At 40.4% G+C, this 144179-nt stretch overlaps 3 protein-coding genes across 4 annotated transcripts in view; 2 read left to right on the top strand and 1 right to left on the bottom strand.

The window, feature by feature from the left end:
- The first annotated feature begins 3856 nt into the window (after positions 1–3856).
- SESN3 (sestrin 3) lies at positions 3857–77180 on the top strand. Its single transcript, XM_039349072.1, has 10 exons — positions 3857–4178; positions 49306–49371; positions 51314–51511; positions 53035–53217; positions 54504–54740; positions 60032–60170; positions 63744–63862; positions 64803–64993; positions 68368–68512; positions 71325–77180. The coding sequence occupies exons 1-10, from the start codon at positions 4053–4055 to the stop codon at positions 71409–71411; spliced, it is 1491 nt and encodes a 496-aa protein (XP_039205006.1). The 5' UTR covers positions 3857–4052; the 3' UTR covers positions 71412–77180.
- A 12002-nt stretch (positions 77181–89182) lies between these two features.
- On the bottom strand, positions 89183–102064 carry ENDOD1 (endonuclease domain containing 1). The gene is made up of 2 exons (XM_039349073.1): positions 101318–102064; positions 89183–91783 (listed from the first exon to the last, which is right to left on the bottom strand). Exons 1-2 carry the CDS (start codon positions 101639–101641, stop codon positions 90665–90667), a joined length of 1443 nt encoding a protein of 480 aa, XP_039205007.1. The 5' UTR covers positions 101642–102064; the 3' UTR covers positions 89183–90664.
- A 28065-nt stretch (positions 102065–130129) lies between these two features.
- CWC15 (CWC15 spliceosome associated protein homolog) overlaps positions 130130–144179 on the top strand; it is a 19308-nt gene continuing 5258 nt past the window's right edge. The window contains exons 1-5 of one of the 2 annotated variants that reach the window (XM_039349075.1): positions 130130–130290; positions 133502–133671; positions 135605–135717; positions 137625–137713; positions 139704–139814. In XM_039349075.1, coding sequence (XP_039205009.1) covers positions 133541–133671; positions 135605–135717; positions 137625–137713; positions 139704–139814 — 444 coding nt within the window. In that variant the 5' untranslated portion in view covers positions 130130–130290; positions 133502–133540. Of the gene's footprint in view, positions 130291–133494; positions 133672–135604; positions 135718–137624; positions 137714–139703; positions 139815–144179 lie in introns of both variants that reach the window. The other variant, XM_039349074.1, reaches the window with a different exon arrangement.

Below are 144179 nucleotides of genomic sequence, written 5' to 3' on the forward strand. Positions count from 1 at the left end.
TTGTTTCTACATGTGCAAGCAAGCTAGGCTGTAGCTGTGGTTATTAATTCTTTTATTCTTTTGCCAAAGGCAATGGCTGTTCCTGAAGAAGTAACATCAGGCTCACTTGTGCAGTGCATGGTTATCTTCTCCAACCTGCTCCCTAATGTTATTCATTTGTTATTTTCTGTCTTTTCACAAATTTGCTCTACAATAGGACTAGATTGTCAACATTCCACAAATTAATTTTTTTCTATTCTAGTGGGATGTTAACTTTCGCCAATCGGAGTGATTGTAAAGTTATAGAAAAAGATGTGGGTAATTAAGGATTACCTCCAGTATCTTGGCAGAAAGGCAAAGATGATCAGGAATAGGCAAGGAAGTGGAATGTTCTGTTTTTAACTGGATTTCTTTGAGGAAATTGCTTATTTCTTCATGGGTGTTTAACTACAAGTACTCCTCGACTTACAACAGTTCATTTAGTAATTTAGTAATTCCATTCGGAAAAGTGACTTATAACCATTTTCATACTTACAACCATTACAGCATCCTCATGGGCACACAATCAACATTCAGACCCTTGGCAATTGACTCATATTTATGACAGTTGCAGTGTCATGTGATCACCCTTTTATGCAGTGTTCTGGGGGTCATGTGATCGCCTTTTGCAACCTTCTGATAAGCAAAGTGAATGAGGAGGCCAGATTCACTTAACAACCATGTTACTAATTTAACAACTGCAGTGATTTACTTAACAAGTGTGGCAAAAAAAGATAATAAAATGGAGCAAAACTCACTTAACAAATGTCTTACTTAGCAACATAGGTTTTGGGCTCAGATGTGGTTTTTAAGTCAAGGACTACCTCTATATCAAGCCTGTATGGGTTTATAAAACAGTTTTTATGTATTTTCTGCCTCAGAACAAGAAATTTAAAGAAAGAAAATACAAGAAAAGAAATTTAGTGATACATTTAATGCTACCTTTGGAAAGAGCTACAGCAGTGGACACAAAGCTGGATTTAGAGAGATGCAAATTGCCAACTTCCATTATATAACTTTTTTTTGCAGTATTTCCTGCCCTTTTCATTTAATCTCAGGCAGGGGAGAAAGGATTTGCAAGCAGGAAATAATGGGTTATTTTTCTTCTTCTTTTTTTGAAGCTGCTTTTCATGTTCACCTATGCAGCTGCATAACTGTGAATAACCACACGCTGTTTTCTGACTCTGTATCCTGCACACATCGTACAAATATGTAGCTGGTTGTCAGACCGAAAATGAGAACCACTTCACTTACAGTGCTTTAATAGGACTTAGGGAAAGTACATAAAGTATCAACCAGACATGATTTTAAACTCACTACAACTACCATCATAGGTATTATTGTGGTTCTTGACTGAGTGATAATCACAGAGGACACTGTATTTATGCCTTTTTTAATCTATATTTTTTATTTTACTCAAAACAAGGTTAAAATACAAAACTCTGAATAAAAAGTTCCACAGAAAACAAAAAAGACAAAAAACACAGATCAAAGCATGTGCATCAAAAAAACCCAAGAACAACACATATACATCTATTATCCCCTCTGGTTGAATACTGATTAATACATTACTACAACATTAGTTCCCAGCCCCTGCAAAACAAAACAAAAATTTAAGCTGCTAAATCTATTTGCAAATATGTCTTCTATATGTTAGATTAGTAACAAAGTAGTTAACAGGAAGAAAAAGAATACTAAGACAAAACAAAATTAAAGTTTCAAAACTCTCTGTTAACAAACCGTAAATTGTAATCCACTCATAGAAAATGTATCCAACCCAAGTCATCCCAAAAGTTATAAACAGTATTTATGCCTTTTGAGCACCCATAGCATTTGGGAAAAATACCTATGCAGAAAGAATCCCAGAAATAAAAAGAAATTTAGCATAGCAGATGTTTATCCAGCTGTATATTCATTTTAGCTGACTTTATACTTTAATTAGTCATTGCAACTGCATAGTTGATGATAGGATCTTGAAGAGAAACAGAGTACATAAAATTGCCTGAATCTACAAGTTCTTGCATGGTCCCACGGCCATGCCACAGATGGAGAGTTTGAATTGTTGAGCACTCTCATGTAAGATCCCACCTGTATTCTGAAGTGATACAGTCCAGAAAGCATTGAGCAGACTGTAAAGCATTACCCAGGCCAGCTGCTACTGTTTCATTGCTAGGAGAAAAAGCTTTCAACAAAAATGAGATTTATGTCACTGTGATATTAATACAAGAGTTGCATCAAGTATACCAATGCTTTTTGATGTGTCATCCAAAGCACCCACACTGGGTTTATGCTCAGGCTGTGCTGCCAAGGAAATGTAAATTCTTTCTTCTGTACCCCAATATGTTTTGGGCTAAATTAGGCCCTTAGGGCACAGCATTTGTGAATCTCAGCTTTCTTCAATGGCAACTGGATTCTCAATCTCTTGATTTTGTTTATTGTTCTCCCTGGTTTCCTCCAGTGACCCAACATTGCTAATGGCAGTGATTGGGTTAAACACACTCAGTTAAGCCCAGTCTTTGTGATCAGAAAAGCCCTTTCATTGTCTGCCTCCCCTCTAGCATTACAGGGTTCCTCTTTTTGGTTTTCTCAAGAGACACCGGGAATTTCTCCATTAGTACCTTTGAGTTTGCTCCTTTTATTTGAGCAAACCTGCTTGCGCATTTTAAAGGTAGGTAGATAGACTGTAGAATCATCCTACATACTTGCCTTCTTCCTGGATTTCAATGGCTTCAGTAAAGTCAGGTGTTTGTTTTTTTTAAAAGATCTTTCAATAATCCTCCTTGAAAGACTTGAATATGTGCTTCTGTAACAAACATCGTACTGTATTTCTTTCTTGGGATCATTTTTGTCCAACCCTTCAGGATTGCAAGTCCAACACAACTGGCAACAACAAAAAAAAAATTAAAAAGAAACTCATGCAAATCCATACAATCTACCTATAAGTGAAAGTTTCTTCATGGGAGTTCTTGCATTCAGTGGGCCTTACCACCAAGATAGCAATCTTTTATCAATTTAGCTGGCCTCAGTGAGACAAACCCAAGGTATTCAAGTATTTTATTCAGCTATAACATGGTTTGGGTTTTTTTTTAGTTTAGAGCACTGTATTCTAGTTTGCAAATCATGGTTTGTAGCTTCCTTTGTTTTAGCAAAGCCTGCTATGGATTAGCACACTGTCAACCCAAGGATAGGGTTTTGCAAGCCCCAAAGCGAAAGGAGCTTTTCACAACTTTGTGTCTTCTAGCTGCATCTAACTACAGTGCCCATTAACCAAAGCTAGCAAGCTGAATTGATTGGGAATATTCGGAACTTGGAATCTGAATATTTGGCCGGTTTGTGGAAGAATGGAACAAAGCATTGCGCAATTAACAACCTCCCCCCCCAAAAAACCACCCGAGATTGGGCTTCCACAATTTTATGGCCCCTTTTTTGGAAGCAGCAAAACTAAGGATGATACGTTCCCGCAGTTTTGCTTTAGGATTTCGACAGTTTCGTAAACAAAGCTTCGCTTTTCCTCCTCCTTCCCGGGAGCTGCAAAAGGGGGGCGTAACCACCTCGTGCGTTCTCTCTCTCTCTCTCTCTCTCCCCCCCGTCTCCTTGACCGAGGCGCCTCTGATTGGTGGGCGGAAGCCCAGCCTCCAAACCTTCAGCTGGACGTGCGCCTCCTCTTCGTCCCGCCCCGCTACCCTCTGGGTTCCCGCCCCTCACTCGGAGACTGCCCGGAGATGAGGACGAGAGAGCGGTGCCTGGATTGGTTTGCGCTCTTGCAGCGTTTCTACTGGCCGGTCGGGTAGAGAAGGGGCGTGGTCGGAGAGCGGCGATTGGCCGCGGCAGAGGGGTGTGCGCGAGGGGATGGAAGCGGCTGTTCCTGGGCTGGGGAAGCCAAGCCAAGCGGCGCTGGAAGGGGCGGGGGAGGGGGCGGCGGCCCGAGGCGCTTCTGCTGGGGCTGCAGTCGCCGCTGCCGCCCGGCTCCGAAGCCAGCCGGACGCGGAGCCCGCCACCGCTTCCCTCCTCTGCCCCCGCTCGCCGGCTGCACCATGAACAGAAGCAGCGGCGCCACGTCGTGCCCTCCGACGGTGCCCGGCGACGGCCACAGCAGCGGGCACGGGCGCAGCAGCGAGTGCCGCCGGGTCTGTAGCAACTGCCGGAAAGTCCTGAGGCAGGTGGGTCTGCCCTTTCTCCCCGACACGTCAAGGGGCTGCTCCGCCTGGGTTTGGCTGCCTTCCTCGGTGCCCTTCCGGAAACGCGGGACGACAGCATCCATCATCCACGGCACTGGCTGAGGATGACGGGTTATAGTTTGGCACCCGGGGGTGTGTGTGTGATCCGGCCGAGGAAAGGCTGAGGGAAGGCTATTGGGCTGCTTGCTCCGGCCACACCTCCTCAGAAGGGCTTTGAGAGGGAGCTGGGTAGAAATCTTCTCTTTAAAAAAAATCTGCGGGTTGTTATTGTTGGGGGGGAGGTTGTACCTTGGGAGGGTTTTGCAATGATTTCCTCAAAAATCTATAAATAGATGCACATAAATATATATAAAATTTATTGCAACTGCTTCTCTGCTGCTTCATTCAGATATATGTACACACAAACATACGAGAAATATGTATATAGAGACATGTATGTATTAGCTTGCTACATTTATCTGATTTTTATGGCAATAAATGTACATTCACGTTTCCCTATATCTCTTCTCATGGTTCGGGGATATAAAATAAGACAGGTAATGAAAACACCTAATAATTTTGTGTCGAATTATGTGCTGATTGCATGTTATGTGAATATCCGTACTGTTTGGTAATGTTGCATTCCCATTGTGCCTTTCCTGTATGTGGCGCTTCTGGTTTTGCCTTTTCCCAAAATGTGTTCAAGGGGCTTTTTTTTTATTATTAAGATCTCACTTTAAAGGAAAAGAGTTTGGGGTAATGCATAAGAAAAATGGCTTTGAATAAAATAGTGCAAGATACTGAGGAACAAATAGAGTAGATAATCATGTTCATTAAAAGCAGAAATTGAGTGGAGGAGATGTTCTTTTGATCACCTCTAAGTGACAACTTGATATCCAACTAAAATATAGGGCTTGCTGTAAGTAAATATGGATATAGGAATTGAGTTTTTGTGAATGCTAGTAATCCTTGTGCTAGTAATAAAATACAAGTAATGCTAATAATCCTTTGCTAGTAATGTTTATAACTGCAATAAAATACAAAAATAAATAATGGCTAAGTAACTGTGAACACTGCAGTGCCTTCTGTACTTCCATCACAAAAAGATAAATGGTATTTGTTGTGTCATAGATCCAAGTGCCAAAACAGCAGATTCATGATTTGCAGGTTTTTGAAATCATACTGTGAATCATTTAATATCTTAAAATCAGTCTTCACCAATCTGGTGCCTTCCAGATGGACCACAGTTTCTATAATCACCTTATATGGGTTAAGATAGGGAAGGTTGTATTAAAAATTATCCAAACATATCTATATTTCATCCAGTATTATAAGCACATAAATCCCAGTGATATCAGTGAGAGATTAAACTGGCACGTGTTGATATTTTAATAACTATAATGTTTGTATTGCTACATTTCTATTGTTTTTTGATACTAATTGCTTTTCTTCCTAATATTTCAACTCTTCCCTATTGACCCTGAAGATTCAAGCTTGGAAAAATTGTGACAAAGTTATTTTGTTTGGATTGTGTATTCCCCTTTCAAAGCTTTGACCTCTGTAGATATTGTCTCCTATATAAAATTCTCCCTAGCATAATTGTATATGTGTCTGAAAATTTCACTGTATTTTTCTCATCTCAGTCTTCTTCATTATATAGTTATTGCTAATGAAAATGCTTTTGGACAATATTAAGATTTTTCATCTGATGAACTTTTAACAAAGGACACTAAAGGACTAATACAGTCTTCAGTATTGATTGTTCCTGTATTATCCATCACAATAATAAATTCCTTATGATGGAAGAATGAAATTGAAAAAGTGAGGGATAGCTGGGTAGTAGGTTGGTATAATCAGGCTGAGTGATATGTGTCTTCCAAATATTGTTTTCAACACAAGTCTTGGGGAAAAAGGATATGTTTGTGCGGCTGACTGGTTATGTTCCATCAATGTTTTGTGAGCTCTTTATTGTGTTGAAGTATATAATTAGGGGAACATTCCTTACTCCCTGCATATCATTGGCTGGGTATATGCATTGTATTGGACCACAATGATGCAAACCATATTATACTCTATCTTGTTGTCTGAACTGGGCATTACATCATATAGTATATGAATCCAGTTGTTTGTTCAGTAAACCATAGTTTAGCAGACTGTGGCTTAGCTGATATATAAATATGCTTATTGTATTAATAGCAGTACAGGTGAGTTTTTCCTGTCCAAATAAATGTACTATAATTGTTGGAGAAAATCTATGTGATTGCAAAGAGTCAACACTATCTTGATGGCACATACAGTAATCAGTTTAATAAAAACGTCTACACTGTAACTGATCGGACAAGAGAAATCTATGCATATTGTCCCTATTTGTGTTTTTATGTAATCATAGAAATACATATCTAAGACATATGTATAGATTTGTCTTATCCAATTAATAAAAGTTGCCCTGAATTTAAATGGATCTATTATTTTAAATGTATGGAAGATATTAAAAACTGTAAATTATTAATATCTTGAAAGACATTTTCCACTTTTTTCCAAAGGAAATGAGTCAAAAGACATGCCTGCTATTGTCCATGTAGATGGCACCTAACAACTTATTTAATATGCATTTTGAAACTGTCAATCTGGTTCTAAATGTGAGCAAAGCCACAGCGTGATTGGTTTTTCACTTAGCATGGTTATATCATCCAAGTCCCTAATGCCTTGGGGAAATCATGATTATCAGTATGTTGTGTGAATTAAGCCAGTTCAATAAACCTTGGTAAACAAAATCAAGTCTAAGTACAGAAGGCTTCAAATTTGGGGAGATGGTGATTACAACTGGAATTTCAAGAATATGGCAGGCATTCTTCCAAAGTAACTGCTTGTGAATAGAGTTTTCTGTTCATAAAATATCTGCTGTGTAAATCCCTGATTTAACAAACACCTTGGTACCACTTCATAGAAGTACTGTCTATATGGCTCCTAGTTTATGCAACATTTGTTCTTTTCAAGCAGGGGTGTGTACCTGCCTCCAAATCACTGGAGGTATCCTTCACAATGTTTACATCCAAGAAAATTTCTGGGTCCCATTTCAATTACCAAGGCATTTTATAAGTAAAAAGTCATGATAGAGGTTGACATTTTGTTTTCAGTATGTCAGCTTTTTATTTTTGGTAAAGCCATTTCCCTATGAAGGCAAGTTGGTGAGTGCCAAGGAAAGGAACTTTGAATCATTGTGTGCACCCATGTGCAAATTTCTTCAAAAAGAATGACATATTTGGATTGCATCCTTTTTGTGTGATAGAATATATACTGAGGAAAAGAGAACACTATATGCCCACCCTGAGCTTCTGACAAGGCGGGATATAAATCAAATAAATAAAATACAGTTTAATTTGTTTACCAGGTGAAGCTCAGTAAAAGTCCTTGCAACTGCATCAACACTGTATTCCATTAGTTGGCAATAGCAGCTGCTTTGTTGCAGTAAGTAGAATATGAGTTGTACACTGGAGGAACTTTGGTTCCAATCTTTGTTCAGCAATGAAATTCACTGGTGATTCTTGGACCACCTTTCTCCTAATTAAGCTTATCTTCCACTTCTCTCTGGAAAACAGGCAGGGTGAAAACAAAATGTTAAGAACCCTGGCTAGCTTGTAAACTGGCATAAAGTTGAAATTCTCCAATTAAACTCCTACAGGGGATGTTAACACAAGTAAGAATCTAAGCTAAGCAGTGATTGAGCACACGAGGGGAAGGGATAAGTACTTGACTGTAATGCTTGTTCCCAGCTCTGTAAGTAACCGTTGAAAACTTATAAACAATAAACCAAACCCTGCTAATATCTGCTCCCCCCTCCCCCCCTGCTCCCCTCCACCTGGAAAAACCAAATTTCTTACAGCGCATTCTTAACCATGTTAACATCCTGGCCATCTACAGGTTAGCAATATTCTGATCTCTTAGTACATGTGGCTAACTGAATGCATTAGCTGAGATGTTTTTTATTTGTCTAGTGCAAATGAATTAAAACTGCTAAGCTGTGCAAAAGCATCAACTTACAGCAAAAGTTTTGTTTGCCTTTGTTCTGCTGTGTGTGTGTGTGTGTATGTGTGTGTGTGTGTATGAGAGAGAGAGCGAGAGAGAGAGAGAGAGAGAGAGAGAGAGAGAGAGGAAGGAAGGAAGGAAGGAAGGAAGGAAGGAAGGAAGGAAGGAAGGAAAAAAACCCTCAAGTCTCACTTTGGCAACCTCTTTCTAATTATATCTTTGCATCATGATTTCTCTTGTAAATATGAAGAAACATGTAAGTCAATGAGCTCAAATATTTGTGCTCTTTGTCCCAAAGCTGTTTTTCTTTTTTCCTTCCTCTGTGAGGCCAAGTGCCAATCAAAGTTGTTTTTCAAGCCATGAAATTGTAGAATTCTCTCTTCCGTTCTCCCAAAGGGTTTGGCTCTGGAAAGCAGGCATGGGGGTAGGGATAAAACATTTTTCTAAAAGCTGTACTGTAAGTGCTTTAGACTCATAAAAACTGTATCCTATGCTAACAAATGTCTATGTTTGCTGCGTGTATTTACTTCTAGCTCTCCATACACTCATGAACTCTTGGATCATATTACACATCCTACTTGATCTTTCCCCCTCACCCCTTTGCAACTTGTGAGAAATATCATGAACTTGACAAGCACAGAAATGTACAGCTGAATTCCTATCTTGGCTGAGTTCTCCCTTCACTAGAAGTCTTCTGTCTTGGATAAGCTCCACCCGCAGAATATGGAATAGACCTGCGAATCAGATAATCCCTGATTCAGATTTTATTTTAAAAAACAGCGTGCAGATCAGGGCAGGAAACCTGAACTATTGCTGGATGAGAAATCCCTGCAATCTTTGAAACTGACTAATGCTTTCTGGGAGTTGTAGTTCATAAATATCTTCATGTCACAATTTGCCTATTCTAGTGTGGATGTTCTTCAATACTTCCCTACACCAGTATATTGTGGGACATACAGGTAGTCCACAACTTTCGACCCCAATTGAGCCCAACATTTCTGTTGCTAAGTGAGACAATTGTTAAGTGAGTTTTGCCCCATTTTACAACCTTTCTTGCCACAGTTTTAATTGAATCATTACAGTTGTTAGGTTAGTAATACTGTTGTTAAGTGAATCTGGCTTCCCCATACATTTTCCTAAGGAGCATTTTAGAATTGGTTTGTCATTGTTTAGTTCCAGATTTTTTTTAATTCTCCAGGTTAGCCAATATTCCTGGCATTTCAGGTGATCATCCACATACTAACCAGGATCAACCTGCTTAATTTCCAAAATTAGACTACTGCTTAAATCAGGCAGAAGAAATCCATGGCCTCCCAGGTGTTATAGGTAGTCCTCAACTTACAACAGTTCATTTAGTGATCATTCAAAGTTACAACGGCACTGAAAAAAGTGATTTATGACTGTTTTTCATACTTAAGACCATTGCATAAGCATCCTCATGGTCATGTGATCATAATTAGACACTTGGCAACTGGTTCATATTTATGACGGTGGCAGTGTCATGTAATCATCCTTTACGAACTTCTAACAAGCAAAATCAGCGGGGAAGCCAGTTTCACTTAACAGCCATGTGACTAACTTAACAACTGCAGTGATTCACTTAACAACTGTGGCAAGAAAGGTCATAAAATAGGGCAAACTCACATAACAAATATCTCACTTAGCAACAGAAATTTTGGGCTCAATTGTGGTCATACCTCAAGGACTACCTATACTAAAGTAAAAAAAAAAATGCAGCCAGCCACTGTGGCCACTGATAAAACATAAAGAGAGTTATAATATGGAGGACCAGATTCTCCATTGTGGGCTAAATACACTTGAATTGAACATATGCTATTAGTCAAGTTTATGATTACATTCACTTTGCAGCTTTGAGATAGCTATTGCCCTCTTTCATTGTATCACAAAAGGAACTTCAGAAATCATACCTTCCTTGCCAAGATTATTTTGAGTTTAAGGGCAGCTGGACTGCATCCATAGCTTATCGGAGCCAGAAGCTACCAGACCAATCCTGGTAATCTTTTAAAACATAGAATAGGTAAAAGATGTGCATAAATTAGAGGCAATATCAGTCTCTACAACAACAGACCTTGGTCTTCCAGCTAAACTATATCTTATGTACTTTGCATGTTAGCACTTGTTTGCTTTCTTTTTTAAAAGCTTTATTATATTTTTTTAAAATAAGCAAGGAGTAAACAAGAGATTTTAAAATATTATTGGCGCTGTTTTTTCTTGCCTTCCATTAACAAGGAAGATATAGCAAGAAAAACTGTAAAGAATCATTATTCCCAGATTTGGGAATTATAATGGTAAATATTCTGAGAAGGAAAAAGCTAAAACTGCCATGATTTGAAAGAACTGCTTTGGGAAAAATAAACATTTTGCCAAGGCTGAACCTTCTTATATACAGTCTCTCTAATACAAAATTGAAGGCAAGATATTAAATGCTAGACACAAACAACTATCTTAATATGACCTAATAAAAGGCTGAGGATCAAGCTTTTTACAAGACTTAAAAGAACAATGTGGACTGGCAGTACCCAGTTTTAAATATTAGCAAAGATATCTGCTTAACTTGGACCACTTCTGGATGAAATCTCTTTAGGGCTAGATTGCTTGTACGGTATTAAGGGAGCAGGATTCTCAAATGATTTACACAAATAATTTTGTACATAGACGTTTTACCAGTTAAGAGACAATAACTTGTAGAGAGTCCAAGATCTAATTAATAAGGCAAAGATGATGAAATCTTTTGAGATTCTTTGTTTGGAAAGATCATAATCACCTCACTTGTTTCAGTATCTTCAAATAAACGGTATAGTTGTAAATGAATTACCGTATATTCCGGCATATAAGATGACTTTTGAGAGCCTCGAAACAGCCTCCGAACTCGGGGGTCGTCTTATACGCCGAGTCGTCTTATACGCCGGAAATAAGGTAGTTTCTGGCGTATAAGACGACTTTCTAGGCATGCGACTCAGCATCGATCATCATACGCTGGAAATAATGTAGTTTCCGGTGTATAAGACGACTTTCTAGGCATGCGATTCGGCGTCGATCATCTTATACGCCGGAAATACCGGTAGTTTCCGGCGTATAAGACGACTTTCTAGGCATGCGACTCGGTGTCAACCATCTTGCGACTTGGTATTGATCGTCTTGCGACCCGGTGTCGAACTAGGGAGTCGTCTTATACGCCAGGTCGCCCTATACGCCGGAATATACGGTATGAATATATTAGTAGACATAGACTAGTGCAGTGATGGCGAACCTTTTAGAGACCGAGTGCCCAAACTGCAACCCAAAACCCACTTATTTATTGCTGGATGCCAGGTGGGTGGCTGTGGTGGTCATGGCAGACTGGGTAGGTGTGGCCAAGGTGGGCATGGTCACCTTGATGTTGCTCATGGGGAGGGATGCCTGTGGAAGCCAGGCAGGGTTTTGGAGATCCAGGGGGTCTCTGGCAGGTGGGGCAGTGGGCAGGAGGCTTGTCCTGCAGGGTGAGGCGAGGCAGGGCTGGGGTGCCATTGTCGCAAGGCAAGGTAAGGCAGGGGCCAGGGTGGCTGCTACCTGACACCATCAGCCCCCGCACACAGAGGCCAGTGAGTGCATGGGGGCCAACAGTGGCTGTCAGCAGCCACAGCCTGCCGGCCCCTCGACCGATGCACTCTGGGGCTCCGCAACCCGCCGCTAGCAGTTCAGAGAAGCCGCCTCTGAGCTGGATGGCTGGCTGACAGCTGAGGAGGTGATGAAGTGGGTCGTGCCCGGGAAAAGGAGAGCGTGCGAGGCCAGGAGGGATGGGATGGAGGGGAGGGAAACCAGCCATGCTGGGATGCATCCGGCCACGTGGAACCTCGGCGAGTTAGCGGGCGGCTGCTTGAAGAGGGATGGTTGCCATCTCTGGGGCATGGCACACGTGACCACAGAGAGGGCTCTGAGTGCCGCCTCTGGCACGCGTGCAATAAGTTCACCACCATTGGACTAGTGGTTATGTTTGTTTAATATATTAATATATCTCTCATTCTGGAAACATTTATGGGGCTGTTAGTATCTAGCTTTTCCCACAGTTTCCAGTACTTTAAGCAACAGCAGCAGCAGAACCTAGCAGGATATACTGCAAAGGTATTTTCCAAATTATTGGAAGCCAGAGCAGATAGTTAACTCTCGATGATCTTAAAAATTATCTAGAGTTGAACATGTTTAGTATTTAGTAGAAGACCACTAAAGTACCAAGTCACAGGGTTTTTTTTCTCATAGAACACCCAGAAGGGAGTTCCAGCATCTTTTTTGGATGGAACGTTGTAGGGTGGGCAAGGCGGGTTGTATGATGTGTGTGAGTTCCGACACCTTTTTTTTTTTTAGAAAAAGCACTGCCAAGTCATAAAATCATCCTGGGTGAAAGCAATGGCAAATTATTTCAGTATTGTTGCCCAAAAAAGTATATGGACGATATGGATAAACCTAGGAGAAGTTGAGGTCATTTTATCTATACAGCTGTTGCTGCTACTGTTATCTTAACAGAGGCTGTATCTACTGTTATCTTTAACAGAAGCTGTATCATCCACACTTCATTAGCTTTTACATGTGGACCATCAGAGGAATAAATGGGGGTTCATACTGAATGACTTGTGAGTTACAAGTGTAGGCTTACCTGTCAAGCATTTCCAATTGTCTTGCTTGTTGACTTTGAAAAAGTTGCTCGTTTCTTTGGTTGTTATATGTAAAATAGTAGTAATAGTGTCCTGCCTCACAGGGTTATTGTCAGCATTTAAGAAATGACGGTATCTCTCTGTTTTCCTTTAAGAATAAAGTAGATTGTAAATCTAATTATTGCATGGGTTTATTTGCTTCATAAAATAGGTTATGAAGACTGGTATAGACATCAGGCAACACTCATTCTAATAAGGTAATGTTTGGCTACTGCCCAACATTAACTGTATTAAATATATTTTTGGCCAATGGGATTTGTATATCAACTAGTATATCATCAATACCATATGTCTATCTAGTTATGTTAACATTTAGAATGACTTCATGTATAATTTTAGCAGTCATTGGTTTCCTATTTGGACACTACTTGTAGATTAATGCTGTCGGTGAAAACTTGGAAATTCTATGATTACAGACTAGATAGAAGAGTGAAGTATGTAGGTACAGTAGTAACTTTAGATTCAGGATTTAATGACATCATATGAATTCAATTCCAGGAAACAAAACCTGTTGTTTTGGGGTAGAACTTTGGGTCTTCCCTAAAGTTTCTGCACTGTAGCACCACTGTGTGTTTGTAATTGATAACAGTTGTATAAGATAAATCTGGTACAAATTATTCATAGCTATGCTGAATTGCCAATTTGATTTCTATGGTTCTCATACTCAGTTCATCTATAATTCTACCAAGTTCCAGAAGCAGGGTAGCTTATATATTACCTCATTTTTGCACAGTGTGCATAGACAAAATGGAAGTTATATCTAGTCTTGTGCCTCTAATTCAGTGGTTCTCAACCTTTTTAATGCCGCGACCCCCAACCGGTCGTAAGTCAAGGACTACTCAACCAGTCGTAAGTTGAGGACTACTCAACTGGTGCAATACCATTTGCAGAATGGGACTTTTGGCGGGCTCACCCAGGGCAGAGACAGCCTGGACAATTCCTATTGGCTTTTGAAAGCCAATAGAATTAGACTCTATTCAAGAGAGTCTATTCTATTGGCTTTCAAAAGCCAATAGAATAAAAGGGAGTAGCACAGCTAAGGAAAAGGGGGAAAAAATGGCAGACTGCGTTGTTTGGCGACCCCCGTGAAATGGTCGTTCAATCCCAAATGGGGTCCCGACCCACAGGTTGAGAACCACTGCTCTAATTAGTATATCTCACTAGAACACAGATGTATTTTCTGATACTAATGTCTCACATCCATACTTTATATTTTTTTATTGGAAAGTGTTGGGTATGTATCTTAAATGTGATCTGAACAACTTCTATTTCTACCTTCTAAAGCGGACTGGAAAAAAGCAAGGATAGATGTTTTGCCTGACTTTGTCACCCCCAGGAAAGTTGAGCTTCTTCTACTATAATCTTGCCATTCCAATCCAAGGGTAAACCAGTGTGAGCTAGTGATTCTTATTCTGTCACTTTTCTCATTTTTTTCCCAACAATCCAGAGCCTTGAAGGACACTGATTTTTTTTTTTTAGCAAAATTCTCCAATAAGAAGTTTTATTGAAGGAATTAGACATGCTCTCTTCAGATACTTTGGAAAACAGATGGCTTTTTTTAAAATATGGACCAACTGAATGCCACCTCCAATTTGCACAATGCAGCCTAACCAATTAAATTGTTATTGGCGAGAACCAAGCAATTTGAAAAAATCAAGTAGTATAGTGGAAGAGATATGTTGGCATTCTTTTATTTTACAAGAAGCCTTTTAAGTGGTTGATCAAGGAAGGTAAGAAATTCCATCATGTTTAACTGATTAAATAGTAGCGGTTAAGAGAAGGCTGTGGTTTTGATGGGGATTTTAAGAATGCAGCCAAATATTTTACTTTGTAGACTTCATATCTGACTTGAAGGAGATGTATTTTGCTTTAGGAGTGTTTTAAGTACAAAACTCTAAAAGAAGCTTAAATGTTTAAGAATTTGCCACTAATTTGTTGCTTGTTTTCATTTTACATCCCTGCCGAAACATTTTGACAGCTGTAACTAGAAATTTGTGAAAGTTGCTGGAATGATTTTTTAAAAACTATTAAATTAGATTAGCCTTCTTTAATTCCACATATAGATGAAAGCAGAATTATAAGAAAACAATAAATAAAAAAGCAATCAGTGGTATAGATGCAATCCCTCTTTATATGCAGTGGGTAGGTGTTCTAGAGTTCACCAGTCTTGATTCCCTCAGTGTTTATAGAATCATAAAAATAGAAAGATTATATAGCCCATTAAGTCAGATGAATATCCTGATTCAGGTTATACATATATAATGGAGCTTGAAATTCAGAAATTCTTCTACTGGTGAACCTCTGTTATTGTCAAGATGATTTTCATCGCATTTAACTGGAGTCTGCTACTTTTAATAGTGTTACTCGTTTCCTATTCCTTCCATTTGTTTTCATTTCATTTCCTTATCCTTGAATGTTCCCATTGCTCTTCTCGGAATCTGTTCTAGTTTATTTGGATCCTTAAAGTGTGGTCTGACCAATGCAAAATAAAGAGGAACTCCTTGTTCCCATGATTTAGAAACTTATGTTCAGCTGACAACTGTGTTTCCATATTTGACAGGCAAACTCAGTTTTCAGCTTCTGATCATCTATAATTCCAAGATCATTTTTCACAGATATGCCTTGATATCCTACATCATATATTTGTGCATTGATTGCTCTTTCTTGCATGAAAACATTTACATTTATCTCTATTAAATTTAATTTTGGTTTTGTTTTCTAAGCTGTCAGAATGTTTCATTTTTGCCTTCAAGACTACGACCACAAATTGAGGCCAGAATTTCTGCAGCTGAGGGAAGTGAAGTGTATTGTTAAGTGAATTTTGCTCCATTTTACGACCTTTCTTTCCACAGTTGTTAAGTGAATCATTGCAACTCTTAACCTAGTAACATGGTTGTTAAGTGGATCTGGCTTCCTTCCTTTGACCTTACTTGTCAAAAAGTAACAAGAGGGGATCACATGACCCCAGGACACGGCAATTGTCATAAATGAGCCAGTGGCCAAGCATCTGAATTTTGATCATGTGATCATGGGGATGCCGCAATGATCGTGTGAAAAATGGTGAAAGTCACTTTTTTCAGTGCCAGTGTAACTTCAGACAGTCATTAAATGAGCTGTTGTAAGTCAAGGACTACTTGTACCCCTGGACAACCAGCATCTATCTTTGGAAGGGTGCCTCTCATATAGTATACAAATACACTATAACAGAGTTGGAAGGGACCTTGGAGGTCTTCTAGTCCAACCCTCTACTCAAGTAGGAGACCCTGTTCAGTTCCAAACAAATGGCTGTCCAATCTCTTGATATGACTTGTTATAACCATATTATTTATCCTCCCAATGTGCTTACACTATTTGCTTGGATGTGCTGGTTTCACTCCCCTCTGGCCTGGAGAAATGGAATTCCCCATAAATTTGCCACATATAGCATCAGATTTTTCTAGCTTTCAGTATTAAATGAAACTTTGGGAAAACAGAGAGAAGGGAGTTGCCATGGAAAAACAGTATATAGAAATTAATGAGCGCATGTGCAAACATATGCCAATTTTCTGTTAAATAATAAGTTAATGCTAAACATAAATATGAACACATTAGCTGTATAGTCTCTAAAATGAATCAGTGCAGCCTAACTGGTTTGGAATCAGATTAGTTTGGAAACCCCCATCTCCGAGTGGAGAACCCATAATTTGTCTTTTGCTGACCTTGTGCCCAGGCTCCCAAGAAGGAGAAATCCTGAGAGCTATTAAGTAATTGCAGAAGAACGAATCATGTTTTTAAATGCTAAAGAAGGCAAACAGATATGTGTGTTTATGCTTTATTCAATCCTTTCTTCAACAATCTCTCACTTCATAAATTTCTGAGCACTACAAGCAAAACGTCCCTTGTAGTGTGGAGGAAGAATGCGGTATGCTTCCTTCTGCAAATTTTCTCAAAATGGTGTATGCAAAACACCTTCCCTTAAGTTCTCAGGGATACAGATGTTACAATATACCCACCTTCTAGCTCCATACCCTCTTGGAGGTGGGGAGAAATTCTCTGTTTTTACACAAAATATATCCTTTGTGGAATTTTCAGTTACTCTGATCACCAGGAGGCACTGCATGACAGATTTTATTGGCGCTCTCTAGATGAGGGTGGCCAGATTTTATTCTATGGGGTTCAAATCCACTTCTACAAATTAAAAAGAGATTTTTAATGTTTCATGAAAAGCAGACAAGTAGCAGCATGTCATAACACCAAGGAACCTGTGTAGTTATATAAAAAGAGCAGCTTGCTGTTGTTAGCTGCAACGATGGTGTTGCCTATGTACAGTGGTGGGATTCATATATGTGAACAACCGGTTCTCTGTGTGGATGCCGCTTTCTGGAAGTCCGTCCTGGGCCTGGGCAACAAAAAATTAGCTACCGGGTCTGCCAAAGTGGTGCAAACTGACAGAATCCCACCACTGCCTATGTGTATTAATTATTTGAAGTCATGAACTATGTGCAACCTTGTTTCTATTAAACAAATAATAATTCCTTCATACATTATTTTTAACCTTCTTCTTTGCATTTTTTTTAAACTTGCATATCATAAAGCCAAGCTTTTAAGCAGCTTATATCCACTGTTATTGTATTAACTTTTGATGTCACTATCATGTTATCCACTTCATTAGATTCAAAGGGAGAATATCCATGTCGGCACAGTTAGGCAATGTTAACATAATCAAGATTTGTTGAAATGCCAAGAATTGTAAAGATACATAAAGATGCTAGATTTAGGCACACTCCTTAATAACTTCATTTTTGCTAGCTGACATAGGCCTGATAATACGTCCTCTGATTCTGAAGACACGGTTGATTACTGTTGTACAGTTGAAGCTACCTTATATAAAGGTAGTCCTCGACTTACGACCACAATTGAGCCCAAAATTTATGTTGTTAAGGGAGATATTTATTAAGTGAGGTTTGCCCCATTTTACGACCTCTCTTGCCACAGTTGTTAAGTGAATCACTGTAGTTGATAAGTTAATAACCTGTTTGTTAAGTGAATCTGGCTTTCCCATTGACTTGTGAGAAGGTCACAAAAGGTGATCACATGATCCTGGGACACAGCAGGAGTCATAAATATGAACCAGTTGCCAAGCAACTGAATTTTGATCACATGATCAGGGGGATGCTGCAAAGGTCGTAACTGAAAAAAGATCATAAGTCACATTTTTCAGTGCCGTTGTAACGTTGAACGGTCACTAAACAAACTGTTGCAAGTTGAGGATTACATCTATACAAAATGGTCTATTTTGTCTGATGAAGGTAGACTTGAATTAATTCAATGTAAGAGCCATTAAAAAATTCCAAAACAGGATTAACTCATTTTATCAATTGCTCAGTCATCCTTAACATTACTTGGTATGTTTTTTGATTCCCTCAGTGTTTGCATTGACTATTTTTCTAATCTAGCCTAAGAGTTTGTTGGGTGCTTTCCAATTTTGAGTTTGTTACCCAAGAGCCAATATCATCATGAACCATCCATATGCCTACTGGACCAAATATTTTCCTTCCAAATATTATATGAAAATAAGCCAGCACTAGTGTGGCTGCATCCTTAAGAAATTGCTTGGAAGGTGAAACTAGGGTTCGCTTAAACTATTAGCACAAGGAACACTAGTTGTTAGCAGGGAGCTCCATTTGGCAGTTCATTACTGCGTGAATTTAGAATATACCCCATCATCTAATTTAACTGTCTGCCCCCCTTTTTTAAAACAAAATGGTGGCCATTTTGAGATGAGCCATTTTGTTTTGATACAAAACATATGTCTTTCAAGTTGCAAGGCACAGACAGTCTTTCTTTATCCAAACAAGCTGGGGGTGGGTGGGGAGAGGGATTGGACTCTAACTTCTGCTTCTAATTCCCACTGGGGATAAGAGTAAAGAAGTAAAGGGACGCTGTTATTCTACTTGCTGAGCTGAAAATCTGGCTCTGAATGGGTGGGTCAACATACATTGTCTGGAAGGCTGCCAGGCTTGAGCGCAAACCACAGCTCAAAATCAGTTCATACAGGTAGTCCTCGACTTACAACAGTTCAGTTGCAACAGCACTGAAAGAAGCGGGTTATGACAATTTTTCACACTTAACAGCTGTTGCAGCATCCCCGTGAACAAAATTCAGATGCTTGTCAACTGACTCATGACGGCTTCAAAGTCCCGGGGTCATGCGATCACCTCTTGTAAACTTCTGACCAGCAAAGTCAATGCAGAAGCCAGATTCATTTAACAACCATGAAGCTAACTTAACTGCAGTGTTTCACTTAACAACTGTGGCAAGAAAGGTTGTAAAACGGGGCAAAACAAGAAATGTTTCACTTAGCAGCAGAAATGTTGGGCTCAATTGTGGTTGTAAGTTGAGGACTACCTGTAATGCATACCATCTTATAGATCTACCGCAGTGGTTCTCAACCTTTTTAATGCCACAACCCCCAACCGGTTGTAAGTCGAGGACTAAACCGGTCATAAGTCAAGGACTACTAAACTGGTGCAGCACCATTTGCAGAATGGGACTTTTGGCGGGCTCAGCAGGGCAGAGACAGCCTGGACAATTCCTATTGGCTTTTGAAAGTCAATAGAATTAGACTCTTGAATAGAGTCTAATTCTATTGGCTTTCAAAAGCCAATAGATTAAAAGGGAGTAGCACAGCTAAGGAAAAGGGGGAAAAAATGGCGGACTACGTTGTTTGGCGACCCCCGTGAAATGGTCGTTTGACCCCAAATGGGGTCCCGACCCACAGGTTGAGAACCACTGATCTACTGGGCGTTCCAATTGTCTAGTAGTGTTTTAAACTATAATACCTATAACTGCTTATACTTGAATCTTTGCTAGGCGCAGTTTAAGAGATCACTCATTGCATTCATAAAAATAAATTATAAATACAATCTAAAGGACCACACAGATGGTGGTGGGGAGGGAAGAATTCTGCATTACCATTCCACAATATAACTAAATGCCTAGCGATTGAAAAGTATTGCAATTCAGACTATTCATTCGGAGAGTGGTTTTGCACATCATGTGGTTATCTGGCTTTAGCTTAGTGTGCTGTGGAAACCAAGATCTTTTTGTTTTATGGTTTTAATCAAACTATGACTTAGTGCCATCTCTGAATCCAGCTTTGCTCATTGTCCTGACTTTGTGATTATAGTGAATCAGCTCTTCAGCATTGATTTAAATAAGCACAGACAATTCTTACTGAACTCTGAGATTAACATATGAATATTCATCCGTGTGTGCAATGCTAGATGAAATAAAGTGTTTTACTTAGGATTTTGTGTCCCCAAACCTCAGGTTTATTATTCTAGACTCCTTCCAAAAGTCCAAGACAAATAATAGTAATTTCAGATTAAAGCAGACTCTTCACTCTTTGTACATCTAGCAGAATAACTTGAGAGTCCTTGCTAGTCTCCTAATTATTCGGTAAATTGCTGTCTTGAAATCACAGATGTAATGTCTTAATTCAACCCATTCTACCAAAAGATTGAAAACTGTCTGCTTTAATTGTGTTGTTTGTATAATTGTTTTGTGTTTCCATGGAGATGAGTGCTGCTTTGCTCTTTTATGTCTTACCTATCCCAGATCTTTCAAGCCAGATGTTTATTCTTAATATCCCTGAAAACTATTGGGAATTCAGTGATATTCTTGCAGACGCATTGCTTAGAAGAAGCATGCATTATTTACATGTATTTTTAGCATTCACACGTATAAACATTGAGAAATAAGAGGGAAAAAGGAGTGTGTGTGTGTGTTTGTATGTGTGTGTGTTTGTATGTGTGTGTGTAAATCAAAATAAGAACTGTGATGCATATGAACATTAAAAAAAAATGCCTGAAGTAAGATGAAGGAAGCCTTTTTCCACCAAACTAAGAATTTCTGGTGCTTGAGGAAACAAGCAACATGGCGTCTTGCTCCCATTGGATATAAAAAAAAACCCATATAGACAGATAGCCTAGTAACAGGCAAGCATCTTCATTCATAGTGGACAATCACTTGACTATGAGCCAACAATGTGCAGCAGCAGCCAAAAAAGCTAATACAATCCTGGGTTGCATAAACAGAGGCATAGAATCAAGATCACACGAAGTATTGTTGTTGTTAGTTGCAAAGTCATGTCCGACCCATCGCGACCCCATGGCCTTCCTGTCCTCTACCATCTTCTGGAGTCCATTTAGACTCACGCCTACTGCTTCAGTGACTCCATCCAGCCACCTCATTCTCTATCGTCCCTTTCTTCTATTGCCCTCAATCTTTCCCAGCATTAGGCTCTTCTCCAGTGAGTCCTTCCTTCTTATTAGGTGGCCAAAGTACTTAAGTTTCAACTTCAGGATCTGGCCTTCTCAGGAGCAGTTAGGGTTGATCTCCTCTAGCACTGACCGGTTTGTATTAGTACCGCTTTATAAAACCTTAGTGAGACCACACCTGGAATACTGCAACCAATTTTGATCAACATACTACAAAAAACATGTTGAGACCTTAGAAAAAGTTCAGCAACTAAGATGATCCAAGGCCTGGAGACTAAAACATATGAAGAACAACTGCAGGACTTGGGTTTGGCTAGTCTAAAGAAAAGAAGAAATAATAGCAGTATGCCAGTATTTGAGAGGCTGCCACAAAGAAGAGTGGGTCAAATTATTCTCCAAAGTATCAGAGGGCAGGACAAGAAACTGATCAAAGAAAGAAGCAACCTAGAATTAAGGAGAAACCTCCTAACAGTGAGGACAATTAACCAGTGGAACAGCTTGCTCTCAGAAATCGTGGGTGCTCCATCAATGGAGGTTTTTACGAAGAGACTGGACAATCACTCGTCTGAGATGGTGTAGATTCTCCTGCTTGAGCGGGGGGCTGGACTAGAAGACCTCCAAGGTCCCTTCCATCTCTATTCTATTCTAATGCTGCTCAAGAAAAATAGAGTAGTTCAAGAAGTGTTGGCCAAGCCAGGCACTTTAGTCCTCCTGGTACTTTGCTGTCACTCACTCACTTTTGGTTTACTACCCATTTAGACAAATGGTGCAGTACAATATGCAATCTTGCACATTACAATGCACGCATTATGGGCAAAGCAACACGTGCCAGGGAGTTGTTTTGAATGCATGGTATGAAATGTCTGCCTCCTTGTCTGTCTGCTCATTGAATTAGGCTGCTTTTTCAACAGTGATGTCTATCATTAGTCGGGCGGAAGTGAGTTAATGAAGTGCAATTCAGCAACAAACCAGCATTGCTAACCATAGAGACATTAGCTCACGAATTTGGATTTAACGGGGGTTCTCCTACAGAAATATCATCTACTTGTGGCTTCTGTCTCATGCTGACTAGGTTGGCCAAGAACTTGCCCTTGTCCTGCTTTAAAAGGCACTATAGGTCCGTCATTAATAAAAAAAATGCTGTGCTATAAAAAGAAATAGCTCGGTGTTTAAGAAGTGCTTCTGATATGTTGACTTTCAGTCTGTTAAAAAGCAGAATTATGTCTTTATGGCAGGGGTCTTCAAACTTGGCCCTTTTATGACTTGTGGACTTAAACTCCCAGAATTCCTCAGCCAGGCACACGTGTCATAAAAGGGCCAAGTTTGAAGACCCGTAGTTTATGAGATCTATAAAAGACTACAGGGAGGAAATAAAATCGGAGCCAGCTGAGGCCGGACAAGCAAGAGCACCATTTGGAATCCATCCTTCCATGACGTATTCGTCACTGGGCAGCACCAGCTCTGAGGCAGCCAGCAAAGTGTACACTAGTCAGAATATTGGCAGCAGCCCTCTATAAAACCAGGGTAGTTTTGAAGCTGGAAATTACAGTATGGCACCCAGTGATTCTGTGGATTAGTAAGTCTTATCTCCATCTACTTCCCTGAGAGCATAACAGAGGGAGATAGCATATAATGGAGGAGGGAGACGTCCATCGAAGTCTAAATTTATCTACAAAGAACTTTTGTGCTTCAGGTAACTTATCTTTACCTGCCTCTCCTGAGTGATGCAACCTGCAGAGCTGACTCACATGTAAACCCTGAAACCAGCTCATGAACAATAGAGGCCCTTATTTCCATAATCCTACTCTTCTTCATTTTCTCTCTAGTCATGAAAAACAAGGTGGACAGTGCACCGTTCAGCGCACTGCTGTCATGTGCACAGACCGATTTATATCAGCTGAAAAGCATGGCTCTGCATTCTGGATTAATTGAAGCTTTCAGGTGGTCTTCACTAGCAGCCTTATTCCCCTTGTTGTGTCAGCAAAGATGTTGAACCTATAACTAGGCCCAGCAACCCTATTCTGTGTCTCTTAAAGGATTTGCAAGTACTGTATTCTTTTCAGAATACAGCATGGATTTCAGAGTGTTCTTTCCAGGTTATTTCGCAGAGATCCTCCAGAAGGAAGGGACGGAACCAGCCAAGCCCACGGCACCCTCCACATTGAAGACCTCCAACTCTGTTATTCTATTCTGTTGCTGCTGAACGAGCTCTTTCTCCTACCCAAAGAGATCGTGAAATAGTTAACTTTGCCTAGGATTTATCAATTCCTGGCAAATAGATGGGGAAGAAATGGAGGTAGTGACAGCTTTTATTTTCCGGGGCTCCAAGATCACCGCAGATGGGGACTGCAGCCAAGAAATTAAAAGATGCTTGCTCCTGGGGAGGAAAGCTATGGCAAATCCAGACAGCATATTAAAAAGCAGAGACATCACCCTGCCAACAAAAGTGCGTATAGTCACGGCCATGGTTTTCCCAGTTGCAATGTATGGATGTGAAAGTTGGACTATAAGAAAGGCTGAGCGACAAAGAATTGAGGCCCTTGAACTATGGTGCTGGAGAAGACTCCTGCGAGTCCCCTGGACTGCAAGGCGATCAAACCAGTCAGTCCTAGAGGAGATCAACCCCAACTGCTCTTTAGAAGGCCAGATCCTGAAGTTGAAACTCAAGTACTTTGGTCACCTAATGCGAAGGAAGGACTCACTGGAGAAGAGCCTAATGCTGGGAAAGATTGAGGGCAAGAGAAGAAGGGGACGACAGAGAATGAGGTGGCTGGATGGAGTCACTGAAGCAGCAGGCATGAGCTTAAATTAACTCCAGAAGATGGAAGAGGACAGGAAGGCCTGGAGGAACATTGCCCATCAGGTCGCAATGGGTCGGACACGACTTCGCAACTAACAATAACATCACGCCTTATTTTTAATGACAAGGAGGAAGGATCATAGACCCAGGAGAATATAGAACCGACCACAGTCCCATGAAGCAGCAACGCTGGGAGCCAGGACTGTAGCTGTATCTCCCATTGCCCAAAACTTTGATGATATTCCGTAGACTTGTGACCACCTCACAGAATCTGAACAAAAGCCAGATAACTGAGGTTGGCACAAACTAGATAAAGCAGCAGAGTTTGAAGCATTATAGTATAATGTCCAACCAGATTTTGGGCTTCTGGAATACAGGTAGTCTTCGGTTTACGACCACAATTGAGCCCAGAATTTATGTTGCTAAGTGAGACATTTGTTAAGTGAGTTTTGCCCCATTTTACAACTTTTCTTGCCACCGTTAGTAAGTGAATCGTTGCAGCTGTTAAATTAGTAAAACCTTTGTGTAAGTGAATCTGGATTCCCTGTTGACTTTGCTTGTCAGAAGGTTGCAAAAGATGATCACGTGGCCTTGGGACACAGCAACTGTCATAAATAGAACCAGCTGTCAAGTGTCCGAATGTAAATCACATGACCATGGGGATGCTGCAGCAATCCTAAGTGTGAAAAATGGCCATACATGTGAAAAATGCCCACAAGTCGCTTTTTTCAGTGCTCTTGTAACTTTGAATGGTCACTAAATGAACTGTTGTAAGTCGAAGACTACCTAAAGTAGCACAGCAAGGTCTGTGTGTGGCTCAAAGTAATTGAGACTCTTGCAGCAAAGTCCTTCTGAAGCCCTTCTCTATTTGAATGTTGTTGCCGGGGTGAGGGGTGTATTGGATTTTGTATTTGGGCTTTTATTTTTGTAAGCTGCCTGGAATCACCATGAGTGAGATTGGCAGCCATATAAATTTCTTTCCTAAGTAAATAAACATAACGTTGGGTGAGTTAACAAACTCAGAACAACTAGAAAGTAAGAATGACATGGGGGGGGGAACCCTTCTCTTCAACCTTGAAGGAGAAAAAACAGGTACAGACAATTGTTGCTCTTTTGTTCTAAGGATTATAACATTTTGGGGAGCAAGAACTTTGCCAAAAATGCACTCATGCCCTTGAAATAGATTCTGCACCTGAAGCTGGTTCAGAGTATAGCAGCTGGATTAAGTGCTTCCTTTGCTGCTAATTATCTTTTTGTCTGAAGCCAGGGCATAGAATTTGGTCTTTCAAGCTTCAGGGTGAAAGGCTGGCTTCTCTCCAAGTAATCTGTCTATGGTTTTAAAATTCTGGTCTCAAACAAATTGTCCCTGCTCCAATAGTAGGGACTAGAACATCCTAAGAAGTTTCCTTTTAGTCATCTCTAGGTGAGATCTAGAGCATGGCCACCTAGTCTTCACCTGTACTTTGATTCTCATTGTTTCATCTAAAAAAAAATCCTGTGTATTCTGTTTCCTCTCTGACACTGTTGTTCCTCTCTTCCTACTTCAGACTACTCCTTCTCAAAGCTGGCATCACCAATTCTTGACTGTTCCTTGGCCTCAAAGGTCTGTCACTCTGTCTAGATGTAGTCACCATTAAAGCCAGCGCTATACATGAGTTTAGGTGCAGTTATTTATTTATTAATAAAATTTATATGCTGCCCAATCCCTAGGGACTCAGGGCAGCGTACAAAATTAAAACAACAAATATAACAATAAAAATGAATACATTCACACAGCATGTCTCAGTCGAATCCCGCCCCCCCCCCCGGGGACATCGCACGCGCGCACACACACACACACACACACACACACACACACAAAGGGAAGAAGGGAGGGAGGGAGAGAGAGAGAGAGAGATCATTTACTTGTTTCACACCTCAGTCATAATTCTTCCTTTCATTGTTCTCTCATTATATTACTTGAAGAAAGTTGCATCTCCTCTCCATATTTCTTACTTTATTTCCTGAGAAACTGGAACTTCATGAAGTAAGTTGGCCATTTAGCACATCACCAAATTTTAGAACTTTTGCATGGGAATCTAGATGGGGCTAGGGGTGGGGATAACATGGAGAAAAATACAGGGTTAGAAATAATTGTTGCCATTCAAATATAAACGTGGAAGATCTATAAAGGGAAAGTCTGTGAATGAGTATTGGATGCTCCTCCTCAATTGACCATTAAAGAATTAACGTCTGATTATGAGATTTCGGCCTTCTGCTCTCTCCTGTAAAGGTTGGTGGACCTCAACCCTTCAAAGTGAAAAATGCTTCAACTAGGATGGTCCCTAATAATAGGTCTGTTGAACATTGTGTGGGTAGCAGTGGAGGCAGATCTGTGGGATATGGTGATGAGCAGGTCACTTGCAAAAGATTTTTTTCAAAATTAATCCACTGATTAGGAAATGTTCCCGACTGCCTGCCTGCCTTGCCCTTTGGGAAAATTGTCACTGTTTATTCATTCTTCCTTTTTGACAAAAATAGAACTCAAGTTCCCTTCTCAGGAATTGGGGAGAATCTGGTTCTTGAATTTCAGATTTATGAAGTACAGTATTATTTTTTGCATGCCTTGAATTGCAAGATGGTCCTACTGGTGATGAATTTGTACCATCGCTTTTCATTGAAGTCCAACACTGAGAAAAGAAGTTACTTTTACTTGATACTTCTGTGACTTTCGTGTTGTATCCTTTAGTACAGAGGCCCCCAATCTTTTGGGCACCAGGGAGCGCTTCCATGGAGAGAGGTTTTTCCGCGGACCAGAGGGGGCGTGGTTTCACCTACTGCCTGCATCCTGCACGGCCCAGTTTCTGGCATGCCATGGACCGGTGCCGGTCCCTGGACCGGGGATTGGGGACCCTTGCTTTCGTATAAACATAATTAACATGTTGGAAACTAATAGACAGAGCACCGCTACAAATTATAAATGTGACCTACAAGAGAAAGGCAGAAAATGGTAACATCCCAGATCCCTACATTCTGTGCACTTGAGAATGAATACAGGTAGTCCTCAACTTACACCAGTTCATTTAGTGACCGTTCAAAGTTACAACAGGATTGAAAATAATGACTTATGACTGTTTTTACACTTATGATCATTGCAGCATCCCACATGATCAAAACTGAGACACTTAGCAACTGACTCATATTTATGAAAGTTGCAGTGTCCTGGGATCACGGGATCACCTTCTGACAAGCAAAGTCAACGGGGAAACCCATTCACTTAACAACCATGTTACTAACTTAACAACTTCAGTGGCCACAAAAGTCGTAAAATGAGGCAAAAGTCATTTAACAAATGTTTCACTTAACAACAAAAATGTTAGGCTCAATTGTGGTTGTACGTAAAGCTTGCTTTAAGAACACTGATTTGTTTTTCAGAAAAAAACATTACAACTTTAAAATATCCTTATTTAGCTGTGAAATTAATTTTATATCAGTGCCCAAGAGATGGAGGCACGCAGTTTGAATTTTGAGCATTTAGGGATGCATATATTAAATTACTTGTTTGAACTAAATCAAATTATGTAAACAAATACACAGATGGACAATCACCACTATAGAATGAGCTAAAAACCCAGTGAAATAGAACAGATCCAACCTTTCCTTCAGGCATTCTGGGTGATCTAAATAGCATTCTCTCTTCTGTGTGCCTATCCCAAGCCCATAATAATCACCCTGTACAGTGGGTTGATCTGAGAGAGAATGACAGGCCCAATAAACCAGTGAGCTTCCATGGCTGATATTAGGTCTTCCAGCTTCTAGTCTGACACCACAATTACTATACCATTCTGGCTCTCCAGAGTGTATGCAAGGGCTAGGCATTTTTTTTTCTAACTTACTTATTTTTTTTTTAAATCATTGATCCATTTTAGAAAAAGGAACCTACTATTAAAATATTTTCTTCTTAAAATGGTGCCTTTTTAAAATAAATGCATTCTGGGCCAGATTGTCAGAAATTATTCTATGCTGTGATTTAAACAATTATACAATATCATATACACTCAGAGTATTGGGGGGGGTTCACTTGTGGTATAGGATAAAAGGTTGAAATAATTATATATATATTGTATAAGGGTTGTCTAGCTAAAGAAGAGAGGAAAAAAGCCAAGGTCTAAAACAGTGTAGCTAAATTACATCTTAATTCTGTAAAATGGAATATTTGGATAATTACTTCTTAATTCCTATCAGTTTCAGCAGAAGATGCCAAACAGAGCTCAAGAGCTCTCCTAGTAAAATGAAAGCCATCTGCAGAAATTAATATGGAATTCTGTCCCTCCTCTTCATTATGAGAATGCAGCTTTTTAAGATAATTTTATCACTGTGAGACTTTTGTTTCTTTGGCTTCTGTTTGATGCAGATTGTTCTAAAATTTTCAGGTAGGGCATATATTTTTACCCAAAAGTTCTTGAATTTTTATTTTAATATTTGAATCCAGGCCATTTCAGATATATTCAGCAGCAAAACTCTTGGGACTTTTGGTGCATTTGAATACCTTGAATATCTCCCTTGTACTTTCTATATTCAATCTATTCGCAGTTAAGTGGCCACACCTGGAATACTGCATCCAGTTTTGGTCACCGCGATGTAAAAAAGATGTTGAGACTCTAGAAAGAGTACAGAGAAGAGCAACAAAGATGATTAGGGGACTGGAGGCTAAAACATATAAGGAACGGCTGCTGGAATTGGGTATGTCTAGTTTAATGAAGAGAAGGACGAGGGGGGACACGATAGCAGTGTTCCAATATCTCAGGGGCTGCCACAAAGAAGAGGGAGTGAAGTTATTCTCCAAAGCACCTGAAGGCAGGACAAGAAGCAACGGATGGAAACTAATCAAGGAGAGAAGCAACCTAGAACTAAGGAGAAACTTCCTAACAATTACAACAATTAACCAGTGGAACAACCTTCCTCCAGAAGCAGTGAATGCTCCAACACTGGAGGTTTTTAAGAAGAAACTGGACAGCCATTTGTTCGAAATGGTATAGGGTTTCCTTCCTGAGCAGGGGGTTGGACTAGATGACCTCCAAGGTCCCTTCCAACTTTACTACTACTACTACTACTACTACTACTACTACTACTACTACTACTACTATTAAGTTTCGTTTTCTCCTAATAGTGTGAGGGGAAACCTAAAACTAGCTTCCTTCTTTTGAATGAGAAATATATTTTTGCATGTTCTTAAGGGCACAATGGTAGGATATTTCTATTCATGTGGTTGGCGGGGGGGGGGGCGAGTCCAAATAATAATATAATGATAGAAAACTTGCCTGTTTTGTGGTTCCAACTATTGAAAGTTTTATAAAAGGCAAGCACTACAGCTTGCAAATCCAGTGCCATTAAGTTATGGTAGACAGTAGTAGTAGTAGTAGTAGTAGTAGTAGTAGTAGTAGTAGTAGTAGTAGTAGTAGTAAATTATCAATAATAAAGACGAAAAAGTCTGGATAGTGGATGTGGCAGTGCCTGGAGACAGCAGAAAAGATGAGAAAGAAATGGAGAAAATAACAAAATACAAAGACCTACAAATAGAAATAGAACGACTATGACAAAGGCAAGCAAGGGAGTACCAATAGTAATAGGCTCCTTGGGTGCAATCCCAAAACAACTGGAGCATCTCTTGGACACCCTTGGCATTGACTAATTCGCCATCAGTCAATTGCAAAAGGAACAGCTTCCATCCTGCAACAATATCTGTAATACCATCAATTCAAACATCCACATCTGCCTATCCCAGGTCCTTGATAAGAACTCAATAGGTAGACAAAAATGCCAAATCCAGTCTGAACATGTGGCTGACTGTGCGATGATTATTAATAATAATAGTAATAGTAATAATAAAAAAGTTGGAAGGGATCTTGGAGGTCATCTAGTCCAACCCCCTGCTCAGTAGTAGAATATCATGTCACTGTATTTATCTGCTCCTTAGAAGTTGGCTTTGAACTGCAGCTATGGGAAGTTGTCTTTTCTTGAGCAGAGGAATAGTGGGTCAGCAGGCAGTTTTTAGATGTGGCTGGAACACATGTTCTTACTTTGACATTGGCTGGGAAGTAAAAGACTATCTTAAAGCATCTTAGATATCAAGTGTCCTTTTGATGAAAAGAAGTGGATAAACAAAGATTATGATTAGAACACAGAGGGCATTTTTGCAGAATACACTATCAATTTCTGTTTTCAGCTTTGTAAGAATCATTTCACACATCATATGGAGGGACTCCTGAGTTCGCCAACAAATTCCCAGTCCATAGGGAGATGCAGCAAACTGAAAGTTTTTGATAATGGTATCATTGTTATGTTTTTCTTCATAAATGCATGATGAAAGATGGTTTTGGAAGGGATCTTGTTCCAGTCTGCTTAATTCAGTGCAGGATTTGCAGTTCAGGTTGCAGTACTTGGCTAATGGCTCTCTATTTAAATACCTTCCTTGAAAGAAACCCCATCAATCTCCATGATTTACTATGAGGCTTTTTCTCCCAAGTTTTAATTGAATGCTGCTTTCTTGCAATCAGTTCTGTTCTGCCTCTGGAACAGAAAAAAGAACAAGCTGCCTTCTTCTTCCTTACAATATATTTAGATATATAAAGATTTATACTGTATCTTGCCTGCAGGCTAAATTTGCACAACTTTTCTAGATTCCTCCTACATCAGCCAAGGCAAGTTGATCAACGCCATTCTTAAAATGTAGTGCCACTTCTATGTGAGTACTTTTGCTCTACGTTGTTACCTATACACCTAAAAAAAGAAAGGTTAAAATGGAGTCCATGCTGACTCAGTTTTCTTCATCAAAAGGAGAAATGTGTTAAATTATTTTTCCATCTTAAAACAGAAATGCTTTGAGACAAGGGGCCACCCACTTAAACCAATTTTTTAAAAAATTCAATTAATGAAGCAGGGTGATTGCATGGTAAAAGTTTCAGCTGAAAACAACCCGTGTTTTCTTGAAAATAAATCGCATTAACTTAATGCATTTAAATTCTTAAAATTAGAAAGCTTTAATAAATAAGCATACTATACTACTACTACTACTTATTATTATTATTATTATTATTATTAATAATAATAAATAATAATAATAATAAAGTTGGAAGGGACCTTGGAAGTCATCTAGTCCAACCCCCTGCTCAGGCAGGAAACCCTATACCATTTCAGACAAATGGCTGTCCAGGCTCTTCTTAAAAACTTCCAGTGTTGGAGCATTCACAGCTTCTGGAGGCAGGTTGTTGCACTGGTTAATTGTTCTAACTGTCAGGAAATTTCTCCTTAGTTCTAGGTTGCTTCTCTCTTTGATTAGTTTCCATCCGTTGCTTCTTGTCCTGCCTTCAGGCCCTTTGGAAAATAGCTTGACTCCCTCTTCTTTGTGGCAGCCCCTGAGATATTGGAACACTGTTAACCTGTCACCTCTTGTCCTTCTTTTCATTAAACTAGACATGCTCAATTCCAGCAACCTTGTGTGTTTTAGCCTCCTTATTCTTTATTAAACTTGTTTATGAGAAAAGCCTTAGGATCCACTTGATGGCAATGACTTAGTTCCATGCGCCTCTATTCGTTTTTTGTTTTGTTTTTGTTTCCGTTTTAAAGTTTATACAAGTGGAAAACTACAAACTACAGTTTGACAAAGAAGACTTGGTAGGAAAGATGTACCTTTTCGCTTTATCCTGTTCTCCTGAAGTTCACAGAGAAAAGAATCATGAGTCAATTTGGCTCTTCGTACTGCAGCCTCAGCAACTATGCTGACCAAAGGGAAGCCTATCCCTGGGTGCAGAATTAATGTATAACAAACGTGAAGTTCAATTCTTCCTGTGGCAGTTTAATCAAGCTTGCTCTTGTTGAAATGAAATAGATTTTGTATATTAGGGAAAACACTCTTAATTGCTTATAATGTACAGTATATGTTTTTTGGAAGGGCTAAAATTACTTTCCAGGAAAACAACCTGTGGCATTCAAGATTTATTTAACTATTCTGTGAAGCACTGGTATTTGCTTTAGAAACTCTTAAATGTGATTCACGTCAAGGTTTATGTTGCAGCATTTGTGCCAAGATGCAAAGCTGATTTCTTAATCTGTGAAATAGAGAATTGTTTAATGAGTGAAGTATCCTAGGATTCCTTTCAAATTGGGGGGGGGCGTGGGGGTGGAAGGGGAACAGCAGGCTAGTGTTCTCAAAGGTTTGTCAAAACCATGAACTTCAGTTAGTCTTCTAAACTTGACTTCTCCTAAAGCAGGGGTTCTCAACCTTGGCAACTTTAAGACTTATGGACTTCAATTCCCAGAATTCCTCAGCCAGCTTTGCTGGCTGAGGAATTCTGGGAGTTGAAGTCCACAAGTCTTAAAGTTGCCAAGGTTGAGAACTCCTGTCCTATAGAATCCTAGTTTTCTACCAATTTCAACTTTTGTGACTGTATGCTGAGAATTCTCAGCTGGAGAGAGAATGCATACATTACCCAATCAGCACTATAGAAGAAATTCTTAGGAAGTGGTGCAAAATAGCCTAAAAATTCATCCTTTGTCTATAACTGCTCCCAGGTTACTTACTGAGCCTTGGTGACAGCATAGCATATGGTGAGGTATAATGTCGATAGTACACAGAACAGAACAGAGTTGGAAGGGACCTTGGAGGTCTTCTAGTCCAACCCCCTGCTCAGGCAGGAAACCCTATACCATTTCAGACAAATAGCTGTCCAGTCTCTTCTTAAAAACGTCCAGTCTTAGAGCATTCACAACTTCTGGAGGCAGTTGTTTCACCAATTAATTGTTCTAACTGTCGGGAAGTTTCTCCTTAGTTCCAGGTTGCTTCTTTCCTTGATTAGTTTCCATCCGTTGCTTCTTGTCCTGCTTCAGGTGCTTTGGAGAATAGCTTGACTCCCTCTTCTTTGTGGTAACCCCTGAGATATTGGAACACTGCTATCATGTCATCCCTCGTCTTTCTCTTCATTAGACTAGACATACCCAATTCCTGCAATTGTTCTTCATATGTTTTAGCCTCCAGCCCCCTAATCATCTTTGTTGCTCTTCTCTGCACTCTTTCTAGAGTCTCAGCATTTTTTTTTACATTGTGGCAACCAAAACTGGTTGCAGTATTCACAAGACTTCACCAGAACTGTTTGATAGTTCTGGAAATAGGCTGAGATATATTGAAAGATATGATATTTAATATTCTGTTGTGTTTGTCAGTTTAAATTCTGGAAGCTTTTGGGGATTAATTTAAGAAATACATATCCAGAGGTCACGTGTGGGGTTTCAGTTCATTATAAAGAGAGGAAAGGGAGGAGAGAGAGAGTGGGCGAAAGAGAACACAAATTCTGGTCTTTATCACTCCTCATCACAATCAACTAGTGCTTTTTTTAAAAAAAAATAGGAAAGTACAATAAACCCAGTTAATTTGTCTCAACTACTATTCATTTTGTGGTATGCATATCTTGTACTTATTTGCACAGTAGCCTGAGTTAGAAAAATGAAATATTTTTTTAAAAGTATATCATCCTTGTCCAGTCTCCATGTTGTTCTAGTTTCTACACACAAAGAAGGGGTTTTTTTAAAAAAAAATGTGGAGATATATTAAATGTAGTATTTCTATGTATTTATACCCATGGGTACAGAAATCCATGGTATTTTTTTCATTTGGTTTCATCTGTAGATCATGCCCAGCTGATTAGCGCTAAAAAAAAAAAAAGAGCACACTCACCCAGAACCAATTCTCCTATTTTGTTTACTTTGTTCCCAGTAGATGCAAGTTAAAAAGTACCTAGAGAGAAATGTAATGAACCCTAACCATAGCACGTCATAGCAATAGCTCATATTGAAAGAGCTATTGGATCGTCTGCTGTTTAGTACTGGGCATGTTTTACATTTTTTAATAGCCTTCAGAGAGATAAGATGTGGTATGATATTGAGATGTCTGTTCAGTTTCCTGGAACATATTGCAAGAACAATTCTGAACCCTGATCCATATAAAAATAATCCTCCAGGTTGGTTGCCCTCTAGTCAGCTTTATGCAGCTTTGCATGGCACCAGTCTGTGGCAGTCAGGACCCACACTGTGGAAATGATTGAACATTGAGTGGCCTGACTCTCCTACGTAGTCTTAAAGTGCCTGTCCTATTTCCTGCTCTAGTTAATGTAAAAACAAAAAAAGATTACATGGAGTTTCGTTATTAGAATTACTTTATTATCTGCCAGAGGCAGGAAATGGCTTTGCACTGTTGCCTTTGGTTCTACTGCTGAATTGGAGTTTTGTTATAGGCAAGGTTAACTAAATACATTTTCCTCCTTGGTCAATATTAACTCTTCATATACTGCTGGCCTCTTTCTCCCCTCTAATCTACCAGTATGAAGTCTTGAATTGTGTAACTGGTTTACATATATCCCTCTGAGATTCCAGGGCCTTTCCAATGTACACATGCTTACTTACACACAGATCAGAAATTATTTGCCTGTGCTTTTACCGTATACTTACAACTTAGTCATCATTCAAAGTTACGACGGGAAATACAAAAGGTACTTACAACTCAATTCTGAAGTTTCAAAGGCTGCCCCCTCCATGGTCACATGATTGTAGTTTGGCATTTAGAAAATGTCCTGCATTTACTGGCCATTTGCAGTGTTCCACGGTCCCATGACTGTGATTTATGATGTTTTTACCGAAAACTGGCCTTCCACTTTTTGGCAAAAATGCCCCATAGCAAACAATAGGTTTGCTTAATGACTACTGTGATTCACTTAACAACCACTTCAAAAAAGGAAACCGGGTCGGTCATATTAGTGACCCACTTTACAATTATCATGATTTATGACCATAATGGATATGCTCCAATACAGTCATAAGTTGAGAACTAACTGATATAGGATGCTGCACAAACATTTTTTTAAATAAAGCATTAATCTTGTGGCATCCATAACAATTTAATTATGTATGACTTTTTGTATAAACACAAATGGAATTCAGTAAATACAAAGTACTGCTTTTTGTGAAATAAAAATAATCGGAGATTTACTGAACTTTTTGATTCCCAAAACGTCTTTCCACCACTTGGTCAAAAGCAGAAAATAGGAATCTCTGATTATTTCATTTGGAAATTAAAATCTCTATATGTAAAATCTATCACTCTCAAAATTTTATAGAATAAGTTTGGAGAGGTCTGTTCTAGGATTTGTTATCTCTTTTAGTAGATGTAGGTGTTTCCAGAAATAAAAATGCAATACTGTAGTTCCAAATCAGTGTGTTGGTGGATGTGACTACACATATACCGTACTATTTGCCCCGTAGAGTATCATATGATTTTAAAAAGCATTTCATTCTACTAATTGTTCCAAAGTAAACATCTCAACATCCATCAGTTTAGTATGAAAAAGATAAAAATGCCATATACTACAAATAATATACCCTAATATTTGAATCATTTTCATTATAAGAGGAACTGTTTTGCTTCCAAGAGAATCCAGCTGATAAAAAATATAGTGTATGAATATGCTAAACAGCAGCCATTTTAGGCACCAGAAACTGGTTCCGAGGAGAGAGGTTTTTCCACAAAACGGAGGGGGTGTGGTTTAGCATGCTGCCTGCATCCCCCAGAGGGGGCGGGGCGTTGCTTGTTTGCGTGGCCGTTTCTGGCATGCTGTGGACTGGTGCCAGTCTATGGACCAGGGGTTGAGGACCCCTCGTCTAAAGGGATTCAGGAGCACCTTTCACTAAGAAAAATCATCCCAAATGTGTTAGTAGTCAACAGATATAAAAAATGGTGTAATTGAAAATTTCTTTTTAATAGACAATTACATCTTTTTTAAGGACTGAAGATCCCCACAAAATAATGGAAAGGTTATATTACGTTTTTGAAAATAGTTTACAAATATATGTTTAGTTTTCTACACAAAATATATTCTATGTGGTTCTAAGAAAAAAGCTTAACTTTGTCCCAAAGTATTAATGTTTACTGCATATTGTTGGATTTAACGTGAAGAATTAATAAAATAATAATAAAAAAGTATTTAAATCTATTATCTATTTAAAACTTCTTTAATGTTACAAGAAAAAACACTGCCATTTCCTAAAAGTATATATTACATTGTTTGACTCATTGTTATAATAGTAAGAAGAACTATTTTGATTTCAAGACAGTCCAACTGATGAAAAATTGAATCTATGAATATTTGGCATCAGTGCCAAGTTAAATATTAAAACACGTATTTCCATGTTTCTTCTAGTCTCTTCTCTGTCTTGAAAAGACTGTAGAGTGATAGGCTGGCTAGGTTTAAAGCCATGTGAACCACTGTGTAGGATTTTTCTTTTAAGATTAATCAAAATTCTGACTATAAGCAAAATCTGGAAATTAAGAAAGAGTAATGCATATTTTTTTGGAAATTTATATGCACTATTTTGAAGAAATGTTGGATACCTTATAGACTACTTTTGCTTTTAAAAAAACCTGATTCCTTTGAAAATTTACAGCAATAAACATTTGGTCTATGTTACAGGATAAATTTCTGGTTCGGTGTTTAAATAAAGCACTCATTTCTCTGTTGAATTCCCCCCCCCATTCACCCTCCTGTACAGAATATTGTCTCCCACGCCCATTAAGCAGTGCCAAATGTATACTTGAACTGGCAGAACAACTTTCCAAAATGCTTGAATTCACAAAGGTTAATGGAAGAATGCTATCCTATAGCGCATCATTTAGTTGTATGTTTAATTCTAAAAGCATTTTAAGAAAACCTGCAGGGTTGTAAAAATTTATAATAATAAAAAAAAAGAAAAACTGCAGGGTGCCTAACTGAATACTTTAAAACTGAAAAAAAGAGAAAGAAATTACAGATTAATCTCGAGAGTTGCAAATAAAATATAGGTCATGCTTTCAAAAATAGTTATTTTAATTTAACAAATGTTAAGTGCATTAGTGTAGACCAGTGTTTTTCAGCCTTAGCAATTCCTAAGATGTGTGGGCTTCAACTTCTTGAAGTCTGGGAATTGAAGTCCACACAACTTAAAATTGCTGAGGTTGAGACACACCTGCCTAGAAGGTGGCTGTTAAATTTTGAGTTACCTGGATCCTAGCAGTATGTAGGGATTGCATCTTTGAAGGATACCACACTTATATATCATATGCTTAACGTATGAAAAATTAATGTATTAGAAAAAGGCAAAATAGTGAGTTCTAGTTCCACCTTAGGCATGAAAACTGGCTAGTCACTCTTTCACCCTAACTCACCACACAGGATTGTTGTGGAAAAAGAGGAGGAGGAAGGAGTATTAGGTACATCCATCACTTAAAAGTGTGCACACATGTACACGTACCCACATCTCACTTTTTTTGTAAGTGAACCACAGCCTAGTCAGATCAAAATAGATGAACACAAAGGTGTTCTTACACCTCTGGCTGACTTTGCAACAGTAGATGAAAACACATATTTGTGTTCGTTCACCTCTGCACCTTTGCAACAGTAAGAACTTTTCTATATTTAAATCAGTGACCCCAGTCTTGTAGGATGACTTGGCTCATTTGGAATTTCACAAGTATATTGTCCATGTTCTCACAAAATGGCCACCACAGTGGGCATGGCCCGTAACAGAACATCCATTTCCTGCAAAGAAGACTGACGAGGATGCTCCCCACACCTTCCTCTAGCCTCCCTGGATACTCTTTATATTTACAAGCTTACCTTTGCTTAGGTTGACACTGAGCTATAGTTTTCCACCATTTTTTTTTTGTAAGAATGCCTATGGGACTAAGAGGAATTATGTTACACCTGATCTTAGCCCAAAAACTGAGAAGAAATTAAAAAGTTGAATGAAAATTTCAAAGATGCTACAGGCTGAAATTTGGCAAGCATGCTTGCTTCCTATTTTATTTTAATTAAAGGAATTTTTTAAAAATTGTAAATCAGGTACCGTATTTTCTGGCGTATAAGGCAACCGGCGTATAAGACGACCCCCGACTTTGGCGCCGAGTTCCATGCCTAGAAAGTCGTCTTATACGCTGGAAACTACTGTAATTTCAGCATATAAGACGACTCGGCGTATAAGACAACCCCCGACTCCGGTGCCGATTTCCGCGCTTCAGAAAGTCGTCTTATACGCCGGAAAATACGGTAGTTCTGAGCATAATGAACACCAAAGGAGAAATCTACATGTATGTTAATGCTTATAGGCACCACACTCCAGATCCAGCATGGAAGGTGACAAAATTCAAGCTATATTAAAACAATATAGAATTAGGAAGAGTGTGCTTTGTTTATTTTTAATTAGTTATGTATTAAGTAATATAATTATTGTAACAACAGTTTTGTTGGTGAAGAACATAAACTGGTGTTGTCATCCAAATTCTGCAGTGATCCAGTCTAGAATTCTGTGATGTCTAACTGTGCAATAAATAGGATTATTTCTCTGTTTTGGTTCTTGCTTTCGTTTTTGTGATGTGCAGTTCATCTCCACATCATGCCCCTCGAAAAACATGAGATATACTAAAGCACATGGGAGGAGCTCAGGGTTGTAAATCCTGCCTAAGTTAGTTTATCTCCTTGAAGCTCAGCTGAGGCTGGAATAGTAAATTATGCTGATTACTAGGCTGTTTATGGTTCTTGTTTATGAGATCAACAGGTTCCACATATTACAATCTTTCCTGCACAGTTAACAGAAACATCACTGCTATGATTATCCCAAAGTCTTGAAAAATCTCTAAGCAGAGAGAAGTTGAATTATAATTCAACATTCATATCTACTTACCAAACACAAGAAAAACAAGTAGATCATATTACTTTTAAAGCAGGTCTTTTCAGATTATTTATATGAAGCAAAAAGTTACATTGGAGTATCTAGAGAAAGCTAGATAATAAATCAGGGCGGAAATAGGTTTTGTAGGAGCTAAGTATGCATAATGTGCAAAAAAATGTTGACTGCTATACCAACCATCAGAGTTTTCTCATATGATAAATTTGTTTATTACTTAAGATTACACAAAGCCCTTTGGGCTAACAATTGAGTTAGATTTCAAAGTTACTTGTTTTTCAGCAGCATTTCATAGCAAAAAAGTTTCATTCTATTACAGCAGCCTCTTTCCATGCTGCTTTCAAGAAAAAGTATACAAGTAGTCCTCAACTTAAAACCACAACTGAGCCCAAAATTTCAGTTGCTAAGCGAGACAATTATTAAGTGAGTTTTGTCCCATTTTATAACCTTCCTTGCCACAGTTGTTAAATGAATCACTGCAGTTGTTACTTAATAACATGGTTGTTAAATGAATCTGGCTACCTCATTGACTTTGCTTGTCACAAAAGATGATCACATGATTCCAGGACACCATAATTGTCTTAACTATGAACCAGTTGTCAAGTGCCTGAATTTTGATCATGTGACCATGGGGATACTGCAAGTGTGAAAAATGGTGATAAGTGACTTTTTTCAGTGCCATTGTAACTTTAAATGGTGACTAAATAAACTGTTGTAAGTCGAGAGCTACCTGTATGTGTATAAAATTATAACTTTAGAACTGGTTTTCAAACTACTGAAAAGCAATACTACAAAGATCAGCAGAAATCATTTGGTTAGAAACTCCATGTCATTGCTTTAAGCTGTATGTGTAATTTTTTTGTTTATGCAGTTATTATACAAACCAAGTATATGTAATTGGCATTACACCCACTTTTATGAGCTAGTGAGTTTGTTTGTGTAGAGAAAGATGTCTTGATTGTTGCAGGTAGACAGTTTTCTGTTGGCCATGCCTGTACATAACCATCAGGTGGTTGCCACTAGGATAAATGACAAGATACTTTTTTATTTGTCCAAGTGTTTCTGCACATGTTTTTTTCCATATAACCTTGCAGTTATATAAAAAAGGAAAAGGATACTGTTAGCTTGCTCAGAATTAAATCTGTTCTCTTTGCCCATGACTCCAGAAAGCATGTTTCTGTTTGAATATATCTCCGTACTGGATCCTTTGGAGAGCTTTGGAAACATGAGAACAGGCTCTTAGAGGGAGATTTAGTGACACCTGCAACAGTATGTAGTGTGTGGAGTGTTTCTGTGCAGGATGCCAGGATAAATTTGCTTCCTCTCAGGATTCTGTGTGCCATTTCCCATTTCTCCAGTGTCTGTTTTATTACACCACCCATGAACCATTGGGTTATTCTTCTTTCCAGATATAATATAGGCTTGTACTGTTTCCTCTCCCCTCTCAGCCCTCACAATCTTCAGGATACCCTGGGTAAAGTAACCTCCTCCTCTTCCTTGTCTGACATGGAACTGTCTGCCACTTTGTTGGAGATAGCGGAACAAAGAGAGCCACACGTGGGGCTGTGAAGAAAAGTGCACACCGGTTCCTCCAGGGAGAAAGAGGGATTACCCATCAACTGCTGGACACTCCGGACCACCACCACCATCAGCCCTACCTTGCCAGCAAGCATCCAAGTCGTTTCCTTATCCTTCCCTTACCAGCCACCATTAAAAAAATTCCAATCTTGACCTTGGTTCCAAAGTGGCTAATGGCCACTCACCCATGGGGCCTTGCTGCCAGCCAACTGGGCACAGGGGCTAGAGGGAGGCGGGAAAGTGGGTGGAAGTATGCCCTTCCCATCTTCTCTTGTATCAAGCAACCTACAGGTTTCTAAGAAGTATAATCAGAAGGGGGTGGTGGTGCTGAGGCCCCAAATTTCCAAATTTCATTTCCATGGGAGTCATGAGTCCCGGTGTTCCCTAATTTAGCCCATTTAAGTTATCTTGGCTCAGAAACTGTTGCTCTATACCAGTGGTTCTCAACCTTTCTAATGCCGTGACCCCATAATACAGTTCCCCATGTTGTGGTGACCCCCAAGTGGGTGTGGCCACCAATAAGCGGGAGTAGGACAGCTAGGGGAAAGGGAAAAAAATGGCGGACAGCGTGGTTTGGCGACCCCCATGAAATGGTCGTTTGACCCCAAATGGGGTCCCGACCCACAGGTTGAGAACCACTGCTTTATACTTTTCATTTTTGCCCAGTTGAAGGTTACAAACAAACACAGGACTTTTGGTAGATACACCAATATATATATAGATATATACCTTTGGTATATAGATTGATTTGCAATCTCTCTCTTCACAACAATACCAACTGTTAGTCAACACTTTATACACTTCTTATTGTTTTGAAGCCCAACCATTTTTAACAAGGTTTTTTTTTTTGCATATCTCTCTTTTTATATGATCCCAATTTCACTACATAGTAAACATTGATTCAATCTTAGGTACTATAAATTGCCTATTGTCCAAATAAATATTTATTTTTACTCTGCCTCGTTGGCTGGCTTCATCTCTCTCTCTCCCATTTATCCATGTCTCCTTGCTACCTATATAGATTATTCTCTGTGATTACTTAGCCACCATATAGTTAACACTCTGTAGTAACCGAGCCAAGGTGGCGCAGCAGTTAGAGTGCAGTACTGCAGGCCACTTTAGCTGACTGTGTTCAGCAGGTCAGCGGTTCAAATCTCACCGGCTCAAGGTTGACTCAGCCTTCCATCCTTCCGAGGTAGGTAAAATGAGGACCCAGATTGTTGGGGGCAATGTAAATATATATACATTGCTTACTGGTGTACACCGCTTAGAGAGTGCTTGCACTTAAAGCGGTATATAAGTCTCATAAATAAATAAATAAACACATTTAACTATGTAATAAATAGTTCAGTGGATCCAGTTCAGAGTTAAGAACAAAGCACTTTTGTTTATTAGTGTCACTCAAAAGGGGGAAAATCATAAAAAGGGAACATCCTTCTTGGCTCCCAACTGCATAGATATTTCCAAAAAGTACATTTATTTCTGTTTATCATTTTAAAAAAACTTGTTTTCTATTTATAGGTCATGCATCTTTGTTATTTTGAATCGAATTGTTTTATAATTTCTACACATCTTAGTTGGCATAGCCTTGTAAAGAGCTAGTCTCCAAAATAGCAGTTTGGCTAACTAGAAAGCTATTATTCAGATTACCCTGAAATGGGATGAGATGGGAAATATACAGTATTTCTGGATTACTGCTAAAGTTTTGGGAATAAACAGCATCTAGCAAAATTGTGAACTCCTTGGATTTTTACTTGTCATGAAGATTCAGTTCATTGTCAGGAATTTTATTTTGCAGGTGGATATGTCCATGGAAAATATAGCCAACAGGCAGATCCCATTAATTTATCAAATGTATGCAAAAGTTATTTTTAACTATGTGCATTGTTAGATTCAAATGTACTTGGGCTCATATTTTTCTAATCCATTTTTTTGTGGCAAAACAGTGTCAATCATGTCTACTGTCCTGTTTTGGTTTTGAATCTATGGTTAGGCAATGTCATTACTGGGACTAAACCAAATGTGCCTAAAAAAATGTTTGTGAGCTTTTGATTTCATGCAGTATGAACAAAGCAGGGAACATTAGATTAATCCAGATGTTACAGTTTTAAAGCCTGTATTTTAGAACTGTATCAGGGAGAAAAAATGCCTTCTAACTGCAGAAATGAGAAAAGCTGCAGACATTCAGAATTCTGGAGCACAGAAGAAATTATTGATCCCCTTTTCTGAAGATACAGAAAAAACAGATTACATGCTGTAATCTATACTTCTCTTCAACTTTAAGGATAAGAAACATGTTTCTAGATAAGCTGAGAAGTAAAGAAAATCATGACATCTTCATAGAATATTAGCACAGCTGGAAATTAACCCTGGGAGCTATTTAGGGGGGGAAAGGCAGTTAAAGCCAAATTGTTTAGAACTATTGAACAGTTTATAGACAGAATTCTCAAAATGCAAACTTCCCCGCAATCTTGTGGTAACACTGTAGATTATTCCACTTGAAGAAAAAATATAAGGTTCTTGAAAACATAACTCACACTGATCCATTAAAAAAATCCTCTGGGATCTCCCCCCCCCCAAATTATTATTTCACAAATGAGGACATTAGACTTGCCATATTGATAGCAGTATTCCAGCTATGAGTAACCAGATGCCTCCAGATATAGTGGTTATCACAAGCCTAGATCTGGAGACAACAGTTCTCCCATATTGATCCAAACATGAGATAGATTGAAGGTTCCATTTCAGCTGTTGTGACTTCAAATTATTGACAGGCTGAGTCTAATCCTTTCAAAAACTATATAACCGAAAGTTCTCAAGAGGAACTTATCCTGAGGTAGCAAACTTCAGATGTTAATGATAAAAGTTACTCTGAACAAATGTTTTTTTGTGACAGTTTCTCTCCTCCCTTGCAAAAGAAAGAAAGAAAAAAGGTCCAGCTGAACTACCTTAGTAGCTCTTTTTTGTTCATTTGTTCACATTTATGAATGCTAACTGTCCACCTGCCCTTCTAAAGCAGCAATTTTTGTTCTATTTTGAGGAAAGTATGAATAGGAGGGTGTTTCCATTGACATGCCTGTGGTTGTGATCAGCCTTTGATCTTTATACTTGATATGCTATCCCACACATGTGTGTGTGTATGTGTGTGTGTATAGATATAGATATAGATAGAATAAAATTTTGTTAAGATTTTTTTATGTAGAGGCACTACTTGCTCCATATTTTTTATTAACCACACCATGTACACAATTATAAAATCCCATAATTTCCAACATGGACAACCCAATATATGTATGTGGCTGGCCTCAACTGGGAGCAGATTGATTTAAAAACACTCCAGAGAAATATGGTTTGTACCACTGATGAGATAAGATTAGATGCTATGTAAAACAGATAAGCACATTTTCTACGTCTGCCTTTAAAAAAAAAAGATTAATAGCTACACTTGCGCTACAAGGATTGGGAATTTAACACTTCAGTACTTCATGAAAATCTTCCCCCCAGCTGCAAAACTGATTTGTGCAAGATGGGAGGAGAAGTAAAGGTGGCTTCCTATGTGGAATCACTCTTTGGAAGAGGTGGATTTAATCAAAGGGGTAGCATTATGGGAGATAGTTGCACAATCCATTTGTTCAGATTTCCTTTGTGATCTAATTGGGCTAAAGCAGTGGTTCTCAAATTTTTGACCCAATTACTCCATTTCCTGATATAGAATACCATCATTAGCCCCACAAAAAATAATAATCCTTTTTTTTATACACGTTTCAATAGCAGAAGTCCCAAACTGGATCCTTCACTCACAAACAAGCTACTACCCCCAGGATATGCCCAAATTATTCAGTTGGGGATAATTATCCACAATTTAAGAACCTCTGGGTTTAGCAACCATTTAAAAAAAAATTAAAGCTCAGCCATGTGAAATATGCTCATACTATTCTGGATTTTTCCTGTTCTGATAATTTCCTAAATATTTGGTAGAAGTACATTTTTGAAATAGGCATCTTCCTCTGGGTTTTTTGCATAAATGCCTTGGATGTGCAAACATGTTACCATTCTAACTGGCCAGGGCAGGAAAGCCTGAAGTTCCTATTTGACTTACGTCAATTGGCTGTACCCAAAAGACCAGTTCACCCTCCTGTGTGCATAAATAGTATTAAATGTGAACGCAACTGAGAGCACCATCTCTTGTATGTGAGTGCATTTATGCTTATCTTTGCAGCATCTCTGAGGTGAATTTCCCTGCAGCTGAACTGCTTTGTTGTAAGCAATAACTTGCTGAGTGCTGCCATCTAATGAGTTCCCCTTTGACTGATTTGAGACTCATATGTTCCAGTTGCTCAGAAATGCTGTACGGAATAAATGTTGTTTTAATATTCTGAAATGTCATATAACAAACAAGTTTATGGTTCTGGTTTGTGCTTGACATGGTGAGTTATATGTTTGGTCTGACTTTAAACTGCAATAAAATTTGGGAAGCTGGCCCTTCTTGGATTAATAGTTTGAAGGCGTTCGCTGTTCCATAATGCTTGCACCTTTATTTATTTCTTCCCTCCAAAATGGAAAACAATTATCTCAAGTGATTTAATATTTTATATAGAAAAAACAACTTGGAGAAAGAAGTTGAGAGATTCACAATTGCTAGCCCTGGGACCACACTTAGCCTCTTTGGACTGACCTATCCAAGAATGTAATATTTTTGTTGGCTGTCTCTATAGATGTTTCTTTACCATCCTGTCTGGTGTTCATGGGAGGAGAACCAAATATCACTGCACAATCACTTCCTCAAGGGAAGTCTCCTAAAACAATTCTTGATGGGGAAGAAAGACCCAAATGTTTCAAATGCCAACCATATAGATAGTAGTTGTTCCTGCAAACCTAGCAGTTCGAAAACATGCAAGTGTGAGTAGATAAATAGGTACCACTTTGATGGGAAGATAACAACTTTCCATGTGCCTCAACATATAGTTATGACGGCCACATGACCACAAAGTGTTTTCGGGCAACGCTGGTTCCCTCAGTTAAGAAAAGAAGATGAGTATAACCCCATAGAGTTGGACATGACTAGACAGGGGAAACCTTTACTTTTACAGATAGTAGTTAACTTCAGATAGTAGTTAACTTCTGAACACTGTCCAAGAATAAACAACTCAGACTTCTAATTCTTCCCATTTTCAATTATTTATTGTCTGGTATCTCTTTAAAAAGTGAATCAGTGTTTGTGTTTCATATAGAAGTTGAAATTCTGACAGCTCTTCACTGTGTTCTTTCATTTTTCTTTTTTAATCAAAAGCTGTATTTTATTGGAAAAACCTCTTTCCCCTTCAAAACTTTCACTTCACCCACACCAATTTAATGTTTTCCTGGAACCAAATTAGCAATTAAAGAATAGCCCAGGCTCAGAGAACAGTTGGCTCCATAATATAGTTCCATCTCTGAAAGTATACAGGTCTGGACTTGCTTAGGACCTGGGTGGAATAATGTCTTGTGGAAGAGTGGGTAATATGAGGAATAATTTAAAATCACAAAAATTCATATACATATCCTTCAAATTCAAATATTTCCTGTTTGATAAGGCTAGTATTTTTGCTGGAAGTTTAAGTAGGGTTTTGAGAAGGTGGTATCTCCAAAGTGACCTTCATGAAAGATGCTATCTTACTGCCGAGTTGGTATTAAGAGGAGAGGAGAAATAAATATACACTCTCCCTGTAACTGATCTATGGTCTATGTGCAGCCACTTGATATTGACCTTCAACTACACTTCTTCTGGCTAATATCGTAACTCAAATGATGGAATTGGCTACTGTATTTTAGACGACTTTTTTTTTTTTAAAAAAAAGGTTCACTTGTAAAGGAGAAGATTGTCAGTGGCTGCTAGTTATAAAAGCTGTGGAGTATTGCTGTTATCTGAAGCAGTATGCCACTGAACATCAGCTGTCTGAGAAGTAAAAGTGTTTGGAAAACCACTTTTCAGCAAAATGATGATGTTGCTGTGGGGAAAAGTATGATGACTAAGTGCAGTTTGTGCACCGTCTTGAGCGCCTGCATGAAAAGCAAGACATAAATTAATAAATGACTAGTGACATTAAGTCTGCCTCATTAAGATATTTTAATAAATTAATCCCAGTATCTTGAGATGTTTATGTTCACTCCCATGTTCCTAGATCCTGATGAATAACTCTGTAAACACTTGACCATTTTAATGTTGCAATTAATTTATTAAATTGTATTTTATATTAGTGACATAGACACAAACACACATGTTTTAATATCTCTATCTCCCACTTTTTTTAATGATGCTGATTGATAGGAGCCTCAACGAATTTCAAGTTTAGATCCATCATTTTTAGGACACTAGGTTTTTGAAAACTCAGATAGAAGCTCTTGATTCTGTTCTGGGGATATAGCATTGAAGAACAGTAGAGGAGTTGGAAACAACTTCCTGCCAGAATGAATTTAGACCGGGAGGGCACTGAAACTTTGTTTTGGAACAGTCTTTCTCAAATTTTGCAATTTCATGATGTGTGGACATGCTGCTAGGGAATTCTGGGAATTGAAATCCACACATCTTCAAGATGCTGAGGTTTAGAGAGAACAGAACTAAAATGAATTTCTCCATCTCATGGAAATACAGTAGTTCAGGAATTACAGGCAAAATGGCCAGTGATTCTGTAGGTTAAAGATATGGGGAGTTCTGGAAGGCATCATGTTAGGAAAATCTTCCATAGAGGGAAGGTCGAGACTGAGAAGGTGCTACATTACAAAAAATGTTGTTTTTGAACTTGAGAGTAAAGTGACAGAAAAAGAGAACACTCTAAAATACCAACACATGGGAAATTTAAAATGAATAAACAGCCATCTTATGGAATAAGCATATAAACATTCTTTATATCTTCAGTTCTAGTCCAAAATCTTCAAGAGTTGGAAACAATTTGCATTAATTCTTTACATGTCTGCTTTTTCTGCTCAGCAAGATTGACAGAAGCATTTTGACTTGGCAGTTCTTCATTTTCTTTTCTTTTTTCTTGTTGGAACTTGCTGCAGCTCATTTTTTTGGATACCTTCCAAGAACTGACATATTGTTCAACTGCCTTGGAGCATGTATTTATATTGTTGAGATGTCAGATTCATTTTTGTGCCCACCTGGTATAAAATACTCTAATCTTACAGCAGTCTTACAAACAAACGGTTGCCTGTGGTTAGTGAAAATTGCTATCAAACAAGAAGAGTTTTCAAATATCTTGTTTCTGTTTTGTCATATTACTGACATAGCAATCTGTGGGCGGTAGATTTCGATGTGAAATAAATCTGACTTGTTTGGAAGGCTTTGGTTGGGAACCTTTTGGATTTTCGGGCTGTTTGCTGTTGCTTCCAGAATACTTTCATGTCAAAGAATGCTTTAAAACATAATAGCTTCATACCCAGTAGTGGGATTCAAATATGTGAACAACCAGTTCTCTGTGTGGATGCTGCTTCCGGAAGTCCATTCTGGGCCTGGGCAACAAAAAATTAGCTACCGGTTCTGCCGAACTGGTGCAAACTGGCTGAATTCCACCACTGTTCATACCTAAGTACACTGTCCAGTCATCAGAACTAAATAGCATTTGTTTCTGGGTTTATGGCAGGTAGTTGTAGTAACAGATATGCCTTATGTTAGGCACATCAGACTCCCTATCCTTAAACAAGAACTAGATAAGAAGACAGGATAAACCACCTTTCTGACCTGTGTTCATTCTGTTGGCAGAGGAGGTTTCGCTCTTCAGTGCTGCTCAGTTTGAATTGCCACCATCCCTCATCATTGATCATGCAAATTAGAGTTATAATAATGATAGTTAAGCAACATCTGGAGGATTACAGTTGACTCACTTCTTATAATATACATAGAACTTTTACAGACGCCTAATTTTGAGTGAAACAGGCTTGGAAGCCCAGTCTCTTTCAAACTTAAGCTCCCTTTTGGCCTTGAGAAGCATAGAATAAGGGAGCACATTGTAAACTGTGACCTGATCAGGACAAGGGAAAAGAAGTAAGATTTTAATTTAATTGAATACAGTTAATGTGATTATTCCTCATACTTTAAATAATTTCCCCTTTCTACCATATTAACAATCACAATTGGTGTAGAGATCTTATCCAAGTCTGGGGGAAACCTTTGATCAAGGGTCTCCAACCCCCAGTCCATGGACTGACACCGGTCTGCAGCATACCAGAAACTAATCCACGCAAACAAACAAAGCCCCATCCACGGTATACAGGCAGCACGCAAATAATATTATAGGGAAGGTTGGGAATGAAAGATTGAATAGAAAGCATGATTGATAAGACATTGAGGGATATTATTGTAATTGAAGATGGAGGTTAAGGAAGCAAGCCAAAGATTTTATGAAAGCAGTGAATATTAAGAAGGAATGCAAAAGATTGGACGGGTGTTATGTGTCGTGGAAATGAATGTTAACCATAGGTAGCACCAAGGGAAAGTTGGTAGAATTGTTTGAGAGTAGACAACCAGGAACCTGAGGCTACAGGCTAGAGATGATATTGATGATTGTAATGAGAAATAAACCGAAAGTGAACCCAGATCTGGAATTTGGGGTGGGTGGAGTACAAAGGAATGGCATGTTCAGAATTGCCTCGTACCGTGAGATGGGCGGCAAATAAATCTGATAATTGATAATAATGTTGATTCATTCTACTTCCTGATGCTTCTCTTGCAATAAGTTACCTCGGTGTCATCCATTCTATCCAGCATGCCATCTCTGCAATTGGGTTGGAACAATAGAAGTTGAGTTGGAAAGTGGCATTTATAGAATGCTTTTTTTTTTCAGTTTGTAGAAGAGTTTGTGGGACATCTTACACTGACCTCTTAGTCATGAGACAAGATATTAAAATATAGTCATAGGTTTCGTAAAAGTTTGGCAGTCAACTTCAGTTGATGCATTACCCCCTGGAAATCTTCATATTAAAGATGACACAAATAAAGTTATGCTAAAAACTGCATCTGTTACTTTCTTTTACAGGAAAAGAAAATCAGAGTGTCTCTCCCTTTAACAAGAGGACCAAGTGCCTTTGTACCAGAGAAGGAAGTAAGTTTTTTTTTTCTTTTTTCTTTCTTGTAAGAAATGAACATTAAGCAGCAAAGCAATGCAAAGAGATTATGGACCCATTGAACAATTTCCACCACGGCCATTTCAATTTCTGGAATGTCCCAACAGTTTAAAATCCCAAATTTTGAATCAAGCTATTGAGGCAGTGGCTTAGTCTGATGTATAGGAAATTCAAAAGCTTAATCTTTGGTAACAAAACTTAAAAAAAATCTATTTTTCCCCCTCTTGTGAATTAAAATAATTATTTTGAACCTGGATATTTATGTATTTGACTTTAAATGATTTGAATGATCTTGGTTGTTAAGAATGTATCAGCTAGAGTGAGTTGCATATTATGAATATTTATGCCATATTAAATTTTGCATTTTAATAATGGTCTAAGGTCCTTCAGCTTTTGAAAAAAACTGTCAAGAAGGAAGAATATTACGATAGATTTGAAAATAATATGAATCTGGTGCTGAGTAGTAATAGATCTTTATTTGTGCCTATAGTACCGGAATGTCCCCAAATTGTGCAGTATAAGGATATGGCACTGTTAAAATTAAGGGGTTTAGGGATGGGGGGGCTGTTAAGGAAGAATTATGATAAAACTGCAGCTAAATAGTCAGGATATGGGGAGATAATACACAGAGCAGTACTTTTTTGGTAATGGCTTAGCAATGGTAGAATGGTTGGTGAAAACTTGTTTGGCCATTTCACTAATGGATTTGAACAATTCTAACCACCTGTATAAGCCATAATATAATTGTTTACCTAGACCAGGGATAGGCAACCTTGGCTCTTTTATGACTCATGGACTTCAACTCCCAGAATTCCTGAGCCAGCTGTGCTGGCTCAGGAATTCTGGGAGTTGAAGTCTATGAGTCATAAAAGAGCCAAGGTTGCCTACCACTGACCTAGACAATCCTAAAAAAGAACCATAAGGTCTTTGTCTTCTGTTTTTCAAATCCTGTCTTATTTTATTTTGCTGTATCTGGACTTAGAATATTGCTTCATTTTTGTTCTTTGTTCTACCTACTTTTTCTGGTATTGGCCAAAGAACAAAAAGAACAGATTACTTAGGTTAGAACTGCTACCTCACGCTGCGCTCTGCAATCATTTCGGTTCCAGTCTGCCATGGAAGGGGAAAAACGAGGGGGAGCACTTGAGGGTAACGTGAAAGTTAAGAAAGTGCCTGAGACAGTATTTCAAGGTCACTCCACAATGAGAAGAATATAGCCTACAATCAGAGTGGTTGTTTCTAAAACATCTTCTTTGAAATTGATTGGACAGTGGGGGACCAGCAGTGGGAAGTATCTAAGCAGGAAAAAGTTTTCACTTGGAGTTTTGGCACATGAATTTCAGTTCTGGCTTTGCACTGCTGTAATTTCCTTGACTTCTAGTAAGCTATACCTTTCTCAACCAGAGGAGTTAAGGATCGTTTTTACTTAGAAAATCAAGCTGAGACAGGTCTGACATTAAGCCAGAATTGCAACCCACCCAGAGAAATAATCTACCGTGGGGGTTTTGCAAACCATCCCTTTCTCAACCCGATGGTGTTAAGGATCGTTTTTACTTAGAAGCCTAAGTTGAGGCAGGTCTGACAACTTATCTTCAAGACCGACACTAGCTTTGTTCAACAAATTTTACTTCGGCATTATGCTAAACCTCTTAGGATAAACTACTAGGTTTCCTCAGATGGCCTTCAGTTCACCTGAAATTCTATCATACTATGGCTGATATTCTATGTATGTTTTATTATTATTTTATTATTATTGTTATGGTGTAATCATTTTTTTTAAAAAAAAAAGTTCTCTCACTTATTCTTCTTTAAACTTCCACACATGCTTCTTCTTAAAGCATGTCTTGAAATAATTATTTATACCATATAAAACTGAATCAGATCAATGAAGTCTACCTTGCTTTTGAACCCTCTCTAAAGGTTATGCAAGCCAATAGTTTGAATGAACGTATGCATCTGCTTGTGGAAGAATATTCTACATCTGGTCGCCTAGACAACATCACTCAGGTCATGAGTTTACACATTCAGTACCTGGAGTCTTTTCTCCGCAGTCAATTTTATATGTTGCGCGTGGACGGTCCTCTTCCTTTGCCCTACCGGCACTACATAGCAATCATGGTAAGCTCTGAAAAAGTCTAATATCCCTTCTTGATTCATCTCCCATCATAATTACATTAGTATATTTTCCACTAGTGTTGTAAGTTGAAGCAAGTGTCACCTTCTTTTGAACTGAAAGGGGATAACACTGTCATCCACATCTAATTGATCTAGCAGCTGCACCCGAGACACACACACGCACACACACACAAACTGTATATATAGTCTAAAGTCATAGATGGAGTTTTCTTCATTCTTAACACATTACAAGCTTTGTTCACCCAAAAATGTGGTTGTTGTGAGCTATCTACGATTGTTGTGTGAGATATGTGGCCAATAGGTCATTTAAATAATACCATTAAAAATAAGGAATTCTGAATTCTGCACTTGGAATCAATTAAAACGATAATCTATAGCAGGGGTCCCCAACCCCTGGTCCATGGGCCAGCACCGGGCCGCAGCGTGCCATAAACCGGTCCACGCAAATCAGCAAAGCCCCATCCATGAGATACAGGCAGTACATGAAACCATACCCCTCCCCCGGTCTGCAGAAAAAGCTCTCTCCACGGAACTGGTCCCTGGTGCTCAAAAGGTTGGGGACCCCTGAATTATAGTTTTCAAAAACCAAATTTTGCAACAGCTAAACTACAACATTTTCAATGTTCATAAAGAATTTTTCCAGTAGTCACAAAACTTCTACTGCAGTACAGTGTATTGTTGTTCTCATAGTGGTGTTGGAAGGGTTACTGTATGGCTGAATAATAGCAGTTTTCTTAAGGCCACAATGAATTCCTGGGAAAGGCAAAAATTAAGCAAATGGCTTCTACCCTTACAGTTCTCCGTCATAACTGCTGCAGCAGAGTTCACTTGCTTTGTATAGGACATTCATACAATGGGTACACATAGATTTAGCCGTTTTAGGCTTGGCTACTCTCCCATTCTGTGTCCACAATATACAGGTAGTCCTTGACTTGCGACCAAATTTGAGCCCCAAATTTCTATTGCTAAGTGAGACATTTGTTGAGTGAATTTCGCCCCATTTTAGGACATTTCTTGCCCCAGTTGTTAAGTGAATCACTGCAGTTAAGTTAGTAATATGGTTGTTAAGTGAATCTGGTTTCCCCATTGACTTTGTGTGTCAGAAGGTTGCACAAAGGGGATCTCGTGACCCTGGGATGCTGCAATTGTCATCAATATGAACCAGCTGCCAAGCATCCAAATTTTGATTACGTGACACATGCTGCGCACACTTTCATAAGTGTGAAAAATGGTCATGAATCACTTGGTTTTTTTTAGTGCTGTTGTAACTTTGAACAGTCACTAGACAAACGGTTGTAAGTCGAGGACTACCTGAATATATTTCACACCTCTTCTTTTCTGTTAAAACAATTGCAGTGAAGTTTCTTGTAAGCTTTTCTGTAGAAACACTTGAATGCAAGGTTTTCTCTTCCTTATTGTAAAGCTATTTTTTCCTCTTACATCTGCCTACCCGTTTTCCAGTCTCTTATCATAAGCTCATCTGCTTCTTCGGGTTTTATCTTTAGGCTGCTGCCAGGCACCAGTGTTCCTATCTAATAAATATACATGTGGAAGAGTTCCTGAAGACTGGAGGGATACCAGGATGGCTGAATGGCTTAGAATACATTCCTCAAAGGCTGAAAAATCTGAACGAAATCAACAAACTGCTTGCACACCGACCTTGGCTGGTTTCCAAAGAGCACATTCAGGTATATGCTTATATATATTAGAGTTGGCTAGAGAGGCAAGCCAGATGTTCAAGCATTTGCATGTGCCAAAATTTTACAGCATTTGCTAGGATTTGATGGTCTCCTTACAACTTTCTTTGAGCTCTGTGTCAATTTTCTGCAAATCAGACATCACCAAGTCGAGGAATAGAAAAGCAGCCAGAAAGAACATTTATAAATGTGCCTTCTCTCCTGTCGATACCGCCTCCTAAAGCTGTTTTTCCTGTTTGGTTGAGGGGTTTGGGGGCTTTTTCATTAAAAGATCTGTCAGGCCGTTGGGAAGTGTGTTTGTTTACTTCTTTTCAAAGGAGAAAGAGATTTGCAGGCCCCGTTTGTCATACAGGTGAGCAAAACTGCACCTACTGAAACTCCTCTTTGCATATCTAAGTCATGTTGTAATGCCTGGGAAGCAATAAGTTTCCCCTTCTAGAGGGAGTGAGACAGAGCTAAACAGAAAAGTTTTTTTTTTATGCTTTTGGCTCTTTTTTTTTTTTTTTAGAAAAGAACTGGTTCATGTTTACAGTTTGGCACAGAGCAAATATGGCTTGCCTTCCTGACATTCCACTTGAAATTTAATACGATTAAACTGTAAAATACCTTAAAGCAGGCGTGCACAAGGTTAAGACCACCTTCGCCTTTTCAATAGCACACCAGAGGCAAGATTCCAGTAATTGGCAAGGCTAGAATATAGTCAACTTTGATTTACGTTAATTTCCTTTTTAAAAATAACCTCTCTAAATGAGTTAAATATAATTAATATGATTACTGGCTTTTTATTTACGATGCTTCCCTTTCATATTAAAAAAGATATCTTTCAGCTTTGGAAGGACTCTGGCTTTGTGGATGAAATGTAACTGAGGAACCTTTATCTATAAATAGGAAACATGGCCAACATGCAGTGTTTGTGATTCGTAATCCTCATTTTTATTCAAAATTTGGCAAACGAGAGTCCCTGAGCCTTTTCATTTAAAAAAGAATCTGCCCGAGATATCAAACCATCTAATTATAATCCTGGTTAAACAGTAAAGGGCCTTGTCTTTCCATTTTGATTTATATTTTATAGCAGAAAGGTTGGGAAAAATGCAGTACCTCTAAATTACGCTGTAACAATTCAAGGAAATTAGGCTAGAAAGCTTTTTGGCATGCTTTGGTTTTGCTGCTTCCACCTCAGAAATTAAAACTAAACCGAGGACTCTGCCTGTTTCTTGTGCCCATATATAAAACGAAAATTCACATGTGTAGTGTTTCTTCTTCTTGTTTTGTTTCAGAAACTTGTGAAGACAGGGGAGAACAATTGGTCTTTTCCTGAACTAGTGCATGCCGTGGTCCTTTTGGCACATTATCACTCCCTGGCAAGTTTTGTTTTTGGCAGTGGCATCAATCCAGAGAGAGATTTTGGGACCTCAAACGGCTACCGACTCATATCAGTTAACAACTTCTGTGTCTGTGACCTTGCCAATGACAACAACATTGAAAACGCATCCCTCAAAAGTAACAGCTTTGGGGTTAGTTGTTCTTTTCTTGTCCCTCCTCTCACTTTTGTTGATGTTATAAAAGCTGGCTTGGAAAGGGAGATCATTTCGGCTTGCGGTTTTCTAGGGAGTCTATCAATGCTCGGAATGTGGGAACCAAAACGCAAATCCCAACAGAACTAGGATCAAATGTTGAGTGGAGAACAGGGATGTTAGTTGTAGCAGGGCCAGTTCTCAGTGGAGAAAACACTGCTGGGGTTCAGGGGCAGGCAGTTGGTAAAGATCCTGAAAAAATGACCCATAGGAAGTGCCAGGAAATGGAGGGGACAACATTTCCCAACAATATTTCTTTTAAATTGCTGGGCAATAGTGATTTCCTTTTTATACAGAAAATATAATTGAATCCCAAACTGGAAAGAAAAATAATTTTTTTCCTAAACTTCAGAAAATTTTATTAATGCAGATAAATATATAAACTGCAAAACAGGGGGGGAGAAGAAATAGAAAGTGCAGAAAGGAAAAAAAGAAGACAAGGAGAAAAGAAAAAAGAAAAATATAGTAAAGAAAAAAATTTCTTTTCACAACAAGTATAAACAATTTTAGTAATTTATCGTCATCTCTTAAAATACAACAAATAATGTCTTTATTTATAGCTCATCCCTTATCTATAAACAAATTCTTACACTCCTCATTTAATCCTGATCAGCAGAAGTCTATTAACGGGTTACCAGAAATAACAACATATCTGTTTTAAGCTTGATTTTAAAAACCATTTTAAATTCATTCCTTTTATTTGTAACAATCTTGATCTTTAATTCTTTCAAAGTATAATTCTAGAACTTTTCATTTTTTTCTTTGGCCCTTCTCACAAAATCTTTCAGAACTTTAAAAAGTCTCCTTTGTAAGTTCAATATAAGAGAGTTATTGCTCTTTTGCTCTTACCACTTATGCATCCCCTATAATTATTAAGATATTGGCTGGTTTCATTTGTAAATCCAGTCTAGCATCTTTTTTCATATCATTCTTGTAGCTTATCATTTTTAAATCCACTTTCAGATTTGTGTCAGTCTTATCCAGTAAAACTTGTTCTTCTTTCATAACATCTTTTAAACACAGTCTATTTACAGAGGCAGACATTCTTAAAATTAACCTCTGGGTTCATTGTTCAAACATATCCTCCAAAACATCCAGTGTTCAAATATTTTGTTCCATTCTGTGGTAACAAATTTAAGTGTTCTTCTCTTATAATTGTAATCTTTAGTTTCTTTTGGTTCCCTCTAGTGTCCAAGATTCAATTTGCCAGCTTATCATTTCTTTTAAGACAGCTTTTTCTAAAAAGAAGGATTGAAACGATAATTTGAAAAAAAAAAATATTTCAAATCATCTGGACCTTTTGTCCATTTATTACAACTTTCTGAAATCAATATTCTAATCACCTTAAACTTATTTTGAAACTTCTTTCAATAAGGATTAACGTAGACTCACCTTGCTCATGATATCAAATTTGTTGTTCAGAAGGTTCTTAATAGTTGAATAACAACTAAGGAGCAATTTCAAAAAGTGATTAAGAAATACATTTCCACAGAACTTTGTGTCCATAAGGCTATATTGTGGCTGTGAACTTGGTGGAAATCCCTCGACTCCCAGCCATTCCAATCATGAGCTGTCTACTCATTAGGAGGTGCTGTCTGGAGTGCAAGTGGATGATCCCATAATCTCTCCTTTATCAAGAGAAGCTTGGTTAGCCAGAAAAACCCCATCTGGTCACCAATCTGTTCTGGCTGTTTTAATTTGAATTTTTGCATGAAACAGGAATTTGAATTCAATAACCTAAATGGTATTTTCAGCTCTATGGTGTATGTTAACTATTTTCTTAATAATTGTCTACGATGGCTAGGGAAGAATACAATTGCTTCCTCTCCAATTTGATGAAAATTTATTCATAAACTTCCTTGGAATATAATGTTTGAGCCAGCTGGGTGTTGTCATTTATGAAAAATAATACATAAAGTTTCAGATGGCTCCACAGCTAGATCTTTTGGTTTTTCTGTACAATATACATGGTTTGAAGATTTCACTCATTCAAAATACATAGGCATACCCTGAGAACATTTCTCTTTTGACCCTGACCTTTTGTTGTTCATCATTTTTATTGACTAGATAACGTCTTGGATATCCAGTTTGAAGAGGATTGCTTTTTTGTCAGCTATTAGCATTTTGCTGTTGCATTTAAATATATATTTTTGTGTGTCTTCACTCCTTTTAGTTCTCAGATATTTGCTAAGATTTTTCAGTTGACTTCTGTTCCCATCTTCTACTTTTTTCTTATTGGGATTTTTTGCATTTGGGCTTTTGATGTCTCCTTTTTTAGAAATTCCTAGTGATTTTAAATTCCTTTTCCCATGGTTTCTCCTGTCATGAATTTGTTTTGTTAAAATTTACATTTTGAAGTCCAAGATACCTATCTGGCCATACTGAGCTTTAACTGCCGGTGTTCTTTTTTTTATTGTTCACTGAGCATTTTAATAAGCCTTATTACTTCAGCATTCTTACCTGTTTCTACATAACTTATATTTTTATCTGAGGTTCTCACTTATGAAATTTTACTTCCAGCTCCCACAGGATTCAATTGAAAGCCCTTCTGATCAAGCTTATCATTCTTTGGGCAGATACATTTTCAGCAGCATATGGTACAACCTCTTCTATGCCTGCAGACCATAATATAGATAACCCAAACCATGATCTCCAAAAACAGATCTCTTTGTTAACTATACAGTTGTTGGTCTACCATTCACTTGCATTATTCTGTCTTTTTCCAACTTAAGTCCATGTTCATGAAATTAGAACTGCTCTAGGCAGAATCATCTATATTCACATGAATTAACACCAAGAATAATTGTCAGACTTGATATATATTCTGCCAATTGTAAAGAGCAGGATGACTAGGCAGGATTAAATTTGGAAACTAGTAAACCTTGATGTCATAATTCTCAACCATCCTCCTGGCAGAAAGCACATTTCATAAGCCCACAGGTCTGGCTAGTCCATGATTTGTTTTTGGTTCCTCATGGTAATTAGCCTATACTTTGATTCTTCTCTTTGCCTTCTCCAGAGCATAGTTGAATTCCTTTGTTCTTCATGAATCCATTCTCTTATGTACCGATCAACAATGTCTTTTTTTTTCTTCCCCAAATGCTGAAGGGCTCTTTATTCTGCAGAAGGCTCCAAGCTGAGTTCCGGCAGTGCAGAATATCTTCTGTAGCTTCTTATTATGACCAGTCACACATTCAGCCAGAGGTTTAGACTGGATTTGGTATTTTTATCCACTTATCAAGTTCTTCCCAAGGACCTGGGATAGGCAGATGTTGCTGTTTTATGGTGTTAAAAGTATCATCACAAGGTATAGGCCAGGGGTGTCAAACTGCCGGCCCGTGGGCCGGACATGTCATCCAGAAGCCACGCCCACCCCATTGCCGGCAATGGCAAAACCGTCCCGATACGTTGTGCGACGTCACGTGACATCGCAAGTTTGACACGTCTGGTGTAGGCTGTTTCAAGTAAAGCTATTTTTAGCTGGTGGCTGATGCATGAATGAAATGAAATGAATTCTCAATGCCAATGTTGTTCAAGTGGTGTTCCAAATGTTTTGAAATTGCACCAAAGGCTGGTTGCCTATTCCTAGCGGTACTATCTTTGCTTTCTTTTGCCACAGTCGTTCTACTTCTATATGAAGGTCTTTATATTTGTGATTTTCTCCAGTACTTCTATTCTATTGTCTTCAGATGCTGCCACATCCACAGTCCAGAATTCTTTGTCTTTCTTATCAACAGTTGTTACGTTTGTTGTTACACGGCAGAGGTTTGTACTTGTCTGTTTAAATTCTCAAAGCCTAGAGCACTTTAGCTTCTTCATTTTTGCCTATTTTGTAGTCCCACCAGTTATCATACTCTCATTAACTGGGTTTGCTTCTTTGTTTGCTTCTCCTCCTTATGGAGAGATGTTTTCTCTGTCAGCTGTGGTTATAGTGTCTCTGTTGTTGTGATTACTGAATCTTCCCCACTTTTGAACTGGTTTGGCTACTTGCATTTGTCATCTTCATTTTTCTAAGCACTGCTGCACATTTGCACCTGCTACACAGAAATGCCAGGCTGTTGTAGACATGAAAATCAGAATGCTGCAAGTATTGCAAATTGTGACTGAAGATTCAGGGTCACTTGCTTTCATTTTTGTTTTTTAAGGCAATGCCAGTAAAAAGCTTTCATCTAAAATATAGTAAATGTGTCATTCCCTTACCTACTTCTTCCACTTCCATATCAAGCCCCTATCATGTTTTGCATAATTGTGACATAGGGGGTATTTGTAGTTGAGAGAATTGCAGACAGGTTCCAATAGTAGTAGTAGTAGTAGTAGTAGTAGTAGTAGTAGTAGTAGTAATAATAATAGTAGTAGTAGTAAAGTTTTAATGTTTTTTTCTATAATTGTATTTAAAGGTTTTGGGAAAAAAAGATTAAAAACTAATACAGGCCATCTCGTTGAATTCAATTGATGTTGTTCCCTCACTTTTTCATGCAATCCACATTCATTCAGCATCCGTTGATGTTGTTTCAGCTTCTCATATGACACACACTTCCTCAATATCCTGTTTTCACTACATCCAACTTGGTTTTATGTTTCTTCTGACATATTCAGCTGTTGATTCTTGTAATAGGCAGAAGCATGGTTTCATTCGCGGCAACCACAGGTAGCAGGAAAGGATGGATTGTTGTTATTATTGTTGTTTTGACATAATTTAGCCAGGAATAGAACAGGGCTATCCCTCTTCCCTCCCTCCAAAAATTTTCAGTATAAAATATAAAAAGTAGAATGGTGCTATAGAATAGAATAGAGCAGACATGTCAAACTTGCGACATCACATGACGCCGCATGACATATCGCGATTTTTCCCCATTGCCGGCAATGGGGTGGGTGCGGTTTCGGAGTGACGCATCCAGCCCGTGGCCCGGCAGTTTGACATGCCCGGAATAGAGTATAGAATAGGGATGAGCTCCCATCACATGCTCCAGCTCCTGTTGTGACCAAGCAGTTTGAAAGCAGGCAACCGCGAGTAGATAAATGGATACACTTCAGTGGGCAAGTTAATGGGAACATGAAAGGTGCCCCCAATTGGGCATCCCCTGGGCAACAGTGGTGTTACTGTTGAAACCTTTCCACCCCACTTCACTGCTCTACTTGAGGTACAAGTAGAATAGTGAGCAAAAATTAATTTCACCTCAACAGAGTATCGATAACTGGTCACATTCTTCCTACTTGTGGTCTGTTCTTAGCTCTCCAATTCATTAAGCGAGCTGGAAGCCTTGATGGACAGAATGAAGAGATTGCAGGAGGACGACGAGGCTTCCCCAGAAGAAATGGATACACGCTTTGAGAAAGAAAAATCAGAGAGCCTACTAGTTGTTACTGAAGGTATTGCCCTCTGTGTGCTCCAGTGGAGCTCCTTTCATAATTCAGATCAGTCCCCTGAATTAAATAAAAGCCAGTAAACTACAAAAGTAGTTCTCACGTGCTGGAGGTTGTTCTGAGCCAGTTTATACATGCAGGGAAATCTGCTTTCTTCAGACTCAGTCACTTCTAAGTGGGACACTTTTTCCATGTTCCTCTACCCTGGTAATAAATCTTTAATCATAAAAAGTCTGGAAGGCTTTAGCTCATCTGTCTCTGACATGCTAACTTTGCAAAAAGAAAATGAAAACGAAATTAAAAGGTGCATAAAGAGTTTTGGAATGTTCAAATACCTAATTCATCACTGGGAATATGAAGTGACATATTCAAAAAAAAAAAGCTGTGCCCCAGGTAGCTCAGTAAAATCTTGGGAGACTGTAGAGCAGAATTTCTCAACCTCAGCAACTTTGAGACGTCTGAACTTCCAATTCCCCAGCCAGCTATGCGGTAACATGGGGCACATGTAACACCTTTGCTCTGCAAACTGCATTGGGTGCCAGTTTGCTTCCAGCTCCAATTCAAGGGGTTGGTTATGATCTTTAAAGCCATACATGTCATGGGTCCAGGCTACCTAGGGAAGCATCTTCATCCCGTTGCATCAGCCAGTCCCACCCGGTCAGGGAGAGAAGGTATTTTGCGGAGTTTCAGCATTCTGACTGGTGGGGCCCAAGAAGAAAGCCTTCTTTGCCATCACCCCCTGCTCTGTAGATTATTATTCCTTTGGAGGTGAGGCAGGCCCTTACTATTCTGGCCTTCCAAAAAAGAATAAAACACGCGGCCTTGGGTGAGGAGCACAGAGGAGCAGGCAGCCGCGGGGCTGCTTAGCAGCCTGAAAGCACTTCCTTTGCCTTTTAATAAAATATAAGTGTTTTAATCAGCCTTGATTTTTTTTAAAAAAATCTAACTTTTATATTCTTTTTAATTTTTTAATATTTTTACTCTGCAAGGGAGATGAGCACTTCCGAAATGTGGTAAATAAATAAATTTACAGCAAAGCTAGAAATCCCCCCCCCCCCCGGTGAAATGGTACATGTTATGCTCTCAGCCCCCAGGCACTTGCTGAGTAGGGATCTTGGCCTGGCATTTTATTTGAATGTGAAACTCCAACAGAGTTCTGTGCCAGTTCTTCAGCCCTAGACATCCACCCAATGTTTAAACATCAACTCCCTTAATCTCTTAACAAGCATGTTGAGTGTTGAGAATTCTGGGGAATAACATTTACATATGTAGAAGGTGTGTCAGATGGAGAAGGCTGGATTGGTGGGAAGAAGGAGAAAGAAAGTTGCCTCTAGAAGTTGGGGATGCTCCAACACTGGAGGTTTTTAAGAAGAGAACCATTTGTTTGAAATGGCATAGGATTTCCTACCTGAGCAGAGGGTTGGACTAGAAGACCTCCAAGATCTCTTCCAACTCTGTTATTTTGCTAAACCCAAAATCTAGGCTTTCAATTATTGTAGAATAAAAGTTACTGCGTTCTTCCTAGGATAGCACAGAAATCCCCATGAAAGAATTACATATGTTGGTATCTTTGTGATGCACAAATTATTACAGTGACTAGCACAACGGAAAAACTGAGCTGAACAGCTGGAAAAGAAGATTGAAAAAGGCTGCATTTCATACCCTTCTATTATTTTTAAAACTAATATTTTTGAAGCAAATTATCTCATGCAGTAAACATTTTCTTATGTCACTCAAAATGGAAAAGGCAGAGGATGCAGGCTGTAAAGATAAGGCAGGTAAAGACTTTTTTTACTGCTTAGTTTCTGCTTTTAATAATCTGTTCATATTTTTTTTTAAAAAAAATGCTGTCACAGACTTCCAGAAAGCCTGTTCCAAAAGTGATGGCAGGAATCGGTCACAAAACAAAGAGTAATTCAAGGCTTGACAACTTTGATTTCTTAAACTGCATTAAGAAACTATTTGGATGCTGGCCAATTAGGTTTCTTCCCACATAGTTATGTTTTAATTGGCTAATGAGCCAGAATAAAAATAAAGGTGTCCTTGTGATAGTTGGGTGGTGAACAGAAGGGTTTCTTTTTAATGGGGCTAGTAATAGACACAGAGCAGGTTCCCCACCCAATTTCATTAGGATGACTGGGAGTCAGCCCAGATGGGGAATCAAGATAATTTGCAAACAACTTCGCAGCAGCCAACCTTCAAAAAGGCTATTTCGTGAACTTAAATCCTTTGAACATTTAGTTGGCAGAGAGGAGCAAAGGGATGGAGGCTTTTTTGATAAGAGAAATACCCTGTCTTTAATTATTGGTGTTGATAGTCCTCTACTTATAACCCTTTCTTTAATTACTGTTTGAAGTTACAGCAGCACTGAAAAAGTGACTTACAACTGGTCCTTGCGCGTACAGCCATTTGCAACATTCTCATAGTCATGTGATCAAAATAAGGGGGCTTGGCAATTGGCATGTATTTACAAGAGTTGCACTGTCCAGAGGTCATGTGAGCATCATCTGTGACTTGCACCAGCGTCCACCAAGCAAACTCAATGGGCCAAGCTAGATTGGCTTACCAACCACATGACTTGCAGGCAAAAAAATTGGGCATGACTCAATGACCATATCACGTAGCAATGGAAGGTCTGGTCAGGTCCAAACTGTAGTTGTAAGTCAAGGACTACTTGTATTGCTGGATCTTTTCCATATTGCTCAGGAAATTGAGGAATTTGGCTTTTATCCAGATATCTTTTTTCATCAGCTTTACTCAAATGGCACTAAGGTAGAATCAGACTTGCTTGATCTTGTTTTTCTTCTCCTGAGCTATGGACAAATCTTTATTTGCCCTGTTGATCTAGTGGGGCTATGACCACACTAGCCCACGCTATGGCATTCATTAGATTGGCATTCTATTTCAAAACCAGGGGTATCTCTCTGGGCAAGATCCCTATAGTTTGCATGGACTTTTCCTTATTATCAGCTAAACACTAGTTAAAAATGTGCAATACTGCATTCTAATAGCCCCTGAAGATAGCTTTATATAGAGATCCTAAAACCTTGAATATCTCCAGTACTGACCCAGTGAATTGGAAATGATTCATGGAAGCTCAGCTGGCTGGTGTTCTGAACTGAATGGTCCACCCTCGTTCAGAAGCATTTCAGGAATAATTGGAGTTTAATACCTTGGTAAAAGATTTAGTTTACGAAAATATATATTTAAAATGAATCCCTCACTGTTACCTGCAAATTCTCTTTCAGGTTGTCTTTTTTTTTTTTTTTTTGCTAGGCATGGGACCACGGTTGCATTCTGAACTTCCCATTTTTTTAGTTTATTGAGGTCTCTTTTCAAATTTCCCAACTTTGTGCCACATGTCAAAACAATGAATGAACCAACTATGTTTTTGCCTGCAACTGAATTTCATAATGTTAGATGTAGCTCAGACAATAACAGTTCCCTTTCTAAATTCAGGAGTAAAATTAGGTTGGGAGAAGCCAATGGGGATCCTTTGGTATCACATAATTGTTTTGAGATGAATCTGATAAGGGGAAAAAAAGGTACATTTTACTATCTTTTCCTTTTCTTTAACAGCTTTTGATGACGAATTAGCTTCCACGGCTGATGTTTCCTGCTATGTTGAAGACCCTGGGTTTGGTTACAAAGATTTTGCAAGACGGGGGGAAGATCATCTTCCGACATTTCGAGCCCAGGTTAGTTACACGAATAACTTATTGATGGAGAACCAAAATAAGAAGCAGAGCTGTCTTTTGGAGTGAGCATCCTGGCTTTTGTTCAGAATGACTCTTTTTTTTCTGCTACACCTCTGAACACAGGAATAACGTTCTACCCAGCCCACAATTGAAAGCATGACCTGGTTGCTGCTTTCTGAGAGTCACACCAGGAATCTTCCAAGCCTTACCTAGCCTGGGATTGTCCCTTGTGACCTTTTGGCATGCAAAGCACATTCTCTGCCATTGCGTTATGATCTTTGCCCATGTTTAATACATTCTTAAAGAAGCATTATCGTTGGAGAAAAGATATCTCAAAAGACGAATCTAAGGAATTGTGTTTCCCAGAGTAATTCCTTTTTTTCCCCAACAATGAATTCATTTGCTGATGAGACCTAAGCTCATTCTCCAAATAAATTAGAACAACTTTCAGGGAGGCACCAACATATACAGGTAATCCTTGACTTACGACCACAATTGAGCCCAAAATTTCTGTTGTTAAGCGAGACATTTGTTAAGTGAGGTTTGCCCCATTTGACTACCTTTCTTGCCACAGTTGTTAAGTGAATGGCTGTAATTGATCAGTTAGTACCACGGTTGTTAAGTGAATCTGGCTACCCCATTGATTTTGCTTGTCAGAAGGTCGCAAAAGGTGATAAACGTGGGCCCGGGATGCTGCAACCGTCATAAGTATGAATCAGTTGCCAAGCGTCTGAATTTTGATGACACGATCAGGGGGCTGCTACAAAGGTCATAAATGTGAAAAATGGTTATGAGTCACTTTTTTCAGTGCCGTTGTAACTTTGAACAGTCATTAACTGAACTGTTGTAAGTTGAGGACTACCTGTACTAGAACTTTTTTAAATGTAGAAAAAGAACTGCTGAACTACAAACAAATTTGTGGAATTAACTTCTTTTATAGGACTATACTTGGGAAAATCATGGATTCTCCCTTGTGAACAGACTGTATTCTGATATTGGGCACCTCCTGGATGAGAAATTTCGGATGGTCTACAACCTCACCTACAACACCATGGCCAGCCACGAAGATGTTGACACCACAATGTTAAGAAGAGCTTTATTTAATTACGTTCACTGTATGTTTGGCATCAGGTATGTTATACACCACCTGGGATAATGGCTGTATTCAGCTGTTTCCCGACTTGCAGTAGTCACACTCTATAATCAGTGGATGTTATGCACTGTAGTTACTTTATGTTTGAAAAATTAAATATGATGCAATAGAGGAGAGATAAATATTACCCTCTTGAGTGAGAGAACCTCAGTATGTGTTAACCTGTATTCCCCCTGAGTACAACCAGATAGAAATGCATTAATGAGTATGCATTTTTAATTAATGAACAGAAATAAACACAGTCAAAAGTAATATGATGGCATCCGCTCTAGGTTAATAATCAGTCACTATTTGTTTGTTTTTCCCCAAGAACTGAAGAAATGCTGTAGGATCAGCAGATATTGTTTTTTCCATTTAGGGGCAAAGTAAATATGATGTTAAGTATGCCTTGTTATTTAATACAGGCAGTTCTTATTCAAGCTAGTACATTTCTAACTGTATCAACTCAATGTAAACATCATTATTACATTTATCAATATATATTTTAATTTATGCATATCTTAATCAGTCTTCATAAAACACCCCATATCCTATTATAAATTTTTACCTACTTTTTAGTTTTTCATCAATATTCCAATTAACCTTTAATATCCATAATTTTCAAGCTTTGGGTAACCAAAGCTTCCCTTATCTCATTTCATAACAAACTATAAATATCCAAAATCCACATTTTACGTATTTAAATTGAATATGGAACAGTAAATGTTAAGGGAAAAAGAGAAGAAATAGTTAATGATGTAACCCAAGATTTGTACTAAAGATTTTGTTATTGAATTATTGATTAACCCCGCCACCACATTGCTTTTTAAATACTCAAATGTAAAATTGGAAAAGCAATAAAACATTATATATATATATATATATATATATATATATATATATATATATATATATATATATATATACAGGCAGTTCTTATTAAGTAACTTTTCCACATTTCACGACCTTTCTTGCCCCAGTTGTTAAACGAATCACTGCCATTGTTAAGTAACACAGTCGCACAAGATGATCACATGACCCCGGGACTCTGCAACTGTCGTAAATATGAGCCCGTGGCCCAGTCCCTGGATTTTGATCACATGACACCCCCCTTGCAATGGTCGTAAGTGTAAAAAAGGGTCATAAGTCACTTTTTTCGGTAACGTCACTCCGAATGGTCACTAAATGAATGGTTGTAAGTCGAGGACTACCCGTATTCTTTTAACATTTAACCTTAGTTTTCCTTCCCTGCTGAAGTCCTAATGAAAATTTCTAAAAATGCTGCAATTTGGGGACCAAATAATTGGAAGAAATCTCACTTCATTGTTTCCGTTAGGTAGTTAACTCAGTGAGATGTCAGGACGTTCCAGTACCTGGACTTGACCAAGTGCAAAACATCAAGAGGCGTTTTCAAAACGCAAATAATAATTCAAAAAAACTGTTAATAATCTTAAAACTACTTCATACCAGTTTAATGAAATAGATTCAGGAAACCCAGATTGTACTAGATCAGGGGGAGGCAACCTTGGATCTTTTATGACTCGTGGACTTCAACTCCCAGAATTCCTGAGCCAGCATGGCTCAGCTTGGAAACCTCTCTCTTTCCCCTCAGCATGGCTGGCTCAGGAATTCTGGGAGTTGAAGTCTACGAGTCATAAAAGAGCCAAGGTTGCCTACCCCTGCTCTAATATAATGCCTCTTCTTATGTTTTCTAGTGAAAAGGCTAAGTTAAACCAGAAAATGACCTAAACAGCTTTGACTCAAGACATGTGAAAGGCATAGATATACCTTCTGGAAAAGCATTTGTTTAGTGGAATGCAAGATAGGTGAGATTAGACCTTTCTTGGATAATAATTACTTAGGTGGGTGAAGAGACTCTGCTTAGCTTTGCTGTGCTTTTAAATATAGGGCGGAAGGTTTGAACTACTTTATTTAAAAAAAAAACAAATTGATTTCATTTATGTAATTTTTAAAATGTGTCTTTTAGTTTTCTTTTGTTTTCTAGTTTTTTGGGCAACCTTAGCAGGCATAACAGAAAAATCAAAATATATTGGTAAATGATCAAAATTTAAATAATCAAAATGGGTCAGCTAGTTTATTTATTTATTTATTTATTTATTTATTTATTTATTTATTTATGAGACTTATATACCACTTTAAGTGCAAGCACTCTCTAAGCGGTGTACACCAGTAAGCAATGTATATATATATTTACATTGCCCCCAATCTGGGTCCTCATTTTACCTACCTCGGAAGGATGGAAGGCTGAGTCAACCTTGAGCCGTTGAGATTTGAACAGCTGACCTGCTGAACACAGTCAGCTAAAGTGGCCTGCAGTACTGCACTCTAACTGCTGCGCCACCCAATAAGTTGGCCCTTATTCTTTCATACTCAGAAGAACAATTGTCCATGGTGAATGAAACTCTCTTGGCCTATTCAGGATTGTTCAGCAACTTACATTCCTGGGTCAGGCATCGCCCAGTATCCAACCCGACTTTATTAAGTGGTTGTTCATTGCACAATGAAGGGAGCCCCAAAAAGTCACATTAAAAAATTGCAAGGCTCCAGGTGATGGCCACCCTGATTTTTTTGGACACCTCCTGTGGATTTCTTCGATTGAGGCTAAGCACTTATAACGGGTGTCAAACTCGCAACGTCATGTGACCTGTCACAACGTATCGTGACTTCTTTTCCATTGCCGGCAATGGGGTGGGCGCGGTTTCACTATGATGCATCCAGCCCGCGGGCCGGCAGTTTGACACCCCTGACTTATAACATGTATTTTGAATGTAAGATGAGAGAAGGACTATTTTTCTCTTCTTTGCTTACTAAATTTTTTTCTGATCTGTATGAATTCTGGAGCATAGTTTATTCAGGGACATTCCTATACACACACACATACGGTGCAAAATACAATCATTTTATGTTTGCAATATCTCTTCAACCCCACTTCTGCAGTATTCTTTACAAAACTTTTCAGATGGATGACCATTACTGAACTGTGGGTGAAATTTTGCTAACTAAATGACCCGAGGTTCTTGTGAATCAGATTCCACAAAAATCTTAAAAATGATTTCCATGAAACAAATTCTTCTAAGAGGTTTCAACTCACAACTGAAATTGTGAATTCAACTCCGAATGATATTCTCTCCATCTTAGTAAATACGCTAGGTGAATTTGGTCCTAAGATTTTTTAATGAAAATTGGCTCTTTTCAGATGCATTTCAGGTTAAAGTCTGACAAAGCTAACTGAACTACATCATATTGAAATGGTAAGGTTTACAATCAAGCATTTTTATCCCTGCCCCCCCCAAAAGGAAAGGAATTGCTTTTTAAAAATATCACATGCTCAGCAAAGCTTTTTCTCATTTAGATATGATGACTATGATTATGGGGAAGTTAATCAACTACTTGAACGGAACCTGAAGATTTACATTAAGACAGTGGCCTGCTACCCAGAGAGAACTACCAAGCGCATGTACGACAGCTACTGGCGCCAGTTCAAGCACTCAGAAAAGGTGAGTCCCTCAAACACATTAGCACATGTCCTTTTTAATACCTAACCTGGGAAATTGCATTTCTGCAGAAGCGAATTGTCACATCCATACACTAAGTACACCTTTCCATTGCATTAATATTCTGCACAATGACGCGAGTGAAACCTTGGAATGATCACCCTTCTTCAAAACCGGTGGGTGGAATGGTCTACATTTAAAAGAAAGGAGATGGGATGGAAATTCTGCTTTAAGGCAGTGGCAGATGACAAGGATTCTGTAACATCTGGCTCTGAAGTAACTCTGGGACAGTTTCTTCTCACGTTTAACATTCCAGGTCATGCTGCAAGTGATGAGAACTGAGCGGGCACTCCTGAACTTCCTATATATTTGTAAAATTTATCTAGGCACCTGAAACCATCTAGATCAGATATGTCAAACACAAGGCCCAGGGGCCAGATGCAGCCCACAAAGTGGTTTCATGTGGCCCACGAAGCCATCCTGGAAACAGTGAGGGAACGGCCCCAATGCCTTGGCCCTGGCCCAGGCCGGCCGGGAGCCAATGTACAATTTTGTGGTGGCCATCTATGGCTCCTCCAGTGGACCATGCCTTGGCACTTGCCCTGGTCCCACCCCCTTCTGCCAGAGACCCTCAGATCTGTCCCACTCCTGCCCAGGCCCCCATAGGCACCCTTGATGCGAACGATGTAGAGCCGACCATACCCACCCAGTAGGCCACACCCACTCCATCCACGCCTACCCAGTAGGCCGCACCTACCCTGGCCACACCCACCCGCCCCCCTGAGGGCAACCACAATGCTGATACGGCCCTCAATGAAATTGAGTTTGACACCCCTGATCTAGATTCTAGGCAGCTTATAGAAATTAAGCATTAAAAACATGAGAGCAATAAAAAAAATAATTATGGCTAGAATGAAACATTCTAAAACTGAGATGTGGTATTATAATTGTCCCTCAAAGGCCTCCCCAAAGAGACCCGTGTTTTCACTAGCTCCTGGAAGGCCATGAGTGCGGAGGAGGGCACAGGCTCTTCAGGATTCGAGAGGAGGGGGCTGTCACAGACAGTGCTTACCAACAGATCTCCTGGTAGCTAGGGACACTCAGCAGGTGCTCCTTCATTTTCTGGGGAAGACAGGTGGAAAGTGTTCGGGAAAGGCTATTTCTAAGACACTGAAGCTCTGAGGCAGGTTGAGGCCTTCTAAGTCACGTCCCACACCTTATTATAGTCACAACCAGCATCTTGAATTGCACACAGAAACCTATTGGTACCCAAAGTATGAAGTGGTGTTATTTAGACCAATCATTAAAGGTGTAATGTGGCTGCACTGGGACCAACCACTACGTCAGGGGTAGGCAACCTTGGCTCTTTTATGACTCGTGGACTTCAACTCCCAGAATTCCTGAGCCAGCCATGCTGAGGGGAAAGGGAGAGGTTTCCAAGCTGAGCCATGCTGGCTCAGGAATTCTGGGAGTTGAAGTCCACGAGTCATAAAAGAGCCAAGGTTGCCTATCCCTGCACTAAGTCGACAGGCTGCTGCATTCTGGACCCTCTGAAGTTTCCAGATGGTCTTCAATGGCAGCTCCAGGTAGAATGGGTTACAGTAATCTCATTCCTTTAAACCTCACTACCCCACCTCTTGAAAGATCAAGCCGCTCTTTGAAAAAAGTTCTTAACACTATGAACAGCTCTCTCTATCTGTGTATTAACAATTTGTTTGTCTCAGAAGTGCTTTTTCAAAAGGCAACTGGGCTGTTCTTTTGAGGAAGAAGTTTTGCTTCCCATTCAGGAAGCTTTATCAGTTGTGGTGAGGTGTCTGTGTGTGGAAATGGAAGTCTTCTTTACACACACCCCCCACCGTCCCAACTGATGAAGCTTCTTGGATGAGAAGTGAAACCACCTCCTCCTCCTCCTCCTCCTCCTCCTCCTCCTCCTCCTCCTCCTCTTCTTCTTCTTCTTCTTCTTCTTCTTCTTCTTCTTCTTCTTCTTCTTCTTCTTCTTCTTCTTCTTCTTCTTCTTCTTCTTCTTCTTCTTCTTCTTCTTCTTCTTCTTCTTCTTCTTCTTCTTATTCTTCTTCTTCTTCTTCTTCTTCTTCTTCTTCTTCTTCTTCTTCTTCTTCTTCTTCTTCTTCTTCTTCTTCTTCTTCTTCTTCTTCTTCTTCTTCTTCTTCTTCTTCTTCTTCTTCTTCTTCTTCTTCTTCTTCCTCGAAAAACCAAAACCAGTCCTGTGCCAAACCGGATTGTAGTCAGCTAGAACTGTGTTAAGAGTATTTAGCATTTACAGGGTTAATGTTGTATCATTGAGAGAACTGTATGTAAGAACATGTAGCATTTAAAGGGTTAAATGCCGTTTCCTTAAGAGATTACTTCTGGGTAATGTAGTTCAGTTAGTTAATCCTATAGCTTATCTAGACAGTGGAGGAGTTAAAAAGTTTATCACACGATGTCCGGGCTAAGTGTAAGGGTTGTAAAATCCCTTTGTGAAACCAAGCATGTGCACGCATGGATGGCATCTGTAACTATGCTCAGTTGATATGGAGAATTAGCACTTTTTTACCTACGAAAAATGGACAGATATACAAAGACCAGACACATCTACAGCATAGTAAATCTCTGCTTAGCATTCCTGGACAATAAATATTTGTTTAAAACCATTTTTGTTGAGTTTATGCTATTTGGACCAAAACTACAAGGCATCTTAGTTTAGGTTCCAGAATAAGTCCAGTTGCCTTTTGAAAAAGCACCTTTCAGACAGCTATGGCCTGGATGACTGAGAATCTCCACAGGCATTCACCAGTTTGTTTCAATCCTCCCTTAGGTCCACGTGAATCTTCTTCTGATGGAGGCTCGCATGCAGGCTGAACTGCTCTACGCCTTTCGTGCCATCACCCGTCACTTGACCTGATGGGCCCAGTGCAGTCGTATGAGCGAAGCTTCCAAATAAGACGAGCAGTAAACTGCTGCCCTATTGGGTGGCATCAGGCCTATTGGATTCCGAGGTTGGAAAGCTGAAGCTGTATACTGTATCTGGCAGCTGTTACCGTGCAATCATCCCTCGCTTTTTTCTCTGTCTATCTATTTCTTGATGCTTAATTTTACTAGCGATAGCAAACATAACACTGTGGAATGCTTCTCCTGAAGTGGCTCCCCATCAAAGTATTGCTCACAAACCCTAACCCGGTTTGCTATCTCTGGTTCTTTGCTGTGTTCCCCCCCCCCCCTTGAGCTCAGAATTTAAAGGCTATCTTTTGAGGTTCCGATTATCGCATTCGGTCTCTCCTGTAGACAGTATCGTGCACGGGATTGTCTGTCTCTTCTCTTTCTTTCCTTTAGCTCTTTCTGGAATATTAACATGCCATTTTCCTTAATGCAGTGTATGCTATGTTTTAAGCTGAATTGCTCAGTTAGCTTGTTCTTACATAACTCCAAGAAATGTAATTCTTCAGCAGTAGTTTGGAGGTCATGTGGAATGAATGCAACTATTGTGTCTGGCTTTTTTTTTTTTTTAATGAAAAATGTGAAAGCAACTGCTGCAAACCCCGCGGCGTGCTACTGACACACAGCATTGGAAAAACTGTTTCCTGAATGCAGTGGTTCTCCCCCTATCCATTTCAACTGTACAGGTTCAGGGATTGCCTTATCCTCTTTGGCCTATGAATGTGTCACTTTCTGCCTCTCCCAGTGCACAGAGGTTCTTGGCAACCCAAGTCAGCAACTCAGTTTTAACTTGGCATATGGGGGTTTTATTTTATTTTTACCAAGTCACATCGTATAACTTTTAACACGGATCAGGCAGCCGTGCGCTGTGTGCAAGTTCAACACACATTGCCTGATCCAAAGGGGGGGAGGGAAATCTGTGCAAATAGATTGGTAGCTTTAGGAAAATTTGGGTTTGTGCTAACTCGTATCACCGGGGAATGGTGACCTGTCCTATTTTTGCTCTTCAGCTTCTCCAACCTTGTGCATCGAAGCAAGGATTCTCTTGCTGATCTGTAGCTGCTTCTCTGAAGGTTTTATATTGGGTGATATCATTGTTCCACCTTGCCCATTATTATGAGTTCTGGCTGGCAGTTGTTCTCAGGCAAGCCTCCTTAATTCCCTTGTAACTTGAGATCCTTTTGCTTGAGATGCCACTGACCCCCTTCCACAAGCAGAGAAAGTGCTTTCCCGTGAAGTTACATCTTCTTCCATTGCTGTTTCTTTTTTTAAAAAAAATATATAGAATAGTAATTACAGTGGTGTTAATTCAGTCTTTAAGAAATTTGATTCCTCTTGTGTTCCCCTGAGTGATAGTATCAGAGCAGGTTTTATATATATATATATATATATAATCTATATTTTAAAGCTATGAATCATGTTTCTGTGTGTTGTCATGAGTGAACAAAGGAAGTGCAATATTTGAGCAAAAAGACAAGTTTTTTTCCCCTCACAAATTTCTTGCTGAAAAGTCCTGTTCAGAATGGCTGGGGAACAGCTGTTTGTTCTTTCCCAAACATTGTTCCGAACCTCGGCTTGCTTGCCTTGAGCAATCAGCTACTCCCACATTGCCAAAGCATCTATTAAACAAAATTGGGGTGGAGCACAGATCCCTATACGTTTCCGCGAAGCCTCAATTCCTTCCAAACGGAGATGCCAGGTTGAGTTTCCCAAGAAATGACTGGCAAATGTGCCACAGTCACTTTGAATAGGTGGTAACCATTGATGGCTGGCCTTTTTGAGGAAAATATGTGAATTGCCAAAAAAAACCCACAAAAAAGATCCCTTCTCCGTGGTGCTTGAGCACACTCTTGCAGTTTTAGAGCACAAGATCTCAGTGTTTTTAATAGCTTTAAGTGTGTTATGTTGCATTTCAGCAAAGTGCCTGAATTCTGAACACTGACCCACTGAAACAGTGACTTTTCAGTGATGGGCTTATTCCAGGGAACACGAGTCATAACTAAGTCCCATTGAAATCTAAGCTGCTTTGGCCCAGTTGTGACTGTCTTGTCAGAATTGACAGCTTGCCCACTGCCTTTGAGTGGATTTAATCTACCAATAAATCTAAGCACTGACCAACATTTTGGCAACAAGAGCTGGACCTGTTTTGATGTAGACTCTTCCCTCACCCACCCACCTACCTACCTACCCCTTTCCTGGCTTAAAACTGACTCCAGTTTGTTTTTCTGTGCTTTGGAAATGAACGAAATGGGTTTTCTAAATGAGCTGTAGAAAACAAAATAGAATCATTCAAAAACAAAAAGTGAAGGATTTTCACAATGGCTTGTTTTATAAGAGTGATTTTGAAAGTCTTTCCGTAAAAGAGAGCAGACCAAGGGTATTTTGTTGAGCTTTTCAAAACTTACTGACCATCCTTTGTGACAGGATGTCGTTCTCCCACCCCTCTCCCTCCATTCAGAGGTTGAAATGATTGTGTTCGCTTCCCTGCACAGAGTTTTCCTCTGTATGTTGAACTGTAAGCTATTTTTGATATCCGCATTCTCTGAGGATACATATACTATACACTACAGATTTCTATCAGCTGCATCAGTTGCACAGTTGTAGCTTCTCTTCAAGAAATCTAGAAATTAAATTGTAAAAAACAATTTTTTAGAAAAAAAATAGTATTCCCCTTCCACCCAAAAGATTATCTCCCTCCTGCTGTTATACTTTCTGCAGTTCCGCCTCACGGGGAGACATTCAGTTGAATGGAGACAGCTGTTAAAGAATGGGGACTGGTGCAGGCACTAACCACACATCAACCTAATCTAAGTTAGCTACTGCTTGACAAACTTCCAGTCCTCCTTCCTTGCAGGTGCAGATAGCACGGGAATTCCACAGGCAAAGGGAGAGGTCTGCCAATTGTTTTGCTGTGGCAGAACGTGGGCACCTGTTCTTCGCTCAGCATTGGATTGCTGTGTCCAGAATCACCTGTGCAAGAATTGACTACCCTTAGGAGGGTCAGTAGCAGTTTTAGCTTTGAGTGGACTCTGGCTTTGAACTAGAGTCATGATGAAGGTGGAGAAAAAGCTGGTGAAGACTGGTCTTCCATCACAGAGTGACAGACCAACTACTGGAGAGAAATGTCTTTCCTTATATCTGTCTCTCTCTTTGCTCTGTGTCCTCAATCGCATTCTCTCCTCTTTGTCACTAGATAAGAAGGGACCTCAAGAGGAACAGCAAGTGATGGAAGTTCAACCTTCCATCATTTGCCATTCCTCCTGAGATCCCTTCAAGCGGGTACTACTGTCCTACTGTTCTGTAGATAATCTGGTTTGTCTTAACAGGGATAGTTACAAACGTGATCCAGTTCGTGATTTATATTGTAAGAGCTTTATTTTTTTTCTTTCAGAGAGAGATTGCGTTTTTTTTTACCTTTTTAAAAGAAACGAGTGTTCTAAATTCAGAAGCAGTAATGTCTTTTTCTTCTAAACGTTTCCTTTTATTATAACAAAAGATTCACCTCACCAAGAGACAGTCTTCACATTTCTAAGACCTTGTTTAGTTTTTCTTTTCTTTCTTAGTGAAGAATCTCAGTTCTGAATTCATTAGTGGAAACAAAATTTCACTTAGTACCTGATCTTCTTTTGGCATTGAAGGTTGGACTCTACTCTTTGAGAATTAGGAATTTTCCTTAGAAATAGAATGGCAAGTCTGAATGGCACAAAGAATTTCCAAGTATGATCTGGTGAGATTCAGCAGAGCAGTTAGATTTATCTACTTAAATAAGTTGGCATTGTGACATTTTTACATTGTGAATATTCAGAATAAACATCCATTTTTACTTTGCTTTTTATCTGATGTATTGCTTAACTTCATAAATGTGCCAAATTGTTAAGTGTGCAAGAAGAGAAGGGAGGAGAACAGCAAATGAGAAAGAATCAACTTTTAACAATTAAAATCTATCACAATTGTTTGTTGCATAGATGTAGTTTTCTGTTTTTTGTCTGCTGCTGTGGTTGTAGTCATCAGCAGCTGGCAGCCCATGGATCAAATTCTGTTCTGTTATCAGCCAAGGGGCAAACAAGACCTGCAAGTCAGAGTGTCAGCAGTAACATCACTCTAGAGAGGAGGGTTGGGGAACCTGGGGCCCTTCAGATGTTGCCAGACTACAGTTCCCAGTATTATGCATGACTGGCTACGTAGTTGGAGCTAGAAGTAACATCTGAACAACATCTGGAGATTGATGTTTCCTTCCATTGTGGTAGAGTTAAGTAGTCCAGTAAACTTCTCCAAGTGTAGGGAGGACAAAGGTTGGGGCTTTGGCTCCAGATAGGACATACTAAGGCCCTTAAGCATTTGTTCATATCTTCTGCTATATTCTTTGGGCAAAAAACCTAAATTGAATTATTTCATAACTTCTCTCCCACAGCTGCACTGAGTTTTTTTGCAGGAGTGGAAGAGATCAATTCACAATTACACTTGGCCAAGAGATACTATTTCAGTAAGTGGAGAGGATTAGAATTTGAATTTGCACATTTAGCTTATCTCTGCATCATTAAAAACACAGATTCTGCAACTTAAAGAAGATCTTCCAATGCCATACTTACATTAAAAATGGGCTTCGTGGGAATGCTCTAGTCCAGTGTTTCTCAACCTTGACAGTTTTAAGGCACGTGGACTTCAACTCCCAGAATTCCACAGCCAGCATTGCTGGCTGTGGAATTCTGGGAGTTGAAGTCCACATGCCTTAAAATTGTCAAGGTTGAGAAACACTGCTCTAGTCTTGGAATAACTGATACATCAGAGGAGATGCCAAGTTTCAAACTGAACGATTCAGGGCCCTGAATGTAGCCATGTAGATTTCCAGACCTCTTACTTATCTCTATTCCACGACTAGATTCCGTTTCAGCTTAGAAAGGGCTGGAGTGCAATTCTGGCTGTTCAAGGGCATCAGGCCCACTCTTTCCTCCTGCTGGCTGGGGAATTCTGGGAATTGAAGTCCACACATCTTAAATTTGCCAAGGTTGAAAAAAAGAGATTCTGGATTGAGGCCTTCAGAATCAAATAAGATTAAATAATAAATATTTCTTTAAACCAACCGACCACCGTTGGAACCGTTTAATTGGTAAACAATGAACAAATTTGCTCTGCAATTCCATTTGATTTTTCAACCTTTTTTTATAGAATGGGGGGGAGTCATTTTAATGTAATGTCGTATATGTGCTTTTTTTCTATATATATAAAGAGGCGAGTAGGCACATAAGCGCGGGAGAGGTTTAGATGGATAGGATTTTTGATTCGAGATCTTTTTTTTTCCCAAAAAAATGGGAATTTTTTAATCTCCATCCTTTGAACTGAAAAGGGGAATCCTGGGAATTCTTTGTTCTGCTATCTGTGAAAAATTCAAAGCAAAGTTCCAGTGCACACGAGCTTCTCTTAAGTGTTGTTGTTCAGGTGTGCTTTGAACATAAAAGGTGCAGCTTGCTTTAAAAGTGCACACATTATGGTAAGGAATTACTTACAGGATCAGATTTGTCCCTGCAAGAATTTTGTACAGAACTGTACAACAGATCTTCCACCTTGCCAGATCAGTGATGCATATATTTCCCTCTCGAAGAGAAGACATGGCAACTGTCAAGAGACTGTATGTCTGTGAAGATTCTCAATCATCTAGGTCAGGGGTTCTCAACCTTGGCAACTTTAAGACTTGTGGACTTCAACTCCTAGAATTCCTCAGCCAGCTTTGCTGGCTGAGGAATTCTAGGAGTTGAAGTCCACAAGTCTTAAAGTTGCCAAGGTTGAGAACCCCTGATCTAGGTCATTGTTGTCCCAAATAAGCTTTTTCTTAGTTTTTTCTTTGAAAGCGTTTCACTGAAGACGTTTCTTGGGTGAGAAGCGAAATGTTTCCAAAGGAAAAAACCCAAGAAAGTCCAGTTGCCTTTTGGAAAAAGCACCTTTGGGACAACTGTCAAAAGATGTTTCTGATCAGGTGGAGAAATCTGTATGTGGAAATAGTTCCTTTTTGGGCAAAAGCTACATAATTCTTAGTCTCGGTAAAAATTTCTTCTCTCTGAGGTTGTGCTTTGTTTTTAAATCCTTTCTGTATACATGCATGCTTCAGGGTGCTTTGAGATTAAAGTGATCAGTTCTTTGGGGAAATGGTGACTGGGGATGATGGTAGTTGAAGCCCAACATGACCAGAAGGGTGTCAGAGAAAGAAAGGTTGACTCAACCTTTTTGCAGTGTACGCTGCCTCAGAGTGCATGAACTTGAGTGAAGAGGGAGAAATTGATATTATAAAATATCTTAAGGCTTCCTGACTAAATCATTCAGGAAAGGTCAGCGTAGAAAAAAGATGGTTGCTAGATCTAGATTGCCTTTGATATTATGTACTTCTGTGCCTACTTCGGCAGCCTCCAAATAAAGCTCCCTTTCTCCCCAAGGGAGAAAGCAAGGGGTTATGATTTGAGGCTCAGGCTTGCTCAAAATTTTAACTAGGGAACACTCAAAGTTTAGATTCCTATGAAACAGAACTTCAAAAATATTTTATTTCTTTGTAGACTGATTGGCACCGCAGAGAGCAACATATGAGTCTATATATAATATAGATGGACACTGGTTGATCTCCTGAATCATTCAGTTAGCAAGCCCTAAAAAAAAAAATCAGCAATTTCTCCTTCTTCTTTCAAGTTCACCATGCATGACTCCTGAACAAGCAGCCTGAATATGTATAGCATTTGGAATGGCGCTCTGTTCTAAACCTGGCTTGTATCAAGTTGTGGTTGGATGAAGACCTGAGGCAAGTGGTCAGCCATACAAGGGGAGCGAGGTTCACCGAAGCACTCTCTACTTCTCCCACCGCAGCTTCTCCTCCAGAAGCCCTGGATCTTTCCAATTTACTTAAAAGGCAAAGAAGCAAATTGAGTGTTCAGCTATATACATAAATTCTGCTGAATTGTTCACTCATGAAAAGATAGAAATGATCAAGAAGGATCCATCAGAAAGTCCTCACGCTCCTCGGTACCACATCCCCTAATGGCCTTATTACAATCCCAGTGGATGTGGGCCCAATTAAAATATACCTCCAAAATTTATCAAAATAAGCAGGTCATCACAATCTGGACTTTTCCCAGACTTCCACTCTCCAAATGTAGGGAGACCACACTTCCAAGCCTGTCTAGAGTGTGGAAGGCTGGTAGAGTCCTTGTTATCTGAGACTAAAACAAAATGGTGCCTGAATGTATGCTGAGTGGCCCAGTCAACAGGCTCTGAGACTGAAGTTGCATCTATAAACATCGAGTTGCACTTGGTGAATACTCAAAAAAAAAAAAATGAAATCACTTTTTTCCAATGGGCTTTTTGGGGAAACATGTCTTTTCCTCCCATTAAATGTAGTGTATTTCTAGAAGCTGTGATAGGCCTTTATGGTCCTTGACTTTGTTACTGTAACTTTTTTTTTTCTTCACAATTTGTGAAATGTAGAATTGCAGCCAGAAGTGAGGTGGGATTATGTCCACCTTCAGTTGTGTACTGTGTTATGGCTGTACGTAGATTAAGCTAATATTATTTAGAATTTCCACGGCTGTATTATGTATGTGTATATGGGTTGTGTTTGTGTGTGTTCTGGTTCGTGGGGAGAGAATGAAGATATGTCTGTGGGTTTAAGCTTTTTAGGGTTTGGTGTCTGGCTTTTTTTATAAGTGACTCAATAACCCGTAACCATTTAAACTGTCCTTTCCTATTAATTTGAGATCATGTGTTTAGTATGGGTAATGTGAAATTATGTATTTGGAAGAGACAAAATCATTTGTACTGTTCTAAACCTGTGGGAATGGTTGGTTAGCAATATAAGAATCCAGATAAGATATTTCACATAGGAATGCCTCTTCATGCTTGTTCAAAAATGTGTTGGGAAAATGCAGAATTGATACCTAACACTTAAGAGAAACCACAACACAGGGCAGAATATGTGGAAGAATGAAGTATATAGTCAATTTCCCTTTTCACCTGCTGTCCAAAGTTTATCTCCAAGAAGATTTGTCGGACACGTGGGAAGAGGAGCTTTGTGTATTTTCAGTTTTCCCTGGAGCCAGAAGTAAGGACATAGACAAAAATCAAAATACATCTTTGATTGGCTACAAGGATGCTTCAATAAGAGTATCCTCTGAGTGACCCATATTTGGCCCACTAGTTGCTTGCAACTGACCAACAGGCTTTTCCACCAATAATTTAATGCTAGTAAAGAGGGTGAGATTGGGAGGAAAGGATTTTTATTGTGTTAATGTGATCTTGGATAACTTTGATTCTGTTACCTCAGGACATGTTTGAAGTTATTTCAGAGCAACAAAAAGTTGACAGGGGTGTCCCTTTCCTACACTCCAAAATACAAGTATCACAGGAATAACTGGAGCACTTGTGGGCTTTAGATTACCCTTAATAACACCAGCAAAATGAAAATAGCGACATAGACCCATTCTTTTTGAAAACGTGCAGATTTAAGATCTAACCAAGACTTTAGTTTTAAAGTTTTCTAATCAAGATGCATATTGGACGAGCCAATCTTACTGGATCTATCTGTGTGACTTACATTTTTTTCTGCCTTTCTTGGTTTAAGCTTTTAGTTACTCATCTTGAAATTGTATTTGAGCAGATCCAGAAAAAAAAATTTAGTGAGCTGAAATGAAACATATTTTTCAATAAAGTAATATGTGTGTGCATATTAACCTGTTAACAAGCAATTCATAAAATCTGCACTTTTTATGAGGTTTTCAAGAAAAAAATCTATTTATAGGTACGGAAGAATGGGGTTTGTTTAAACTGTATAGCATTTATACTTGCTGAAATCTCTTTCATTGTTATCAGCAGGAATTTTACTGGTTCAATAAAACTGGCAAAAAAAAAACCCCACCTGTTGTCCTGTTTCTTATTTTCAGTTCAATGAATGGCACCATCTCTTTTATTGTGTATTTTACCTGAAAAGCAAAGTATCCAGTGATGGCAAAAGCTACAGTGTCAAGCAGTTCAAGATAGGCCAAAAAAAATTATTGTTATCAACTAATATTGGGTTGAGCCACTGTTTATTGAATTAAGTCCCCAGTGGCTGGCTTCACAGAATAACCTCAGCCTCTGAAAACAACCTGCTTTTTGGTTTAGTGCAGGGGTGTCAAACTCAATTTCATTGAGGGCCGCATCAGCATTGCGGTTGCCCTCGGGGGAGTGTGGCCAGGGGGGGTGCGGCCTACTGGGTGGGCGTGGATGGAGTGGGAGTGGCCTACTGTGTGGGCGTGGCCAGCTCTACATCATTCGCATCAAGGGTGCCTGTGGAGGCCTGGGCACAAGTGGGACAGATCTGAGGGTCTCTGGCAGAAAAGGGGGTGGGACCGGGGCAAGTGCCAAGGCATGGTCCATTTCCTCATTCCTCACAAAGGGTGACACTTCCCCAGCATGCATCCAGGGGGCGGGGCCGACACGGCAGGGCCTGGTTCCTCGCTGTTTCCAGACGGCCTTGTGGAGCTAAGACTGAATGTGTTTCAGCATAGATGGCCACCAGAAAATTGTATATTGGCTCCCAGCTGGCCTGGGCCAGGGTCAAGGCAGCGGGGACCATTCCCTCACTGTTTCCAGGATGGCTTCGCAACACATGAAACCACTTCATGGGCCGCATCCGGCCCCCGGGCCTTGTGTTTGACATGTCTGGTTTAGTGGGATGTTTGATCTAATGGTTAAAATATCAGGCTAGAAAGCCAGGAGATTGTGAATTCTACTCTCACTTTAGACATGAAAGCCAGCTGGCTGAGTCACTCTCTGAGCCAACAACTGGGTTGCTGTAGGGAAAACAGAAAGCAGAAGGAGGTATACTTGCCACCTTTAGTTACTTATAAAAATAATAAAAGCAGAGGGGTCCTTGGTGGTCTCTGAGCTTGGTTGTTTTCTTGCAGACGATTCATTACTCAAACTAGGTAACATCATCAGCACTGATGGTGTTACCTAGTTTGGCTAACGAAATGTTTGCAAGAAAACAACCAAGCACCCCCTCATTTCAACCCCGAGCTACAAATATTCTCCTTTATTAATAAAAGCAGAATATAAACTAAATGTTAAACATCAGTCTAAGATGATTGGCAGCCATTTATCATGATGGTTGCCTATTACTTGTAAGATCAGCACAAGCTTGTGTTTGAATATTTGTTTCAACCAACATCAAAAAAGGTGGTTCTTGATTGCTTCTTCAGAACTTCTTGGGAAGACCTGTTGACCACTTGGAGAAATAGGATCTGCTCAGGAGACCAGCAGGATTATTTATGCCAATTTCTGATTCACAGAGTCTAACATGCCTTCTCCAAAGCAAGAATGAATTCTATACCTTTCATAACATCTCGACATTCCTCGACCTTTGTGGATCAGAAGTGCAGTGTCTATCAGGATGGTGATACAGTGTGCCTTTAAATTGGCCTAAGTTGGAAAAACATCCCAGATGATGTCAGTGGTAAACCAATTTTATATACATTATTGCCCAAAGAACCAGATGGCATACCCCAGTTTGCAAAAGTGAGCAGTCACACATATTACTGTACAACCCAGAATTCATTACTTCACGGTACATGCTGCTGTAACTTTTTTTTTAAGCTGTCCTACACACACCCCCATGATTATCCAATCAAATTACATGATTCAACCATCAATTCTGACAAGGTAGCTGAAGCTATCTGAGTGGGTTCACACGCACCCATGATTATCCAATCAAATTATATCAGTCAACCATCAATTCTGACAAGGTAGCTGAAGCTATGGGGGGAGGGTGTTCTTTTTTGCTGTTAATTTTTTTGACTTTTTAAAATCAATATGTTTGACATGTACCACCAGTCCTTTGCATTGCAACAAAAGGTATTTCAAATATTAATCTGTGAGCTTTTAATTAACCTACCCCCACCAGGCTCGAAGTTGACCCGGCCTTCCATCCTTCTGAGGTTGGTAAAATGAGGACCCAGATTACAGGGAGCAATATGCTGACTCTACAGGGCTGTAAAGCACTGTGAAGCAGCATGTAAGTGCTATTGCTATTAATTATAACTGAATCCTGAAACCCTTTTGGTTTTTTGAAATTAAGAAGCTTATGTTGTCCCTACTCTTTAACACAAGAGGGCGATGTTAGGTTAGAAATACTTATTCCAAGTCTAGAAGCCCTTTTCACACTAACAATGGAAGCTAGTTTATCTAGAGCTGCAGTTCATGAAAGCATTTTATGAAATTTATTATTCTGAAAAGGTCCTCACACTTGGTAACCAATGAAGCATCCCCATGGTCGTGTGATCAAAATTCAGGCACTTGGCAACCAGTATGTAGTTGAGATGGTTGCAGTGTCCCAGGATCACATAATCACCATTTGTGACCTTCCCAGCCAGCTTCGGGGCAAGCAAAATCAATGCAGGATGTGGGATTGGTTTACTGACCATCTGATTCATTTAACAACCGAATTACTTAACAAATGACCAAAAATGCAATGAGCTGAGGTGGCGCAGCAGTTAGAGTGCAGTACTGCAGGCCACTTTAGCTGACTGTGTTCAGCAGGTCAGCGGTTCAAATCTCACCGGCTCAAGGTTGACTCAGCCTTCTATCCTTCCGAGGTAGGTAAAATGAGGACCCAGATTGTTGGGGGCAATATAAATATATATATACATTGCTTACTGGTGTACACCGCTTAGAGAGTGCTCGCACTTAAAGTGGTATATAAGTCTCATAAATAAATAAATAAATAGGTCATAAAAATCGGGTGTGACTCGTTTAGCAATCAACTTGCTTAGCAACAGAAATTCTAGTCCCAGTTCTGATCATAAGTCAAGGACTACTTGCAATTTCTAATGCAGTGGTCTTAACCTGGGGGTTATTTGGGCATATGCTGGGGGAAATGTACTATAGGAATTTGTACTGTAATTTCCTTTTTGTGGGGCTGCCAAGATGCTTGTGTGAAACAAGTCTTTTGTTAGTTTTTGGGGAGGGGAGTTAATGATACTATTCAAGGCTGGGAAAAGGTATAATAATAATGATGATGATAAAGTTGGAAGGGACCTTGGAGGTCATCTAGTCCAACCCCCTGCTCAGGCAGGAAACCCTATACCATTTCGGACAAATGGCTGTCCAGTCTCTTCTTAAAAACTTCCAGTGTTGGAGCATTCACAGCTTCTGGAGGCAGGTTGTTCCACTGGTTAATTGTTCTAACTGTCAGGAAGTTTCTCTTTATTTCTAGGTTGCTTCTCTCTTTGGTTAGTTTCCACCCGTTGCTTCTTATCCTGCCTTCAGGCGCCTTGGAGAATAGCTTGACTCCCTCTTCTTTGTGGCAGCCCCTGAGATATTGGAACACTGCTGTCGTGTCCCCCCTCGTCCTTCTCTTCATTAAACTAGACATACCCAATTCCAGCAACCACTCCTTATATGTTTTAGCCTCCAATCCCTTAATCATCTTTGTTGCTCTTCTCTGTATTCTTTCTAGAGTCTCAACATCTTTTTTACATCGTGGTGACAAAAACTTCGATGCAGTATTCCAAGTGTGGCCTTACCAAGGCATTGTAAAGTGGTATTAATACTTCACGTGATCTTGATTCTATCCCTCTGTTAACGCAGCCTAGCACTGTGTTGGCTTTTATGACAGCTGCAGCACACTGCTGGCTCATATTTAAGTGATTGTCCACTAGGACTCCGAGGTCCCTCTCACAGTTACTACTATTGAGCAAGGTGCCCCCTATACTATACGTATGCATTTGGTTTTTCTCGCCAGAATGTAGAACCTTACTTCTTTCACCACTGAATTTCATTTTGTTAGATAGCGCCCAGTGTTCAAGTCTGTCCAGATCCTCCTGTATCCTAAGCCTGTCTTCTGGAGTGTTGGCTATTCCTGCCAGCTTGGTGTCGTCTGCAAATTTGTAATTTGACCCGATAGTTTAAAAGCCATTGTTCTGATGCTATTAAGAAGCTTCTTACCAAAACTAGCCTGTACCAAAATGCTGTGCAGTCTATAGCCTTTGCAGTTGATATGCTGAAGACTAAAGCATCACTGTACGTTAGGGAATGTATGGGTCTCTCATTCAGAGATGGTTAAATATATCTCTTATATTTATAATTCTGCAAATGTTAACATTCTGGCTAGGGCAGAGGTCCCCAACCTTTTGGGCACCAAGGACCGGTTCCGTGGAGAGAGGTTTTTCCACGGACCAGATGATGCGTGGTTTTGTGTGCTATCTACATCCCACAGGTGAGGTTTTGCTTCTTTGTGCAGACTGGTTGTTGGCATGCCGCGGCCCGGTACTGGTCCACGGACCGGGGGTTGGGGACCCCTGGTCTAGGGGGCACTTAAACCAGTGGCCCTCAACCTTTGCGGCTTGGCTGGGGGGGGGAAGAGGGGAACTGGGCTGAGCAAGTGACGAACCGGCATGTGCACACACAGCCCTTGCACAAGTGGTGGGCTGGCACTCATGCATGCAGCTCAACTTGCGCAAACAGTGAGCCAGTGCACATGCGCACGAATGGCCACCACACAAGTTGAGCTGCACTTGCATGCACACGCTCCAGCCAGCCACTTGTGTGGCCCAATTCCAAATAGGCCACAGCCTGGTAGTGGGCCGTGGCTTGAGGGGGTTGGGGAGCCTGGCTTAAACAACAAAGCACCAATAGGAAGTTGGATCAACCAATCAGCGTGCAGAATGTGTACTTCCACACCATGCATAGTTGAGATTTGGGAGGCATGCATTTCAACCTGTCTATAATAATCTGCAACCTATGCTTACTCCTCAACTCTTTGCAGAATGGGTGTGTGTCGACACCTACGCGCAGTTGCAGACAAGTCTAAATTAAGTTTTGCTCATCTTGGCTACTCTGGCTAGAATGGAAAAACAACACTTGGGTGATTCTATCTTACACATTACAGATTGTGGCACTGAGTGACAAATTCAGTTGTTAAGATCTAAATAAACTTGATTTCAAATTGAAGTTCTTTGTGCCCCACTCCTGGTATTTCTGATATGCTAATTAGTAGTAGAGGATACGTTCATATAAAAATTCAAGGGAACTTCCATGGACTGTCTTCAATAATTTAATCTCCAGGGTAAATATTAATGCTGTGGGTCTGATTTAGGAAGCAGGTCTTCTCTCCTGGGAACTAAGATGAATGAATTCTTTCCATTCACAAAGAGATTAGGGTAAAATGGGATTCCTTGCAGATTAGAGAAAGTGGAAGACCTTTGAATCTTCCCCTAATATTTCTACAGAATGGACACAACATCGGTTGCAATTTATTCTAGGGCTGTTTTAAGTGTGCCCATCTTCAAGCCAGTGTTGACACCTGGCAACTGCGTATACCAGCCCCTGAAGTTTTCTTGGCAAGATTTCAGAAATAGTTTGCCATTGCCTTCTACTTAAGGTTGAGCGAGGGAGCTGGCTTTGTGCCTAAGGGGGGGGGGATAGAACTTAGGGTCTCCTATTTTCTAACCTGGTTCTTAACCACTACACCAAACTGGCTCTCTTTAAGTCTTACGATTCCCCTCAAGATGTTAGATTCATCCAAAACTGTCCTTCCTTTACAACAGGGGTCTTCAAACTTGGCCCTTTTATGACTTGTGGACTTCAACTCCCAGAATTCCTCAGCCAGCGTGCCTGGCTGAGGAATTCTGGGAGTTGAAGTCCACAAGTCACAAAAGGGCCAAGTTTGAAGACCCCTGCTTTACAATATATGGAAATGGATTTAGCTCTTCATCGCTTTCATTGCCATTCTTCTATCAGATTCACATCAATGTCACTCTCGTTTCTATCCTTGTTTGTGTATCAAACAGCAACAAAAAATAGGGTGTGCTGAGACAACAGAAACCTTTGTACTGACATGCACTGGGCTTGAAAAAAAAATCCATGCATACAATCACACTAGAGATAAGCCTAATAGCAGGCCCAAACCGGAATGCAGAGAAAATGCAGGTGAGTCAATTGCAATATGTAAAATGACTCAAGCAGTAAATACAAAACTTAATTTTGGATTATACTCTGTCAGTAAACAAAGTTTAGTTTTAAAAAGCCTTCCAAAATGGAATGGATCATTACTTTAGCTGCCCCTAAAGGTGAATTTATATTCTTACAAGAGGAAAAAAAGCAGCAAGGAAGAGCATTTAGAATAGAATAGAGCTGGAAGGGACCTTGGAGGTCTTCTAGATCAACCCCCTGCTCAAGCAGGAGAACCTATACCAGAGATGGCAAACATTTTAGAGACCGAGTGCCCAAAAACTGGCCCCGCCCCTGCTCCGTCCCCACCCTGCCTGCCCGCAGGGCCGCTCATCGCCTCCAGGGCCCGTCGCAGATCGCCCAGCAGCACCATGGCGGCCATGCCCTCTGCACACACCCCGCAGCATCAACTGCGCAATGGGGCATGAGGGCAGAGTCTTGTCTATGCTGTCTGGCTGCCATGTCCTTGGCTGCACTGCTCTGCGTGGGCCACGCTCGGGGGGGGCGGCACTCCTCAAGGGGGGGTGCTGGTGAGGAGGGGGGAGGCAAGGCTGGGGCAACAGCACGTGTGCCCACAGAGAGGGCTCCGAGTGCCGCCTCTGGCACCAGTGCCATAGGTTCACCACCCCTGACCTATACTATTTCAGACAAATGGTTGTCCAGTCTCTTCTTAAAAACTTCCAGTGTTGGAGCATTCACAGTTTCTGGAGACAGGTTGTTCCACTGATTAGTTGTTCTGTCAGGAAATTTCTCAATTCTAGATTGCTTCTCTCCTTGATTGGTTTCCATTCATTGCTTCTTGTCTTGCCTTCAGGTGCTTTGGAGAATAGCTTGACTCCCTCTTCTCTGTAGTAACCCTTGAGATATTGGAACACTGCTATTATGTCACCCATAGTCCTTCTCTTCATTAAACTAGACATACCCAATTCCAACAACTGTTTCTTCATGTTTTAGCCTCCAGTCTCCTAATTATCTTTGTTGCTCTTCTCTGTACTCTTTCTAGGGTCTCAACATCTTTTTTACATCATGGTGACAAAAACTGGATGCAGTATTACCAAAACATTGTAAAGTGATATTAACACTTCATGCGATCTTGATTCTATCCCTCTGTTAATGCAGCCTAGCACTATGTTGGCTTTTTTGGCAGCTGCAGCACACTGTTGGCTCATATTTAAGTGATTGTCCACTTGGACTCCGAGATCCCTCTCACAGTTATAACCATTGAGCAAGGTACCACCTATAGTATTCCTGTGTATTTGTTTTTTCTTGCCTAAATGTAGAACCTTATTTTTTTCACCATTGAATTTCATTTTGTTAGATAGCGCCCAACGTTCAAGTCTGTCAAGATCCTTCTGTATTTTAAGCCTATTTAATTGAGTGGTTCTTGCATGCTCTAAATCTTTCTTCAGCAGTCCGTAATTTCATAAAGTATGACATCCACTGCCCTCGAGAAAATGCTGTTTATTTTCTTAACAATTGAATTTCTGTGCTGTCTTCATCTCAATGTCCTGCAGCAAGTTCAAAACTTACATGTATTTTAAGAAACCACTACAATGCGTAATAAAAATAGCTGGGGGTGCAGGGATTGCCAAAGATAGCAGAGTTCTAGAAATCTGAAAGAAAACAGTTCATGTTTCTCAACGTTGGCAGTTTGGAAATGTGCGGCCTTCAACTCCCAGAATTCTCCAGCCAGCACAGCTAGCTGGGGAATTCTGGGAGCTGAAGGCCACACATCTTCAAGTTGCAGAGGTTGAGAAACACTGTTTTAGGACCTAGTCTGCTGTTCCTTCAGTCAAAACTTTATTCTGTTCCATTCACTCATCTCCATTCCTAAGGCTGTTCCCATACATAACATATTCCTTCCTGCACATTGCATAATTTGTTGATAAATGTTCCATTACTAAGCCATTAAGTGTGCTCCATTCTCCAATTTTGCAGTATGTTTGCCTTCCATGTTCACACACCTTACGGGAGGAAAATTATATGGGGCTGTTCTAGAAGTCTTCTGCAAATCCTGGGACTTGCACAGAATTTGCATGATCAATCAATCATTACTTCATTTATTAAATTTATCTGCCCCTTCCCCACCTCACCACAAGGTGACTGTGGGTGGCTTACAATGCCCCTTTTTGCATTGCTGGTACTAACTTTGCCTACGCGATAATCACATTTCTGGAAACAGAGGCAATATATTGCTATAAATGATGTCTTCAAAAGCTTGGCATATCCAAAAGGCCATTCCTTTCTGCACAGAACACAGTGAATTTGGGTTTGGTAACTTTTCTTGGGCCGAGCCTCCTGAAGATTAAGGGGGAAAATCCCCATTTTGGGTCCTGCATCATTTCAGCTAAGGGACTACGGTTTTGTTAATGTTTCTGCAGGAGAAGAGGGGTGTCTTTAAAGCTACCATTTGTGAATATCCATATATTTCAATGAATCCTTAATTCTTTGAACCCGTTTGGTAGACTTCAGATGCAATATTGCTTTAAGTCAGTGTTGACTACTGGAGATTGCCTGGAAAAGTCCCTGAGGTTTTCTTGACAAGATTTTGGAAATGACTTTGCCATTGCCTTCTTCCTAGGGCTGAGGATGGAGGGACTGGCCCAAGGTCAGCCAGCGCACTTCATGCCTAATACAAACCTAGAACTGATGGTTTTCTGCTTTTTACCCCGGTATCTTTAACCACTACACCAAACTGGCTCTCTCTCATGTCATTTAGAAAATAGTTACAGCGGCTTGTTCTCCCACACCTTGGAGACAGGGCAATTGTGAAGGACACAGGCATTATGGTTGATTTATTGTTGGTATTTTGTTATTCTGGCTGGTTGGGTTTTCATACATATAACTGTCTTTTTATTTGTAACCCACCCACAGACAGACTTTGGAGCCAGAAATCAGAAAACTACAAACTGCCAGAAAGAATACAGTATATGATACCAAAATATACATAGCAGCAATACATGAACAGTATATCTAGCACTTTACATACATTATTTGGCTCAATGCAGTAAGTAATCCTGGGTATTTGCTCAATATTCTCCTCACCTAATCTACACTTTTGGGGTGAGGAGCTGAACTTGATGCAGGCAATTGTAGTGGGCCTCCTAAGAGGCAAATGGCATGACCATGCCATGATGTCATCATGCAAATTGCATTAATTATCCAAGTAGCATCATTTGTATGATGACATCATGGCAAGTGTGACCTCATGCTGGCAACTATCCGTGATCAAGCCCGAGGTTTGTTTGGCTTACATGAACCCAGACACTGTAATCTGAAAAACCATACTTTAGGGGCTTAGTCTGTCATGTGAAACAAGGTAATTGTGGCTTATTCAATTAACCAGTTAAACAACCAGAATGTGTGAATCCCATTTATGTCCAATGTGAGATGAAGGACTAAATGAAGGACTAAGTCAATCTTGTTGCACTTCTTCGTTTTAGAAATGTATTTTCTCTTCAGCAAACTTTAGTTGATGGGTTCCTAAAATACTGCCCTAATTTACTATCCCTGTTACTTGCCTTGAAGATAATGAAGCAAGCATAATGTACAGATCATGAGTTATATTAGTAGCCATGGCTCAGTAACTGGGATGTTAAGCAGATGGCCTTCTCCCTAATCACACTTATATTTTAAGCATTATTAAATTTGGGGTTAGTGAATTCAAACTTGTACTAACATTGTACTAAGGTAAACTTGACCTACAAAACCATTAAAATCTTTGAAAAACCATTCGCACCCACAGGAAAATCCTTTCCATATTCTAAAACTCGACCTTCTCCATCCCAATGTCCTCCAGAGGATTGAATTACAACATCCAAAATTTCTACCCAGCACAGTGGAGGATTATTCTGGTTGAAAGTGAGGGCAACTGCAATCCAGCACAACTAGAGGTTGTTGGGTTATCCAGAGAACCAAAAGATTTGGGCAACCACTGCTTGCTAAGAACAATGCAATATTCACATTTTAAATGTTTTAGTCAACAGGATCTCAGATCCAGTGTGTTCCATGTTTTTCAAAAGGCTGGACACAAGCTAGGAAGCCAATAAGTTCAACAGCTCCACAAGTTCAACGTTTTACAATAAGTGCAATTTTAATTCGCCATTAAATTCCCATTTCAGGTTTACGTAGCTCACCCATGTTACCAGAACATCGGTTCATCACTGGAAATGTCACCACAATAAATACATTTAAGAATAGCTGAAGATAAGCAATATAGAGGACAAGTATTGCTTTGGAAGATAATCTCTGGAGTCAATCTTAAAAAACAGTCGTGGGAAGAATCTTCTTAGCTAGGAAAGACACAACATGGTTTAGGCCCTTCACCAAACTTGTGGTAGCATCAATGACCAATAAGAATAAGCCCCCAATGCCTGAAGCAATATCTTTGAGCACACCCGGAATGGCACCCAAAGTGTAAAAAGGGAAAGACACAATATCCAGGATCAGATTAATGGGGACGCTAAGAATCCTGTAGGTCACCATGAGAACATTGTAGATGTTCTTCGCAATACCATTCAAGATGCTGACACCCACTTGGGCCAGGCAGATAAAGATATCCAGCAGGGCGGCGGTTATCCCTTTGATGAAGGTGCACACTGCGCTGAAAATCTTCTGGACGATGAACTTTACCAAACACCACACACATTTCACAAGCTGGCAAACCAGATACCACACAAACTGAAGCAGTTTCAAGATAGGGCTAACAACAAAATGAAAAAAGTTCTTCAGAAAGCCACTCTGCTCCTTGGCGGTCTGGGTGTGCTTATTTTGAGTGGGCTTTTTCACACATGTTGGTTTCTTCCCCTGGACTTCCTTCACCGAGTGCAACACGGCCTTCAGCTTCTTAGGATCCTGTCGATCGTGGCCACAGTGGTTCTTAAACAGCTCGGCTCCTGCAGGAAGCTTCTTCTCGAGAGCTTCTACCGTTAGGTCTTCCAGACGACTCTCAACATCGGCTTCTTTAATAAATCCCACCGACCAGGACTCGGCACCATTGTCACAGCAAGCTGCCAGCCAGACAAATTTGGGGACCGCAATTTTGTCCTTTACCTTAAGAGAGGAAGGCATTGCTCCGGAGAGGAGATGAAGATCTTTCCCATTTTGACAGTGAGGAGCCAAACTGTGGCTGACGAGCTGCTCTACTTCCCAGTGCCAAAGGTCCTGGAAAGGAGGGGAGAGCGGCACTGCGTTGGTCAGTGTGTGGGTGGCAACGTGATGATCGTCCTTATGAAGAGAGCTGGGGTTTAGGCGCCCCCTCTCATAGCCAGAGTCTACATAATCTGCCATGAGGGCCTGGTTTTTACCCAGATGTTCCACCGACTCTGCAATCTCAGCTTCCGGCATCATTTCTGCCTCATTATTTCCAGGGTCATCAATCTGAAAAAAGGAATAAGAGCAATTGCTGAATTCAGAACTCGTATTTGCAATCTGAGCCATTTCCCGTAAGGTACTAATGCATCCATTAAGGCCAATAAATGGTTGGAAAGAATATTTTGGAAATCTGCAGTGATGATGCTACCAAAGTGGATAATGAAACATCTGAGAGCCAGTTTGGTTCAATGATTAAGGCGCCAAGCTAGAAACCAGGAGACTGTGAGTTCTAGTCCTGGTTAAGGCATGAAAGTTGGCTGGGGTGATTTTGGCCCAATCACCAGGAGACTGTGAGTTCTAGTCCTGACTTAGGCATCAAAGCCAGGCAGGTGACTTTGGGCCAGTCAATCTCTCTCTCTCAGCCCAACTCACCTCACAGGGTTATTATTGTAGGGAAAATAGGAGGAGGAGGAAGTTTTAGGCATATTTGCTGCCTTGAGTTATTTATAAAACTAATAAAGGCAGAATATAAAAAAAAATAAACCTGCAAGCAAACAGCAGAGCTTAAAGAGCATCAAAAACGCCATAATTTTGGAAATCATAAACCATTTCCAATATTTTGGTGACGGTTGTTTTAAGACAATCCTGGTATTGCCCGTTTAAATTTGGAAAATTGATTTTTTTTATAACAAAGCCTGTGTCCAGAGTTAGAGCTTGAAATTATGCATAATTTTAAATGCTCAAAAATGCAAATTACAAAACATACGCTGCAACTGTTGAAATCTAGAACTAATAGTTAACAATAGGGACAACTGAAATTTCTGATTTTGTATTTGTTTTGGTACTATTCATTGGTCATGGAGCAATACATTCATGGACATCTTGGGAAAAAGTAAACTGGAAAGATTTTGAGGCAATCCAAGAGACGTTAGTACAGTGTTTCTCAACCTTGACAATTTTAAGGCATGTGGACTTCAATTCCCAGAATTCCACAGCCAGCAATGCTGGCTGTGGAATTCTGGGAGTTGAAGTCCACATGCCTTAAAATTGTCAAGGTTGAGAAACACTGGGTTAGTATATACTTAAGTTATTTTTAAAGGTCATGTTAGTAATCTCATGACATAGTTTATATATGATTAATATAACCATGATTTATGGAATTACTCCAGAAGGAGGCTGGCTTTGTACATGCAGAAACCTTACATTGATTGATTCTTCAGTCATGAAGATATATAAACCACCTGGATCAGCCTTACACATAGACCTGCCTTCTGGTTTCAGATTTTTGCAGCCTTGTGTTATGAACCGGTTCTTCTGACTCCTATTCCATAGTCAGAAGAGTTTACATTCTGTAACAGGGTTTTATGCCAATTTCTGATTCACAGAGTCTAACATTCCTTCTCCAAAGCAAGAATGAATTCTATGCCTTTGGTAACATCCTGACATTCCTCACCTTTTGTGAATCAGAAGCACATAATCAGAAGAGTTTACATTCTGTAACCCTCCAGGATACCTCAAGTAAAAAGCCTAGAAGTCTTTACCACCCTACGAAGGATAACATTAAACAAAAATGGAAATTCCCACGACATTCTTGGGAAATTAATAAGGACTACATAATACAGGAATGTGTTGGCCATTGATAGCTCAGTGGGATTCCATTAAATCGGGGGTCTTCAAACTTCATCTTCCTCCATTCATGTGAACAACAGTACACTAATACAACAGATAAAAGTGCTAAGCCCAAAATGAGGGTTGCACTTTGGGGGTTAAGTGTCACACGTGAGTGTATCATTTCAACTGGCTGTGCCTAACTGTTGTCAGTAGCAGTCAACTATTGTGCAACATTGCTCAGTGCAATTGTTTCACACATTCATCTACGGGTGTATTTTTAATGTGAGTTATGAACTACTGCCTGGAGTTTGTCTATGTCAGACGTGTCAAACACAAGGCCCGGGGGCGGCCCGCGAAGTGGTTTCATGTGGCCTGCGAAGCCATCCTGGAAACAGTGAGGGAATGGCCCCTACTGCCTTGGCCCTGGACCAGGCCGTCCGGAGCCAATGTACAATTTTGTGGTGGCCATCTATGCTGAAACGCATTCAGTCTTAGCTCCATAACCCCCCCCCCCCCCGCATGGCCTGAGAGGAACAGTGAGGCTCCTCCAGTGGACCATGCCTTGGCACTTGCCCTGGTCCCACCCCTTCTGCCAGAGACCCTCAGATCTGTCCCACTCCTGCCCCCACAGGCATCATTGACCCAAACGATGTAGAACTGGCCACACCCACCCAGTAGGCCACACCCACTCCATCCACGCCCACCCAGTAGGCTGCACCCACCCTGGCCACACCCACCCGGCCCCCTGAGGGCAACCACAATGCTGATGCGGTCCTCAATGAAATTGAGGCCCTGGTCTATGTGATGCCCTATTCAGTTTCGACTTACAAGCTATTTGTTCAAAGTTACAAAAGCACTGAAAAAAGTGATTTATAGCTGATCCTTGCACTTATGACCATGACAGCATGCCTGTGGTCACAGGATCAAAATCAGGCATTTGGTAACCAGGATATATTTATGAAGGTTGCAACATCCAGGTGTTACATGATCGCCATTTACAACATTCCCTGCCAAGCAAAATCAGTGGGGAAGCTGGATTCGCCGAATGGCCATGTGATTCACTTAACAACTACAGTGATTCATTTAATAGCCATGGCAAAAACATTGTTAAAAACAACTGTCTTGCTTGGCAAGAGGAATTCCTGTCTCAATTGTGGCCATAAAGAAAAGAGGACTACCTGTATTTGAATAGCTTTTGATTTTGCAAAATGCAAAAGTGAGTTAGGCCTCTGCCATTATATGAGTCATAGGCATTTTTGTTTCTCCCAGGCCAAATGAAAAAGAAGCAGCGCAAAAGAGCACAAAAGAGCTTGACCACTGAAAATATGCTACAGAAATAGTAACAAATCTTTCTCCTGAGGCATGTTGCTGAAATATATCTTACTACCCAACATTATCTTTGCAAGATCTCTTCCAGACATCCTTTCCCTCCTAACTACTGGGTGGCATGTCCTACAACCAGACAGTACAGTCGATTAAAAACTCGATACAACCAGACAATACAATCAATTAAAAACTCTATTCATACATTTTAAGCTTGAATAGAATGAATCTAATTCTTACTAGGATTCTTAGTATCATGCAATTTAGCTTGCTGGCTAATGTGAGGTTGGATTCAGTGTGTTGCACAAATCCAAGAAATGAGTTAATTTAGCAAACTGTTGTATGAAGGAGGTCTACTGTGATTCCTGTGCATTCTCCTATACAAGCTAGACCAGCAATAACGTAAAGTGCAGCCTGGGGATGATGAATGCTTTAGTCCAATTATCTAGAATGAAGAACGGAGGCTACTGTAGACATTGCCTGAGCATTTGTATAGCTGTCTCACTGAGGTCACAGGGGAATTCGGAGGAAATATTAATTTGTCGCTTAATGTTTTGCCATCTCAGAATGATGATGATGCTCTCCTGGGCCTTTGTCTGAAACCCAAACACCCCGCCTATTGTCATGTCCCATCAGGAAAAGCAGTGTTAATATCACTTTACAATGCCTTGGTAGGGCCACACTTGGAATACTGCATCCAGTTTTGGTCACCATGATGTAAAAAAGATGTTGAGACTCTAGAAAGAGTACAGAGAAGAGCAACAAAGATGACTAGAGGTCTGAAGGTTAAAACATACAAGGAATGGTTGCTGAAATTGTTTATGTCTAGTTTAATGAAGAGAAGGACAAGGGGGGACATGATAGCAGTGTTCCAATATCTCAGGGGCTGCCACAAAGAAGAGGGTGTCAAGCTATTTTCCAAGGTGCCTGAAGGCAGGATAAGAAGCAACGGATGGAAACTGACCAAAGAGAGAAGCAACCTGCCATTTCTATGTTCTCTTTTTACACAATATCCTGCAGTGACAGGGAAGAGAGTGTCAGATTAAGGGAATAAGAATCACAACTCTTAACTTCTTTCCTTAATGTCCTGTTGATAACACACTCATCCTGACACAAGAGGTTCTGCTGTTCTAATCTATAATACTCTTGCAACTAATGTGGGTTTTTTTGGGTGTATGTGTGTGTTGTCCATGTGACTTATGATTTTCAGTTACTTCCTGAACAAGTCCCTGCAGTTTTCGGCAGCATATATACTAAAATTGGAAAGATACCGGAAAAGCATACGCAGCTAAGGCAGTGAACATAGCCTGGCATTAGCTGGTTCTCCAAACAGGCTTCTGAGACTAATTGGCTCCCTGGACACACAATGCTTGCCTTTAAAGTGCCCTGTTGTAAGCCAACTGAGTCGTCACAATGGGATACATTTGTTGGAGGGACTCTCCCCCCCCCCTTGCCTTTTCCCTTCCCTATTCATCTTGCAGTCAAATATCCTTCTGTTTTGAGAAGAAGCTTCTTTGCAGACCACCCTGGCCAGGGCAGAGGTTAATACAATCCTGGCCTCCTTCAGAGGAAACATGGGAACAAACAGCTTATCAGGTCCTTAGAGAGATCATAAATAGCCTGCGAAAATTTAGGAAGGAAAATAAGCATACATGCCCTCTGCTTTCTTCTCAATATAATAGATAAGAGGCAGGACAGTACTGGGGAGGACATCATGGTCCATCATGATGTAAAAACTACCAGATTCCATCAGTTTTATTAAAATGATGGGGATTACATCAGAAGCTTCTGCAGCCACGTTAAGTGTTCTGGGATAGGGACAAACAAAACAAAATGAGATTTTATTTTAACTTTACAGCAAAGAGACATCTCGGGGGGATTTTAATTAAATTACAGTACCCGCATGGGATTATCCTAAGAAAATGGCACCCATGGAAAGCTGGTCTTACATTCATGGCAATCACAACTCAGATCCTGTCAAAAACACCCTCTCTGGATTTTTATCGATGGGGAACACCTCTCTTCCCAATTGTTAGGCAGCATTATCCTTTCTCTTCTTTGTTACAATCCAGAGGTTCCTTTTGGGCACCAGGGACCGGTTCCGTGGAGAGAGGTTTTTCCGCAGACCGGAGGCTGCATGGTTTTGTGTGCTGCCTGCATCCCACAGATGGGGCTTTGCTTGTTATGCAGACCGGTTGCTGGCATGCCACGGCCCGATATTGGTCCACAGCCCGGGGGTTGGGGACCCATTACAATCCATGCAATGCTTTCCTTTAAAAAGGTAAACTTTTCCATTCTGTCCAGTCATGTCTGACTCTAGGAGGCGGTGCTAATCTCTGTTTCTCAGCTGAGGGAACCAGTGTTCAAAGATGCTTCCATGGTCATGTGGCTGGCATGATCATATGCCGAGGCGCACTGAATGCTGCTACCAAAGCGGTACCTATTTATCTACTTGCATTTGCTTTCAAACTGCCAGGCTGGCCGGAGTTTTCCTTTACATACTTTCTGACACTAACAAAATAAACAGGTAGCACATTTTGTTAGTGTCAGAAATGCCCCCAGGCTTGACCTCACTTTGCACAAAATCCCTTCCAGTGATCTCTTGATCTTATCCTAGTTACTCCACCACTCTGCCCAATGATCTCCTACACAATTTCTTTAGGCCAGGCTGGTCATAAACAAAATTCTTATCCCCTTGGCTGATGGAGCATGTCTACAGTCATAGCGCTATCACTATCACCACCTGTCTCCTCTCCCTAGATCAGTGGTTCTCAACCTTTCTAATGCCGTGACCCCATAATACAGTTCCCCATGTTGTGGTAACCCCCAACCACTTATATATCACTGGGTGCCAAGGGCATGGCCAAAGAAAAGGGGAAAAAATGGCGGACAGCCTTGTTTGGCGACCCCCGTGAAATGGTCATTTGACCCCAAATGGGGTCCCGACCCACAGGTTGAGAACCACTGCCCTAGATAGTGATGGCCCAGATACAGACCCAACAATCCCACTTTCATGTTGCCAATAATTAGGGATATAGACTGAAGGCAGAAAGTAAACCCTACCTGCCTAAAATAATAGCTCCCCATTGCAATCCAGAAAAGTGTTTGTAATTAAGTGTTTACAGGAGTTGCTAATTGCACTGTTAAATTAACATCTAGCCACCCCTCAGTGATGAAGTCAAAGTGGAAAAGAGGCCAGCTTGCTACTAAAAGATGCACTTCGTGTGTAAAACTTCCAAGCGGTGGCTTCCCTGGGTAAAATAAAATCTCAAACGGCAACAAAATGGGACAATCTTGGAATTGTTCTGGGAGACCTTAGATGGCCAAACAGTCCTAAACAAGTTGAATTCCAAGATCAGGTTCAACACATGCGGCGCCTCATATTTCTCTGAAAAAGTTTTCATCAAAAGGAATGGTCAGCCTCTCTCTGTCATATCTGACAGTTTTTAGCCTGTGGTATAGCCAATATCTTGGAAAAGTTAACCAGCACTACATGGGAGGGAAAAGCAGAAATGTTAAATTCTGTGCCAAAACCACTGGCTGACCTTCTCCCTTCTGCTGCAGTTGGGAAATATGGAAAGAAAGAGAAGAGGATGACCAGCAGCAAGGTGGACGGACTGAGTTACAGTGGTGATGAGTGCGCCATTGAAAGACCAGGTTAGGGACAGATCGCCATGGCGAAAGCCTCTCTAGGTGGTCACTAAGAGTCAACACCAGTGATGGCGAACCTTTTAGAGACCGAGTGTCCAAACTTCAACCCAAAACCCACTTATGCATCGTCGGGTGCCGGGTGGGTGTGGCCTATTGGGTGGGCGTGGCTACGGTGGTAACAGCAGATTGGGTGGGACTAAAAAGTTCAATCAATCAATTCCAACTTTGCAAGATCTTCTTTTTTCCCACAAGAAGTTGAAATTGACTGATTGATTGAACCTTTTTTTTGTACATGGCAGCGGAGGCCTAAAGCGAAAAGGTTTTATAAAACCCAGCTGAAGGCCTAGGACTGGGGTGACGGCATGCGTGCCCACAGAGAGGGCTCTGAGTGCCACCTTTGGCACCCGTGCCATAGGTTCACCACTACTGGACTACACCAACTTGATGGCACATAATCAATCGATCCTTAGCCAGAGGTTTTCTGGGCATTGGATTAAAACTACCATCATCCTTTGCTGGCAAGGGCAAACCCTAAAGGGAATCACGTTTGGAGAAATCTGAACCTCAGATTCATTCTTCTTCAATCCGTTTGCCTTCCCCAAACTGACAGCGCACACCCATTTTATGTCTTGCTTTTCCTCAAGGGGGTCTAGCCTGTTCCATTTGTGGAATGCAATAGAGCCACTCCTTCACCTGCATACCTGTTTTAAAAGAGACAATTAGCAAATTGCAGAAAAGGATTAGCGTTGAATTTCCTAATGTTCCCTTCACATTTCCTTTCCTTAAGTCAAGTACCTGCATGCAGAAACATTCAGTCCTATCAGATACTGTCAGCCTTATCAGGTAGATCAGATAGAAACCATATCAGCTAATTCTATTTTACTGTAAAACAACAATAAAAGTTTGCAAGTCTGAAGGTACAATTCTCCTGCAGTCTCCTTTACAATCCAAGAAACTAGGCAGGGCCTTTTTTTAATCTCTTGCCCTTTCCATTTCACAACTGTGGGCTATGCCATCTCTTATCTAGTCAGCGTCTCTTTGTTTTGTCTCCCAAGGTCTTTCCCACATACCACTATGGATACTTCTGTAGTGACTCTATTGATACAGCTTCTTCTCTACCAGGCTCTAAGTTCACCTTTGCTTTACCGCACTTGGATTATGGCCAGATACTGGATACGAGCTTTCTTTTCAAGGAAAAACTTTGTAACTCATTATATTTATGCTTAGGGACATAAAACTACAGATTCTACATTGAGAACTGGGTATAGGGAACAGACATGATAAGTGAATGCTCTTGAAGCTAAATCTGTATTTCAAAAAAGACTTCAGCTTGCATCAAATGATTAAAAAAAACTCACCAATTAAAGGTAAAAGCTATTGATTTTTTTTTTAAGGGCCTTCAAATCAATGTTCTCCTGCCAACTGCCCAGACAAGTCTGTTTTTTTGATAAGATTTCACAACTGCTTGTCTTCCTTCTAGATTTGAGAGAGAGACTTGTCCAAGGTCACACACTGGCTTTTTGCCTAAGATAGGACTAGAATCCACCGTCTCTCAGTCTCTATTCTGATGAGTTAGGATTTCTTTTTAATTAAGACAGAAAAAATGACCCTTTTATCATCCTTTCAGAATTCTAGAATGGATGTTATCTTTTTATTTGAAATCCCCAATAAATTGTTTTAAAAAGTGAACAAAACTTAAAATAATAAGTTCCTCCCACGGTTTTTAACCTAAGGGCTCTTTCCCTTTCCTCCCCCCCCCCTTTCTCTGTTTTTGTCCTTATAACAGTACCTACTGCAGTAAATATTATATGAGCTTTCCTTAATTAAATTTGCTAAGCAATCAGTCTCTGTGCAATAAGCAAACTTATGGGATAGATGTGACTTCCTAAAATATTAACTCTGCATTTAATAGGATTCCACATAGCCATTCAGCCATTTGATAGTGGTAAAATGCCAAAGGCATGTCAAACTCAGGCTGATGTATCCAGTCAAAAGCTATAAATGATAAGATAAACATTTTTAAAGATGTGCATTTTAAAAGTATACAATATACAATTAGGACACCTAAATTGAAGGTAACAATGTGTCTACAGATCATAGTATATAATAATAACAACAACAATAATAACAATAATAATAATATATAATGCAATAATAATCTTTGTAAAAAAGCACCAAGCTGCTTTTAAAACCACAGACTGGCCAGGCTGCTGGTTTAGGAAGGAAAAGTCTTCTCTGGAGATTGTTACAAATATACAGAATGAATGAAAAGCACATGTGTGTTCATATAGATTATAGAATCATATGACATGAAAGCGTTGCAAATGTTTCTTCCCTTAGCAGGATTCACAGCCTCATGTTTTTGGTCAACAAAGAACCCCCCCCCTTGCCCACCCATCCCCTGATAATAGATTAGACTGCATCAGCTTTTGCCATCCTGTGAACCCTCCAGGTGTGATGGGTTTCTTTTCAACTCCAACAAGGCCCACGCAGCAATGCCAATTTACGGGAACAGAAGTCCGATTTATAAGGGACCCACACCTTGGAGAAGGCCCATCCAGGCAACCAAAAAAGAAGCAGCAACTGGGTGGTTTGGTGGATGACTTCACTGGTGGAATGAGCCTGACTTGCAGCTCTCTTCCTAAGCTGCAGTCCAGGGTAAACATGACTTTGCATATGCAAAGGGTTTAAGAGCTGGATTCTGAAGCCATCTCTTCCAGAGCAAACGCAACCCTCTTTTCCTTCTTTGCATCCCCACAACCCCAATAACTCTCCCATCTTGTCCAGAACTGCGCATTTCCTGCAAGGGCTCTTTGCAGAAAGACAGGCAAGATCTGGACTTGGGGGGGGGGGAAAGAAGGGGTTGCATTGCTTGCCTCCTGGATCCAGTGCATCTCCTCTTGCACCCGAGTGGGCCATCCCACGACAGCTGCGTGCTTTCTCCACGGAAACGCTCTTTTTCGCCCTCCGTCCCCCACCCCCACGTCCCGTTCCCGCCGCCGAGAGCCTCCTCACCTGCGGCTCCACTAGCCACCTCTCCTCCTTCTCCTCCTCCTCCACCTCCTGCCCGGCGGGGGCTGCCCCCTCGGTGTACCGGAACGCGGCGAAAAGCGGGATCTTCTCCCGCGTGCTGTAGAGAGTGGCGAAGCGCGGCTCCCCGCGGTACTTCTGGCAGATCTTGGCCACCTGCTCGGCCGGGAAGCCCGCGGGGGGAGCCTGCTGGTAGAAGAAGACGTCGCATTCGGCGAAGCCCGCCTGGTCGTCGCCCACCACTCGGCCTTGGGTCGAGGCGGCCAAGGCCAGCAGGGCCAGCAGACACGCGGGGAAGGCGGCTCTCATCTCGGCGCCGGTCCCGGGGTCGGCGAAGACGCTGGGATCCTTCCCCGAAAGGAGGAAAACGGCCGCGCGCTGAGGCGTACAGAGAGAGAGAGAGAGAGAAAGAGAGGGAGACGCTCCCGCGAAGAGAGTCCCGCGAACCTGGCCGGCGGCTGCGGAGCTTGTGAGCCTTGGAGCCTCTGGGCGGGCCGTGATATAGCAAAGGGGCGCCCGCTGCCAGCCGCTGCGCCTCCTCCAGTCCGAGCGCGCGCGCGCGGCGTCGCCTGCACGTGAGGAAGGGGGCTGACTCACGGGCGGGACGGCGCTCTGCACGCGCTCCGCGGCCTCGCACTCCCCCTGGCGAACACCCCCCCTCCTTTTTTTCTTTCCTTCCCCTCTCCCTCTCTCCTTCTCTCTCTTTCTCTCTCTCTCTCTCTCCCGTCCGCGCTTTTCTTCCTGTCTGCTCTACGTCACGGGGCAGCCTGACTTTTGGCTCCTGGCCATCACTGGTCGTCAGAACGGGAGGAGGAGGAAGGAGAGAGAGAGAGAGAGAGAGAAGGCGGGGAATGCTGCAATGCGGTCGGGATCCCCAGACGGGAGAGATTTTTAGTTTTTTTTTTCCTTTTTCTGAGGAGTCGGCAAATCAACGCTCCCTGCGGCGCAGCGACCGCGGGCAACGAATGTGCGGCGGCGCTGCGGCTCCCCGACCAGCCCAAGGGAATCCGTGCCCGCTTTCACACAACCGGCCGTTGGTCCTTGACTGCCTGGGTTTAACTTTTGCCCTGATCGGTGCGGTCGGTTTGCATGCTTGAAGAATCTTCACGCGTTCAGCCTTCGAATTTCAGACGGAACATGTGTGGCCCAAGCCCTGTGGTCTGTAAGACCCGGCTGATGGTGGAGGATGTGGCTGGAGTGGAAGCCAGCCAGTTGTATTTTGTGATTAATCGTGGTTAAGTAAAACATGATTTAGCATGCCACGGAAACCTTAAAACAGAAGGAGTTAAGACAGTTGGGATCTGTGGATCTTTGAAGGATTTTGTCACAAGGATCCTGGAACATAAAGCCTTAAATTCACAAGAAACTTTGACGACAGAGTCCTCCGGATTCCTAAAAATAATCCACAGGCAGAAACAGAGGCAATAAGGGTCTTGGCAGAGAAGGGTCATCATCAGTGTATGTCTATGACAGTGGTTCTCAACCTTTTTAATGCCGCGACCCCCAATCGGTTGTAAGTCGAGGACTACTCAACCGGTCGTAAGTCAAGGACTACTCAACTGGTGCAGCACCGTTTGCAGAATGGGGCTTTTGGCAGGCTCAGCAGGGCAGAGACAGCCTGGACAATTCCTATTGGCTTTTGAAAGCCAATAAAATTAGACTATTCAAGAGAATCTATTCTATTGGCTTTCAAAAGCCAATAGAATAAAAGGGAGTAGCACAGCTAAGGAAAAGGGGAAAAAAATGGCGGACTGCGTTGTTTGGCGACCCCCGTGAAATGGTCGTTCAACTCCAAATGGGGTCCCAACCCACAGGTTGAGAACCACTGGTCTATGGGGATTCTCAGTCCTCCAGGTCATTGTTATCCCAAAGATGCTTTTTTTCAACTGGACTTTCTTGTTTTTTCTTTGAAGATGTTTCACTTCTCATCCAAGAAGCTTCTTCAGCTCTTCCATTCCCCGCCATCCAGTCAGAGCTGAAGAAGCTTCTTGGATGAGAAGCGAAACATTTTCAAAGAAAAAACAAGAAAGTCCAGTTGCCTCACAGAAAAAGCATCTTTGGGACAGCCATCTGTATGTTCTTCTGTAGAACTTCTACATTGGGCACCATTAGTACCTACAGGTAATCTATGCTTAATGACCCTAATTGGAACCAGCAACTCCGTCCTAAATGAAGGAGTTGATAAGCAAAACATCACATAACCACCCCACAATGACAGCAGTCTTTAAGTAAATCTTCTGAGGTTGTTAAGCATGACATCGTGTGACTATAACTTGTGACCTCCTGCTGGCTTCCCCATTGACTTTCCTTGCCGGAAACCAGCCGAGAAGGTTGCAACCATGGGACTTTGTGACCATCATAAATGTGACCGTTGCCAAGTACTGAATTGTGATCCCATGACTGCAGGGATGCTCCAACAGTCGTAAGTGTAAGGATTGGTTGAAAGTCACTTTTTCCAGCATCATTATAACTTAGCTGCCAAACAAATGGTTGTTAAGTGAGAACTAAATTGAAAATAAAACCCCCTATTGCAGTGATGACCAGACTTTTAGAGACCGAGTGCCCAAAAACTGGCCCCACCCCTGCTCCATCCCCTGCCCCGTCCTGGCTCCACCCCCCATCCCGCCTGCCCGCAGGGCTACTCACTGCCTCCAGGGCCCGCCACAGATCACCCAGGCAGCCCAGCAGCACTATGGCGGTCACGCCCTGTGCTCGCACCCTGCAGCATTAGCTGTGCACAATGGGGTGTGAGGGCAGAGTCTTGTCTATGCTGCCTGGCTGCCATGTCCTTGGCTGCGCTGCTCCACATGGGCCACGCTTAGGGTTGACTCTCCTTCAGGGGGGCTGCTGGAGAGGAGGGGGTCACAGAGGGAGGCAAGGCTGGGTCAATGGCACGTGTGCCCACAGAGAGGGCTCCAAGTGCCGCCTCTGGCACCCGTGCCATAGGTTTGCCACCAGTGACCTATTGTATGTCTTAATACAGCCTTTCCAAAACTGAAATTCTTGAGATCCTTAAGACTTCATCTCCTATTATCCTCAGCCAGAATAGCCAATGGCAGTATCTTGGAGAAGGCAATTGTGAAACTTTCGTGAACTGTAATAGTGGAACCACCCTGGAGTTCGTTGTGCAGTTTGATAGATCTGCTTTAAAGAACTGGAAAAAAAATGCAGGAAAGAGTAGCCCAAATTATCTGTCATTCGAGTTGAAGGAAAGTACAGCATTTGGAGTTTTAGCTTAGAAAGCAAAAAACCGGGGTTGACAGAATTGATTAAATGATGCATAGTGAGGAGTTGGTTGATGTTTGGACAGAGATCATTCTTAGAAGCTCATCCTTCTTTCTTATCCTTGAAGAAAAATGGATTTTTTTTTAAGAAATAGCATAATGACTATCACCAGCCTAGATGGCTTTCGAAGGCAACCAGACAGATTTGTGGAAGATTATTAACGCTTCCAGTTTGTGCCACCATGAAGAATGGGAGATGAGTTAGATTGATGTTGTAAATCATCTTCCAGTGATTCTAAATCAAGGAAAGAAATATATCTAAGATCAGTTTATACAATGCTTTTATTGCACTGAAAACAAAATACTTAGAATGCACTAAAAGCAAAGTATTTTGTGCATGAGTTCAAAATATACATCTGTTTATAACCTTATCATAGCAGGTGCCGGTGAAAAGAAATACTTAATAGAATTAATTAAATGGTGCCTGATGGAGCCAGGTCAGGTCAGGCACATGTGTCCAGTGCTTAGAATGTCATAACTCAGTGACTTGTGTCCTGATGACTCGGCCTAGCAGTGTGATCTCCATTAAACAGCTGTTGTGTTTGACCTAACATCAAATGATTCTTGATCCTTATCGGCAGCTTCCCTTTTATTTCGTCATTTTGTGTTCGCACCACTAAGAAACATGCATGAGTGCAACGTCTCACTGATAAGCTTCATCAGCAATGTCACCACTACCAAAAAGAGCACATCTTTTGCTAATTTCTAATTCTCTGTGTCAAAGAATGTCAGGCTCAAACTCAGAAATAACATGATTATTTTTCCAAGCTAAGCCTTTTATCTCTAAATGGTATAGGTTGAACTAGAACAGTGTTTCTCAACCTTGACAATTTTAAGGCATGTGGACTTCAACTCCCAGAATTCCACAGCCAGCATTGCTGGCTGTGGAATTCTGGGAGTTGAAGTCCACATGCCTTAAAATTGTTAAGGTTGAGAAACACTGGACTAGAAGATCTCCAAGATCTCTTCCAACTCTGTTATTCTGTTACCTATACAATACACAAAATCTTACCAGACTGAGCGTTTTACTATCTGCATCTATAATATACTCTGAGAACTGTTAGGGAGAGTATGTCTTCATCTTCTTTCTCTCACACATATCTGGACTAGTTGCCTCTTATACCGCACTTGCTGCAGCCAACTCACCACGGCCATCTTGCCACAGCCAGCTTTCCATGGCCAACTCACTGTGGGACAATTCACCATGGGACAAGAGTTACACTAAAAAGAAATGGTGGAATAGAATCACTAAAGAAAGGATGCCAAAGGAGAGACAAAATGAAATGTGAAGGACAAAAACTAGAATAATGCTTTATTTTAAATAATTAAATTGAATTGTTGAATTGTCCTGTGACAATATGGCCATGGCGAGTTGTCCCATTCCACTTCATTGGAATCTAGCTCCTTACTACATTTCATCACCAGAAGGACATGTAATTTTGATTATGCACCTACATCATTTGCTAATCCCATCATATATGGTTTCCAAGCAACCAGTGCAACATCATTATTAAGAATCACGTGAGAAATTAAGTATGGAGGTCATTTCAGCTTCCATCTTTATCTTTACAGCCAATTACAAGGCCTGGAGCTTATAATAATTTTGTGGCAGGTAGAAATTCAAAATATGAGTTGTCGTGACTCATTTCTTTTTTTTTCTCCTGTGCTAGAGAAATGGAGCATATGTGAGAATTGTGAGATACCGTGATTGTCTAAAACAGATCAGTTATAAATATTCAGCAAACATGGTAAAAGTGCTTCTGGATTGTGGTGGGCAGGTTGGAGGATAGGATCCAGCTGTTTCCTCTTAAGAATTTCTGGCAATAGAGGCAACCCAGAGGCAGTTTGCTGGAGTGGTTAAGGTGCTGGCCTGGAAACTAGGAGTCTGTGAGTTCTAGTCCTGCCTTGTATATGATAGCCAGCTGGCTGGCCTTAGGCCAGTCACTCTCAACCCAACTAACCTCACAGGATTGTTGTTGTGGGGAAAATAGGAGACAGAAAGAATATTAGGCATGTTCACCACTTTGAGTTACTTAAAAAGTAATAAAGGTGGGATAAATAATAAATAAATGAACAATAATAACTCAAGTTTGAGTCCATTTTATGACTGGGTTGTCTGGGATTCAGGGATTAATAACTAAGGTAAGAATCAAGTTTTCTGCAGATATTTCAAGCTTTGAACTTACATAGGATAAATCATCTGCTGAAAACCTGATGAGTAGCTTGGAATTAGGGCTTCAAAGTCTTAAAATCAAGATAAAATCAGCTCCATGCATTCATAAAAAATAAGGGCCACGTGAGGTATTTACAGAAGAGCTTCAAGTCATCCTAGAGTTGTCTGTGGAGATTCCCAGTCATCCAGGTCATGGTTGTCCCAAAGAGGCAAGTGGACTTTCTTGTTTTTCCTTGAAGAGGTTTCGCTTCTCATCCAAGATGTTTGGATGTCAGAACTGAAGAATCTTCTTGGATGAGAAGCAAAACGTCTTCAAAGAAAAACAAAGAAAGTCCAGTTGCCTCTTGAAAAAGCACCTTTGGGATAGTTCCTAAAAACAATGAAATAGCTGCATCACTGAAGGAAGAGCTGGGCCAACAACAGTTATCATGCTCAAATCTTCTGGTCAGCTCCCTAGAAATTAGCATTCTGGGGTGTGTTGGAGACATCTAATTGTGCCACTCACCCACACTCATGCAACTGGATAGACAGCAATGAACTGCTTGTCCTTTGAGACTTAACAGCCAGCTTGCTTTAGTTGTATGGATTTTGTGGAACGTGATCGATACCTTCATATTTGTGGAACCCAATTGATACTTTGGTAGTAATCTCCCAAAGCCTGAAAAATCCAATGATAATATTTGCTTTAGGCTGTTGTTTGGTAAATAAAGACATACAGTAAAAGGCTTTCAATCTTTAATATTTCAGCCTAGTTGGATCCATCATGTTTTCTACCAATGCCGCTCTGCGTGGATTATATATCTTTATCTACTGAAGATGCAGTTCTTAATACTTGTTATGAAAGTTTTTTTAGCCACACATTGTCCTAGTGTTTGTTTTTGTTTCTTATGTTTCTTTTCTAAGGACTTTCGGTATTCTTACTAATCTTGGAAATTCCTCAGGTTTATTTTTCTCTGCGTCCTTCCTTCCTTCCTTCCTTCCTTCCTTCCTTCCTTCCTTCCTTCCTTCCTTCCTTCCTTCCCTCCCTCCCTCCCTCCCTCCCTCCCTCCCTCCCTCCTGCAAAACATACATTTTTCTCACAAATATCACCCTGTGAATAACTTTGAATAACAGAAAATAAGTTGTCGAGAATCACCAGTGAATTTCCAAGCCAGAATATGGACTTCAATCTGGATCTTCAGTTCCTAATCCCCGATTTTAACTACTATCCTACAAGGACTCTCAGTGGATATTGGAATGAGGTGATGCCAGCTGAGTTATTTAGATGAGTTATTTAGAACTCGGGTTCCTGGCAAGCTTCAAACTAAATTCTTACAATGAACAGGGTGTGGATTTTAAGCCTTCAGAGTTCCTTCCAATTCTGTCAGTTTATAAGCATTGATTCTTTGGGCATTGCTTCTTTTCCAGCAGGAACTTTATCTTTTAAATTATATTTTATTAAAGGGACTTTTACAGAGTAAAATACAAATTTTAAGAAATAAAAATAAATGGCTTCCAGTTTTCTTTACAGCAGTTATAAATGCATTTATACTTCATTTTCTCTCTCTAAAGTTATATCATGGCTCTCTTCTTTCTGTATTTTACCCTTTCCAATAATCAAATTCATAAATCACAAGTTCTTTTTTCCCTCCGGTTTTCATCAAAAAATCCATGAAAGGGTTTCCAGTCTCTGACAAATGTAATTTTTTGTCTTTTCTTTAATCAAGCAAGTCAACTTTGCCATCCTTGCAAAGTCTGTCACCTTCACCAGCCATTGCTCCATTGTGGTTATTTCAGAGTCTTTTTCATCTTTGTGCATTTAACAATCTCGCTTCCTACAGGATCTTTATCATAGAGGAGAAAGTTCTTTTGGTTTTTAAAACAAAGCAGCTCAAGTTACTGCAGACAAAAGGAATGCAATTTGCAATCAGTGGTGTATAAGTTTTTGCAATGCTTCAAACAGGAACAGTATCTTGTTCAAAAAAAGATCTCAGGCAGGAATGCAACTCAGTAGTCTTCACTTGATCTTCTCATTATGAGTTGGGTTTTAACTCCCATACTCTGAAGTTGTCTTGGCTAGGGAATATGGGAGTTACTTTTTATTGCAAAACTGCAGAAAGATAGACAAGTGTAAGCTTGTTTCTTTTCCCTCTCTGATAATATTACTTCTACCAAAGCCCTTCTTCCACACAACCTGAATTGTAAGCTAAGATCACATACATGCTTGCCAACTGCTCATTCAGTGATGGTTCAAAGTTACAATGGCACTGAAAAGGCAGCTCTGCAACCTGTCCTCAAAGTTGTGGCTATCAACTGAAAACCCCCCAAGAGGGAGAAGTGATTGGGAAAATATTGGAATGTGCAGAAATGAATAGACTTAACAATGACGATTAAAGATAAGACAGAGTCAGAGTACTATGAAATCTGGGGAACTTTTTATGACTGGCTGAAAAGAGAATACGGTTAAAAGATAGTTAACATCAATTTAGATCAATAGTTCTCAACCATTTTAATGCCGCGACCCCCCAACCGGTCGTAAGTTGAGGATTACTCAACCGGTCGTAAGTCGAGGACTACTTAACTGGTGCAGCACCATTTGCAGAATGGGACTTTTGGTGGGTTCAGCAGGACAGAGACAGCCTGGACAATTCCTATTGGCTTTTGAAAGCCAATAGAATTAGACTCTATTCAAGAGAGTCTATTCTATTGGCTTTCAAAAGCCAATAGAATAAAAGGGAGTAGCACAGCTAAGGAAAAGGGGAAAAAAATGGCGGACTGCGTTGTTTGGCGACCCCCGTGAAATGGTCGTTCGACCCCAAATGGGGTCCCAACCCACAGGTTGAGAACCACTGATTTAGATGGAAGAGGAAGGAGCAGATAAGGAGGGAGACCCAGGCGACACAGCATTGAATAACTGGAGGTTGTATAAATATTTATAGAAGTATATACTGAGAAGGTTAGATAAATAGAAGTATTAATGTAAGAGAAAATTAATCTTATTGTATATAATACAGAGAGGGAAATTTGGAGAGAGGAGTTGCTCGGACATTACCCCTGAATTGTATCTGAAGAGGGATGAGAGGGACAAAAGGAGAGGAGAGAGAAAAGAGTAAAGGAGGGGAGAAGGAAGTAGGAAGGTTGGAGGAGAGAGTGGTGAAGGAAAGAGAAGAGGAGAGGAAGAAGAGGGAATTAGGGAAAAAAGAAAAGAAAGGGAGAAAGAAGGTAGAGAAGAAGGAGTGTGGATGCAGTGAAAGGATAAATGGGTGAGCAACACCAAAAGTCATGTGTATGTATTTATTTCATTAGAAGTATCTTATATATAAGAATGTAAAAAGAATGTATGTTAACACCTGATAAATATAATGGTATATGTATGGGGGAGAGTTTGGAAAAATTAAAAAATAAATAAAAAAAGTTGTGGCTATCACAGCATCTCTGCAGTCACATGATCACCATTTGCAACTTTCAAGCCAGTTTTTGACAAGAAAGACTATGGGGAAGCCAGCAGGAAGTCTCAAGTTGTGATCATATGACATCTTGCTCAATGGCTGTGGGTTAACGACAATGACCCCAGCCAGAATTGAAGTTGTAAGTCCAGTGCAGTCACAAGATGTTTCACTTTATGACCACTTAGTGGTAGAGTTACCAGTCCTAACTGCAAGTTGGTACGTGAGAATTAACTTGTAATGCATGTAGTAAGTTGAATCACCATCTTTCTCTCTCACACAAAAACTTAGAAACAAGTTTTATTTGTTGAAAATAGTCATCTCAGAGATTTGGGGAACCTTTTGAGACAGTATCTGAACCATCTGCATACATTTTAAAAGATACAGCAGAATTCTGCTTCATTTCTATGTGCAACTTACCTCTTAAAGTTCCTGTTATCAAATGTGATTTTCATGCATTCTGTGTTATAAGCTGACATCGCAGAGCAAAAAGGAGCTGATTTCACAGTGGACAGTGTGGATAATAGGTAAAATGAAGCAAACTAGAATTTATCTGGCTAGAACCCAGAATGTCTGTATTTTCACTATATGTTACGGGCACACAGTTGTGCATGTGACCGAGTTTTGTTTCGGTTAAGAAGTGGACATTTTTAGAAAGATTGCCTTGAAGCAAAGGAAGCATTATGCTTTCTCTCTTTTCTTAAATATATTTTTTTATTAGAAAATTTTACATAACATTTGAAAAATATGGAAACATCAAAGGAAAAGTAGAAGAAAGAAAGAAAGAAAGAAAGAAAGAAAGAAAGAAAGAAAGAAAGAGAAAGAAAGAAGATAGATAAAGGAATAAAAGAAAAAGGTTAACACAAGGAAAAATGACAGAATAAGAAAGATATCTAAAGAAGCTACTTCCGACCTTCTTTGCATACTTACATAGTAATTACCATTTCCAAATTACATATTAACATTCCTTGATTCCCACAAACAACTTTTTTAAATAAATAAATTCCAAAAACATCCCTTTATTTTCTTCCATTTTCATCAAAGTCCATAAAGCATTTCTAGTCTTTTATTTTTAACAACAATATATTTTAATTAATACATTTATTAGTAATAAAAACTAATAAACTAAACTTGGAGAGAATAAGAAATAATAAAATATGGAGGAAAAAAGAAAAAGAAAGAAGGAAAAGAAAAGAATGTAATAAAGAGAAAGAAAAGAAAAACATAAAGAAGTGACCTCCAAAACTTTGCCACAATAAATACAGACATTTTAGTAATTTTTACCTTCTATAAGTTTACATCCCTTCATTCCATATTACATCCCTAATCTATTAGCCATAAAATCTCATTTTTTCAATCTGGTATCAGCAAAAAATGCCTAAAGAAGTGGCAGAACTTTTTGGAAGTCATAATAGGGGTGTTTTATTTTAACCTTGATCCTTGTACATTTAGCAGCCTTAATCTTTAGTTTCAATCAAATATCATCATAGAATTTGATTTTCTTTATTCCATTGCACAGACTTCAACGGTTTGATAAACTTCTTTTGTACATCCCATAAAAATTGGCCTATCATTTGTAGTTCTGCTTTCGGTATATTCTCTGTCTTATTAAATTTGTTCCACTTCTGTCATTCGTTCATTAACAATTAATACTCCTTCATTAACAATTTTTTGGACATTGTTAGTGACAGCATTGACATTGCAGTTTCTGTGTCCATTCTTCAAAAATCTCCTTTAATGTTTTTGATGTTATAACATTTTGCGTCACTTTATAAGTGCTAATAATTACCAGCTTCAATAACCGGTTTGTATTTTTTTCTTTTGCTTAGAATCTTTAGTTTCCTTTAGTTTCTAAATTAACTTATTAATCCTAAATTAACTTACCTTTGTTAATTTACAATGGCCAAAAGAGCCAAAATATTTTTTTTCCTATGAGAAGCTAATTACTCCAAAATCAATTCCAAAATACTGGAATTCCAAAATCCTATACTAAAGGCCAATATTCAAAATTTATCTGGAAGAAGAAGGAGGAGGAACTCTTTGCAATTACTTCTGTCCACACACTCCACTTTTTTCCCAAAACGATGAGATATTTTGTTATTGGTATTTCTCATATTTTATACCTGCTTAATTTGAGAGAGTATCACTTACCAGTGAGAAAAATGACTTAATGTGGATTGGGATGGAAAGAGGCTATCTGTCTTCCAATTTATCCCAAAATGCCATGGAACCTGTGCCCAGCACCTGAAGGAACATGTCACAAGCTACCTAAAGTGGCCAACAGGAGCTGATCTGATCACAACTCTCTCACCATATCATTAACAAAATCAACGAAGCAAACCAGATTGTGCCCATTGCAAAAAACTGTATCAAGAGCAAAAGAAAAAACATAACTTTGAAAACTGGAAGAATGAACTATGAACTGGCTGCCTCAGCTTTGGACTGGAGATGTGAAGAAGGAAACATGAGAACATGACAGAAAGAAAAATCATGTACTGTGCCATATCATGCCCTGGTTAGGAAGTTAGGCTAGAAAGTTGAGCTTCTTGAAATGGAAGAAAATTATAGTAGTATAAAACTGGCTGTCCCCATTCCTAATCCTTCATTGTGGCCTTGAAAAAGGAGATGGGAAAGAGAAAATGGTCCCTCAATCCTGAGAAAGTAGAAAGTGTGAGAAAGAGAGATCCTGACTAGCTTCATCTTGATTTGTGGTCAAAAGGGGCAGGGAAGGTTTTGGACAGGTTTTCAGATTCAATTAATGTATCCCAAAACAATAAATTAACATTCCTGGAATCCCTGCGGTCTCTGTTTCTTGATTTGGTCAGCTCAAAGGGTGAACATCATTCTATCTTAATTGCCTCTCTTCTAAATCACTGCAGCCCACTAACTTCCTCCAAAAGGGTGGAAAAAACAAAGCTTGACAGATTGTATAAATCTTGAGGCTGCCTTTGGATGTTGTCAGAAGACTCTTGACCTGGTTAACTGGCAGGAAGAGATGAAGACAACATCAGATATACATAAGCACATCTGAGCAAATCACTGCATAGATATGAAATACTTCACATGATGTACTAATTGTTAACAAATAATTATATATAAAAGGTACTGGGGAAAATGTCATGGGATACATTTCTCGAGCCATTCATTTGACAATCTATCACTTAGGAATGTTGGTCAGTTATCTACTGATGGACATTCCCATTTAATGGGAATTCTCATCACATTGCCGGCTGTAAATAGCACTGGTAATGTTTATCTCCATTTATATATCACTGCCTGCCTTTCTCAGGAGATCAAATGGACACCCTGCCAAAGGCTTACACAGAACATACTTATGTATAACAACAATTCAGTCAAACAAATAAACATAATAAAGGCACTAGATGTGGCAAAAACTTGGCAAATTCTAATGAGAGCTAGTTTGATGTAGTAGCTAAGATGCTTGGCTAGAAATTGGGAGAGTCCAAGAAACTTCCTGACAGTTACAACAATTAACCAGTGGAACAACCTGCCTCCATAAGCGGTGAATGCTCCAACACTGGAAGTTTTTAAGAAGAAACTGGACAGCCATTTGTCCGAAATGGTATAGGGTTTCCTGCCTGAACAGGGGGTTGGACTAGAAGACCTCCAAGGTCCCTTCCAATTTTATTATTATTATTATCATCTTTGGACAATGCTGGCTCCCTTGTCTAGGAAACGGAGATGAGCATTGTCCCCTAGAGCTGGACACAACTGGACAAAGGAAATCGTTACCTTTAGAGGTCTTCCACTATAATCCCCTGAACATATCTCCTTCCTTTTGGATCAAAACGGCAATGGCCAAACGGGGAATGATAGCAGTTGCATTCAAAATACATATATAAGATCTCTGCTGAGGGAAGGGCATTCTAAGTCTCCAAACTTGACAATTTTAAGATTTGTGGATTTCAACTCCCAGAATCCCTCAGTCAGCCATAATAATAAGACACACAATGCAGATAGATCCTTGCCTCAAGAGTTTCTAGAAGAAAGAAACAGGAAATCCTTCAGAGACAAATCCTGCTAGATTGTACTTCAGCATGTTTATGAATGATCAGAAGGATTAGAAGACTAAAGAAGAAAAAGTAATAAGATTCAAGGTGTGGAGAAGGAAATCAAATGGCATAAATTCCAGTGAGCCAGTGGATCTCCAGACAGAGGAATAAGAAAAAAATGAGATAGACTAATGAGAAGGACATGCAACGATCAGGAAGTCTACACTTCACCGAAAGATTTGAAACATTCAGACAAAATGTTGACTGTGGTTTCTATGTAATTATTGCTACAGAATTAGGTAACAATACCCTATTTTCTTGTAATATAGCGATAGCAATCGCACTTAGGTTGACATAACACTTCATAACACTTTACAGCCCTCTCTAATCAGTTTAAAGTCAATGTATTGCACCCAACAATCTGAGTCCTCATTTTACCGACCTCAGAAGGATGGAAGGCTGAGTCAACCTTGAGCTGGTCAAGATCGAATTCCTGGCAGTGGGCAGAGTTTGCTGCAATACTGCATTCTAACCACTCTGCCACCACGGCACAGGAACAAGTTACAGGAACAAGAACTGAAACAGGAAATGCATTTCAGATAATGTCTGTATGGTTTTTTTTTAAAGTCTCCTATGCCTATATTGATCAAAGTTTTTTGTTGGTTTTGTTGTTCTGCATAGAAAAAGTTATTTGAGTCTGTTTCAGGAAAAAGGTAATGGGGTCTCTGTGAGCTTGAACAGCTGCCCTTCCCTTTCTGGCCAGCCATATACTTGATATGACAAAAAGCATCATGAACAAATAAGGTTCAATCAAGGACAAGGATATCAAAAAGTCCCAGAAATGTGTCCAAGATCAGACTAATAAAACTTCAGGAGTTTTTAAACAGTTGCTCAAGGATCCTGCATGGAAAATGAAGTCTGGGATAGCTTTAGAGAAGAAAGAGATGATCCAGGGAAGATAAGATTTTATGAAAAAAAGATATAGGGAACTAGACAGGTTTAGCTTGAGAGAATCGAAGGAAGATATGAGAGCACTTTTCAAGTGTCTGAGAACATGTCACATAAAAGAAGGTTAAGCTTCTTCCCTTGCCCAGGAAAATAGGACAAGATAAGGGACTAAAATTACAGGATGGAAGCCGTATCAATCATTAAGGGAAATTAGAATTATCAGTGAGAATAATTTCAGAGTAGAACCGATTACAAATGTTGTGGCAAGCATGGGAAGATTAAAGAGAACAATTTAATTGGACTTCCAACTAGGAGGACTGGAATTCATGTTCTAAAGCAGGGGTAGGCAACTTCGGCTCTTTTATGACTCATGGACTTCAGTTTCCAGAATTACTGAGCCAGCCATGTTGAGGGGAAAGGGAGAGGTTTCCAAGCTGAGCCATGCTGGCTCAGGAATTCTGGGAGTTGAAGTCCACGAGTCATAAAAGAGCCAAGTTTGCCTAACCCTGTAATCTAAATATACTCTTCCATCTCTGTTTTTCTTGTTTTGTCAAGACTGAGTCCAAATGCAAAAGCATTATTTTTCTATAGAGGGCAAGAGCAGGAATTAATGGTCAGTCATGCCTAAATCCTGAACTTACGACCACAGTTGAGCCCAAAATTTATGTTGCTAAGTGAAAAAGTGAGTTTTGCCCCGTTTTACAACGTTTCTTAAATGAATCGCTGCAGTTGTTAAATTAGTAACACGGTTGTAAGGGAATCTGGTTTCCTCACTGACTTTGCTTGTCAGAAGGTTGCAAAGAGTGATCACATGACCCTGGGACACAGCAACCATCATAAATGTGAGTCAGTTGTCAAGCATCTGAATATAAGTCACGTGGCCCTGGGGATGCTGCAACCATGGGTCAACGGTGTGAAAAATGGTCATAAGTCTCTTTTTTCAATGCCATTGTAATTTCAAATGGTCACTAAGCAAACTGTTGTAAACCGAGGACTACATGTAGATGGTCTTTGTTTAGCAACTGTCGCTTTTAGCAAATTACCACGGTGATGAAAAAGTAACTTTACAACCAATCCTCACTTTTACAACCTTCATGTGTCTGTAAAGCAAAGCAAAGCTGAAGATCCTAAGCACATCTGCAGTTTCATTTAGTGACCGCTCTGCTTAACGACCTAACAGCTGCTCCCAATTGTGATCACTAAACAAGGACTCATTGCAATTCTCAGAAGCTATAAAATATCAGCATTATTATGTAGCAATGTCAGTGAAAACCCTTGCGTACAACATGTGTTTTGATTCAACCAATGTAGATTTCATGTTTTGACTATCTGCTCTTTGATTGTTGCTGAAATGAAACAGAAATACCTCCTTAGTTTTCATCTAAAGCATGACTGATCTTGCAACGTCTGTATCATTTCTATCACGGATCCTGAAAATGTCAACAAAGAGAAAATCTCTAAAAAGGCCGGGTTTAAGTGGCTGAAACAGAACAGGTTGGATTGCTTCTTTTCTCCCTTCTCTTCTTCAGAAATATTTCTTCCCACTCCATGCAGAATTGGTAAATAGGCAGAAAAAAATAAAAATAAAAGAACAGCAGAAGCACCACACCTTCTACTTCACTATTTCTGTATAAATAGCTGCATATTTTTCCCGGGTGGGTACATTTATTTAAGGACTATGCTAAGAAGAGAACTTCAGCAGCCCACTGCAGGAAAGCACCAGAGAATTCTGTGCCATAATTTTGTGACATTTCATAGTGGCAGTCAACAATTTGCAGCCTTTTCCTCAAATGCATTTATATATAGGAAGTTGTGTTGGATATGTTCACTGTCTGAAGCTATTTGTAAAAATCATAAAGACAGGATACAAATAAATAAATATGATTTAAGATTGTCGGATGATACAAGAGAAAGAAGTAGAGAGAGTGGAATTTTATAGAGACCCAAAATGAAGGAAATGCAGAGTTTGGATTCTGAATCCAGACAGCCATTGTATTCCTAGGTTATAAAAAAAAATCAACATTAAGTAGCAACAGTTTCTATTAACACAGCACAGCCTGTCTAGTTTCACTTAATGCAATGTATGTATTAAGCCAACTTTATCTAATGCAATAATCCACCGTTAAACAAGGCCTCATTCATTTCTTATTTATATTCCAGCTGTTGAGTCCTTGGCGGGAAGCAGACACGAGAAGCAGTTGAAGTTCTCAGTTTCCTTTATTCAGCGTTCAGCTTACAAGTAGATGGCTTCAGCAGCTCCCAAAACCTCCCAGCTTCTTATATAGACACTTCCCGGGTAAATGTGATACTTTTCCCGCGCCAGCACCCGCGCATGCGCACGGCGCTGGCGATAGCCTGTCTGGTCCCTGGCAGCTTTGCACCTGCCCGGGACTGCCTGCAAACGCCCGAGCCGTTTGCAAGGCTCGGGACATAACACCCCTTTCCCCCGGGCTAAAACTACTACCAACATATAAACATTTATTTTATGCAGTGTTCTGCTTCTCAGTGCTCCTATCGTTACCTGGCTTTTGTTTAGCCATCAATGTTATGTAATCCTCTAAGTATTTAGGAGACTTCTTTGCTCTCTGTGACCTTCTCAGCTCTGGGTTACTAGCATGAGTTCCCTGACTGCAGGGAGATGTGAGCCTGTTCTCCTTATTTTGCCTTGGTGCCTTCCAAGGACTGTGCCCCGACGCCTGGCCTGCTTGCTTGCCCACCGGGCTCGTCAGGCCAGGGCTTCTGTCACTCTGTGACCTGGTTGACCTGCCTAGCTGTAGACCCTCGGCCCCTTGAAGTGATAGCCACTGCTGGGCGTCTCTGTTGAACCTCCTAGGTCCGTCCAAGACCTGTCAGGAGGCTGACCATTCCCTGAACCCCGTTCTGTGTCCGGGCTTGTGTGGGTTTCTGTACTTTCCCAAAACTCAGTTACTCCCTGATTTGGGCTAGAGGTGTTGTAGTCGGGACTTGGTTCCTCGACCACCTCCCTGTATGTTTGACCCCCTGTAGAATTTGGGGTAAGGTCAGGCCAACCTTGGGGATTGTGTGCCAGCTCTCTTGCGGGGAATGATTTGTTGGGATGCCCCCGGGTATCCTCCGTGACTGGAGTGCTGTGTGATGTGTGTGGAAAGTGAGTATGCCCCCGGGGTGACTCCCTGGCTGGAGTAGGCGTGGATGCCTGGTAGTTAGGTAGGCTCATAGAATTCTTGTTCGGAGCTCTCGCGGAACCCTGGGATGGGCCGTTTGTGGCTCCCTCAGTGGAGATGGGCAGCAGCTCGTGCCCTTCCCTTTGCTCCAAAGTGTCCCCCTCCCCCCCTGGAAAAGACCCAGGAGTCTCAGCAGAAAAGTCTCGCCTAGAGCGAAGTTGGTCGATGTGCCGACGCAGGACACGACCGTTGTCCAGGGCAACCTCGTAGGAGAGAGGACCTGTGATCCTGGACACAGAAGCGGGGACCCATGTATGACCAGGCCCGTAATTGCGAGCCCAAACCGGGGCACCCACAAGTAGTTGTCTAGGTGCCCTAGGATGTGAGGTAGATGAAGGCAGTCTGTCCGGATGCAACCGGTCAAGTTTAGTAGTAAGTTGACGCCCCCAACGAAGTTCAGCTGGGCTTCTCCCTGTAGAAGTGGACGGTGTGGTGCGATAAGAAAGGAGAAAATCAGCCAACCTGTGATGCCAGTCCCCGTAGGTGAGTCTTTTCAATGCGTCCTTTGTGATGCGCACCATACGTTCAGCCATACCGTTGGTGGACGGGTGGAAGGGTGCAGACGTGGCATGACGAATCATGTTTGCCTGTAAGAAAGCTTGGAATTCGGAGGAAGTGAATTGAGGGCCGTTGTCGGACACAATGACATCTGGCAGCCCGTGTGCAGCAAAAATCCACCTCAGTACCTGAATAGTCTTTGCAGTGGTGGTGGATGAGACAGGCACAACCTCAAGCCATTTTGAATGGCTGTCAACAAGGACCAAGAAGAACTGGCCCTGAAAGGGCCCAGCGTAGTCACTGTGCACCCTAGACCATGGGGACTGCGTTTCCTCCCATTTATGCACGGGAGCTTGGGGCATCTCTGGGCGAGATCGTTGGCACAGGTGGCATGCGTGTACCTTAGCCTCAATATCTTTATCTAAAGCAGGCCACCACAAGTGGCTGCGTGCAAGAGCCTTCATACAAACAATGCCAGGATGACCCTCGTGGAGGGATTCTAAGACCCTAGTCCTCATTGAGGTGGGAATGACAACTCTGTTTCCCCAAAGCAGACAACCCTGAGAAAGGGACAGCTCGTTCCTTTTGGACCAGAAACTCTGAAACTCAGGACTAGGGCAGTGCTCAGGCCAACCAGACAAAACCCAGGAACGGACACGTGAAAGTGTGTGATCTGTACCTGTTTCAGCGGCAACATCCCTGGCACTAGAGGGAGCTCGGGCAAGGCTTGGATTGATAGAATGTTGACAGCTGGCGCAGGGTCAGCTTCTACTACTGGCAGAGGCAATCTACTGAGGCCATCAGCATGGCCCATTTCTTTCCCAGTCTTGTGGAGTAAAGAAAAATCATATGCAGACAAAAAAATAGACCACCTAAGCATTCTAGGGGAAATGATTTGGGGAGTCTGCTTACGTGTGGTAAACAGTCCCAGCAGAGGCTTATGGTCAGTAAAGACCGTGAAATGCCTGCCATATAGAAAATCGTGGAATTTTTTAATTCCAGCAACAACAGCCAGAGCCTCCCTGTCTATCTGAGCGTAGTTGCGCTCAGCAGAAGACCATGTTCTGGAGTAATATGCAACAGGAACCTGAGTTCCATCAGACCTGAGGTGGCTCAGGACAGCTCCTACCCCGTAAGGGGACGCATCACATGCGATGCACACAGGAAGAGATTCGTTGAAATGTGCAAGTACACTGTTAGAAATGAGCAAGGCCTTGACTTTGTTAAAGCAAGCCTCATGTGTATGTGACCACTGCCACACTGCTTGTTTGTCTAGTAGCCTGTGAAGAGGCTCAGCTACACTAGCTTTATGTGGAAGAAAAGAATTGTAGAAATTCAGGAGGCCCAGGAAGGCCTGAAGTTCGGCCTTGTACTTTGGCCTAGGTGCTTCTAAAATAGCTGTTAGTTTGGATTCAGCAGGGTGAATCCCAGCAGCATCAATTTTGAACCCCAGAAATTCAGTAGAAGGCACCCCAATCTTGCATTTGTCTTTTTTGAGCTTGAGGCCAGGGCTTCAAACCAATCGAGTCCTATGAGACTCGTTCGTTCACCCCCTACTACTAATAAGTCTAGTGGACCTTCAAAACTCTTGTATTGCACGTTAAGGGTGGCCTCCCCCTTAACACACACTCTTGAATTTTGAAAGTCTGTTAACACAATGTCAGAAGGCATCTTGGTAGGACAGTTCTTCTTTAGCGAAAAGTCTCTGTTGTAGATCTCGATGCCTTAACCCGCACACGAATCGGTCCCTCAGTCGTTCTTCGAGGTCTTTGAACTCGCAGTGCTTGGCGGCCTTCCGTAATGCGGCGATGAATTCTTTGGCCGACTCGCCGGGCCGTTGATCCCTCTGCTCGAAGGGGTGGCGCCATGCGATGACGGACATCTTGGGGTGGAAGTGCTCTTTCAGTAGCTTCTTCAGATCTGCGTAGCTGACAGACTCTACTGGAACAGGTGCTGCAAGGTTTTCTGCGATGTCGAAGGCGTCTTGACCGCAAACACAAAGCAGGGTGGCAGCCTTCAAGCTCTCTTCCCTCACTTGGTTTGCCTTGAAGTAGTTCTCCACCCTGGCTACGTATGACTCCCACCGCTCTGGATGTGAGACGTCGAATTCCGAAAGCCTTCCGATTTTCGCCATCTTCAGGAGACGGGTCTATCAGCCAGCCTACCCCCGAACGCACACCGGATTGGCGGGCAGCTGCCGAGTCGACGCCGTTCCTTTCCGCCGCTCAGGACTCCTTGGGTAAGCTTACACTTCTTCCTTTCCAGGTAGTGCAAGGCATCCCACCTTCGTCGCCAGTGTTGAGTCCTTGGCGGGAAGCAGACACGAGAAGCAGTTGAAGTTCTCAGTTTCCTTTATTCAGCGTTCAGCTTACAAGTAGATGGCTTCAGCAGCTCCCAAAACCTCCCAGCTTCTTATATAGACGCTTCCCGGGTAAATGTGATACTTTTCCCGCGCCAGCACCCGCGCATGCGCACGGCGCTGGCGACAGCCTGTCTGGTCCCGGGCAGCTTTGCACCTGCCCGGGACTGCCTGCAAACGCCCGAGCCGTTTGCAAGGCTCGGGACATAACACCAGCCTTTCTTCAGGAGCTCAATATGGAATGTATACATTGCATGCCTTCTGCGTTTCTTTTTCCTGTAAGAACCACATGGGGCAGGCCCTGGGCTGAGAGTCATTGGCTCCAACCCATCTAGGGAACTTCCACTTCTGAAAGACTTGAAGTCAATCCAACATCTGAAATTTTATGATCCACTAACTCAGGGGTAGGCAGCCTTGGCTCTTTTATGACTCATGGACTTCAACTCCCAGAATTCCTGAGCCAGCATGGCTCAGTTTGGAAACCTCTCCCTTTCCCCTCAGCATGGCTGGCTCAGGAATTCTGGGAGTTGAAGTCCACGAGTCATAAAAGAGCCAAGGTTGTCTACCCCTGCACTAACTTAATACAATGGATAGACTTGAAGTGAGAACATACTTTAGGACGGGGGTCCCCAACCTGTGAGCCATGGCCCACTACTGTGCCATGGCCTGCTGGCCAGCGGGCTGCAGAACAGGCTGACCAGTGTGTGCACATGTGCACACATGCTCACACCCCCACTCGCGCTAGCACTGATGCCCCTACGAAAATGGGGCACCGCAGAGCAAAAAAAGAACAGTGCTACCAAGTGTCATGTGGGCACTAGAACCGTGGGCACTAGAACCGCCCTGTTTGCGTCGTGCATGCTCATGCGTGCACACACGCACAGGCTATTTGCGAGACCGCCTACTACCTCATAGTTCCCTACGTCCGGTTAGATCCCACAGGCTGGGCCTCCTTCGGGCCCCATCGGCCAAGCAGTGCCATTTGGCGGGGCCGCGGAGGAGGGCCTTCTCTGTGATGGCGCCCACGCTTTGGAATCAGCTCCCCCCAGAGATTAGGACCGCTCCCACCCTGTTGGTCTTCCGTAAGCTACTTAAGACCTGGCTTTTCCGGCAGGCCTGGGGTTTATAAAACCTTACCCCTGGATGATTGTTTTTGTATTGTTGTTTGTTATGTTTTATGTGTTTTTTATTGTTAGCCGCCCAGAGTCCTTCGGGAGTGGGGCGGCTTATAAATTTTAATAATAATAATAATAATAATAATAATAATAATAATAATAATAATGCTTCCCCCTCCCTTTCCTCCAGTCCGCCAACCGAGAAAGATTGGAGACCTCTGCTTTAGGAGATGAGCAGGCTGAGCTCGAGTGAGGAGTCAAACGCACCATAAGTCTCGGATCCTTTGCACCCATAAGAAATCCAGCCCACCTTGACTCTTATCTGCCATCAATTTGCTTTGACAGTTAGTAGTTCAGATTCTTGTAAGAGAGCTTTAATGTACAATAAACTCATACATTCATTTGAAGTGCCCGGATTTCCTGATTTCCTGCACTTGGCCCATAAGTGTAGATCTGTATGACCTATATAATCTATAGTAGCCTTCTCTATCTGGGAAGGGGGAGCTCTGAGGAAGATGGACCTATATGCATGACAGCTGTTCTTCAAGTTCTAGATATCGGTCCATTATTAAACTGTACCTTTCCTGCTAAATTTTCTTCCTTCACAGGAGGAGAAAATAACAGAAGTAAAAACACTTCTCTGATTCCGATGGTGGCGAATATCTGTAGCTCGGGTATAGGACAAGGACAGAGGTTCGTACTCCAAGCTTGTGGGTTGGTTTTCAAACGTTTCATTACTAGATTAAGTAACATCTTCAGCAGTGTTTAGCAGATGTCCATGTTGGTGTTCTGCTTATAAGGGCTTTGTGTGGTCAGTAGATCTTGTGATGGGGAGGTCACGTCAAGTGAGGGTCTTGTGATGGGTCAGGTGTTGGTCACGTCAAGTGAGGGTCTTCTGATGGGTCAGGTAAAGGTCACATCAAGTGAGAGACTTGTGATGGGTCAGGTGTTGGTCACGTCAAATCAGGGTCTTGTGATGGGTCGTGATGGGTCAGGTGAGGGTAACGTCAAGTGAGGATCTTGTGATGGGTCAGGTGTTGGTCACATCAAGTGAGGGTCTTGTGATGGGTCAGGTGTAGGTCATGTCAAGTGAGGGTCTTGTGATGGGTCTTGTGATGGGTCTATCATATTGGGTGAGGGTCATTGGGAGGTGAAGTGATGGCTGGGGAAGGAATGTGTGGGTTGGTTAAGGGTCAGTGCCGTTGTTGGTTGGCTGGGTGGTTGATTTGAATTCTGAAAGATTTGTAGGTTGGTTGTAGGTCAATATGCCTGTTGATAAAATTGCTTGTGGAGTGCCCGGCTTCGATGAACTTGTGTGCGTGGCTGGTGGTGGTGTGGCCAATAATTCTTGTATTGATCCAATCAAATTGGTGCTGTTTGGCATCAGTGTGGGTAGAGATTAAGGATTTGGGATCGTGGTGATTGACTGCCAGCTGGTGTTCATGGATTCTGGTTTTCAATTGAGGTGATGCTTGTCCCACATAGAACTGGTTGCAATTGTTACAATTGATTTTGTAAATTACATTGTTACTTTTATCCTTCTGTATCTTGTCTTTGGTTCCGGATAATTCCTGGCAGAGTGTGGCTGTGGACTTGTAGACTATTGTTATTCCAGAGGTTGGAGAATTCTGGTTGTCATTTCTCTGATATTTACAGGTCCCTTGCCCAGGGTTCTATGTAGGTGATACAAAAGGCATGAACTCCAAAATTTGCTAAAACTGATCAAACCAGAAATTAATTTTCCATCTTCAGAATGTGAGATTATCCCCATTGCCTCCTCTAGTCATCTATCACTAGTATATGCTCATATTATTATATATATACTTATTATATATTATAATAAGTATAATTGCTGTAATTTGCTTTCATTTTCTTTTCTTTTTAATTTTGTTGGCGGCCCTGAGTCATTTGTTGTCACTTGTTGAGATGGGCAGCCACACAAATTGAATATATAAATAAATACTAAATACATTATAGCCAAGGCTGGATTATGCTATAAATTAGCAGAGCAGAAATGAGAAATAATTGAGAACTCTCAAAAGCATATTTGTGTGCATATTTTTCCATCCCATTTAAAAACTCAGCAAAAACAAAACTATCGTAGTTCTAGGACTTTAACTGAAATCTCCAGAAACAATATAAGCCAAGCTGTAGAGCCCCTTCTACTTTATTGTCTGTCAACTGAAAAATAACACCTTGGATTCCACAATGTGGCAAATGTTAAGGACAGATTACAAGGGGAAACTGCAGTGCTGTTTGTTGCATCTCTGAAATCTCCTTTGCCGTTTTTTTTTTTTGGAAACATAGTGCTGGATTCACTTGATTACTGCTTCAGTAGAGTTCTTCTTATAGTATTTGTAATTGTTATGAACTTCCTAACTGTTGCAGAACTAGAGTCGAAATATAGATTATTTATGCACAATAGTACTGAGCTGATTTTAATGCATTCCACAAGATTCCCAAAGTCCTTTTGCTTAGAGAAAATTCTATGTGGCAACTGTCAAAAGAGAGAAAGTTTTGCAGCTATGGATTAACACGTTATGTTATTAAATGCATCCTTCCGTTTCCTGCCACAACCAAGTTGTCCCCATGGAAGCTTGCAGTCAACAAAAAATAGTCAGCTCTGAAACTTGGGGGGATTTCTTAGGCTGAGTCACACTTCATATAGCTTATGTGGTTGCTATGTGTAGTGTGATGTGTCCTAATGAACTACAACAGAGTGCCTTCCACCTTTTTTTTTTTTTTTTTTGCAATTGCTTTAAATCAGTTAAACATTTTGATCATTCAAAAGACAGCTCTGATAAATCTGGTGGCATACTTTTAAAACATTACATGATATGTTGGTTATTGATAAGTTACTTTTTATTTTTCTTACACAACTTTTGTGAAGTTTTTTTCAACCTTCCCATGAACTTCATTGCCACTATGGACAATTCTCAGAAAATTTTGCCAATTTTTGGGAATTAAAGTGCCAAACATTTGGAGGTTTCATGTAAGCAAAAAGAAACAGAATAACAGAGATGGAAGGGACCTTGAAGGTCTTCTAGTCCAACCCCCTGCTCCGGCAGGAAATCCTATACCATTTCAGACAAATGGTTGTCCAATCTCTTCTTAAAAACCTCCAGTGTTGGAGCACCCACAACTTCTGGAGACAAGTTGTTCCACTAATTAATTGTTCTATCAGGAAATTTCTCCTTAGTTCTAGATTGGTTCTCTTTTTGATTAGTTTCCATCTGTTGCTTCTTGTTGTGCCTTCAGGTGCTTTGGAAAATAACTTGACTCCCTCTTCTTTATGGCAATCCCTTAGATATTGGAACATTGCTATGTCACCCCAGTTCTTTTTTGCATTAAACTAGACATACCCAATTCCTGCAAGCATTCTTCATATGTTTTAGCCTCCAATCTCCTAATCATCTTTGTTGTTCTTCTCTGCACTCTTTCTAGAGTCTCAACATCTTTTTTATATCGTGGGAACTAATGTTGGATGCAAATATGGTCTTACCAAAGCATTATAAAATGGCATTAACACTTCATGTGATCTTGATTCAACTCCTCTGTTAATGCAGCCTAGGACTATGTTGGCTTTTTTGGCAGCTGCAGCACATTGCTGACTCATATTTAAGTGATTGTCCACTAGGATTCCAAGATCTCTCTCGCAGTTATTTGGCAACAAACACACATGACATATTTCTTTGGTTGTTGTTCTCTTGTATAGCTGTTTTTAATTGAGAGCAATAAATACATAGTTTATTGCAGCTGCATTGCTCAGGTTCTTACCGTGGGATAAAGGAATTCATTGGCAAGGAACCATGCAAAATGTAAAGGGTAAGAATGTAGCCATCTGTCAAACTGTGTGTTCTGTCAACACTGAAGGTGATTCAGTGAGAATCTACATAGTTTCCATGTGAGCAACAGGGCTATTTTGAAACATCGTGTTTTCCTTTTTATTGTTTATATTTTATGTTTTATTACTTTTTGTATTTAAAAAGTGTGTGTGAGAAAAAAATAAAATCAGGTAGAAAACCCCATGAAGTTTCAAATAGCAAATAGTTCAACTTAACTTTTAAGCACAGCATTAAATCGTGACCACACAAAGCAGCTTTTCTATTACATCAATAGATAGCCAGCTCATAAATAGAAAAGGAGCATAGACTGGTAAAATAAGACTCTGCATAACTTACAAGTATTACTTGTACCTTCAAAGACAAGTATACATTATTTATGTATTCATTTTAATTTATTGGCTGCCAACACACACACACACACTCACACTTTGTATATGAAGACATGGATGTGGCTTTAAGAATGATATATTATCATTAAATATAGCTAGTCCTGTTTTAGCTACCAGAATTGGAGCAAATAACTCAGTCATTAAGCAAAATGGTTATTAAGTGAAACCAGGATTGTGCTTAAGGTCTTATTTCAGCTATCATTTCCTTTAGACTTGAGACCCGTGAAGGTTATATTTGTGAGGATTGATTATAAAGTTACTTTTTTATCATGGTTGAATAAATGAGACAGTTACCTAAATGAGAATTACCTGTAAGATTCATTTTTGCAATATATGACTTTCCCCATTAAATCAGTGGGGTTTTTTTTCAAACATCTTTTTCAATCCATTGTGATTTGGGATGTTTTTAAAAATCATATCTTTACAGTCACAAATGAAGCAACTTTACTTGATATAATAACTATTTTCAGATATTGAAAAGAATCCAAGCAATAAACAAAATCCCAACATTTCCATAGAAACAACAGAACCTATAGGAGGTATATGAGAGGATGTTAATATGCTGACTTTGATAATGTGTCTGCCATTTAAAAACCGATTCAGTTCCAAGAAGCAGTGAAAAATACTGACATCTTACAGTACATCTTACTGACATACACATACAGATACACACATACACATATAAATATTTACCTGAAATTCTCTAGGGACCTCTAGTGGCTTAATTCCAGAAAACAATAATATGAGAAAACAAGACATTTTCTTTTCAACTAGTTGTTGAAGCAAAATTCAAATTATATACTAATAAATCAGGTTATTAACATTCATTTAAAAATTGGGGTGGCAATAGAAAATCCATTTCAGAGAGACACTGGGCCCTGGGTGAAATTATCCCAAACTGAATCTGTTAAATATCTTCCTGCTTCCAACATTAGGATAAATATGTTAAGGGAAAATGTCTTCACAAGTTTGCTTCCAAATATATATATATAAGCATCAGATATAAAAGGGGAAAAATCCATATACATTCAAACATATCTCCAGTCTTATAACAATTTGTTTTTAAAAAAAACTATTCCAAAAAATTGAATTGATAGGTTACACTAAGCAAAAACGTTTTACTTCGTTTTGGACTAATACGTTTTATGAATCAAACCAACTATATTTGTACTTAATAAATCATTGCTAAATAAACTATGGCTTAACAAAATTTGATATACCTCCATTCTTACTTAAATTTAGGCTTTTTTGTGGATTATACCATCAATTTTATTTTCTGAATCTGATTATCGTGGCCAAGAGATCTCTTTTTCAATGTTGGGTTAAGTTTATTCTGCGATTAATATATAACTTAATAAATTATTGTATTTTTGTTCAGGTTTTCTAATTGAAATACCTGCAGTTATCCATTTTATTATAACTACTTATTTTAATTGGTTCTGTCTCTGTGACATGTTTAGCAGTTGTTTAGAAAGGTCATCAAATCCAATTCCATGTGTGGAAAGTCAGCCCTCCAGAGAAGGAAATATTAAAAGGCAGAAAAATATATTTCTTCAAAGGATCTTAAAGAGGCAGAAAAGCATGCCCAGTTTTCTTAATAGTCCTAAGTCTCCTTCCCCCAAGCAGAAACCAGCTCTGTAGAAATGCAGATGTAAATAATCCAGGAAAGCTAGAAGCTTAGGAAGACAAAGACACCTAAAATCTACATACCCCACCCAAATGCTAAAACAGGACATAATAGGATTAACCCAGGGATGTCAAAGGGCACACCCAGACTCAGGTCAGAATACGTGACACAGGAAATACAAAGCCTCAAACAGGAATAGGAAACAACTCCAAACAAAAGCTCCCACTCCCTACATGTGCTCTCTCTCTCTCTTTTCTTCCAGAGCCATCTTTCTGTCTGGCTCTCCTCCTCAATAAACTGCAACCTTTCTAAAGCAGTTGCCATGTTGTTTATTCCTGGCCTGGACTGAACCATGATGAAGACTTTTCCTTCAACAGATGCTTACTTCAAGAGGTGCTAAAGCATTTTGAACAAGTGGCTCTCCAGCCTCTGTTGAAAGACCTTCACTGAACAGGACCTGGATTAATGTCCCCCTAAATTCAACCCACTGGTTTTGGTCCTGCCCTTTGGGGCAACAGAAATCAAGTGAACCCCTTTCTTCACTTTGCAGCCTTTTAGATAGCTGAAGACTGCTATCATCTCTCCCTCAATCTTTTCTTCTCTCCAGTTTCTCAGAGGATTCGGTTTCTAGACCCTTCATCATCTTGGCAGTCCTCCTCTGAACTTGGTCCAATTTATCCATACCATTTTTGAACCATGATGCCCAGAATTGGGCAGATATTCCAAGGGAGAACTGACCAAGATAGGCTAGGATAATCCTTTCTGGAAATTTAGACTCTGTGCCCATTTAGTCACCCTAAAATAACATTTCTTTTTGTGATTTTTCTCCGAACTGATAGATCTAGGCCAGGGGTAGGCAACCTTGGCTCTTTTATGACTCGTGAACTTCAACTCCCAGAATTCCTAAGTCAGCATAGCTGGTTCAGGAATTCTGGGCATTGAAGTCCACAAGTCATAAAAGAGCCAAGGTTGCCTACCCCTGATCTAGGCTTTTCTTCACAGCTATTTGTCTGAAATGGTATAGGGTCTCCTGCTTGATGAGGGGGGTTGGACTAGAAGATCTCAAGGGTCTTTTCCAACTCTGTTGTTCTAGTGGTTTCTCATCCAAGAACCACCTTAAGCTTTTCAGTTGATTCCACTCTATATAGCCCTCCACATCCATAACAACTACCTATTCACAATTCAGATTGGACACCCTGTAAATAGGAATCACAGCAAGATCAAACTGTGTGATTATCGGTAACCTATAGATAGACACACAAAGACCCACCAGAATTCCCAGACTCTGCTCCCCTTTTAGTTCAGTCATGCACCCCAGTTCTTTTAAGACAAGGGTCTTCAAACTTGGCCCTTTTATGACATGTGGACTTCAACTCCCAGAATTCCCCAGCCAGCCTGGCTGGGGAATTCTGGGAGTTGAAGTCCACAAGTCATAAAAGGGCCAAGTTTTAAGAGAAAGTCTTTTAAGAGACAAGAATTATTTGCACTCCTTAGAATTCCGGTTCCCAACTGACCATTAGGAGTAGAAAATTAAAGGAAAATGGACAGGAAATGCTCCGCCAATCAGGAGTAGAAGGAATTATTGCACCTTCCTGAATTTAGATTCGACTCTCTTTCGATGTGGGATGAGGCTCCCACATTTTGTTTTCCCATGAAGTTTAATCCAGAAGTAGTATGTTGCTTTTGCTCTAACTTTAAGTCTTTGCTCGCACTTCCGGTCTAAAACTGAACTACAGTATTTTCCTCTTTGCAAGAGGGCAGAGAGAATCCGGCTAAGAGCGGCGCAGTTTTGTCCTGCCCCCGAGAAGCCAAACGACCAATCCTGATCGTATTGTACCGGAAGCTTAAGCGATTGAGCCACTCTAGCCTTCTTTGTTACATAGAAATCCCCCCTTTTGCGCCGTCGAGTTGTTTCTCTATGATTTCGTGTGCGGTGGATGCTGGCCTGTGGGAGGAATAATGGCGGGGCGGGCCTAGCCGTGCGGCGGTAACCGCGAGCCTTGGGTCGAGCTACATGGTGGATCTCGTATGTGCTTCAGAACCCGGAAGCTGCTCCATTTAAGCCAATCTTTACAGCAGGTAGAAGTAATTACGATATAAATGTGGTGGTAGGGATTTTTTTTTACGTGCTACAGCTACAGAGTTTTCATGCAATCCTAGGTTTGCGCGCAGAATCTATTCAGAATTCATACGACAGTCCTGTAAGAACAGCAGCACTATCCCCCCATCTCTTTCTTGCTAAAAGAGAAGGGCTTGATCGAGGATTATTTAGTATGCTCTTTCTCAGTCTCTCCATGTACGATCCGGAGTAACACTATTGATGTGCCTTACACGGTCCGGCTAGGTGTCAATCTCTAGCCAGTTTTAATTGAACTTGAAAAGCTGAACAGCTAATACTTGGATGGGAGACCACCAGGAAATCCCAGGGATGGAGAATAGACTTGGGAATTTAAAAAAAAAAATCCCAGAAGGCAACACTGGCCAAGTATTGATGTACTCCTGCCTAGGAAACTACATGGATCTGTCTAGGTTTTTGAAGAGGCAAGGTGATCTTTTTAGAGTGATTTAAAGGAGTTAATCTAATCATGTGGATTTGAACTCAACTTGAAAAAGCTTTACCTTACAGGGTTATCATACAGGGGAGAGGTGAGATTAGAACGGGTAGGCAACCTTGGCTCTTTTATAACTCGCGGACTTCAACTCCCAGCATGGCTGGCTCAGGAATTCTGGGAGTTGAAGTCCACGAGTCATAAAAGAGCCAAGGTTGCCTACCCCTGGATTAGAACAATGTTTTCCTCCTTCTCCTGGGGCACTTCCAGTCATGTGGACTTCAACCCCCACAATTCCTTAAAATGGCCTGGTCATTGATGAGAATTCTGGGAGCTGAAGTCCCTCAGGAAAGTTGGGAACTGCTGGATTAGAATAAAGAACTTTCTTGGAGGCTGTTTTGTGGTTACGTTTCCACCCCAGTTTACTTGATGCAGCAGATTGAAGTGTTTAAAATAGTGCTGGATAGATTTGTATTGTAATAATTGTAATTAAGAAGGGGGTGTGTGATGGCTTAATGATTAAAGACGCTGAGCTTGTTAGCTGAAGCTGACACCTTGGGTTCGATAGGGTGAGCTCCCATCCTTATCTCAGCTCCTGCCCACCTAGCAGTTCGAAAGCATGCAAATGCAAGAAGATAAATACCGGTAGGTACCACTTTGGTGGGAAGGTAACAACATTCTTGCGCCTTTGGCATGTAGGCATGCTGGCCACGTGACTGTGGAAAATGTCTTCAGGCAACGCTGGCTCCCTCAGCCCTGGTGTTGGACACGACTGGACAAGGAAACCTTTATCTTTAATTGAGACCGTCTCAATTCTTTGAAACAAAAGTGGTCTGTTTATGATATCTGTATGTATCTGTGATACAAGGTGTTAATTGTAGTCTAACTTAAGTACTGTAATATAAATGTTACAATCAATACCATGTTTTATTAACATAGAGGCAAAGATGAATTGTATTGTGTTTGGTAGCTTTCCAGCAATAGATCTATAACTTGATAATAGAAACTTGTCAATTCAGTTATTTGCTGTCTTGGTGATAAGATGGGTAGAGAAATGCCTAAATGAATGATAGGTAAGTACTGAAGGAAGTCATCTGATATTGCACAAGGGTTGTTGCTGTTGTTAGTTGCGAAGTTGTGTACGACCCATCGCAACCCCATGGACAACATTCCTCCAGGCCTTCATGTTCTCTACCATCTTCTGGAGTCCATTTACGCTCACGCCTACTGCTTCAGTGACTCCATCCAGCCACCTCATTTTCTGTCATCCCCTTCTTCTATTGCCCTCCATCTTTCCCAACATTAGGCTCTTCTCCAGTGAGTTCTTCCTTCTCATTAGGTGGCCAAAATATTAGGACTGAATGGCATCAAGAAATCCTAAACATAAAACATTTTCTTTACAACAGATATGTGAAAATATTTACTCTGTATTTTAAAAAATAAACTAGTGATTATTTATTGAATTTGTTTGCCACCTATCTCACCTAAAGACAAGGATAATGATGCCTCATTACCAGTTGATTGTTGAAACATGCTTTTCTTAATGAAATTGTTTCACTAGCACACTGTATGTCTAACTGCTCTAACTACGGAACAAAATAAAAGCTTCTGATAGCAAATAGTTCATATTAGTGTATGTGTTTTTAAGTATGCATTGTTTCATCCATTGCAAAAGGTAAAGAAAGGTTACAGTGAGATTTATATGCAGATTTACTTTGTAGCTGTTGAAGGCTGAAATGTAGTTTTTTAAGCACAATTTTATTGCATTTAAGTCTCACCTACCCTTTCTGCATCAAAGATATTGTAGGCAAGGTTTTCTTTAATTTTATTTAGTAGCTATCTTTAATGGCCCATGAGAGAAAGGTATAACATCAAATCTATCAGAGACAGGGTACAGAAAGAGCAAAAACTGAATGAAGCAAATATATTTGCAATTCTGATAGAGGCTTTGATGTAAGAATAAAAATAAGTTGTTCTTGTTTATCATCCTTTACAGTCATTTTTAGGAAATCCTCAAAAGGCTTCCAAAGAATAGAAGTGTATTACATATTAAAATTACTTTTTGAGTCTGTATCTGTCCACATTTTCCCATCTGAATCCCTGGAAATTAGAAAGAATATTACTTATTCTTTTGTGTGTTTTTAAAATGTAGGTATATCATTAGGGCTTTGGGGATGCAGCAGCAAAATGAAGATACACCTCTACTTAGAACAGTGGTTCTCAACCTGTGGGTCGGGACCCCATTTGGGGTCGAACGACCATTTCACGGGGGTCGCCAAACAACGCAGTCCGCCATTTTTTCCCCCCTTTTCCTTAGCTGTGCTACTCCCTTTTATTCTATTGGCTTTTGAAAGCCAATAGAATAGACTTGAATAGAGTCTAATTCTATTGGCTTTCAAAAGCCAATAGGAATTGTCCAGGCTGTCTCTGCCCTGCTGAGCCTGCCAAAAGCCCCATTCTGCAAACGGTGCTGCACCAGTTGAGTAGTCCTCAACTTACGATTGGTTGAGTAGTCCTCGACTTACGACCGGTTGGGGGTCGTGGCATTAAAAAGGTTGAGAACCACTGACTTAGAATTACCATTTTGTGTTGGCTTCAGCAGCACCAAACCTCTAGAATTCAGTATAGCTTGCTAAGAAATGAAGAGGCATAACAATGGCCTGCAACTGTAAGAGAAACTGTTTCCTGGAATAAGATATATTGACCAAGCTTTGTTTTTGTTTTACTATTGGAGGTTTTAGCCTACATCCATGGTGTGAGTTTGATTCCATGCTTTTAAGATGACCACTGCTGCTCGACCAACCTTTGAACCTGCCAGAGGCGGAAGAGGGAAAGGAGAAGGGGACTTAAGTCAGCTCTCCAAGCAGTATTCTAGCAGGGATCTTCCTTCTCATACGAAAATCAAATACAGGTAAAGGCCACGTTTTTCTTCTAGTAGTGGTGTTGGGAATTGATTCTGGTAGAGGGGCTTTATTTTGCCCAAATAAAGGAATGGCTGCCATTTGTTTTCTTTCTGGAATCTAGCATATTGTCTGTGTGGTATAGTCATCATTTGTCCCCGAGACAAATTCCTTGTGTGTCTAACCACACTTGACTAAATAAAGTATTCTGTTTAAGGGAACACCTGATACATCTGGAGATTTATGAATCTGTAATCCCGAATGGGTCACTGCTGAGGCCAGCCATAGCTTCATGTAATTTCTTATGTGCTATCAAATGAGTTTTAGTGACCACATTTATCACAAAACAGGGTAATTTGTTCTTCGGTTTTTTGGAACTCCACTAATAAATCACCTAAAGTTTAAATTAACCTTTAATTCAACAGATTATGTGACATCGGATGGGTGTCACTTGTTAACCACCACATAGATTTTTTTTCCATAACGGTCTGTCCTTGATTTGGTCCTTTAGGTCTTCCAATGGTGCACCATTGCCACTAACTGAGATCATGCACGTTGTTGCTGGTCATCCTCTTCATGTAATCACTAGGAGTCAAATTCAGTTTAGGGAGACTTTGCTCCAATTGCAGTCCTAATTGGACTTAACATCAGACCCACCTTTCCATTATAAAATGTGCAAGGATCATACCAAAGTATATTAAAGTATAGAGCTGGGCTTGTATAAGTTTATAAATTTTTCAGTTTTGGTACTGAAAAATAGGCTAAATATATATTACACCAAATAGCTGACATAAGAAAATAAATAAGGTTTGAAATGAGAATTTCTTTTTCATTATGTACAAAACAACATAGTCCATTCTTGCCACATTCTGTTTTTCTTCTAGATTATTTATTTATTTTTGGCAATTGAAACATTACTTTATTCCAACCCACTCAGAAGCATCCCAATAGAAGAAAAGTGAGCAACAGGAACAAACAAAACACAGCCAAGGAAAAACAAAATATCACAAAAATGCCACTATGCGGAGGGCGCAAACTTCATGTCTCCAAATGCTCTGTCAAAGAATCACATTTTCGCAACCCTATGGAAACTCATCAGTTAGATAATAGTTCATTAATTTAGGGGCAAAATGTTCCCCCAAAGGGGAAGGCCAACATTGCAATAAACTAACTAGACGCTCCCTGGAATAGAACTTAAGGCAGAGGTCCCCAACCTTTTGGGCACCAGGGACCGGTTACGTGGAGAGGTTTTTCTGTGGACTGGAGGGGGTGCGGTTTTGTGTGCTGCCTGCAGATGGGGCTTTGCTTCTTTGTGTGGACCAATTGCTGGCATGCCAAGGACCGGTACTGGTCCATGGACAGGGGGTTGGGGACCCCTGCCTTAAGGGACAAGATGCTCAGCAGGTTTTCTTTCTCTGATCTTACTGGATGGCAGATCCATTTCGGAGGGGCTGATCTTGAAGACACCAAGGCCCCGAGCTATGTTGGATGTTAAAGATAACAACTAACCCCTTGGAAGAGGACTGACAACCAGTGAAATCCCTAGAGTAGTAAGGTTACCTGAGCAAATTTAGGTGCATTACTTGGGTAGCTAGGTGTTGAATTGGGTGATATTTCCAAATGGTCTTCATAGGAGCCTCACTTAGACCACATTTCAGCAGTGGACGTGAGGAAGAAGCTGATCCAGGCATTCTGGAATGGTTTATTAATTTCAGAAGATTTTATGTTCCAAAACAGGGAATGTCTTCTGGTATTCCAGAGGCGTTCTGGCCACAAAGTCAACTTCTGAAAGATGCCCTCATGGAAACATACTGTTTAAGAAACTTTCCGAAAGCAGATCGTGCTACTGTGGACTTCCCTCTTTCTCATTTCATTTTCTTGTCCGTTGTGCTACAGCCGCTTCGTTTTCTTGACTCATGTTCTTAAATGTGCTGTTTCTTTCAGGCAGACCACTCAGGATGCCCCCGAAGAGGTGCGCAACCGCGACTTCAGGAGAGACCTGGAGGAGAGGGAGAGAGTTGCAGTGAGAGAGAAGAACCGAGACAGGCCAGCCCGAGGTTGGTGCCACCATCCTGGCAAAGAGGTTTTGTGTGGTTGATCAGCCTCTGTGGAGATAGCTGTGGATCAAGTACAGGCCCAGGAAGTTCAAAAAAGGGTTCACTAAAGTACATTTTGAAAATATTCTATGGGGTGGTAATATTGTAAGAAATGAATACAATTGATAAATACAAAACCTCTCCCAGATGCTAGAGCAGGGCAGCAGTCAATAGCACATTACAGATAATCCCCATTTAGCTTCCACAATAGGCACTGGCAGCTTGGTTGCTAAGAGACATTGTTGCTAAGTGGAAAAATCACATGGCCATGCCTAGGCTTACAATTTTACCTCAGCTTTCCTTTTTTTCTTCATGCTTTGGAATACTCACCCTGGCAATGGGATAATTAGCAAGAATGGAATTAATGTTTATATTATTCATTGGAGAGGAAGGGATTAGAAGAAAGTAAGCAAGCAAATAATGGAGAAGGCACATTGAAAAGAAAGCTGTGATGCCAGTTGTGAGCCTAGCACACTCCCAGCTCCCTAAATTGATTAAAGTTTTGTCAGTTACAGGCAGCAGCTGCAAGCCATTCGTTAAGATTACAGACCTAAGCTTTTTAACTTAAATTTTAACTTTTGAGGGAAGTGCTGAGCTGTGGAGAAAAGCAGCTTGTTCAGGAAATTTCTTCACTCTACAGCAGGGGTCCTCAACCCTGGCAACTTTAAGACTTGTGGACTTCAACTCCCAGAATTCCTCAGCCAGCAAAGCTGGCTGAGGAATTCTGGGAGTTGAAGTCCACAAGTCTTAAAGTTGCCAAGGTTGAGGACCCCTGCTCTACAGGGTGTGGTGAGGAGAAAAAAAATGGATCAGGCAAAGGACACTGTGTGATAACTGATTGAAATGATGAACACACACCTGAGAGATGCTGCAGAGGTCATAAATACGGCCATTAGTCACAAAGTTACTTTTTTTTTATACCTGTTGTAACTGTGAATGGTTGCTGCCTGAGGCAGTAGCTAAGCAAAGTCTTCCAATATTGTAAATATATTACAGAGAGAATGTGAACAGCAAAAAGGGTTATAAATTGAACAAATAAGAGATGAATAAAAATTCCAGAAGGAAATGTGTTAGCAGTAAATACTGTGGAGCAGGGGAGGAAGGTTGTTGTAAAGCAATAGCAATACACATAGTCCTTGACTTGCGGGCTCAATTGAGCCCCCAAAATTTCCGTTGCTAAGTGAAACATTTGTTAAGTGAGTTTTGTGCCCATTTTACAGCCTTTCTTGCCACAGTTGTTAAGTGGACCACTGCAGTTGTTACGTTAGTAACATGTTAGGTGAATCTGGCTTCCCCCATTGACTTTGCTTGTCAGAAGGTCACAAAAGGTGATCACATGACCCCAGGACACTGCAAAGGTCGTAAGCATGAGTGAGTTGCCAAGCATCTCTATTGTGATCCCATGACCATGGGAATGCTGCAGTGGTTGTAAATGTGAAAAATGGCCATAAATCACTTTTTTCAATGATGTTGTAATTTTGAACGGTCGCTAAATGGATTGTTGTAAGTCATGGACTACCTGTATTGAAGGACTTTTTAAATATTTGGGAATGGTTTTGAAAGGCAAAAATTGCTTCACAACTTGTCACTATAGATAAAAAGGTATATAAATAACTTCTCGCCTTTACTCTAAGGAGTGTTTACAGACTTATAAGCAAAAATCAACTGAGATTTTTAGCACCTTCCTCTACCTCTTTTTTTCCCCAGTTAGAGAAGCAGTAATACAACTCTATTAGAATTTAGATACACTGAAATATCGGTGTCAACTGGTAACGTTTTTTTTACATGTCAGCTTTCATTTTCGTATTCACTTTTCTTTCATTGCTGTTGGTCACAAGTTCTTTTTGTTGGCTCTGTTTCTTTCCCAGAACACACCACTTCCTCTTCAGTCTCCAAGAAACCTCGACTCGATCAGATCCCTGCAGCTAACCTGGATGCAGATGATCCTTTGACAGATGTACGTATTTCAAACAGTTTGGGTACCCAGTGGTTCTCTTCTGTGTGGTCCATTTTTTTTTTTTTGTAATTTTTTTTTATTTTCAATTTTACATTACATTCATAAAAAATACTTCAGATAAAGAGTAAAATAAATTTATACACACAACTTTCGGTATTGCTCACCCATTTCCCCCTAAACCGCATCCACCCTCTAACTTCTCTCACTTCCCTTTTTCCCTCTTCTTCCTCACTCTTCCCCCTCTCTTCCTTCTCAACCTTCCTACTTACTTCTCCCCTTCCTCCTATCTTCTCACTCGGGATGCAGTCCAGGGGAAATGTCCGAGCGATTCCTCTCTCCAAATTAAAACATCAATATTATACACAATAAAACTATTTCTACTTATCTGAGCTATTTAACCTTCAACCATCTTGATCCACGCCTAGCTCGTCTCCTGTGATGGTTAGTGCAGTCCAGGTCAGATAAGGATTAAGATCATCACTTCTGTCCTGATAAATTTTTAAGTCAAGATTGAATCTGCTGCATACATGGCATCCACTCTGCTGCCACTAAATTGTGAGAAAGGAAGGGGTAGATTCAGTGGACCTCGAGTTTTCAGAATTGGCACAGGGTTTTCTTCGAAATCAAAATAAATTATCCTAAACATGGCCACTGTAATTTACAAAATGGGGTGCTCTTTCCTTAAACTGGATTAATATAGTAGAGTATGACATGTGAGTTTCCTGATATTAAAAGGTAAATTTTTGAATGGCTGGAAAGGGAATCTTTACAAGTATTGCAAACCATAGAGCTCTTCTTTCTTAAATTTGGGGAATCTTAAACATCCCTCTAGTTACTGATAAGCACTTTTGAAATTCTGAGAATATTTATTTATATCCCGCCTTTGTTGTTTTTATAAACAAGTCAAGGCGGTGAACATATCAAATACTCCTTCCTCCTATTTTCTGTACAACAGTCCTGTGAGGTGGGTTGGGCTGAGAGCCAATGACTGGCCCAAGGTCACCCAGCTGGCTTTCATGTTAAACGTACTCTCCTAAAACACGGGTGGGTGTGGCCAGTCACTAAACACCCATTTATTGGAGAGCAAAACTCCTGGCAATCTTTATAAATACCCCACAACTCTCTTCATAGTCTCAGCATCTGTTTTTTTCACACACGTGACGAAGCACTGGGGTTTGACTCCCATCATTTTTATTTCCTAAAATGTTTTTTTTTCCTGCATTTTTAATGCAAAGCATTGAAGTTGTTTGAAGTTAACACATGGCAGTGTGCTAGCTTCTATGTATTTTTGTTTCAATTAAAAAATTGAATAATAATATAAAATCAGATAGAGTGTAGATCCTGGTAGCACCAGGGTGGTGTCATGGGATTATTAGAGATCCAGGCTTTAGGATTAAATAATATATGTTGCGATTGAACCTAATAAGATTGATAGAGAGCTGAATTGAAAATATAGTAACTTAAAAATGATTGCATACATGGTTTTTTCCCCCCACAAAAATACGTTTCATTTGAAAATATTGATGTTCAGTTAGGAAGCTTCAGAAATAGAAATCTTTAGCGAGTTACAATTTCTGTGGTAAAAATTTTAAACTGTAACATGCTTGCTTGATTGGAAAACTGGAAATTGCAAATTGAATAAACTTACAGATTTTTCATCAGTAGAGGTTTGATCAGTTGCTTGATAAATGCATTATATATGCATGTTTTATTATATGACATAGGGAACTGGAATTAAGTATTTTACGCCAGTAGGAGGCTAGTGTGCATTTCAGAAATAAATTGGAAAAGATGCATCAGCATAGGTGAAGCACCTGTCTGTTTTTAAAGCAGCTGCATCTTGGGAAGCAGCAGGACTAATTTGATCAACGGCTAGATAATTGTCGTGTTTGGGTCTCTGTGCAGTCCAGAGTTTCTCTTTGGAGTAGAATCTGAAATACTGCTTCTTGGGTATAAAGTGAACAGTCTGCTGATTTTACCGCATCTGTAGGAGGAAGAGGAGGAGGAAGATTACGACGAAGAGAGCGATGATGATACAGCTGCTCTGTTGGCTGAGCTAGAGAAGATAAAAAAGGAACGAGCCGAAGAGCAAGCCCGAAAGGTAAATACTTAATTTAAGTTTGCTGATTCAGTGACAAAATGAAGATGGGTAGCGGATCAATATCTTTTGGGGCTACCATTATTTATTGAAAATGATTCTTTTTTCATTTGGGGAGAAATTATTTCATACCTCTGCTCCCGAAATTGCATTTGATTGATAGGTAATGTTATCCATTCAATTGTGTCCTACTCTCTGCGATTCTATGGGCCAGGTCTGTCCACCTCTTCCGACCTTGCCCTTGTTGTTAGTTGCAAAGTCATGTCTGACCCATTGCGACCCCATGGACAACGTTCCTCCAGGCCTTCCTGTTCTCTACCATCTTCTGGAGTCCATTTACGCTCACGCCTACCGCTTCAGTGACTCCATCCAGCCACCTCATTCTCTGTTCTCCCCTTCTTTTATTGCCCGCCATCTTTCCCAACATTAGGCTCTTCTCCAGTGAGTCCTTCCTTCTCATTAGGTGGCCAAAGTACTTGAGTTTCAACTTCAGGATCTGGCCTTCTAAAGAGCAGTCAGCGTTGATCTCCTCTAGGACTGACTGGTTTGATCGCCTTGCAGTCCAGGGGACTCGCAGGAGTCTTCTCCAGCACCATGGTTCAAAGGCCTCAATTCTTTGGCGCTCAGCCTTTCTTGTGGTCCAACTTTCACAGCCATACATTGCAACTGGGAAAACCTTGCCCTACTTCTTTGATTTTTTTTCTAATGCTCTGGCTGGTGTCAGCTTTGATGGTGTGCATTTGACTAGCCGGGCACATTTAGGTTCTATGAAATGGAAAATGTATACGGCATGATGAACACCAGCTATCCTCTACCCTTATTTTCCTCTCAAAAATCTTTTTCACCTAACAGCTGTGAATCATTCTTCAAAGCAGTGGTAGTAGCCACTCATTGCCAAGTCTTTAGAAACAGAAAAACTCTTCAGTTTCCCTTGTGAGATGCTGGTGGAAAAAGATGCTTATTGAAATAAAATCTAGCCAAAGCATATTTTATAGTTCTGAAACTTGCTAGGGGGGAGTGAGGTCTAATAAAAGCAGTTTGCTGCAAAGAATAGAGAGCTGGCAGTTCACCAAGGAGGAGAGAATTGTTTAGCCTCCGATATAAGTAAACAGTTATAATCATTTCTTGGTAATCCAGACGTCTCAACAATTTGAGTTTTGTCCACTACATCCAAGCAAACTAGCTATTGCATATAAGCCATGAATGTGCAAAACTTTCAGTTCAGAATGATTTTGAATTTGGAACATTTTTCCGTTCCCAGATGTGATTATTATTTCTAGAAATACATTTAAATACCACTAGAGGCTGCTAGAATCTGTTCAGGGTAAAGTTTTCAGTCAGGCACCTTCCAGATGGACTGAATTGCAGTTTCTATCTTGTCCAGCCAGCAGGGCCAAAGAAGGGTGGGAGTAGGACTCTAATGGCACCATGGTGGGGAACAAAGGTCTGTAGCTTGCTTATTACAGGAATAGTTTATTTGGATATTCCCAGAACTGTGCCCTTTTTTTTCCTTCCAAAATGTACCAATTATCCGTTTTGTGGTATTTTTGTGGTATTTTTCTGGATCCCACCTGAAATCTTTTCCAGGATATCATGAAGTACTTTCAGAAGAACTCAGTTTGCCCTCAGAACTGTTGGGAATGTTCCTTCTAGTGAACCTTCCAGGGAATATCAAAATATTCTATTGCTAGATCATTGAATGTTGTATATGATCTCTTATTACTAGGGACCTGCAGTGCTTCGGGTTTGAATCTAAAAAGATACTTGGAAGCATTTGGGAGTACCTCTCTGTCCCTCTTTAAAGCAGCCCCATCATTTTATCTACCAAAGCACAGCTTTGTGATTCTGGAGAGAATTAAATTGCAAACAAAACTCCTTGTTTCTGGGCCAGGGTGCACCAAAGTACTTTTTTTTTTTGAATCAAATATAAAGCATCACACTGCTTCAATTGTTATCATTTGCTATGCTTCTTTGGTTACTCCTTTGAATTTACAAAACTGCTTATCCTGCATTGGATCGCTGGTTTACCAAGTACAGTCATCTTTGCTCTGATTGGCAGCTGCTCTCTAAGTTACCGAGCAACAGTCTTCCCACCTCCCCTCCCCTGCACAATTTTGCAGAATGAAATTTTTTTCTATGGCTGGTTTAACCCCGTTATGTTCCTGTATCCAAGCCATGTGATTTTCTGCTGAGCGTCAGCATTTCTGGAATGTTATGCTTGTCCTGAATTCTGTTTATGCCTTACATCTGGGGTAACTAATATGCCTGTCTGGGAAATGACAGTGATGAATATATGTAGTTCATGCCTGTTTAAAATTTTGATCATGTAGAAATTGAGTTTACCTTTTAGCCAGAAAGCAGTGCAAGGCAAAATTATATACTGAATAATAGTAAAGGATCAGATTTAAGTTAAATGACCTTCGTTGTAATGGCTTCTATTTGTAGTTGTTCCTAAGGTAATATTTATGGAATGGATCAAATAGAATAGTCCCATTTAGATGAAGTGAGTATAGGAATAAGAGCAAACATTTTAATGACTACATAAATACATTGGTTACTTAATTGAAGAATACATATTGGTCTGTTTAAGTTCTTATCCGGTTTTTATCATGCAAAGGATTTTTATATGTCTGTTCTCACAAATCTTGTAGCGCACTAAGAAAAACTTGAAATCTGGATTTCCCACACCCTGAATTTAGCTATTACATTTTTAACTCATGTGATTGTCTATTTATCTTAACATTTTTGCTTGTTTGATATGCCTCCAATCTCTAGATTACAGTCTATTTGTGGAGGATACAAGCAGTTTAATCTTTTACCACCTGGCCCAGACTAAATCAGTTGGTATTCACTCTCCAATTTCATCCAAAGGATAAGCACTCCAACCATTTTTGCTCCGAGCAAACAAAGGTTAAAAGTTGAATCTGTCACTCAGGAACCGAAGTTTCAAATTCCCTGCCATGATTCCCCTTGCAATTTTTATTGTATGCATGCTGAAAATGAGCATAGTTTAGTCTGGTTTGCTATGGGTGACAATTTTGGGGTGGTTTAAAATAATTTTATCATTACCATATGCATATTTGGGATTTATCAATAACATTACAGTTTGGGCAATTGTGTAAATTACTTCTTGAAAAATCAGATTTCCACTCCATTCTGCACTGGGCAGACACCACTGCAAGGACTCTTTAACATTTTAGGAAGGATTCTGACACACTGGACTAGGTTCTGAGAAGGACAAGAATGATAATCAGGAGATTAGAAACTAAGGCCTGGGAACAAGATTAAATGAGTTAGCAGTATTGAGCCTTGAGAAAAGATAAGGGTGAGGATAGGACAGCAAACTTCAAGTTCTTAAAGAGGCAGCCAAGAATCCTTTTGTGTCATCCTAGAAAGCCAGACAGACAATGATGGTTTTAAGATACTGCAAAATGAATCCAATTGACTATTAGGAAAAAAGGTTTTATCTCTTATGGGCTCCCCTCAGCTGGTTGCATTTAATAAAGGCTGTACAGATAGTCCTTGATTTACAACCGATTGCTTAGCGATTGCACAAAGTTACCTTCCCCAGGTACTTATGACCTGGTTCTGAAGTTGTAACACATACCCTCACAGTCATATGACAGCATTTACGTCTGTTTTGCGCAAAAAAAAAACAAGAATATGATTTTGATCATGGTGACTGCTTAACTACTGCTGCAAAAAAAAGTTGTAAAACAGATCTGGTCATATGGACGCCTGCTTTACAACTGTCACGACTGAAGACCATCATGAGCAGAGTCCATTAAGGTTTTAAGTTGAGGACTAGCAGTAGTTTAGATTTTCGTACCAGGTAGGTAAGTAGTCTTAATAGCCTCTTCCAACTTCCAGGTCTCTATGGTTTTGAGCCCAACTGAGTTGCACAAACTAGGTTACTGAAAGTCTGTGGAGATTCTCAGTCATCCAGGTCATGGTTGTTCCAAATGTGCTTTTTCAGGAGGCAGCGGATTTTCTTGGGTTTTTTTTTTTTTTGAAGACATTTCACTTCTCATCCAAGAAGCATCTTCAGCTCTGACTAAATGGTGGTGAATGAAAGGATTTATACTCCTTGCAGACAGCTGGTCATTTGCATTCTTTTAGACCATAGTTCTCAACCTGTGGGTCGGGACCCCATTTGGGGTCGAACGACCATTTCACGGGGGTTGCCAAACAATGCAGTCCGCCATTTTTTTCCCCTTTTCCGTAGCTGTGCTACTCCCTTTTATTCTATTGGCTTTTGAAAGCCAATAGAATAGACTCTCTTGAATAGAGTCTAATTCTATTGGCTTTCAAAAGCCAATAGGAATTGTCCAGGCTGTCTCTGCCCTGCTGAGCCCGCCAAAAGTCCCA

Source organism: Crotalus tigris, unplaced genomic scaffold, assembly GCF_016545835.1.
Source record: "Crotalus tigris isolate CLP2741 ecotype Arizona unplaced genomic scaffold, ASM1654583v1 scf7180000018224.911827, whole genome shotgun sequence".
Taxonomy (NCBI): Eukaryota; Metazoa; Chordata; class Lepidosauria; order Squamata; family Viperidae; genus Crotalus; species Crotalus tigris.

Coding starts and splice junctions, on each gene's coding strand:
- ENDOD1 (XM_039349073.1), bottom strand. CDS start 101,641: ATGAGAGCCGCCTTCCCCGCGTGTCTGCTGGCCCTGCTGGCCTTGGCC. Junction 91,784..101,317: donor GGTGGCTAGTGGAGCCGCAG/GTGAGGAGGCTC, acceptor TCCTTTTTTCAG/ATTGATGACCCTGGAAATAA.
- SESN3 (XM_039349072.1), top strand. CDS start 4,053: ATGAACAGAAGCAGCGGCGCCACGTCGTGCCCTCCGACGGTGCCCGGC. Junction 49,372..51,313: donor CCTTTGTACCAGAGAAGGAA/GTAAGTTTTTTT, acceptor CCCTCTCTAAAG/GTTATGCAAGCCAATAGTTT. Junction 54,741..60,031: donor TCAAAAGTAACAGCTTTGGG/GTTAGTTGTTCT, acceptor GTCTGTTCTTAG/CTCTCCAATTCATTAAGCGA.